The sequence below is a fragment of the Eretmochelys imbricata genome, chromosome 11, assembly GCF_965152235.1.
Source record: "Eretmochelys imbricata isolate rEreImb1 chromosome 11, rEreImb1.hap1, whole genome shotgun sequence".
Lineage (NCBI taxonomy): Eukaryota > Metazoa > Chordata > Testudines > Cheloniidae > Eretmochelys > Eretmochelys imbricata.
In genome coordinates, this window is record NC_135582.1 from 75,684,297 (window position 1) to 75,806,495 (window position 122,199).

At 47.7% G+C, this 122,199-nt stretch overlaps 1 protein-coding gene and 1 long non-coding RNA gene across 2 annotated transcripts; both read left to right on the forward strand.

The window, feature by feature from the left end:
* The first annotated feature begins 24,973 nt into the window (after positions 1–24,973).
* On the forward strand, positions 24,974–96,397 carry LOC144272475 (uncharacterized). The gene is made up of 6 exons (XM_077830554.1): positions 24,974–25,113; positions 34,460–34,542; positions 36,077–36,203; positions 65,686–65,799; positions 66,229–67,520; positions 94,349–96,397. Exons 2-6 carry the CDS (start codon positions 34,519–34,521, stop codon positions 95,702–95,704), a joined length of 2,913 nt encoding a protein of 970 aa, XP_077686680.1. The 5' UTR covers positions 24,974–25,113; positions 34,460–34,518; the 3' UTR covers positions 95,705–96,397.
* LOC144272476 (uncharacterized) lies at positions 76,869–94,214 on the forward strand. The gene is made up of 3 exons (XR_013347566.1): positions 76,869–77,052; positions 93,611–93,724; positions 94,148–94,214. It is a non-coding gene; the product is annotated as an uncharacterized LOC144272476 (long non-coding RNA).
* Positions 96,398–122,199: the final 25,802 nt, after the last annotated feature.

A 122,199-nucleotide genomic window follows, 5' to 3' on the forward strand; every position in this document is an offset into this window, starting at 1 on the left:
CGGGGCTCTGCAGGCGTGGGGGGCACCTCTGGGGCACTGCAGATGCTGGCAGGGGGCTTCAGCCTGGGGCCCCATTGCTGCTGCTGCTGCTTGGGGCAGAGAGTGACCTGGGCCCCACTGTGGCTGCTCCGGCAGCCCCCGGAGCCAGCTGCCTGGGGCTGACCAAGCAGCAGTCAGTGCAGCTTGGGCGGCCCCAGGGTCAGCCACACCAGCCACTGCAGAAGTCATGGGAGCTCCCGGAAAGTGACGTAATCCGTGACTTCCGTGAGCTTTGTGAAAGACTCTCAGCCTTGTCTTTATCCTTTATCAACTCCTTTGTCTTACAAGTCCTGGGAGCGTGTCCTTGTCCTGCCAGAAATATCCATCAGCCCCAGGTGGGGGAGATGGCGCTGACCTTGACTAACCACACTGAGGTAGAAACTACCTTGTCTCCACTGGGATTTTGCATGGACGTAGTGGCTCATTTTAGTGATCTTGTTGTAACAACACAACTACATTTGCAGTGCAGACATAATCTGGGTACAGTGGCTGGGGTTAGGTTTCTCCTTGACCTGAGCTCACCTCGATCATTCTTCCTACTCTAAACAAACCACGAGAGTCACGACGATACCATCCCCCTATTACAAAGTGATTATTAGTCATCGAGTTCCCCTTTGGGGACAAGTATTGGGGGTAGCCGTGTTAGCCTGTATCCACAAAAACAACGAGTCTCATGGCACCTTAAAGACTAACAGATTTATTTGGGCATAAGCTTTCGGGGTGAAAAACCACTTCTTCAGATGCAACTGAAGAAGTGGATTTTTACCCACAAAAGCTTATGCCCAAATAAATCTGTTAGTCTTTAAGGTGCCACCGGACTCCTTGTTGTTCCTTTGGGGACAGATTGTGTCAATCCCAGTTGTTCTCACCTTGCTTAGGGTTGTGCTGGACAGAAGTATTTTTTCTACCATTTTCGTCAATTAAAATAGATTGAAATAGAACAAAGAGCAGAGCAGGAAAAATGTGTCATTTCAGCCGAAGGAGACGGGGTGAGTCAAAGGGATTCCCTCCTTCCCCATCATTGTCACAATCCCCTCTCGCCCCAGCAGCATTAGCTTCTGTGTGAGCCACAATAGCGTTTATCCTCCCCACGTTCTACCCCTGCACCTCCCAAAGTGTCACGTGATGCCGTGTTCTGCATGCTCCCTGTGCTTAAGTGTCACACTTTGATCGTAAATCAGACTCACTGGGGCTAGAGATGAAAGTTTCAATCCTGGAGGGAGAATTTGAATAGATCCCAAACACAGAGTAATCATTCTGTGCTTTCATCTCTGCTTCCATCTCTTGGCAAAGCTGCTTCTGGGCTTTTTCCTGCTGAGCTGGGATTGTTTGCAGATGGGAAGGTTGGCTGCTTTTCCCCCTTGTGATGAAACTAAAACTTTTATAAGTAACATGACTCAATAATAATGAGACTAACCAATTTATTTGAGCATAAGCTTTCGTGAGCTACAGCTCACTTCATCATATGCATCCGATGAAGTGAGCTGTAGCTTACGAAAGCTTATGCTCAAATAAATTGGTTAGTCTCTAAGGTGCCACAAGTACTCCTTTTCTTTTTGCGAATACAGACTAACACGGCTGTTACTCTGAAATAATAATGAGGTGGCACAGAGTGAAGCAAGTTTGAATGGATCAGAGGAGAACACAATGGGAGAATCTCTTTTGATTTTGTGTTATCAGCTATATCCTGCTCTGGAATTTCATTTTATATGAAGTTGAAAGTGTCTTCTACCCCTATGTGTTTTGGGTTTTTCCTCTCTTTTCTTAAGGCGGATTGGTCTCATAATTGGATATTACTTTTGTTTGACAGAATGTACCTCAGATTTACAGCAGAAGACAGCGGGTATATCTACACTGCAATGTAATCCCAGGCTTAGTGGGACTTGAGTCTGACCTTTGTGAAGAAATCCTGAGCTTGAGTGTGTTAGACTTTTCTAACGTGTGCTGGAACCTAGGGTTGTGGCGGCCACACGGCAGTGCGCAGACCCAAGTCAAAGTAGCCACATCCCATACTCCCTTGCGTCTCCCCCACCCCCCAAAAGTAGCTGCTCTAGTTCTAGGACTGTGGTGCACTTTGGGAAAATTTACCACCCACCCTGCGTGTTACCAGGAAGGCTCTTGCTTTGTCAAAGACTTGATGGGTTCTCTCTCCTTTGCACACCCAGGAGACTCTGATAGCGTGCTTCCAGATGAGTAGTCAGAAGAGAATGGGTTAATGCTGACCTGAGCTGCTGCCATTTTCAAAGCAGGAAAGGCTTCTGTTTTCAGTAGAGTGGATTGGAGGTTGTTGGGGTAGAGAGGACTAAGGAATTTGTCCCATGGAATTGTGGGATACTTCCAGCTGACTCCTGGGACCCAGTCAAGCGGGACTGCATCTACACTGCAAAGCAATGGGGCTCAGCCTTGGGTCTCAGCTTAACTTGAGCTTGGGCCCTCCAGCCCTGCAGGGTCCTGGGACCCTGGGTCCAAGCCCTGGGTTAGTGCAATTGCAGGGTAGATGCAAAGGGCTTAGGCTCGAGCCTGGGCTCAATCACAGGCTTATGCTGCAGTGTAGACATACCCCAGAGACAAATGAACTCTCAGAAATGGAAGGCACCTATGTTAGTGGAGAACAGAGCATTACACAGGGCTCATTGGTGGAAATGAGGATTGAGAGAAAACTAACCCATATGTTAAGTTTTTGTAATGTTTGAATATGTTGTTGTTACCAGTGATAATGGAATTAAACATGAAGTTCATCATTACAGAATAAGAGACTGATTATGTGATAACAGGAATTATATTGTAAGACTGCAAATATTGTTTTTTATTTCTTTTCTTTCTTTTTTGTGTTGTTTTTGTTGCATCAGTATTTTAGAAGATGGTGGCTAATTCTGAAAAGTTATTTGACGTAATTCAGCCTCTTTGGATTAAGTAGTGCTGTAGTAAAACCTCACTCCAAATGGGTTGAGGGAAGTAGCGTATAGGAGAATAGACACCCAAGATAGACTCTAATTATTTCCATTTCAAATGGAATTTATGTTGATCACCTTTAAAATAAACTTTCTGTGAAGAGGAAAGTTCCTGAGGGAGACAAGTTGTGTAACCATAGAATCATAGAATCATAGAATCATAGAATATCAGGGTTGGAAGGGACCCCTGAAGGTCATCTAGTCCAACCCCCTGCTCGAAGCAGGACCAATTCCCAGTTAAATCATCCCAGCCAGGGCTTTGTCAAGCCTGACCTTAAAAACTTCCAAGGAAGGAGATTCCACCACCTCCCTAGGCAACGCATTCCAGTGTTTCACCACCCTCTTAGTGAAAAAGTTTTTCCTAATATCCAATCTAAACCTCCCCCACTGCAACTTGAAGCCATTACTCCTCGTTCTGTCATCTGCTACCATTGAGAACAGTCTAGAGCCATCCTCTTTGGAACCCCCTTTCAGGTAGTTGAAAGCAGCTATCAAATCCCCCCTCATTCTTCTCTTCTGCAGGCTAAACAATCCCAGCTCCCTCAGCCTCTCCTCATAAGTCATGTGTTCTAGACCCCTAATCATTTTTGTTGCCCTTCGCTGGACTCTCTCCAATTTATCCACATCCTTCTTGTAGTGTGGGGCCCAAAACTGGACACAGTACTCCAGATGAGGCCTCACCAATGTCGAATAGAGGGGGACGATCACGTCCCTCGATCTGCTCGCTATGCCCCTACGTATACATCCCAAAATGCCATTGGCCTTCTTGGCAACAAGGGCACACTGCTGACTCATATCCAGCTTCTCGTCCACTGTCACCCCTAGGTCCTTTTCCGCAGAACTGCTGCCTAGCCATTCGGTCCCTAGTCTGTAGCGGTGCATTGGATTCTTCCGTCCTAAGTGCAGGACCCTGCACTTATCCTTATTGAACCTCATCAGATTTCTTTTGGCCCAATCCTCCAATTTGTCTAGGTCCTTCTGTATCCTATCCCTCCCCTCCAGCGTATCTACCACTCCTCCCAGTTTAGTATCGTCCGCAAATTTGCTGAGAGTGCAATCCACACCATCCTCCAGATCATTTATGAAGATATTGAACAAAACCGGCCCCAGGACCGACCCCTGGGGCACTCCACTTGACACCGGCTGCCAACTAGACATGGAGCCATTGATCACTACCCGTTGAGCCCGACAATCTAGCCAGCTTTCTACCCACCCTATAGTGCATTCATCCATCTCCCAGTCAGACTGTAACAGTCACTGCAATGTGAGCCGGGGTGTGCGGGACTCGAGTTGCAGGCTCAGTGTGTCTAAGCCTGTGCTGGAGAGTCCACACTGAACGGTGACCCTGGGTTGAGAATGTCAAGACCCAAGTCTCACACCAGCGCTCACGTGCCCACCGTGCATGGCGCAGACCCGGTCACATCAGCCTCTCCCAGGCTTCCTAGCGCTCTCCCAGCTGTAGCCTCTTCAGCCCTTTCTTCCTTGTGCCCCACGGAAACACTTGAGTGTCCCTCCCACAGCGCTTTATCAGAAGTTGTCTCCCCCACCAATACAGCCAGCCAAGCTGTGTTTTGGGTCTGCAAGCTGCCAGCCACTGGAGCCAGCAACCTGGGTGAGGCCCCATTTAAAGAATTTCCCCTGCTTGTATTTTCACTCCTGTTTCATACGTTGGGCAGAACATCTGTGAGATGCTGTGGACATTTTGGTGGCATTTTCTGACTGTGATAGAGCCTTCGGTGGCTGGGCGGCCTAGTGGCTGGGTCATTGGTCAGGGGAGGGTTGTAAGGGGACCTGGGCCCTCCCTGTCCACCAGATCCCAGCCCAGGGCCCTGTGTAGTTCAACCCGAAACAGGGGAGATGTTTCTCCCGCCTAGCCGGGGGAGGGGGCGGGTTCAAGACCCATTTCCCGGGGCTACTTCCTACGAAAGCCTGCTTAGTTTGGGGCGTGTCCCCGCTGGCCCAGTCACCCTGCAGTTGGCGCGTACCCGCAGGCTGCACTGGGCAGCGAAAGGCGTACTTGTCTCCAGTGGCTGCGTTGGGTGGCAGGTCACTGGTCCATCCCTTTGGGTAGGACAGAGAGCTCCTGCCTCCTTGCCAGTCAGCCCCCAACTGAGCCAGGCTCCCTTCTTTTCTCCCCTTCCAGGCCTGGCATTGGCTGCAGGGATAGCTCGGCAGGGCTAGCTGAACCCATGGGTTTTATTTAACCCCTGTTCTGCCAGGAAGCAGTTTGTCTGCTCCTTCACACTGACCTACTGAAGGCTCCTGTCGCAGGAGGAGGATACATGTCAATTGGCTGGTGCTGTTCATTTCTCTTGGTGTAGCCGCTGATGCCCCCTGTGTAGTGCAGCACCTGTGGAGAAGGGCCACAGGCACAGACAGGTGGGATCACGTCGTCGTGCAGACCTGGGAGGACCAGCAGTGGCTCCAGAACTTTCCTGTGAAGAACAACATTTCTGGAGTTTTGCGAGCAGCTTGCCCTGGTTCTGCAGCGTCAGGACACATGCAGGAGGGTGGCGAAGTTGGTCCAGAAGTAGGTTGCTATAGCCATCTGGAAGCTACAGGTCCACTGCTAACCAGTTTGGTCTTGGCAAGTTAACTGGGGACAAAGGTTTCTGAGGCAATCAGGCATGAGATTTACCCAAAGGTGGTGAGCATAAACAATGTCAAGAACATAACTTCAGAACATAAGAATGGCCACATTGGGTCAGACCAATGGTCCATCTAGCCCAGTATCTTGTCTTCCAACACTGGCCAATGCTACAGGCTTCAAAGGGAATGAAGAGAACAGGGCAACCATCAAGTGACCCATCCCCTGTCATCCATCCCCAGCTTCTGGCTGTCAGAGGCTTAGGGACACCCAGAGCATGGGGTTGCATCCCTGACTATCTTGGCTAATAGCCATTGATGGACCTATCCATCAATTTATCTAATTCTTTTTTGAACCCATTATAAGTTTTGGCCTTCACAACATTTTGGTTCCACAGGTTGGCTGTGTGTTGGGTGAGGAAGTACAGCAGAACCCTGTTCATCTGATCTAAGTGGGACCAGGGCCCCATCGGGTAATCAAACATTTGGATAATCCAGAGAATGAAAAAGTGTGAGGCTGCATCGCCATCTAGTGGGCACAGGAGAGATCACCGGCTTCTGGACCTGCATGCACTGGTTGGTTGGTTATAGGGATGGTTGGATAAACAGGGTTTTCCTGTACTTCCTTTTCTTTGTGTTAGACCTGCTGCCTGTTGATTTCATTGGGTGACCCTGGGTTCTTGTGTTATGTCAAGGGGTAAATAACACTTCTTTATTCACTTTCTCCACACCATTCATGATTTTACAGACCTCTATATTTCCCCTCAGTAGGGTGACCAGATGTCCTGTTTTTAAAGGCACAGTCCCATTTTTGGGACCTTTTCTTATATAGGTGCCTATTCCCCCCCCCTCCCCGCCCGGCCGTCCCATTTTTTCACAGTTGCTATCTGGTCACCCTGCTGCTCAGTCGTCTCCGCTCAGTCGTCTCTTCTCCAAGATGGACAGTCTCCGTCTTTTTAACCTTCTCCTACGGAAGCTGGTCCATCCCCCTCATCATTTTTGTTGCCCTTCTCTGTATCTTTTCCATTTCTAATAGATCTTTTTTGAGATGGGGTGACCAGAACTCCACACAATATTCAATGAGTGAGTGTACACTGGGTTTATATAGTGGCATTGTGATATTTACTGTCTTATTATCTATCTCTTTCCTAATGACTCCTGACATTCTGGTAGCATTTTTGATGGCTGCTGCCTGTTGAGCACAAGTTTTCAGAGAACTCTCCACAGTGGCTCGAAGATCTCTTTCTTGAGTGGTAACATCCAATTTAGACCCAGTCATTTTGTATGTACAGGTGGGATTTACATTTTCCAATGCGCATTACTTTGCATTTATCAACATTGAATTTCATCTGCCATGTTGTTGCCCAGTCACCCACTTTTGTGAGATTCCTTTGTAACTCTTTGCCATCTACTTTGGACTTAACTATTTTGCGTAGTTTTGTATCATCTGCAAACTTTGCCACCTCACTAGCTTACCCCTTTTTCCAGATCATTTAGGAATATGTTGAACAGCACTGGTCCCAGTACAGATCTTTGTGAGACCCTGTTGTTTACCGCTCTCCATTGTGAAATCTGACCATTTATTCCTACCCTTTGCTTCCTGCCTTTTAACCAGTTACTGATCCACAAGGGAACCTACCCTCTTCTCCCATGACAGCCTAATTTGCTTAAGAGCCTCAGGTGAGGGATCTTTTCAAAGGCTTTCTGAAAGTCCAAGGACACAATATCCACTGGCTCACCCTTGTCCACGTTTCTTGACTCCCTCAAAGAATTCTAATAAATTGGTGAGGCATGATTTCCCTTTACAAAAGCTGGGTTGACTCTTCCCCAACAAATTGTGCTCATCTGTGTCTGTGATCGTTCTGTTCTTTAGTATAATTTCAACCAATTTGCGGGGTACTGAAGTTAGACTTACCAGTCTGTAATTGCTAGGATTGCCTTTTTTAAAAATTGGTGTCACCGTTATTTTGCACACAGGCTGATTTAAGCAACAGGTTACATACAACAGGGGGTTGGACTAGATGACCTCCTGAGGTCCCTTCCAACCCTGATATTCTATGATTCTATGAGATTAAAGACAATCTAGGCATAGCCCAACACCTAAACAAATACTTTGCCTCAGTTTTTAACCAGCGTAATGAAGAGCTTAGGGGTAGTGGCAGGGTGGCTAATGGAAATGAGGATATGGAAGTAGACATTTCCACATCCAAGGTGGAAGTCAAACTCAGACAACTTAATGGGACCAAATCAGGGGGGCTGGATAATCTCCATCCAAGAATACTGAAGTAACTGGCACATTAAATTGCAAGCCCAAGAGCAAGAATTTTTAATGAATCCATAAACTCAGGGGTCGTACGCTGTGACTGGAGAATTGTTACTATAGTACCTATTTTTAAGAAAGGGGGGAAAAGTGATCCAGAGAACTACAGGCCCGTTAGTTTGATTTCAACTGTATGCAAGGACTTGAAACAAATTTTGAAAGAGGACGTAGTTAAGGACGTAGAGGTCAATGGTAATTGGGATAAAATGGAACATGGTTTTACAAAATGGAGATTGTATCAGACTAATCACTATCTTTGAGAAGGTGACTGATTTTTGGACACAGGAAATGCAGTAGATCTAATCTACCTGGATGTCAGCATTTGATACAGTTCCACAAGGGAAATTATTGGTTAAACTGGAGAAGATGGGGATTAATATGAGAATTGAAAAGTGGATACGGAATTGGGCAAAGGAGAGACTCCAGCGAGTCCTACTGAAAGGTGAACTGTCAGACTGGAGGGAGGTTACTAGTGGAGTTCCTCAGGGATGGGTCTTGAGACCAGTCATATTTATCATTTTCATTCATGACTTTGGCACAAAAAGTGGGAGTGTGCTAATAAAATTTGCAGAGGACACAAAGTTGGGAAGCATTGCCAATATGGAGGAGGACCAGAATCCCACACAAAAAGCTCTGGAGGACCTTGAAAACTGGAGTAATAGAAATGAGATTAAATGTAATAGTGCAAAGTGCAAGGTCATGTACTTAAGGACTAACAACAAGAATTTTTGCTATAAACTGGGGATTTATCAGCTGGAAGTGACAGAAAAGGAGAAAGACTTGGGTGTGTTGATTGATCGCAGGATGATTATGAGTCGCCAATGTGATGAGGTTGTGAAAAAGCCTAATGCAATTCTAGAATGCAGCAGGCAAGGTATTTCCCGTAGAGATAGGGAAGTGTTATTGCCATTATACAAGGCACTGGTGAGACCTCATGTGGCATGCTATGTGCAATTCTGGTTTCCTGTGTTTAAGCAAAATGAATTCAAACTGGAACAGGTGCAGAGAAGGGCTACAGGGATGATCAGAGGCATGGTAAACCTAGCTTAGGAGAGGAGACTCAAAGAGCATGGCTTGCTTAGCCTAACCAAACGAAGGCTCAGGGGAGATATGATTGCTTTCTATAAATACTTCAGAGGGGTAACCCAGAGAAGGAAAAGAGGTATTTAACTTAAAAGCCTATGTTGACACAAGAACAAATACATATAAATTGGCCATCAACAATATAGGCTTGAAATTAGATGAAGGTTTCTAACCATCAGAGGAGTGAAGTTATGGAACAGCTCCTGGGGGCAAATACCATAACTGGTTTCATGACTGAGCTTGATAAGTTTATGGAGAGGATGGTTTGATAAGGTTGCCTAAAAGGCATATGGCCCATCTGCGACTGCTATTAGCAAATATCCCCAACGACCAGTGATGGGATACTAAATGGGGAGGGCTCTGAGTTACTACAGAGAATTGTTTCCTGGTTTCTGGGTCTTGTCCACATATTCAGGGTCCAACTGATCTCCATATTTGGGGTCAGGAAGGAATTTCCCCCCAGGTCAGGTTGGGAGAGACCCTGGGTTTTTTGCCTTCCTCTGCAAACATGGGGCATAGGTCACTTGCTGGTTTAAGCTAGTATAAATGGTGGATTCTCTGTAACTGGAAGTCTTTAAATCATGATTTGAGGACTTCCGTAACTCAGCCAGAGTTTCTGGGTTTGTTACAGGAGTAGGTGGGTGAAGTGCTGTGGCCTGCAATGTGCAGGACATCAGACCAGATGATCATGATGGTCCCTATTGCCTTAAAGTCTATGAGGAAGAGAAGGAGGAAGATCTGGACAGAGTGGAAGAGGAGGAGGAACACAAAGAGGAGGAATTTGGACCTGATAATGAAGGAGGAGGAGGAGGATGCCATTGAGGAAGCTGCCCAGAGGTCATCATGGAACAACTCCAGGGTGCAGACAAGGTATTAACATGGCCTATCTTAGTGGGAACCGAATCTTTCCTGCCCCTCGTCCCAGCCCTGCTCGCTCCCTGTGGAGGGCTCTAGTCCCTGACAATCCACAGCCCCTACTGGTGATGCTTCTCCCCTAAGATTTGAGATCCCCTAAGAAGGGGACATTTGTCCCACACAATCCAGGGTCCCCTCCCTCCACAGGCCATGTCCCAGCTCCTGTCCCTGCCTCTGATGGAGGAGGTGCTGGTTTTGGGAAAGGGGGGCCCTTTCCTGGCCTCCCCCATGGTGGGCATGAGACCCAGAGCCGGTTTGAATGGTGTCACGGAGTCCCCGGGCGATGCTCTGGAACTGCTCCCTACGAAGCCAGTCAGGACTCTGGGGCAGTCTCCTTTCTGTGAGCAAACTGTCTTCAGGACACACAGCTCACACAAATTCCACCTTCCTGGGTCTGACCTCGGAGCATTCAGCATCCTCTGCCCCTCCGCGTGCTTCCCACAGCAAGTCCGCCCAGGCGGGGTCCTGGGGAAGCCAGAGGGTCCTGCACCCCAACTTCACAGTCAGATGCAACTCTCAGCCAGCCAGTAAAACAGAAGGTTTATTAGACAACAGGTACATGGTCTAACACAGAGCTTGTAGGTAGAGAGAACAGGACCGCTCGCTGGGTCCATTTTGGGGGGCAGTGAGCCAGACAACCACATCTGCACTTCACTTCATGTCCCCAGCCAGCCCCAAACCGAAAACTCTCTCCAGCCCCTCCTCTTCTGGGCTTTGTCCCTTTCCCGGGCCAGGAGGGCACCTGATTCCTTTGTTCTCCAGCCCTCTAGCTCTCACCTTGCAGGGGGGAAGGGCCCAGGCCATCAGTTGCCAGGAAACAGGGTGTTGGCCATTCTCTGTGTCCAGACCCGTGCACACACCTGCCCTCTAGGGCTCTGCAACGATCATACACCCTTATCCCAGCACCTAGATACTTAAGAACTGCACAGGGGAAACTGAGGCACCCCCACAATATTCAGAGGAAACATTAAGAACAGTCCCGCTTCGTCACAAATGGCATGAGGTATCTCTGGCTAACAGACTCTCTATGTCCGGCTCCCATCATGCAGGGTTCAGGACATGGCTGAGCAGATCCACTTCCTGCATTGCCGGTGTACTTCGCAGCATAGAAGAGCTGGCAGGACACCCTGGAGATGTCCAACTCTAAAGTAGCCTGGAGGAAAGGGTCATGGTGAGTGGGACATGGGACCAGGTACCTGCAGGGAGGGCAGGAGACCCGGGATGAGAAGAGAACTCCCCAGGGCTGGGGGGAGAGATCAGTGGAGTGAAGGGGGCAGCAGGGAGTAGGGATTCCTGGGGCTGAGGACTGGGCAGCAGAGAAGGGGTAATTCTGGGTGTGAGTGATAGAGGACAAGTGGGAAATTGTGGGGCTGGAGGGCAGCTGAGGCTGGTGGTGGAGAGATAGGGGGCAACTGGAAGACATTGAAGGGCAAAAGAGGGGTCAAGTTGGAGGGGAAGGAAAGAATCGGGAGGGCAGGGCCCAGCTGTGTTGCCAGAGGATTCTGCTGGCTGTGTCTGGGCAGCCTCTTCTTTGGCAAGTGCCCAGGGATCAGTGAGGCCTGAATCTCACATTCTCCTTTGGGTCTTCCAGGAACTAACTGAGGAGCTTCCCCGGGACTCTGGGCCCAGCTCTGTCCTCTCCAGCTCCATGGACCCCATGTGAAACCTCACGTATCAGAACCTCCCACCCAGCTTCCCCAACCCCGGTGCTGCTGAGGCCCCAAAACACTGCCTCCTCCATGGCCAGGTTCTCCTCCACCTCCTCAACAGCCTACACCAAAGGGTAAGGAAAACCATGGCCACACACAAAACGTAAGAAGAACATAAGAATGGCCATACTTGGTCAGACCAAAAGTCCATCTAGCTCAGCATCCTGTCTTCTGACAGTGGCCAGGGCCAGATGCTTCAGAGGGAATGGATAGAACATGGAATCATCAAGTGATCCATCCCCTCTTGCCCACTCCAAGCTTCTGCCAAAGAGATGCTAGGGATACCATCCCTGCCTAACCTGGCTAATAGCCATTAATGGATCGATCCTTCATAAATTTATCTAGTTCTTTTTTGAACCCTGTAATAATCTTGGCCTTCACAACATCCCCTGGCAAGGAGTTCCACAGGTTGACTGTGTGTTGTGTGAAGAAATACTTCCTTTTGTTTGTTTTAAACCTGCTGCCTATTCATTTCGTTTGATGAGCCCTAGTTCTTCTGATATGAGAAACTTCCTTATTTACTTTTTACTAATCATGATTTTACAGACCTTCATCACATTCCCCCTTAGTTTTCTCTTTTCCAAGCTAAAAAGTCCCAGTCTTTTTAATCTCTTCTTATATGGAAGCAGTTTTATACCCCTCATCATTTTTGTTTCCCTTTTCTATGCTTTTACCAATTCCAATATATCTTTTTTTGAGATGTGACGACTGGATCTGCCCATTGTATTCAAGATGTGGGCGTACCATGGATTTAAATAGAGGCAATATAATATTTTCTGTTTTGTTATTTATCCCTTTCCTAATGATTCCTCAACATTCTGTTCACCTTTTTGACTGCCACTGCACATTGAGTGGATGATTTGGGAGAACTACCCACGATGACTCCAAGATCGCTTTCTTGAGTCGTAACAACTAATTTAGACCCCATCATTGATATGTATTGTTGGGATTATGTTTTGCAATGCGCATTACTTTGCATTTATCAGCATTGACGTTCATCTGCCATGTTGTTGCTCAGTCACCCAGTTTTGTGAGATCGCTTTGTAGCTCTTCGCAGTTTGCTTTGGACTTAACTATCTTGAATAGTTTTGTATCATCTGCATACTTTGCCACCTCACTGTTTACCCCTTTTTCCAGATCATTTAGGAATATGTTGAACAGTACAAACCCCTGGGGGACACCACTATTTACCTCTCTCCATTCTAAAATCTGACCATTTATTCCTACCCTGTGTTTTGTATCTTTTAACAAGTTACTCATGAGAGGACCTTCCCTCTTACCCTATGACACCATGGGGACGGGTGAGGATTGAATCTGGGCCCTTCACCACCAAGGACACAAGCCCTGTCAGGCTCCCATTCAGGAAGCCATGGAAAGCTCTGCCTGCAGACGCCACCTCTCCATTCTCACTGCCAGGATTCACGATGGGCTGCAGGAATCACCATGTAGGTGTGCAGCAGCCATCGCACGTGCATTGACCATGGGCCAAAACCTGCAGCCCTCACAGTCCAGGATACCCCCACGGATGGCAATGGGAGTGTAGCCTGGGTAACTAGCTGCTGGAGCCAAATGATATAGAGAGAGGATTCAAAGATGCAGCAAACCAATGGCCAGAGAAGTGAAGGATGTCAGGGAAAGAGGAGAGCTAGGGCATCTGGGAGCTCCTGCAGTCAAGGGATTCCAGCTGGAGTGGTTTAGACACACAAAGTCCTGCATCTTGGTAGGGGTTAGATTAGATGAACTTTGCAGTCCCTTCTGACCTGATGGTTCTATAATTCTATGATTCTAACGTGTGTCATCTAAAAAAGAAGGGCTGGTGTGTATGGATTTCCTCCACATCCTCTGCAATGAAGACTGATGCAAAGAATTCATTTAGCTTCTCCACATCAGCCTTGTCTTCCTGGAATGCTCCTTTAGCACCTCAATCCTCTAGTGGCTTTGCTGTTTGACAGACTTCCTGCTTCTCGTGTACTTAAAAAATAAATTTGCTGGTAGTTGCTGGTAGCCCTTTGTTAGTTGCTCTTCAAATTCTTTTTTGGCCAGCCTTTTTATACTTTTCATTGGACTTGCCAGAGTTTATGCTCCTTTGTATTTTCCTCACTAGGATTTGACTTCCAATTTTTAAAGGAGGCCTTTTTGCCTCTAAGTGTCTCTTTTACTCTGCTGTTTAGCCATGGTGGCATTTTTTGGATCCTCATACAAGTTTTTTTAATTAGTGGTATAGGTTTAGTGTGAGCCTCTAGTATGGTGTTTTTAAATAGTCTCCATGCCGTTTGCTGGCATTTCACCCTGGCATGTTGCTTTCAATTTCCATTTCACTAGCCTCCCATTTCTGTGCAGTTCCCCTTTTTGAGGTTCGATGCTCCTGCGGTGGGTTTCTTTGGCATTTCCCCCTCCAGGGCTGTGACGTGTAATTCCATTCGGGCTGCGAGGACGGAGAGTAACGACTCCAGCGTGGAGGCTGCACAGTGCGCACACAGTGCACTGTCCTAGGCAGAGAACGTCTCCAGGAGCCGGCGCTGCGGTACCCCTCCTCGCCAAGGCCGCCCGGCTCGGCTGCATGTGCCCCGTCAGCCAGCAGGGGTTGGGGTCTCCATTGCCACGAAGGGTGAGAGAAGGACTCTCCTTATCTGTGTGTGGGGACCGTTCCCAGCATTCAGCCAGGATTCACGGAGGCGCTGGGCTTCATCTGGCCCCTTGGCAGCTGGGGGACAGTGCAGAAAGTGAACTCTCAGCCTGCGCTGATTCAAGGTCCTGCCCACCCGTTGCTGCCCTCCCCCACACTGCCCATTCCCCTTCCCCTCCCTCGCCTGCCCCCAGCCCACCGGGCCTCTTTGCAACAGCCGCAGGGGCAGGGACAGAGGGGCAGGACCAACGCTGACCCACTTATGTCACGGAGTTTGCATAACCTCCGATGAAAGGCCCCTGGAAGCACATGACCCCATTACTCTCTGGGAGGGGCCGGCAGGGGTAGGTCAGTGGCAGCAGGGGGTGGGCACAGGGTCTCCTTCGCGCTAGCTCAGGGGCTGTGCGGGTAACATGACACTTGTTTTGCCTGGCATTGTCTAGCCGTTCGCCCGTGACACTCCTCGGTGCAGCAGGGATCTCTCCCTGCACCAGTGAACTAAGCCAGGCCGTGCTGCAGGGACGGCGCGAGGAGGGGTGGCCGGGCAGCTCCCTCTCAGCAATCAGAAGAGATCGACCCCTGGCCATCGAGATGCTCTTTCAAAGTCACTTTCCCAGTCAGGAAGCTGCAGAGGGGCCTGAGTGGGAGACAGAGCAGCCCACCTGCCCCCACAGGCCAGCCCCTGCCATGCTGGCAGCTCAGTGCAGGGCACATTCCTGGTCACCGAGCTCAAGGCCCATCACCTCACCTGGATGGCCGTGTCCCCCCTGCCTAGCACGGGAGATCAGCCCCTTAGCATGGGGCTCTGGAGACCCCGCCTGCGAGAGGGGTCCCACAGGACAGAGAGCGGAACACGCTAGCTCAGGGGCATCAGCTGGCAACCGGAGGGGAGCACTGAGATGAAATGTCCAGCCACCTCTGTGGTGGAAAGGGTCTCTGAGACTCGGGGCAGGAGGCTACCAACCCTCACGGACCCGCTCTGACTCCTGCTCTCACAGCCCCCACAGGGCCTAGCGCACAGGGGTGCCATCTGTGGGGGGCTCACTGGTGACAACAGTCGCACTGCACAAGGCACCTGTGAGGTCAGAGGAGCAGAGCACCCAGCAATCCCGAGACCCAAACTACCCTCCGCACCAACCACATCACCCCTCCAAAATCCCAACCCGGCCTGGCCTCTCCCTGCTCCTCTCTGGGACACTCAGTGCTGGGCTAGAGCGCTGGCAGCCACCGAGCGAGGAGATCATCTGCACACAGGGGTGTCACTCACCATCCTCCCTCACCCTCCGGAGAGGACACAGCACAGACCCGCCGAACCCCATCGCTCCTCGGAAGGGGGCTCAGGCCCAGCCAGGAGATGTTCCCACGGAAGACCAGCCAGGTAGCATAGAGTCAGGCTTTGCTCTTGGGAGCTGAAGCCAATAAGAATCTAGACTACCCCTGATAGATGTTTGTCCAACCTGTTCTTAAAAACCTCTAATGAGAAGGATTCCACAACCCCCTTGGAAGCCTCTTCCAGAGCTTACCTACCTTTATAGTTTGAAAGTTTTTCCTAATATCTAACCTAAACCTCCCTTGCTGCAGATTATCCCCAATATTTCTTGTCCTACCTTCAGGGGACATGGAGGCCAATTGATCACCATCCTCCGGATAACAACCCTTAGTATATTTGCATAATGTTCTCAGGTCCCCTCTCAGACTTCTTTTCTCAAGACTCAAGATGTCCTGTTTTTTTTAACCTTTCCTCATAGGTCAGATTTTCTAAACCTTTTCTCATTTTTGTTTCTCTCCTCCTCTGGACTCTCTCCAGTTTATCCACACCTTTCCTAAAGTGTGACAGCCAGAATTTAATATGACCAATTTCACAAAGCTGAAAAGAGATGTGCAGGAGCTCAGTCTAGATAAACACAGTGGTCCCTTCTGGCCTGAAAGTCTTGAGTCTACAAGTTTTTAAACACATATTAGGAACAAAAAGAATCCTAACAATGGTATTGGTCCATTACTAGATGCAAATGGTAGAACTGTCAATAATAATGCAGAAAAGGCAGAGGTGTTCAATAAATATTTCTGTTCTGTATTTGGGGAAAAAATAGATGATGGAGTCTCATGATATAGTGATAATACTCTTTTCATTCCACTAGTATTTTTGGAGGATGTTAAACAGAAGCTACTAAAGTTAGACACTTTTAAATCACAAGTGCAGATAGCTTGCATCCAAGAGTTTTAAAAGAGCTGGCTGAGAAGCTCACTGAAACTTTCATGTTGATTTTCAATAAATCTTGAAGCACAAAGGAAGTTCCAGACGACTGGAAGAAAGCTAATGTTATGCCAATTTTTGTAAGGCTAAACAGGATGACCTGAATAATTTCAGGCCTGTCAGCCTGACATAGCTACTGCGCAAGATAATGAAGTGGCTAACACAGGACTCAATTAATAAAGGAAAAAAGTAGGATAATGTATGCAAATCTACGTGGGTTTATGGAAACTAGATCCTGTCAAACTAACTTTATATCTTTTTTTAATGAGATTACAAGTATGGTTGATAAAGATAATAGCTTTGATGTAATTTATTTATACTTCTGTAAGGCATTTGACCTTGTATCTCACCTCACTACACTGATTAAAAAACTAGAGTGATATTCAATTAACATGGCACACATTAAATGGATTAAAAGTTTGATAATTGATAGGTCTCAAAATGTCACTGTACCAGGGAATCATAATCAAGCTGGTGTGTTTCCAGTGGGGTCCCACAGGGATCGTTTCTTGGCCCTATGTTATTTAACATCTTCATCAATGACTCAGAAGAAAACATAAAATCATCACTGATGAAGTTTGCAGGTGACAAAAATTTTGTGAGTGGTGAAAAATAAAGAGGACAGGTCACTGATTCACAGCAAGCTAGATTGCTTGGTGAAATCGGTGCAAGCAATATGCTTTTCATGCAGCTAAATGTAAAGATATACAGCTACAGTTCCGAGGAGGAGGAGGGAGTGACCAAGGGGAGCCCTTTGGCCCAGCCGTTGATGGATATGCCAGAACCTGAACTTGAAACCCACCTGCTTGTGAGACACCCCGATGAGTGTGACGGCCTCTTCTCATCCACCCCCTGGAGGAAGAAGGTGAACTCAGCTCGGGGGAGTCACCGGCGGACAAGGTGAACCGAAAAGACGTCGCTCAGGTGAATGAATGATGAAGAAGTGATGGATGGTTATAAACTGTGCAGAAAGAGGTTGTTAGGGACCAGCCCTCTGTGCAGAAAGAGGTGGTTAGGGACTGTTTAGAAAAGCTGGACGTGCACAAGTCCATGGGGCCGGATGAGTTGCATCTGAGAGTGCTAAAGGAACTGGCGGCTGTGATTGCAGAGCCATTGGCCATTATCTTTGAAAACTCGTGGCGAACGGAGGAAGTCCCGGATGACTGGAAAAAGGCTAATGTAGTGCCAATCTTTAAAAAAGGGAAGAAGGAGGATCCTGGGAACTACAGGCCAGTCAGCCTCACCTCAGTCCCCGGAAAATTCACGGAGCAGGTCCTCAAAGAATCAATCCTGAAGCACTTACATGAGAGGAAAGTGATCAGGAAGTGTCAGCATGGATTCACCAAGGGAAGGTCATGCCTGACTAATCTAATTGCCTTCTATGATGAGATTACTGGTTCTGTGGATGAAGGGAAAGCAGTGGATGTATTGTTTCTTGACTTTAGCAAAGCTTTTGACACGGTCTCCCACAGTATTCTCGTCAGCAAGTTAAAGAAGTATGGGCTGGATGAATGGACTATAAGGTGGATAGAAAGTTGGCTAGATTGTCGGGCTCAACGGGTAGTGATCAATGGCTCCATGTCTAGTTGGCAGCCGGTGTCAAGTGGAGTGCCCCAGGGGTCGGTCCTGGGGCTGGTTTTGTTCAATATCTTCAAAAATGATCTGGAGGATGGTGTGGATTGCACTCTCAGCAAATTTGCGGATGATACTAAACTAGGAGGAGTGGTAGATACCCTGGAGGGCAGGGAGAGGATACAGAGGGATCTAGACAAATTGGAGGATTGGGCCAAAAGAAATCTGATGAGGTTCAATAAGGATAAGTGCAGGGTCCTGCACTTAGGATGGAAGAACCCAATGCACAGCTACAGACTAGGGACCGAATGGCTAGGCAGCAGTTCTGCGGAAAAGGACCTAGGGATGACAGTGGACGAGAAGCTGGATATGAGTCGGCAGTGTGCCCTTGTTGCCAAGAAGGCCAATGGCATTTTGGGATGTATAAGTAGGGGCACAGCGAGCAGATTGAGGGACGTGATCGTTCCCCTCTATTCGACGTTGGTGAGGCCTCATCTGGAGTACTGTGTCCAGTTTTGGGCCCCACACTACAAGAAGGATGTGGATAAATTGGAGAGAGTCCAGCGAAGGGCAAGAAAAATGATTAGGGGTCTGGAACACATGACTTATGAGGAGAGGCTGAGGGAACTGGGATTGTTTAGTCTGCAGAAGAAAAGAAGGAGGGGGGATTTGATAGCTGCTTTCAACTACCTGAGAGGTGGTTCCAGAGAGGATGGTTCTAGACTATTCTCAGTGGTAGAAGAGGACAGGACAAGGAGTAATGGTCTCAAGTTGCAGTGGGGGAGGTTTAGGTTGCATATTAGGAAAAACTTTTTCACTAAGAGGGTGGTGAAACACTGGAATGCGTTACCTAGGGAGGTGGCAGAATCTCCTTCCTTAGAAGTTTTTAAGGTCAGGCTTGACAAAGCCCTGGCTGGGATGATTTAATTGGGGATTGGTCCTGCTTTGAGCAGGGGTGTCATAAATATAAAGGGAAGGGTAAACCCCTTTAAAATCCCTCCTGGCCAGAGAAAAAAATCCTCTCACCTGTAAAGGGTTAAGAAGCTAAAGGTAACCTCACTGGCACCTGACCAAAATGACCAATGAGGAGACAAGATACTTTCAAAAGCTGGGAGGAGGGAGAGAAACAAAGGGTCTGTGGGTCTGTCTATATTCTGTCTTTGCCGGGGATAGACCAGGAATGGAGTCTTAGAACTTTTAGTAAGTAATCTAGCTAGGTACGTGTTAGATTATGATTTCTTTAAATGGCTGAGAAAAGAACTGTGCTGAATAGAATAACTATTTCTGTCTGTGTATCTTTTTTGTAACTTAAGGTTTTGCCTAGAGGGGTTCTCTATGTTTTGAATCTAATTACCCTGTAAGGTATCTACCATCCTGATTTTACAGGGGGGATTTCTTTATTTCTATTTACTTCTATTTTTATTAAAAGTCTTCTTGTAAGAAAACTGAGTGCTTTTTCATTGTTCTCAGATCCAAGGGTTTGGGTCTGTGGTCACCTATGCAAATTGGTGAGGCTTTTTATCCAACATTTCCCAGGAAAGGGGGGGTGCAAGTGTTGGGAGGATTGTTCATTGTTCTTAAGATCCAAGGGTCTGGGTCTGTAGTCACCTAGGCAAATTGGTGAGGCTTTTTACCAAACCTTGTCCAGGAAGTGGGGTGCAAGGTTTTGGGAAGTATTTTGGGGGGAAAGACGTGTCCAAACAGCTCTTCCCCAGTAACCAGTATTAGTTTGGTGGTGGTAGCGGCCAATCCAAGGACCAAGGGTGGAATATTTTGTACCTTGGGGAAGTTTTGACCTAAGCTGGTAAAGATAAGCTTAGGAGGTTTTTCATGCAGGTCCCCACATCTCTACCCTAGAGTTCAGAGTGGGGGAGGAACCTTGACAAGGGGGTTGGACTAGATGACCTCCTGAGGTCCCTTCCAACCCTGATATTCTATGATTCTATGATGATGATGGGGTGTAATGGGTTAGGAACCGGGGGTTGTGTAAATCTAAAAACAAGCAGTGGGAACTTACACTTGTTTCTTGTCTGAAAATCTCTCGACAGCTCAACGATGCCTTTCTAGAGGACCTGGAGGCCCTGGACAGCGTTTCATCAAGCAGCGAAGATGAACCGGGCCCACCTTGTTTTTGCTCAACGCCGATATAAGTTGTTGAAGAGGACTCCGAGGATGACGGCTATGAGGAGTTTAGGAGGAGGCTTGGCATGGAACTAACTGAGCCAGTGCCACGTCGTGAGCGTAAAAAAGTCATGCGGACTATTGTACGCGTTGCTGTTTATACTGTCCTTAACCACTGTCTTAGGGAAAAGCTTTTTGAAGATTGTGAGGGCTGTGTCCTAGATGCGCCAGGCCAGTGGCACCGTGACTGTGTGACTTGGACTTCAGTGGATATAAACTGCAAGCTCCGGGGCCTGTGTGCTGAGCTGGGTTTGGAAAGCTTACTAAACACTGTGATTGCCATAGGTTATGCTACGCAATGTCTGTGCCTAACCCAAGAACATTTAGCGCAATGGGTGACCTTGATAAATGCTGTGCAATTCAGTGGAGACCCTGACCGTGTTTTAAAGAAAATGACCAAACCAGAAGATGCCTGCTTGCAGCACTATATTGACCGTCTAGTCTGCACAAAAAGTTACAGAACCCTGCTTAGGAAAAAGGCTATTTGTAAGAAATCTAAAACGATTAAGTTAGAGAATGGTGAGGGGCCAAACATGCGATATAAAACTTGGTAGCTGTAAATTTAAAAAAAAAAACATTGAAAAGGGCTTTGTGACTATCTGTGTTTGTGTTAGAAGGACTTTGGCCCTTACGTGAGCTAAAAGTTTTAATGAAGCATCTTGGTTTGTTTTCAAGGAACTGTATGTCTTTTAAATAAAAAATAAATAGTTTGTGAGAACCTAGCTCTTGTGTTTTTGTGTAAAAGAGACCCATTTACAGCAAAAAGCTGAAATTTATGTTGTGGGAGGGGAAAAAAAAATCCTAAAAATGTGTTTACAATAAAAAAAAACACCAGGGATGGTTCAGACATGTGTTTGAGTACAATAGAGCTGACTTACCATGTTGAACTGAATGATTTTAACCACACCCCCACTGAAAAGCCAGGGTGACTGTGATTACTCACCCTTGTTGCCATAGGGTTAAATTTGATGGGGGTGCACCCATAGTAAGGGAGGTGGGTGAGTTCTGATTAATATGAAATGAAATAAAACCTCAGGAATTCTCAGATGCTATTGGACAGTTTAAATATAACCCCTGGACTTGGCAGAACTCTATTGGAGGTTTAAATATGACCTCAGGAGTTGGTAGAATGCTGTTGGACAGTTTAATACAACCCAGGAGTTGGTTGAATGCCACGAGCCACAACTTGCTTCCGGCCATGTGTCCGCCTTGACCCCGGAAGTAATACCCCCATGGGGCAGGACTTCTGGTGACAAGTGGGCGGGTTTTAAGGGGTCAAAGGGTGAGGTTAGGGTTTGATTGATGGTAGGGCCCTTACAGTACTTACATTGTTGCTATGGGAATAGAGTTTCTGAGATTTCTGTGCGTATCCCTTGATGAGAGGCTGGATACCACAGCTGGCATTCTGAAGGGACCTGGGTGCTGGGGTGCATTTGTTTTCAACCTGCAAGGAAAAGACCGGGTTTCCCCGGACAAATCATCAGATTGGCCTAGCAATCATGAGGGTTTTTTCCAAAATAAATGTTGGGTTCTTGTAATTTGTCTTCTGGCTTTTGAGCCTTTAGGGTTTAGTTGCTTCACATCCCCAAGCTTTGCTCTTGTAATAGGATTCCAGCAACAACTCCACAAATCTAAAGACACAATAAAATCATGAGAGTTGGCAACACTGGAGTATCAGAGACACAGTCTGGTAACTGACTGCCTTAAATATATACTGGCAACGATCTCTTTTTGCACTAGATTAACCTTAATGCAGCTCTGTGTGAAATCCATTTCAGACTCCACATGGTGCGTCCCACAGTGGAGAGTATCCTGTGCTCTGAGGCTCTAGTTAAATAAGGTGATGATTACACAGCACTGCCCCAGGGGGAACAGCTACTCAGGTAAAAGGGCCCGTCAGTGCCCTGGGGCAGCTGGGGCTAACAGGGAATAAAGCACTTCCACCAACTGAGTGCTTTGGCTGGGTTGGGCATTCCAAGCGCAGCCACCTGCCCAGGACAGGAGTAAAGCTCCTCCTGAGATCACAGAGAGGGAGACCCCAAGCTGGAGCTCGTTGGAGTTTGGAAGCATGCGGTCCTCCTGCGGGGTCACTGGCAGAGGGGGTCCAGCAGTCCTGGGGAGATTGCCATAATCTGACCCTCCACTGCAGCCTCCCCAACCCCTACCCCTACAGCAACTCCAGGACAGGGCTTGCATTCTCTCCCTCCAGGGAGCCAGTACACAGGGCCCTGCATCCTAGCCCCCCAGCCACAGCCTGCCCTGAACTCCAGGCTCCGCAGTTTGCAGCTCTCACAGTCACTGGGTGTCAATGAACTGTGGGGGCACCCACAGGTCTGAGCACTAAGAGTTCCCCTTTCCACCGCCCACCCCAGGACATGGGGTTAGCACAGAGATTCCAGTGACCCAGCCCCACCTCTGTGAGCGAGTTGCATTGGTTGCTGCTCCCCTCAGGGGCTGGGGCTGAACCCACATGAACGCACCTCTGCACTCTGGGTCTTGGCTGTCCTTGGTTGGCAAACTGTGAATGGGTTGCAGTGCAGGAGAAGGGAGTGGTGTGTTAAAGGAGCATTTGTTTTAGGGTTGCCAGGCATTCAGTTTTCAACTGGAATACCTGGTCGAAAAGGGACCCTGGTGTCTGCAGTCAGCACAGCTGACTGGGCCGCTAAAAGTCCGGTTGGCCACAGCAGCCGGCTCCGCGTGGTTCCCGGAAGTGGCCAGCGCGTCCCTCTGGCTCCTAGGCACCCCCTCTCCAAGTGCCAGCTCTGGAGCTCCCATTTGCTGGAAATTGCTTCCTGGGAGCCACCTGAAGTAAGCGCTGCCTGGAGCCCACCCCCCAACCCCCGGACCCCAGCCTCCTGCCCGAGCCCCTACACAAACTCCCTCCCAGAGCCTGCACTCTGCACCCAAACACCATGCCCCATCCCCTCCCATTACTTAATCCCCAGTCCTGAGCCCCCTCCTGCACCCCAACCCTTTGCTCCAGCCCTGAGCCCCTTCCTTAATCCCAAATCCCTCATCCCCAGCCTCACCCCAGAGCCCGCACCCCCAGCCAGAGCCCTCCTCCCTCCCCAGCCTGAAGCCCTCTCCTGCACCCTGAACCCCTCATTTCTGGCCCCATCCCAGAGCTCACACCCCCAGCCCACTGCCCATACCCCCTCTCACACCCCAACCCCCTGCTCCAACCTGGAGCCCCCTCCCACACTCTGAACTCCTCAGCCCCACCCCCCAGCCTGGATCTCCCTCCTGCACCCCAACCCTCTCATCCCCAGCCTGGAGTCTTCACCCCCAGCTGGATCCCTCACCCCCTCCTGCATCCCAACCCCCTGCCCCAGCCCAGTAAAAATGAGTGAGTGACCTAGGAGGAGGGATGGAGTGAACAGGGGCAGAGCAAGGGTGTTTGGTTTTCTGCAATCAGAAAGTTGGCAACCCTATTGTCAGAATTTCACATTGCAAGGTGAGAAACAGGCAAAGGACATTTCCTCATGTACTGGGTGGGGAGGCTTGTGGTCACATGTTTTTGAACCGTGCTTGTGGTGTTTTCCCAAATAAATGCTAGGTTGCCTTTTCCCTCTTCCTAAAAGTGTCTTTTGTTACACAGACTCAGTGCTTGCAAGAGAGGGAGTATTGCCTCTTCGGTATCACATGGTGGTGGTAAATTTTCCCAGATTACTAGTTGACAGCTCAAGACGGTTCCGGTTTCTGTTGTTAAGAGGAACTCCTAGATATTGAACCCAGCCCCTGTTGTCGCTGACTCCACCTGGGAGAAGGGTTATTCTAGCGTTGGATAGGGCTTTAATAATTGCAATCTGGCAGTTCTTAATGACTCTTCTGGTGCAGCCTCCCTGCCCTTCGCTGGATAAACCCCTGGTTGGTCTCTGTAGGGTAGGCGGGTGTGGAATTCCCTCCCATGCTCTGGGCCTAGGACTCCAGCACAACCCCCACCCCAGCCTCTGCCATGGGGCACAGAGGGGGCAGAGCCCCTGCCTCAGAGCAGCAGTCCCCCACCCCGCTAGAATTGGGAGCGTGCGGGGGGCTGCTCCGGCTCCCCACGGGCAGGTCTCACCCAAGGGCGCCAGGCAGGCTCTGCAGGGGACAGGTGAGTCCCAGGCCCACCAGAGGGAGCCCGGCGGGGGCTGCAGTGTCAGGAGGCGGTGAGGGGAGTCCACAGTTCCGGGGTGGGGGGCACTGGCCCAGAGGCCAGGCGTGACCTTCTGCCCCCCTTTCTCCATGTTGTCAGCCAGTGCAGATGGGTCACCCCATTTGGGGCACTTTTACCCTCTCTGCCCCCCGGCCCCCAGATTTCCCCCTCCCCCTCTCTGGCGGTGCCTGTGCCCCATGCTCACCCCGGCTCCTGCCCCCGGCCCCTCTCCTGCCCCGCCCCAGCTGTTTGCCCCTCCTGGGACCCAGTCTGCCCCCGCCCCGCCGGGCTTCCCCGGGGCCCCAGGCCAGCAGGGCACGTGCCCAGCCCCGGGCCGGCGCCTCAGCCGACGGGACCGAGCAGCCGGAGGAGCCGGCCCGGCCCCGCGTGTCGGGCGCCGGCAGCAGCTCTCGGACCGGCGGCCCCGGCCGGGGAGCGGGGCTGGGGCGGGGACGGGCCGGGCGAGCAGAGGCACTTTCCTGCCCGGCCCCGGCCCGAGGTCTCCCCAGCCAACGTGCCCGGCGCGGGAGCTACTGCGGGCGGGGCCCGGGGGGCTGGAGCCGCGGAGCGGGCGGGGCCGGGAGGCGGGAGCGGGCGGGCGGCGCTGGGGAGAACAAAGGGCCGAGCGGGTCCCCAGCCCCGGCCGGGCCACGGGGAGACCTTCGGGGCCGCGGCTGCTGCGCCCAGCCGGAGCGGGCTTCCCCCGCGGGGCTGGGCCTCGCCCCGGGCCGGAGACCAGGTAACCGAGGGGCCGGGCCGGGGTCTGCTCCCGCGCTGGGCCTGCGCCGGCCGGGGCTGCCCCGGGACAGGGCGGAGAGAGCGTGTGAGCTGCGGTGGCTTTGCCCAGCTCGGTGCAGCCAGGACCTTCCGGGGGGGGCCCGCACGGGGGGGGGGGCGGTGAAATCCCCTCTGGTGTCACCTCTTCCCCCGCCCGGCCCGACACAACCCTCCCGGCTCGGCCCCGCTGCTCCGGCGTGAGCCATGGGGAGTAAAACCCCCGTCGCCTCCCCTTCGCCTCCCGCGACGGAGTCCTCCGCTCTCGGCCACGGCTTGTGCCGCTTTCTCTGCCCGGCCCCGCTGCTCCCCCGGCCCCTTCAGCCAGGAGCTGCCAGACCCCACTGCCCACCCCCGGGGCCTCCCGGCTCCTCCACGCTCCCTGCTCCCGGGAAGGCAGCACGGCCCAGGGCTCCCCGCCGCCCCGTGGCTGTCAGGCAAGGGGGACCCATCGCCTTGCGCTGTTCGTTGTACGTGGCCGGATAAGGGCCCGGTGGGGCACTGGCCTCGGGAGCATCTCGGAGCAGCGGGGTGCAGCATCCCAGACCTCGTCTCCCCCGGCGTCCCCTGCAGGCCGCCGGCCGGCTTGGGGGGAATTCCGTGGTCGGCCGCCTGGCCGAGGCCCAAAGTCCCAGTGAGCCCTGCCGGGGTATTAGAGTCCCCCCAAGAAGCAGTCTGCTTCCCCGGCTAGGGCCTTCGGCCCCAGCTCCCGGCCCGTTACATTCAGCCCTTTGGTCAGGCTCCCAAACGAGGCCTGTCCCCTTTTGGGGGTTACACCATTTTCCCTGTTGCCAGGGGAACCCAGGCCCAGCCATTGCCCCAGGTTCCAACCTGGGGACCCTCGACACAGCGGCCACGTACTGCTCGCTCCAGTCCATCCCTGCTGTTTCCCTGGGCCTCTTCCTACGGGGCCCTTCCGTCTGCAGCCCTGTCGCAGGGGCGCCGTCCTCCGCTTCTTCTCTCGCACCAGGCCAGGGAAGCGCCCCCCTGCTTTACTCCTTCCGTCCAGCCAGGGACTGAGCTGCTGTGCCCGCCGCTCCTTTTCTCTGAGCCTCCTGGGCTCTGAGTGGCTGCTTCTGGGAGGCCTGGGTCGGCCCTAGAGAGGCCCAGAGGACCCACCTTTGCTGTTTCCTGGGACAGGATGTAGTAGGATCGTGGGGTCTGCTGTAGGGAGCTGCAAAGGCCAGCTGCATCCCATCACAAATCCCCTTAAACGTTCCCACTTTTCCCTCCAATTCTTCAGTGTTGACAAGTCCCCTCAGGTGTTGGTGTTTTCCTCTTATATTAGGAAATGCTTTGTTTTTACCCCATTTTCTCTTCAGTTCTGAAGTATTGACAGAAAATTCCTGAACATTTTGCCCTATTTTCTCTCTTGATATCTGATTTATTTTCCCCTGAGATTTTCGCCATCTAATCATCTGATGTTAACATGAAACCTCCTCAGATGTTGTCCTTTTCTTAAATCCTTGAATATTGATTGATATAAAATCCTTCCACATCTTGCCCCTTTTCTCCGTTATCAAATATTGATATGAAATCCACTCCGCTTTTACCTCTTTACCTTGTATTGTTATACCAATAAAATAAAAACCAGCAGGATCTTATGAAAGGGGAAAAGGCAAAATACCACATTTATTGTGGATACAGAAAGAATCATAGTAAGCCGTTAGTTATAGCTATAACACTCCATTCAATCTCATATTTATTCACACATTCATTCATAGAAACACACACACACAGGTTCTGCAAGGTTGTTATCATAGTTACCAGCCTTAGAGTTGCTCATGCCAAGCCACTGGCCAGGTGGCCTGGACATGAGGAGGGAGCAGGGCCTTGTCAGATGCTCATCTGATGCTCCTGGAAGTTGGTTTGCAGAATCAGACCCCAAAGTTCTCACTTTCTAGAGTCCATTTTTATAGGGATTTCTTCCTATGCCAGTCTATGGGAATTGCTTCATCATGCTGTTGCTGAATCAATCAGCAGATAGCACATTCCTGATGGCTCCGTGCTGCCAGATGTTATCTTGTTCTTTGGTTCTCCCATTCTTGAGGCTGTTGGGTGGATTCCAGTCTGCCCTCCAGGGGTCCTCTAGTTATTTCCACTTGACGCCTTCTTCAGCCGATAGACACTGGATTCTTAGGCTGGCACCTCCCTGATCATTCAGTTATTATCCACACCAAGCATCTATCCACATACATCCTCTATCTCTATTTTAATCACAATTGTTAATACAACAAAAGGGCAGGGAGTCTCTGGGTGCTGTTTCTGTTGTTACAGAGTTTTGCTTTGAGTTTCTCTCTCTGTGAATTGCTTTGAGAACAGACTCTGTCTTAGAATGTACTAACACAATTAGCAGCTTGCAAGTTTCACACATAGAGGGAGAGAAACCGTATCAAAAACCAAGAGAGCTCTTAATTAGTAATACCCTGGAATTTAAACTATGGGGAATCAAACTCATTTGTGACTTTAATACAGAACTTCTTTAATATGATCCAACGGTATCAACTATTGATATAAAATCCCTCAAATTTTTCCACTTTCCTCTAATCTATGACAGATTCCTCATATTTTCCCCTTTTTCTTTTTGATTGCTGAACACTAGTGTCACATTTCAGATTTTTAATTTCCAGGTGAATTATCAGTTATTGATTTTAAAAAATCCCTTTCATCTTGTAGGAGTTCCCCTTGTTTTTCATGTGAAATCCCTTCTCCTTTTTTGGAGGGACCCTGTTGCCCTGAGTCATTCTCCACAGTGGAGGTTGCGGTGGGGTTAAATTCCCCAGTGATCAATTTTCCCCCTCACATCTGAGAATCATTTGTTTCCCCCTTTATCTTCATTAAAATCCACAGGGTTGCTGATCAGAGAGACTTGCCCTATTTCAGAAACACATCCCAGGCAGGGGCCTCACAGTATCTGGGGGAACTGTGTTAATGAACGGTATTTTAATGCCAAGATAAGACATTAAGTGCTTAAAGTTATTTAGGCAATGCATTTTAGAAACAAATGAGTAAAGAAAAGAGTTGAATATTTAAAGAAGAAAGTTATTATCTTATTAAAAGTTTTAATTAATAAAAATTTGTAAAAATTCAAGTTATTTGACCACTTTGTTGTATTAATTTAATGAACTTAATGCAGTTGCTATGACTTTGTGTGCTTTTAAGGATGCTATCCTATGGAACTAAGGAAAACCTACATTTTATATGTTAGTTAGGGGCTACGATTAGAAGCAGAGTTCTCATTTCTGTTGCTTAGCAACCATATCTGCAAAAAAGTTAAGAGTCTCTTCAGCTGTTGCATTCCTGAAGCGTTAGAATAGTTATTTTACTGGAGTTAAGTTACCACCTTACAGCCTTGCTCCGTTTCTTCCTGCGAGGGGTTGATCACTTTTATAACTTTTGAAAACCAAGAGGGCAGAAGTGAGGTGAAAGCAGGTGGAGAGCAATATAGGAAGGGAGGGAGACATGAGTCAGGAGAGATTAATTAACTCTGAGGAAATTTTAAAGTACAGGTAGCAGCAGTGAGTTTAGCGAACTGAGAGAGGATATAAAAGTACCCTTAATGGTATGTAAAATAGTTGAGCAAAAAGGTTCTATAATTAGCTCTGAGTGGGGCTTTGTGGGTTAAAGCAGAGGGCTGGATACAGTGGTGAGCTGGAGCTGGTTCGCACTGGTTTACTGGAACCGGTTGTTAAATTTAGAAGCCCTTTTAGAACCGGAAGGGACAACCTGTTCTAAAAGGGCTTCTAAATTTAATAACCGGCCAAAAGTGGCGCCTTAGGCACCGACTCCGTGGGTGCTCCGGGGCTGGAGCACCCATGGGGAAAATTTGGTGGATGCAGATCACTCACCGGCAGCTCCCCGCCCTGCCCCAGCTCGCCTCCGCTCTGCCTCCTCCCCTGAACACACTGCCCAGCTCTGCTTCTCTCCCCCCGCACCCAGTTTCCCGCAAATCAGCTGTTCGCGCGGGAAGCGGGGTGGGGCTGAGAAGCAAGCAGCGGCTTTGCGCTCAGGGCCACGGAGTCAGAGGGGAGCTGGGGCGTGGTGGCACGAGGAGGGCCGCCTGCGCCGCAGCAGGTAACCCGGGGGGGCCGGGCGGGTGCAGGGGAACCTCTCCCCGCCCCAGCTCACCTCCGCCTCCCTGGGCCTGAGCGTGAAACCGCCCCCTGCTTCTCTGCCTCCCACGGCTTCCCACACGAACAGCTGATTTGCGGGAAGCCGGGGGCGGGGAGGGGGGGCAGAGAAGCAGAACAGGGCGGTGCATTCAGAGGAGGAGGCGGAGGCAGAGCGGAGATGAGCTGGGGCCAGGTGCAGGGCGAGGAGCTGCCGAGCACCCACCAAATTTTCCCCGTGGGTGCTCCAGCCCCACGGCCGCTCCCCCTGCTCCCCCCCCAGCTACATTACCCCATCCCTAGAAACCAGAGGGACCTGCCGGATGCTTCCTGGGAGCTGCCCCAGGTAAGCACCGCCGGGACTCCACACCTCACCCCCAGCAGGACCCTCTGGCTCTTAGGGGTCGGGTGGGCACACTCTACGGTGGCTCATGAGACCCTCCTGCCCGGTTCTGGGGGCAGTGGGGGGACAGGGGAGGTGGGTGGATGGGGCAGGGATCCCGGGGGGCAGGGGCAGGCCACGACCCCCTCATGGGGTGAGGAGGGAACCAGTTGTTAAGATTTTGGCAGCTCATCACTGGCTGGATATCTGTACCCATGGTTTTGATCCCGGCTCTGGGAGGAGAGTCGGGGTTGCTACCTGCTTCCACAAAACCTGAATTTGTTCTCCCAATGCCTGTTGCTTTTGCTTGCATGGCAAATGGATTGCTGGGGTTCCCTGCTGCAGTTAGCCATTTCTGGGGAACTCCATGCATACTTTAAAGATTTTTAGACTGTGTTTGCCAGCCTAAATTTTTACCTCTTGCTGGCTGCATTTTTTCTGACAATGCATTAATTCCCGGTGTTGGCCTAGTACTCTAGGTGTTTTACTTTGAAATCCTTTTTTATCCACTCTCCTGTGATCAAGAGCAGCCCCTGTTGCCTAATGTGCTCTGTGACCTATTCCGTTTCCTCCTCCATCTGATTTACCAATCTAGGGAAAGTATTGTTGGCAACTTCTTCCTCCTGTGCGCTTACTTCTCCCATTCTGACAAGGCACCCGTCTGGGTTTCGGTTTCACTGGAGCATGGCTCTCGTCATACGGTGATGGTTGCAGAGTGGTAACCGCTACCCATGGACTGCTTAGTGGCTCTTGGTCTGGGTCATTCCATATGCTCCCATTCCAAAGCCCATTCCAATAATTCCAGGTTCCATCCCTTAGTTTTGCTAGGGCCGCCTTTCTTCATTTCTGTCCCCACCCATCAGGCACTATCTAAGTACCCGGAGCCTGTTGTTGCCCACCAAGATGGATAGTAGCACTTCTCTTTTTTGCAGATTTTCTACAGCTGTTTCCAGTTTTCTGTTCTGTTTCTCAGCTTGCTGTGACAAATCTATTGCTTCTGTTATCTCTTTTTGTTAGTTTGTTTTTCTGTTACTTGCCCTGCCAATTTTGTTGTTTGTTGTCTTAGCCGTCTAACAGCCATGCCCAGAGTTTGCAGTATTCTACATTTCTTACTGTTGTTCTTCTTCTTCAAGGCTACAGTCTCTGCCATAATCTTATAAAATCCAGTTCATGTTTCCCCACTTTCTTTTTTTACCTCATATGGACCGCCTCTACTCGTTACCCAGCCTGTCCAAACCTTATCAGACTCCGGGGGGATCTGTAGCTGGGGGATGGGGAGATTCCTTAGCTTGGAGCTTTGTGCCATCTTAGGCTGTGAACCCCAGAGCCGGCAGCTCACCACTTACCAAAGCAGCGGTCGGGTCACCAGCGTTGTTAGCGCTGCGGAGTGGTGCTCGCACTGCAGAGTTGTCAGTGCTGTGGTTCTTGGCGCTCCTGTGTTCTCTGCACTAGCAGGGAGTGCAGGTTGCATCTCAGTGCTCTTCGTTAAGAGAGGCCACAGTGTTAGCTCAGTGACGTGGCACACAGCCAGGTTTACTGTCAACAAAGCCCAGCACTGGTGCCCCATAGGAGCTACAGGGACACTAACACAGGTGTGCCCGCCACAAGGTACCAGTTCAATCAACGTAACATGACACTATCCCCTGGACCAGAAAAAAGATGGTATGACTTCTCCTTTTATACAGAGATACAAACAAGTTACCTATTATGCTCTAGATTTTGTTATTGCTACAACTCTGCAGTGCTAGTAATCCTTGTACCTGCTCGTTTGAACAAAACATCTTTATCCATTATTATGTCATCTCCTCCTGTACCATGTCTTGGGAATATGTTTACGTAGTTAGATGAGAACTTTGGGTGTTCTTGTACCATCCTCTGAGATCAGGCTTGTGCTTACGAGGTGTTAGCTAATACCTACTGTGTTGCTATTCTGCCAAGGCCAGATGTTCTCTGATTCACAGCCTTTGGTTCATACTATTATGTCTACACTGCACAGCTTCCAGTGGCACAGCCGTGCTGCTAAAGCATTGCCGCTGTAAGGTGTGCAGTGTAGCCACCCTTTGTTGGCACGAGAGAGCTCTCCTGACAACAAAATAAAACCACCCCAGAGAGGGGCCGTAGCTTCATCAGCAGGAGAGTGTCTCCCACCGACATAGCGCTGTCCACATCGGTGCTTTTCATGTTTAGAACTTTTGTTGTTGAGGGCGTGTTTTGTTTTTTTTTTCCACACCCTTGAGCGACAAAAGTTTTAATGACATAAGTGCAGTGTAGACGTAGCCTCAATTATGCCTAGTGTCCCCGTGTCTCAGTACGTCACAGCTGAGGATGCCAGATTCAGGACAAACTGCTGAGAAATAGGGCAGACTCACCCTAAACTGGTGGTTATTCTTCCATGAGATATACCAAACCAGCAACAAAAGTAAATTTCTGTCTCACCACACTGGCCAACAAGAAGTCAGAAATGCAGTCTCCTTAGGTATCCTAGCCCTGGTTTCACCACCCAGATACTAGACTAAATGATGAGTGGTTATTTAAAACCGGTTTCATCAACCAAAGGGTTCTTCTGATCTCAAAGGACCAGCCACATACCCAGGTCAGTGTATAACTCGGATCTTACCCAATAGTCACACTGTTGCCAATCCCTTAGTATCTAATATCTAAAGGTTTATTTATTAGAGAAAAGAAAGAGGAGAGAGTTAAAATGGTCAAAGGAATCAAATACACACAATCATTGCAAAATTCTTGGATTAGTTTTATAGCAGTGATTGAATAAACTGCTGGCTTATAATGTCTCTGGTAACATCCAAAAGATTGAAAGGTCCTCAGTCCATTGGTTGCAATGCTCCTTTTACTGTAAGACCATAGTCCCGAGACCAGAGCAGGAAAGAGGCAAAATGAAGATGTTTCCAGAGCCTTTTGTACTTTCTGCCATGTGGAGATGCTCTCGGTACAGTAGTTAGTGGAAATATACAGGCACAAGACAAAGTCCATTGTCAAATGCCCTTGCATGCTTCGATGAGTCATAGTAGGAGCCATTGTCCTTATTTGGGCTACAAGGTCCCAGGAACGCCCACCGAGTGGAGACATGCTTCTTCTATGACCCATTGTTTTACTTAATGGGCTATCAACTTGAATGGTTCACTCAGAATGTGCTGGCTAGACTGGATGTCAACTTGTGTTACCCAGGAGTAAGCACATTTGAAATACAAGTATACAGTCAATATTCATAACTTCAGGTACAACAATGATACATGCATACAGATAGGATAATCTCATTCAGCAAACCACAACTTTTCCATTGACACCTTACATGACATACTTTGTACCAGATTTGTTGCAATTGCATAACAGTGGTAGCAAAAATGATATACATGGTCATATTTTAATCACATAACGTCACACCTAGGGCTCCAGAAAGGTCTTCACCTTCATGGGTGCGAGAGGCCATTAAGTAGTCTTTGCATTGTGGTGTTCCACAATGGCCATTTAGTTTTGATAGGCCTTCTTGATGTTCAGCAACTCATAAGCATTGTATAGAGACTAAACATGTTCTTACAAGTCGAACACCTATCTTGAGCAGTACTAACATACAGGTGAGCTGGTCTGGTTTCCTGCTCTGAATTTGTCAGTGCTCAGCTGATGCCTACAGCCTTGGCAAAAGCTGGCGCTTGGTCTACCAGTGTCACGGGGGGACAGAAGATGCTGGCTGGGTTTGTACCTGGGCCTGGAGGACTGCATTCTGGTCATGGAGCATGATGCCCTTAGCATGCAGTTTGTGCACGACCCCAACAACGTTCAAGGAGGTGGATTGGACTCCTGCTGAGGTGGTTCCACGGGGGAGTGTTAACCACACACAATTTTCTGTTGCTTGCACTTTAGAGCACCCACCTCTACCTGGTTCCTAGGGCTCAAGATGTAACCCTCTTAATTTAGGCACCTACCCGTACCCTGTTCCTAGGGGTCAGGAGTAACCTTGTCAATTTATGCACCCATTCCCGCCAGCCTTAATATAAACTGGGGTCCAAAAGGGAGTTCTTTGGGAACCAACTCCAGGGCACAGCCCAATCAGAGCTACCAGACCTCAACACTGTGCCACTGTGCAGAAACTGGAGTCCCCCAGATGGACTTGATCCTGACTGGCCATCACGAAAAGTTCATCTGTCTTATTGGGAGTGGTGAGCATTGTATGTGTAAGCGTGTGCATTCTGTTTTGGTAATTGTTAATAAATAGAGGTTAAGTAGGTTATTACTGTGTAAAGCTCTTTCACTGGTAAAAGACCCCGTAAACCTGCAAAAGATTAAGCCCGGAGGGAATGAGTGTTTGCCCGGAGCCTGGAGGGAGTGGGTGTTTGCCCAGAGCCCCGGGACAGTGATGGGGGAATCCTCCTAATCATCTTCTTTGATTCCGCTCTTCTCTAGCATTTGGTTCAGAGACTGTATTATAGAGAGCATTTAACCATGTCCCGAAGGGTTAATCCAGGTGGGAGAGGCTGAGTCTGTGCTGTAATAAAGTCACAAAGGGTATGTCTGCACTGCAATAAAACATCTGTGGCATGCCCCTGTCAGCTGACTTGGACTCATGGGAATCGGGTTGTGGGGCTGGATCCTGATCCTGGACGTATATACACTGCAATTTGTTAACTCTGTAGCCTGTAGGCTAACCATGGGTTTTGTTGCAGTGTAGATGTACCCTAAGTGTTTCTCAGTGAAGCAGAACGTAGAATGTCTGTTTTCAGGGAGAACGCCTACAACGAATAGAGAATGTAAAATAGACAAAACCCCCTCTGAAATCACTCCAATTGCCCTTCTCACCCTGACAGGCTGCAAGATAACATCTGTATTTTGCTCCAGATCATCCCACACTCCCAGGGGAAAGGAAATGGCATCAGTGCAGCTGGCTCAGGTAAGGGATAGTCTGGGAGTTGCTGGTGGGTTCTGGCGGGAGGGAGAGGGGCAGTAAATATACAGGAGGATGGGAGCTGCTGGAGGTGGGAGGAGGGGGGAAGGAAATAGACAATATGGGGAAAGGGAGGGGACAGGGTGTGACCATCCTGCTGGAGCTAGTTGACTCTGGGCCTTGCTTTCAAGGAACAGACTCATGGGGGTTGGGAGTGGGACTTCTCCTGTTTGTGGAACAGGAAATAACCCCCCTGGCCAGAACTGGGAAAACTTTCCAGATTCCCAGTGCTGGAGCAGGTCATCGATAAAAATGTTAAATAGAACAGGGCCAAGAACTAATCCCTGTGAGACCCCACTAGAAACACACCTACTCAACCATGGTTCTCCACTTACAATTATGTTTTGAGACCTATCAGCCACTTCTTAATTTATTTCATGTGTGCAATGTTAATTTTGAATTTTTCTGGTTGTTTAATCAAAAGATCTTTCTGTACCAAGTCAAATGCCTTACAGATGTCTACATATCTTACATCAACGTTACTGTCTTTATGAACCAAACTTCTAATCTCATCCAAAAAGACATGCACTTAGTTTGATAGGTTCTAAATCTGTGTTGATTGATATTAATTGTATTACCCTTCTTTAATTCTTTATTAGTACATTTATCAGGTGCTCCGTTATCTTTCCTGGTATCAATGTCAGATGGACAGTCCTATAATTACTTGTGTCATCCCTTTTAAACCTTCTGAACATTGACACAGGACTATCTTTCTTCCATTCTTCTGGAGTTTTCCCAGTGTTCCAAGACCCATTGGGAATCAACTGTAATGGTCCAGCAGCTCCTCAGCCAATTCTTTTAAAACTCCTGAATGCAAGTTATCTGGACCTGCTGATTTTAAATATGTCTGACTTTAATAGCTGCTGTTTAACATCGTCATGAGTTATTGGAATGGAAAGAGTTTTCCCCAGGTACAAGAACAGAAGTATTAATTGAACATTTTTGCCTTCGCTATATGATTACTGATAATTCTATCATAGTAATGGACCAGTACCATTGTTAGGATTCTTTATGTTCTTAATATACTTTTAAAAAAATCTGTCCTATTGGCCTTAGATTTCCCCTTCTGACCCTTTGTTTCCCTTATGAATTTTCTACAATTCGAAGCTGCTGATTTGCATTCTTTCCTGTTGACTTCCCCTTTATTCCGTTTGGTGTCTATTGTGTTTTTATGGTTAGAGTTTTGGAATTCCTACCAGGGGACTCTCCCTGGACCCTACTGGGGTTCCATCTCCTGTACCAGCCCCTGGCTAGTAGGTGTGTGATAAAAGTGAAGATCCTTGTTCCCTCTGTGTGCTGGCCGGGACAAGGGGCTCTCTCTCTCTCTTATTTCCCTCACCCCAATGCCTCTTGGCTGCCCTGAGTGGTACAGGGCTGGGATTCTGCTACCGTGTCCCTCGCAGAGCATTCATTCTACTGGCCCTGCTCTCCTGTGAATACTGGGTAGCAGGTACTGAGTGGGCGACTCTTGTTCTTTCAGGGGCCAGTGACCTTTGAGGAGCTGGCTGTGTACTTCACGGAGGGGGAATGGGCTCTGCTAGACCCTGCTCAGAGAGCCCTCTACAGGGAGGTCATGCAGGAGAACTATGCTACTGTGGCCTCACTGGGTAAGGATTCCTGTTTTATTGTTATTAGAAGCAGTGGGATCTCTACAGAACCCCGAGTAGTAATAACTCTAGATCTTTACTCAGTCTGTAATTTTTGACACGTTTTCATGCCCTACTTTTTGCCTTGTGTCCTTCCCCAGACATGTGTATTTTTGATATTGGCCATTTTTACTTAACTTTTTTTTTTTTTTTAACAAATACTAAACTCTTGTCCTCCGTCCACCACTCACTGCCCCCCATGTAACCCCTCCCCCCGTATCTACCCACTGCGACCCTGGCCACCATTCCTGAGTCCTTGCTTTGTTCCTCCCTCCCAGAGGACAACCGCTGCCCCGTCACAAATGTACACTTTGTCAATGATGTCACAGGGTGGCAGTGAGAGTTCTTGTGACTTGCTAGGTCTTTTTTTCCCCCACTTCCAGTAGCCATGGTCTGTCTTCCCTCCAGGCTTTTTGGATCTTTTAGCCAGTCCCTTCCGAGGGCACGTGGCCCAGTTCTTGTTTCTTACATTTTCCTTTTCCAGCGGAATTAGAGTCTGTTGCTCCTGAATTATAGTGTCTAATTCCCCAGCCTTCCGCAGACACGAGGAGTTTTTAATACTCCCACCTACTGCATCTGACTCACTAGACTCCATAATTCCCCAAAATATGCTTATCTGATGTCACACGTCTGGGGGAGCTACACCTTTGACCCCCTCTGAGGTCTGCTCAAGAAATGCCCTCTCAGGTACCAGGCCTCCAACCATCACCTGTCTGTGGGCAGGGACATAGGTGCCTCTGCATTTCGACCAAGGTTTGAGGCTTGCAGTCCCCTTGCCCTTCATTGCGTTCACTGGCTTAAAGTCCAACCCCTGTGCTTTGCTTTCTCTCACAGAATCATAGAAGATTAGGGTTGGAAGAGACCTCAGGAGGTCATCTAGTCCAACCCCCTGCTCAAAGCAGGACCAACACCAACTAAATCATCCCAGGACTTTGTCAAGCGGGCCTTTAAAAATTCTAAGGATGGAGAGTCCAGCACCTCGCTAGGTAACCCATTCCAGTGCTTCATCACGCTCCTAGTGAAATAGTGTTTCCTAATATCCAACGTAGACCTCTCCCACTGCAACTTGAGACCATTGCTTCTTGTTCTGTCATCTGCCACCACTGAGAACAGCTGAGCTCCATCCCCTTTGGAACCCCCCTTCAGGTAGTTGAAGGCTGCTATCAAATCCCCCCTCACTCTTCTCTTCTGCAGACTAAATAAGCCCAGTTCCCTCAGCCTCTCTTCGTAAGTCATGTGTCCCAGCCCCTTAATAATTTTTGTTGCCCTCTGCTGGACTCTCTCCAATTTGTCACATCCCTTCTGTAGTGGGGGGATGAAAACTGGACGCAGCATTCCAGGTGTGGCCTCATCAGTGCCGAACAGAGGGGAATAATCGCTTCCCTTGATCTGCTGGCAGTGCTCCTCCTAATGCAGCCCAATATGCCGTTGGCCTTCTTGTCAACAAGGGCACACTGCTGACTCATATCCAGCTTCTCGTCCACTGTAATCCCCAGGTCCTTTTCTGCAGAACTGCTGCTTAGCCAGTTGGTCCCCAGCCTGTAGTGTTGCATGGGATTCTTCCTTCCGGAGTGCAGGACTCTGTACTTGTCCTTGTTGAACGTCGTCAGATTTCTTTTGGCCCAATCCTCCAATTTGTCTAGGTCACTCTGGACCCTATCCCTACCCTCCAACATATCTGCCTCTCCGCCCAGCTTAGTGTCATCTACAAACTTGCTGAGGGTGCAATTCATCCCATCATCTGGATCATTAATAAAGATGTTGAACTGTTAAGGAAAAGTTAGCACATGTGACTCCATTTTGGTTTGGGGCCCACCATTGTTTAAATGCCAGCACATCATACACCAGGAGGAGTAATCCTTAGATATTGAATCCCTGTGAAAATCCTCCTCCTTGTCTCCAGCCTGCCTTGTCTCCCAGTATCTGGTTTCTGTCAGTCTTTAACTCCCGGTTTCTTGGCCTTGATGTGAGGCCTCCCATCCTGATAATAAAAGTTACTGATGCATGGCTTTAGGACCATGCTGTGTAATTAACATACTGGTATAGCACGAGGAATGCACCAAGCAGGGATAGGTGGTAGATAAAACAAGGGTTTGTTTATTGGCTAAGGTTTCCGATGCACGAGGGCAACATGCTTTGCTAAAAGGTATATAATCTTTGTATAATCTGCATTCAGGGTCCCCTCCTGGCTAGCAGGGGGGCACCACGCTCGAGCGTAATAAACTTAGTGTCTTTTGGGAACTCTGCAGTTGTGGACTTTGTTTCTGTGCCTCAGCCTAGATTCGAACTGTGCGTGACCTATCAGGTATAATTCGCAGCACTGGTGTGCGTGTCCTATCAGGTATAATTCGTAGCACTTGTGTGCGTGTCCTACCAGGTGTAATTCGTAACAGAACAAAACTGGCCCCAGGACTGACCCTTGGGACACTTTGCTTGATACTGGCTGCCAACTAGACATTGAGCTGTTGATCACTACCCGTTGAGCCCAACAATCTAGCCAGCTTTTTATCCACCTTATAGGCCGTTCATCCAATCCATATTTTTTAACTTGCTGGCAAGAATACTGTGGGAGACTGTATCAAAAGCTTTGCTAAAGTCAAGATATATCACATCCACCGCTTTCCCCATATCCACAGTGCCAGTTATCTCATCATAGAAGGCAATCAGGTTGGTCAGGCATAACTTGCCCTTGGTGAATCCATGTTGACTGTTCCTGATCACCTTCCTCCCAAGTGCTTCAAAATGGCTTCCTTGAGGACCTGCTCCATGATTTTGCGGGGACTGAAGTGAGGCTGACTCGTCTATAGTTCCCCAGGTTCTCTTTCTTCCCTTTTTTGAATATGGCCACTATATTTGCCTTTTTTCCAAACGTCTGGGACCTCCCCCGATCACCACGAATTTTCAAAGATAAGGGCCAATGGCTCTGCAATCACATCAGCTAACTCCCTCAGCATCCTTGGATGCATTTGATCCAGATCCATGGACTTGTGCATGTCCAGCTCTCCAAGGTCTGTGTGTGTGTGTGTGTGTGTGACAGATGTGGGAATTTTGGCAATATTTCTGTTACTCCAGTACACGCCTCAGCTGCCCTCTGTATTTGGTGTTGCTCTGCTCTGAGTGTGAAGAGCTGTCATAAGGTGATACAAATGGCTCATGAAGGCACTGACCATGACTAACCCATATCAGTGGAAGACCTTACAGAGTCCATGGTAACCCCCAGGACTGAACACTTGACACCTATCAATGAGAGGCTCCCAGCTTGTCTGGGTGGAGCGCACGTGAACTCAGTGTGTTTTGAGGAGCAGGAAGAACTGGGCTCTCAGAAACAGGGAGCTTTCCTGAAACTAAGACAAAGGGACAGATACAGGAAAAGGACACCAAGATGGTTCCTACAGCAGCATGGCTCAAGGGCTTTGGCCAGTATGGATTATGTCTTAACCTTTACTTCTGCGTGCTAACCTAAGGATTTGCCTCTGCTGCGTTCCAGTTGGCTAATAAACCCTACCATTTTTGAAAAGGTTGCCGGGTGTTGTTATACCAATAAAATAAAAACCAGCAGGATCTTATTAAAGGGGAAAAGGCAAAATACAACATTTATTGAGGATACAGAAAGAATCATAGTAAGCAGTTAGTTTTAGCTATAACATTCCATTCAATCTCATATTTAGTCACACGTATACGTACACGTACACGTTCTGCAAGAGTGTTATCATAGTTACCAGCCTTAGAGTTGCTCATGCCAAGCCGCTGACCTGGACATGAGGAGGGAGCAGGGCCTTGTCAGATGCTCATCTGATGCTCCTGGAAGTTGGTTTGCAGAATCAGACCCCAAAGTTCTCACTTTCCAGAGTCCATTTTTATAGGAATTTCTTTCTATGTCAGTCTATGCGAATTGCTTCATCATGCTGTTGCTGAATCAATCAGCAGATGTCACATTCCTGGTGGCTCCGTGCTGCCAGATGTTATCTTGTTCTTTGGTGCTCCCATTCTTGAGGCTGTTGGGTGGATTCCAGTCTGCCCTCCGGGGGTCCTCTGGTTATTGCCACTTGACGCCTTCTTCAGCCGATGGACACTGGATTCTTAGGCTGGCACCTCCCTGATCATTCAGTTATTATCCACACCAAGCATCCATCCACATACATCCTCTATCTCTATTTTAATCACAATTGTTAACAAAGCGAGATGAATACAACAAAAGGGCGGGGAGTCTCTGGGTGCTGTTTCTGTTGTTAGAGTATTGCTTTGAGTCTATCTCTCTGTGAATTGCTTTGAGAATAGACTCTGTCTTAGAATGTACTAACACAATTAGCAGCTTGCAAGTTTCACACATAGAGGGAGAGAAACAGTACCAAAAACCAAGAGACCTCTTAATTAGTAATACCCTGGAATTTAAACTATGGGGAATCAAACTCATTTGTGATTTTAATACAGAACTTCTTTAATATGATCCAACATAGTCCCCCTTTTGACACTAAGATTTATAATCATCAGTGTCACTTTCTATGTAGCCTATTCAAGAGAAGGTACTGTGAGGCAATTTGAGTTTGTGATTCCAGTTCATGCCACATACATGATCCTAGTGATGTATCTTTACTACAAGGTTCTGGGGCAACAGGCAAGGTGAGGCATACCCACTTTTGAGGAGTCCATTCGGAACAACCTCTAGTGTCCAATAGCTCCCTTCCCTCTCCAGCCCACTGGCTCGAGGTCCAGGGTAGCCAGACGGATCGATGTGTAATATGGGGAGTGGATTAACCTTCAACACCTTTGCCTCCAGGGACTGTTGGTGTGCAATTTTGACAATAATTTCTCCCATTAACAAGGCTGGTTTACAATACTGGAAACGTATTGCATCCATTCATATTGATAAGTGTCAAACAATGATCTCTTCCTTTGTTTTAACAAATGCATCAAACTCTTAATATTTCCCAATATGACCCAGAACATTTTGTGTTCCAAAGTAGCTAGGGCAAGTATCTGCATTTCAGTGCATCCCAGAGCTATGGCTGTGTAGTTTCCTATTCTTAATTTTTTTTTTCTTATGCATAAGCCATGTGGTAGTATTAAGCCATTGCCAAAGATTCCATCGGGCTTTTAGGTTACCCAGACCAATTTGGACCAAGTCTACGTTGGCATGTACTTGTTTTTGTATCAGGCTGTCCTGTAGCTGGGACAGAAAGCTTAATTTATTTTTAAGTAACTGCCGGTTTGCAGTATTTTTTTTTTTTTTTTAACGCACAACAGTGCTAGCAATAAGACAAAACATAGAACCACAAAACAGTTTCTATTGTGACAGTAGATTCATGGTATTGGGTTGCTCTTCAACTGGCATCAGCTTTTCCTGATTTTCTGAAAGACAAAAAGAACATGTTTCTACCCCTTTTGGGGTGGCAGACTATTGCTTAAAATATTTCTTTTACAAATATCCTTGCTGATTGCAGGCAAAACACAGGAAAATATGGGGGTAATTCCTCTGTTTGTTCTATAGGCAGGCCAGGTTTCAATGGCTTTTATCTTTTAAGGGTTATGGGGAAATTATCCCACTGTTTAGTCATTAAATCCCTGAGGTGGGGTACCTCAGTTTCCCTTCTTATACAGCAGAACAAGTTTATAATGTTTTTCCTGCTGTGTTAAGCTTTAAGTTTATTTACAGGTAATAGCTGAGAAGCATCATTACCATATGACCTTAAAGGATTTTTCCAAAAATCACACACACTATACATTGTTACAGGGGTACTTATTATCATTAAATTTATTTAAATTCTCTTGTTATCCCATGCCTTTTATTTAGACAATTTGTTTGCTGACCAGGTGTGTCCTTTATCTGCAGCTCCTTTGTGCTGCTCCTTCTTTCCTTCCTTTATCAGTTAGGAATGTCATTTGCATTTTCACAGACGCTTCCTGCTTTTGGATTTAAAGCCATCAGCAGCTCAGAGACTCTATCTTAAAAGGGACACAATCAACTTTCACCAGAGTTTTGATCACTTTTAACTTCTGCTTCCAAAACACACAGCAATCTGAAAAAGAAAACCGAACCTATTGTGGCTCCCTTTGGAGCCCCAATAGCATTTTAATTAAGTAGCATGGTATGTTTGCATTTCTTTTGCCCCTTCTACAATATACCCTGCACATGTTCTGGGGCAAATGCACATTCCTTCCCAGTTTAACTTCTATAACATTATCCATATCTATTTTTTTACATGAGGTGTCATTATTTCTTTTTTTTTTTGCTTAGAGTTTTCATGTACCTTTATCAAAGTGACAGTCTAATTACTCAGAGCCATTTTAAGACTCAGTGTTTCTAACATTGCTTCTTTTTGTTTTGTGCACCTCACCCCTGCTGTTGCTTCAGAAGGGCACTGTCTTTTTTAATTTTTTTTTACTACAACTCTCATTTGCTATTTTGTTATAAAAACAAACAAAAATCAAGCAAACAAACAAAAAGAATCCAGAATTTTTTTCTATTCTCCTGATTTTGACTGCCCTGCTGCAGCCACAACTTAAAAACATTTTAAATTTTGTAAAGCATTGAGTTGCCTATTAAGGGTTAAATGCCAAATCCCAAAGCCAAACAACGCTAATTACCTGTGTCTAGCAAAAAGGACTGTCAGTTTTGCAACTTTGGATTAGAGAGTCAAATGGATTTTTAGTGGCATTATTTAAAACAAAAACAAAACTAATTGGTCCTTAGAACTTTACATATTTGCACACACAGAGATGTAAAATAAATAAATAAAATAAAAACCAGCAGGATCTTATTAAAGGGAAAAAAGGCAAAATACCACATTTATTGTGAATACAGAAAGAATCATAGTAAGCAGTTAGTTATAGCTATAACATTCCATTCAATCTCATATTTAGTCACACATTCATTCATACAAACACACACACACACAGGTTCTGCAAGGTTGTTATCATAGTTACCAGCCTTAGAGTTGCTCATGCCAAGCCACTGGCCAGGTGGCCTGGACATGAGGAGGGAGCAGGGCCTTGTCAGATGCACATCTGATGCTCCTGGAAGTTGGTTTGCAGAATCAGACCCCAAAGTTCTCACTTTCCAGAGTCCATTTTTATAGGAATTTCTTCCTATGCCAGTCTATGGGAATTGCTTCATCATGCTGTTGCTGAATCAATCAGCAGATAGCACATTCCTGATGGCTCCGTGCTGCTAGATGTTATCTTGTTCTTTGGTTCTCCCATTCTTGAGGCTGTTGGGTGGATTCCAGTCTGCCCTCTGGGGGTCCTCTGGTTATTTCCACTTGACGCCTTCTTCAGCCGATGGACACTGGATTCTTAGGCTGGCACCTCCCTGATCATTCAGTTATTATCCACGCCAAGCATCCATCCACATATATCCTCTATCTCTATTTTAATCACAATTGTTAATACAACAAAAGGGCGGGGAGTCTCTGGGTGCTGTTTCTGTTGTTAGAGTATTGCTTTGAGTCTCTCTCTCTGTGAATTGCTTTGAGAACAGACTCTGTCTTAGAATGGAAGCTTAGAGACTAACCAATTTATTTGAGCATGAGCTTTCGTGAGCTACAGCTCACTTCATCGGATGCATACCGTGGAACCTGCAGCAGACATTATATACACACAGAGATCATGAAACAATACCTCCTCCCACCCCACTGTCCTGCTGGTAATAGCTTATCTAAAGTGATCATCAAGTTGGGCCATCTGATTTGTGTCCATATCTGATTTGTGTCCAAATCAGATGTCAAGAATTATAACATTCATAAACCAGTCGGAGAACACTTCAATCTCTCTGGTCACGCAATCACAGACATGAAGGTCGCTATCCTAAAACAAAAAAACTTCAAATCCAGACTCCAGCGAGAAACTGCTGAATTGGAATTCATTTGCAAATTGGATACTATTAATTTAGGCTTAAATAGAGACTGGGAGTGGCTAAGTCATTATGCAAGGTAGCCTATTTCCCCTTGTTTTTTCCTCCCCCCCCTCCTCCCCAGACGTTCTGGTTAAACTTGGATTTAAACTTGGAGAGTGGTCAGTTTGGATGAGCTATTGCCAGCAGGAGAGTGAGTTTGTGTGTGTATGGGGGTGGGGGGGTGAGAAAACCTGGATTTGTGCTGGAAATGGCCCACCTTGATTATCATGCACATTGTGAAGAGAGTTGTCACTTTGCATGGGCTATTACCAGCAGGAGAGTGAGTTTGTGTGTGGGGGAGTGAAGGGTGAGAAAACCTGGATTTGTGCTGGAAATGGCCCAACTTGATGATCACTTTAGATAAGCTATTACTAGCAGGACAGTGGGGTGGGAGGAGGTATTGTTTCATGATATCTGTGTGTATATAATGTCTGCTGCAGTTTCCACGGTATGCATCCAATGAAGTGAGCTGTAGCTCACGAAAGCTCATGCTCAAATAAATTGGTTAGTCTCTAAGGTGCCACAAGTACTCCTTTTCTTTTTGCGAATACAGACTAACATGGCTGTTACTCTGAAACCTGTCTTAGAATGTACTAACACAATTAGCAGCTTGCAAGTTTCACACATAGAGGGAGAGAAACAGTACCAAAAACCAAGAGAGCTCTTAATTAGTAATACCCTGGAATTTAAACTATGGGGAATCAAACTCATTTGTGATTTTAATACAGAACTTCTTTAATATGATCCAACATAATCCCCCTTTTGACACTAAGATTTATAATCGTCAGCGTCACTTTCTATGTAGCCTATTCAAGAGAAGGTACTGTGAGGCAATTTGAGTTTGTGATTCCAGTTCATGCCACATACATGATCCTAGTGATGTACCTTTACTGCAAGGTTCTGGGGCAACAGGCAAGATGAGGCACACCCACTTTTGAGGAGTCCATTCGGTACAACCTCTAGTGTCCAATAGCTTCCCTCCCTCCCCAGCCCACTGGCTTGAGGTGCAGGGTAGCCAGAAGGATCCCATGTGTAATATGGGGAGTGGGTTAACCTTCAATATCTTTGCCTCCAGGGACTGTTGGTGTGCAATTTTGACAACAATTTCTCCCATTAACAAGTCTGGTTTACAATACTGGAAACATATTGCATCCATTCATATTGATAAGTGTCAAACATTGATCTCTTTCTTTTTTAACAAATGCATCAAACCCTTAATATTTCCCAATATGACCCAGAACATTTTGTGTTCCAAAGTAGCTAGGGCAAGTATCTGCATTTCAGTGCATCCCATAGCTATGGCTGTGTAGTTTCCTATTTCTAATATTTTTTTTTTCTTATGCATAAGCCATGTGGTAGTATTAAGCCATTACCAAAGATTCCATCAGCCTTTTAGGTTACCCAGACCAATTTGGACCAAGTCTACATTGGCATGTACTTGTTTTTGTATCAGGCTGTCCTGTAGCTGGGACAGAAAGCTTAATTTATTTTTAAGTTCCTGCAGGTCTTCAGTATTTTTTTTTTTTAAACACACAACAGTGCTAGCAACAAGACAAAACACAAGACCAAACATAGAACACAAAACACAATTTCTATTGTGACAGTAGATTCATGGTATTGGGTTGCTTTTCAGCTGGCATCAGCTTTTCCTGATTTTCTGAAAGACAAAAAACATGTTTCTACCCCTTTTGGGGTGGCAGATTATTGCTTAAAATATGTCTTTTACAAATACCCTTGCTGATTGTAGGCAAAACAGAGGAATTGCCCCCACATTTTCCTGTTTTTGTTCTATAGGCAGACCAGGTTTCAATGGCTTTTATCTTTTAAGGGTTATGGGGAAATTATCCCACTGTTTAGTCTTTAAATCCCTGAGTTTTCCTTCTTATACAGCAGACCAAGTTTATAATATTTTTCCTGCTGTGTTAAGCTTTAAGTTTTACTTACAGGTAATAACTGAGAAGCATCATTACCATACAACCTTAAAGGGTTTTTCCAAAAATCATACACACTATACATTGTTACAGGGATACTTATTATCATTAAATTTATTAAAATTATCTTGTTATACAGTGCCTTGTATTTAGACAATTTGTTTGCTGACCAGGTGTGTCCTTTATCTGCAGCTCCTTTTTGCTGCTCCTTCTTTCTTTCCTTTATCATTTAGGAATGTCATTTGCATTTTCACAGACGCTTCCTGCTTTTGGATTTAAAGCCATCAGCAGCTCAGAGACTCTATCTTAAAAGGGACACAATCAACTTTCACCAGAGTTTTGATTACTTTTAACTTCTGCTTCCAAAACACACAGCAATCTGAAAAAAGAAATCCCAACCTATTGTGGCTCCCTTTGGAGCCCTAATAGCATTTTAATTAAGTAGCATGGTATGTTTACATTTCTTTTGCCCCTTCTACAATATACCCAGCACGTGTTCTGGGGCAAATGCACATTCCTTGCATAGTTTAACTTCTGTAACATTATCCATATCAATTTTTACATAAGGTGTAACTATTTCTTTTTTTTTGCTTACAGAGTTTTCATGTACCTTTATCAAAGTGACAGTCTGATTACTCAGAGCCATTTTAAGACTCAGTGTTTCTAACACTGCTTCTTTTTTGTTTTGTGCACCTCACCCCTGCTGTTGCTTCAGAAGGGCACTGTCTTTTTTTTTTATTTTTTTTTTTTTACCACAACTCTCATCTGCTATTTTGTTACAAAAACAAACAAACAAAAAGAATCCAGAATTTTTTTTTCTATTCTCCTGATTTTGACTGCCCTGTTGCAGCCACAACTTAAAAACATTTTAAATTCTGTAAAGCATTGAGTTACCTTTTAAGGGTTAAATGCCAAATCCCAAAGCCAAACAACACTAATTACCTGTGTCTAGCAAAAAGGTCTTTCAGTTTTGCAACTTTGAATTAAAAAGTCAAATGGATTTTTAGTGGCATTATTTAAAACAAAAACAAAACCAATTGGTCCTTAGAGCTTTACATATTTACACACACACAGATAGATACATACACATTTTCTTTTCCTTAACATCCCTTCCACACTGCTCTGTTTTGTTTTGTTTTTTACATCTTACATTCCCTTTATACATTTGAGGCAGCTAAGTTCCAATAGAACCCCCTTATGTTCCTTTAGCAAATTTGACTAAATTGTCCAGTCAAATGGTTTTAATTAGATAGTTTATTTTTGCCCGGCTAATTTACAGACATTCCTTTGGAAAAGGGTCCATTTTTCCTTCAGAATGGTTGCAAAGAAACCAAGAATGCTCTTTCTGTAACACTTTTCCTTTTTAACATTTTCACAAAGTTTAGCTGCTTAATTCCCTCCAGCCTCTGCTGAGTTAACTTTTTTTTAATCTCTTTTCTCTTTGTAATTATGCCTGGGGGTGCCGTACATAGGACCTTCTCCCCCTTTACCTGCGTCCCTCCAGCCTCTGCAGAGTGAACTTTTTCACTCTTTTTGTATTCTTTCACTATTTTCAGCTGGCTTTGGGTACTTGTAGCCAGCACCTTCCAATTGTCTGCTCCCTTTTCCATTTGTGCCTTTTCCTCTTTACATGAGGACAAGCGGATGTAAGAATCCTTACATGCCTCCCAGAACAACGAAATTGCTGCTGCATCTGTGTTGGCAGCACTAGAAGGTTTGTATATGAGGATACACTGAGCCAATCTACCCTCCAGGTCTGAAATAGTGCAGACATCAGCTAGGGCTTGTTTAGTCCAAGGACTGTGCCCAAATTTTTGAAGAATTTGTTTAAAAGGTGTAATTTCTTTAACAAAAGGTGAGGTTGGAGTTCCTTCTGACTCCATTCCTCCCTCAGGTACTGGCTTACCCTGTTTTCTTTTAAACATCTTAACAAGGATATTTCAATCTCTTTGTCACTCCTGGTATTACTTAGCAAGTGACACAGCCTAGATTCTGAAATCATAGCTTAATCTATGCGTTTTTCCCCTGCTACCTTCTCAGAGGCCAGCAGGTCCAGTTAACCTATTTCTCCCTTTTCAGAGGCCAGCAGGTCCCATGCTACCTTCTCGGAGGCCAGCAAGTCCCGTGCTACCTTCTCGGAGGCCAGCAGGTCTGGTTAACCTGTTCTTCCCTGCTACCTTCTCAGAGGCCAGCAGGTCCCCTGCTACCTTCCCGGCGGCCAGCAGGTCTGGTTAACCTAATAGAAATGCCTAGCTCAATAGTATCCGATGAATGAGCTGTAGCTCACGAAAGCTTATGCTCAAATAAATTGGTTAGTCTCTAAGGTGCCACAAGTCCTCCTGTTCTTTTTGCGAATACAGACTAACACGGCTGTTACTCTGAAACCTAGCTCAATAGAGCTGGCGGTGTGCACACCAATATTTACAATAACTGAGGTTTTTTACCAATATTCCCCCTTTCGCAATTCTCCACCAAAATGTTGTACCAATAAAATAAAAACCAGCAGGATCTTATTAAAGGGAAAAAAGGCAAAATACTACATTTATTGTGAATACAGAAAGAATCATAGTAAGCAGTTAGTTATAGCTATAACATTCCGTTCAATCTCATATTTAGTCACACATTCATTCATACAAACACACACACATACAGGTTCTGCAAGGTTGTTATCATAGTTACCAGCCTTAGAGTTGCTCATGCCAAGCCACTGGCCAGGTGGCCTAGACATGAGGAGGGAGCAGGGCCTTGTCAGATGCACATCTGATGCTCCTGGAAGTTGGTTTGCAGAATCAGACCCCAAAGTTCTCGCTTTCCAGAGTCCATTTTTATAAGAATTTCTTCCTATGCCAGTCTATGGGAATTGCTTCATCATGCTGTTGCTGAATCAATCAGCAGATAGCACATTCCTGATGGCTCCGTGCTGCTAGATGTTATCTTGTTCTTTGGTTCTCCCATTTTTGAGGCTGTTGGGTGGATTCCAGTCTGCCCTCCGGGGGTCCTCTGGTTATTTCCACTTGACGCCTTCTTCAGCCGATGGACACTGGATTCTTATGCTGGCACGTCCCTGATCATTCAGTTATTATCCATGCCAAGCATCCATCCACATACATCCTCTATCTCTATTTTAATCACAATTGTTAATACAACAAAAGGGCAGGGAGTCTCTGGGTGCTGTTTCTGTTGTTACAGAGTTTTGCTTTGAGTTTCTCTCTCTGTGAATTGCTTTGAGAACAGACTCTGTCTTAGAATGTACTAACACAATTAGCAGCTTGCAAGTTTCACACATAGAGGGAGAGAAACAGTACCAAAAACCAAGAGAGCTCTTAATTAGTAATACCCTGGAATTTAAACTATGGGGAATCAAACCCATTTGTGATTTTAATACAGAACTTCTTTAATATGATCCAACACAGATAGATACAAACACATTTTCTTTTCCTTAACATCCCTTCCACACTGCTCTGTTTTTTACATCTTACATTCCCTTTATACATTTGAGGCAGTTAAGTTCCAATAGAACCCCCTTATGTTCTTTTAGCAAATTTGACTAAATTGTCCAGTCAAATGATTTTAATTAGATAGTTTATTTTTGCCTGGCTAATTTACAGACATTCCTTTGGAAAAGGGCCCATTTTCCCTTCAGAATGGCTGCAAAGAAACCAAGAATGCTCTTTCTGTAACACTTTTCCTTTTTAACATTTTTGCAAAGTTTAGCTGCTTAATTCCCTCCAGCCTCTGCAGAGTTAACTTTTTTTTACTCTCTTTTTTCTTTGTAATTATGACTGGGGGTGCCGTACATTGGACCTTCTCCCCCTTTACCTGTGTCCCTCCAGCCTCTGCAGAGTTAACTTTTTCACTCTCTTTTTGCATTCCTGGAGTGCCTCTTTCACTATTTTCCGCTGGCTTTGGGTATTTGTAGTCAGCACCTTCCAATTGCCTGCTCCCTTTTCCGTTTGTGCCTTTTCCTCTTTACATGAGGACAAGTGAAGGTAAGAATCCTTACATGCCTCCCACAACAACCAAATTGCCGCTGCATCTGTGTTGGCAGCACTAGAAGGTTTGTATATGAGGATACACTGAGCCAATCTATCCTCTAGGTCTGAAATAGTGCAGACATCAGCTAGGGCTTGTTTAGTCCAAGGACTGTGCCCACATTTTTGAAGGATTTGTTTAAAAGGTGTAATTTTTTTTTTTTTAATTTTTTTTACAAAAGGTGAGGTTGGAGTTCCTCCTGACTCCATTCCTCCCTCTGGTACTGGCTTACCCTGTTTTCTTTGAAACATCTTAACACGGATATTTTAATCTCTTTGTCACTCCTGCAAGTGACAACAGCCTATATTCTGAAATCATAGCTTGTCAAATTTCCTCGTCACACCTGACACAGGTCAGCGAGTGACACAGCCTAGATTCTCTAAACCTGCTACTCCTTATTCCAGCGAGTAGCTTAGCCTGGCCCTTAGGCCTTCTTGCTGCCCCTGTTACCTCAGTGAGCAATAGGACTTAGGTTTAGTAATTGTAGCTTAATTTATGTGTTTTTCCCCTGCTACCTTCCCGGAGGCCAGCAGGTCCCCTGCTACCTTTCTGGAGGCCAGCAGGTCTGGTTAACCTAATAGAAATGCCTAGCTCAACAGAGCTGGCGGTGTGCACACCAATATTTACGATAACTGAGGTTTTTTACCAAAATTCCCCCTTTCGCAATTCTCCACCAAAATATTATACCAGTAAAATAAAAACCAGCAGGATCTTATTAAAGGGGAAAAGGCAAAATACCACATTTATTGTGGATACAGAAAGAATCATAGTAAGCAGTTAGTTATAGCTATAAAATTCCATTCAATCTCATATTTATTCACACATTCATTCATACAAACACACACACACAGGTTCTGCAAGGTTGTTATCATAATTATCAGCCTTAGAGTTGCTCATGCCAAGCCACTGGCCAGGTGGCCTGGACATGAGGAGGGAGCAGCGCCTTGTCAGATGCACATCTGATGCTCCTGGAAGTTGGTTTGCAGAATCAGACCCCAAAGTTCTCACTTTCCAGAGTCCATTTTTATAGGAATTTTTTTCTATGCCAGTCTATGGGAATTGCTTCATCATGCTGTTGCTGAATCAGTCAGCAGATGTCACATTCCTGGTGGCTCCGTGCTGCCAGATGTTATCTTGTTCTTTGGTTCTCCCATTCTTGAGGCTGTTGGGTAGATTCCAGTCTGCCCTCCGGGGGTCCTCTGGTTATTTCCACTTGATGCCTTCTTCAGCCAATGGACACTGGATTCTTAGGCTGGCACCTCCCTGATCATTCAGTTATTATCCACACCAAGCATCCATCCACATACATCCTCTATCTCTATTTTAATTACAATTGTTAACAAAGCGAGATGAATACAACAAAAGGGCGGGGAGTCTCTGGGTGCTGTTTCTATTGTTACAGAGTATTGCTTTGAGTCTCTCTCTGTGTGAGTGGTTGTTGTTACAAAGAATTGCTTTGAGAACAGACTCTGTCTTAGAATGTACTAACACAATTAGCAGCTTGCAAGTTTCACACATAGAGGGAGAGAAACAGTACCAAAAACCAAGAGAGCTCTTAATTAGTAATACCCTGGAATTTAAACTATGGGGAATCAAACTCATTTGTGATTTTAATACAGAACTTCTTTAATGTGATCCAGCAGTGTCACTGCAGATACTTGCTGGGTGTATTAATCCCTGAAGAGTCTAACAGTCTCTGACCAGGAGTCTATCTCAGCTGGACTTGCTGGGCACAGCTCACTGTGTGAAGCAGGAGAGCTGGAGCTCAGAGGCTCAGTCTCGGAGGCATTGAGGCTGCAAGGCCTACCCTGAGAGAAGAGTGGGACCCCTTGGGGATTTGGCACAGTGAAGGGGTTCCTCTAGGGACTGTTTAAAAGCTGGGGCATAGGACAGACCGTGAGGATCCATGACAAGTTGGGGGCAGCTGGTGGGATTCTGAATGCAACAGGAGGATTTTGCAAGAAGTGACTTGCAGCAATAAAAACAAGATTAGTCAAAGGAAACAGCAAGAAAATGGTGTATATCCATCTCCCTAAGAAGAGCACCACAGAGCAGAACGGTGGGAGAACATTCAGTGTTGGAAATTTACACAAGGCTCAGCTGACTGCATGGCTGGAGAAGGATGATCGGATCAACAATTAGGGTCCAAAGCCAGGTTGGATTTTGAGAGAGTCCCAGGGCCACAGAGGGACCTGCGGGGGGGGGCTTCCTGACGATCCGGGTCTCTGTTTGCTAGAGTTGAAGCAGGGGGAGTTGGAGCTGAAAGCAAAGGGACTTCAGATGGAGGAACAGAGACTAGCAGACCGCAAAAGGGAGCGAGCCGATCGAGAGAAAAAGGGGAAACCTGAGGAGCAGCAGAGGAAAAAGAGCAGTGATAGCATGGAGTTGGTATGGAGAAGCAAGTCCCATAAGGGGAAAGTGGGGAGGGATCACGGGAAGCCAGGTCCCTAGCAGCCTAGATGCCAAATGGTTGGCCTAGTTTAATGAGAGGCGGCTATAGGTGCTTACCTCACTGCCTTTGAGAAAGCTTGTGATTGGAACCAGGTTGATCCTGTGGGCCGACTCTGCTGTCTTACTTCTGATTCAGTGCCAAACTGATAGAGATATATAGCTAGGTGAGTGGAGTTGATACTTGGGACTATGAACAGTTCAGTGGGGCTCTACTGCTTAAGATTGATTTGATACCTGTGGTTTATACGAACAGGTTTTGGGATGTGCAAAGACCCAGGGTATGATGTACAGTAAATCCTTATAGAACGCAGTAGTTATGTTCCTGGAAAACTGCGTGTTCTATAAAAACACGTTCTATAAACGGAAGAATAAATGGGAAAAACAGGGTTAGGTTCCCAGACATGACATAGTTGTACATGTTGGAGGGTGCTCAGGGAAGGGGGTTGGGGTGCAGGAGGGGGCTTGGGGTGCCAGATCCGGGGGTGCTCACTTCAGGTGGCTCCCTGTGCCCGCTGTTCCTGGCGGAGATGTGGCTAGGTGGCTTTGTGCGCTGCCCCCATCCTTCCCTGATTGTTGGCTGCAGGCAGAGGCAGTGTGCAGGGCCCCCTGGCCATGCCTCCGCCAGGAACAGCAGGCACGGGGAGCCGCCCCAGGCAAGCGCCCCCCAGATCTGGCACCCCGAGCACCCTCCCATGCCCAAACTCCCTCCCATGGGCGTGCGCTATATAAAAATAATGCGTGCAACATAAAAAACCCCCACGTTATGTCAAAAACGTGTTGTATAAATGTGCATTATATAAGGGTTAATTGTATATCAGGGGTAGGCAACTTATGGCACTCATGCTAAAGGCAGCACACGAGCTGATTTTCAGTGGCCCGGGTCCTGGCCACCTGTCCGGGGGGCTTTGCATTTTAATTTAATTTTAGATGAAGCTTCTTAAACATTTTAAAACCCTTATTTACTTTACATACAACAATAATTTAGTTATATACTATAGACTTATAGAAAGAGACCTAAAAAAGTTAAAATGTATTACTGGCACACGAAACCTTAAATTAGAGGGAATAAATGAAGACTGGGGACACCACTTCTGAAAGGTTGCCAACCCCTGCTGTATATAGAAACTACCGCCCTGGTGGTGAAATATCTGCAAAGGGGGTAAAGGTGCAGGTGCCACTATGCTGGAAAGTTTATATGACCTGGTGAGGTTAGAGCAACTCTGTGAGATGTGTCTCCATGAGCTTCTAATGTGGTTAGTGGACAAGAAGCCTGAGGATCGGTGTAGCACATTCCAGTTGGCAGATGAGTTTGTGGACAGTAGGACTTATAGTGAGAAAAACCAAAGGGTAACTGGACCAAGTTGGGGACCCAAAAGGGCACCCTAAAAGTGGGATTCAAGTAAATTGAAACAAGCGGTGACAGGCAATGCAGGTAGACCAGCTCCAAGGGATCCCAAAGACCTGACATGTGGCATCTGCAGGAAAACCGAGCATAAACAGGTGCGCTGCTCAAGGCTGTAGAAGATGGGGTGTGTCTGGGGCTGAGAGGCTCACCCATCCTGTGTCCAGCCAAGACGACTTCCTGTAGCTGAGCCTCATCTACTGAGCTATGTGACCGAACTTCCAGAGGAAAGCAGTCACACAGCCATCTCCTCTGGGCCAGAGGGTGAGCTGGAGGATGAGCTCCCGCCCCAGGCACTGGGCACATGTCTGGTGTGCTCAGACTCGTCCTCCCCAGCAGGAGTGGAAGGTGGTTACTGGGGGGACATTGCTTGGGTAGAGAGATGCTGGGAATGAGAGACCCCTTGTCAAACCCTGTGTGGTAAAAACCCCACTGATGTCCCTGTGCAGACACAGGAAGGAGCCGGGGGCTAGCTTGGAGGGGGTTCTCCAGGATCTCACTGTGACACTATCGGGCTTACCTGAGGTATCTCGGGTGAATCACTACCAGCTGCGCACAGGGTGAGAGAGTCTTGACTGTGCCCACTGGGGGAAGTCCTCCCAAACCTGCAGGGAGCACACGCACACCACTCTGCTCCATGAGCCCTACATGTTCCCTCTGCAAGCTAGCAGTTAGCGCACCCCACCTTGTTACACTGAAGTGCCCAGTCTCTTGTCTGGGCATCCGCTCTGTACAGCAATCTGCTGCCTCGGTGGGAAGCAGTGCACGCTGGGGTCACCAGCCCCCCCCTCCCCCCCCCCCCCCCGCCCCAGCTTAACACACTCTTTAGTGTCAGGCACTTGGTTGTGGCTATAATAAACCAACTAGAATTGTATTTAACTCAGCTTAAGGCAAAGATCCAAAATAAGGGCAAGTAAGGGGATTGGAAACACAAGGTTCTGGATAAAAGAAAAATATAAACCTCAATCTAGAGCAGGGGTAGGCAACCTATGGCACGTATGCCAAAGGCGGCACACAAGCTGATTTTCGGTAGCACTCACTGCCCGGGTCCTGGCCACCGGTCCGGGGGGCTCTGCATTTTAATTTAATTTTAAATGAAACTTCTTGAACATTTTAAAAATTTTATTTACTTTACATATGACAATAGTTTAGTTATATATTATAGACTTATAGAAAGAGACCTAAAAATGTTAAACTGTATTACTGACACACAAAACCTTAAATTAGAGGGAATAAATAGACTCGGGACACCACTTCTGAAAGGTTGTCGACCCCTGATCTAGAGCCTACACTTATTACCCAGATCCGCTCCAGTCGAACAAAAATGTATTCCTCCCACACTGGTCAGGCCTTACCGCACTTGTCCAGAGCAGAGGACTGGGATCCGCTTTTCATGAGCCACTCACACTGGCAATGTCACCTCTGTAATGGATAACGCCTTGTGGCCGTTCTTCTCTTACAGAGTCCCAGGCTTTTGTCTCTTCGTGATCCGGGTGTTTCACTGATTTCAGCTCAGGCCTGAGGGATTCCCTGTTCAGAGTCTTTTCTTGGAGTTTGTGACGGAGAGCTGGGAATCAGCAGTTGAACCAGCGCTCTAGTCATTGTTTAACCCATTAGGCCCTGGGCAGGGCCTGATTAAGAGAGGAGCTCCTGATTGCCAGATCAGACTGGGGCAGTGAAGCTAATGAGCTAATTAACCCAGTAACGAGGAGATTGGATAGAAGAGCACAGGGAGGAAGTGCAAGGGGGGAGAAGCAGGAAAGAGGGAGAAAACCTAGGCTAGTAGGGCCTGACAAAAGAGAGTTGTATAGAAGGGGACACTTACTTCTGCAGCTCGTTGCACACCCTGCTGCCTTTCTGTCCCACTCTCTGGGAGTCCGGGTGCGCGCTCTCTCTCTCTCTCTCTGTGGATTGGCTCTCTAGCCAGATCACTATATGTTTTGCCAGCTATCAAAGTCTCTCCATGCACAATGTCTTTGGCTGTCTTCCCATCCACTGCCTGGTCAGCGCCACTTCCCCAGTGGCTCGTAGGGGAACCCGGGCTCACCCCCTACTCCGTGTTCCAGCTCAGGGACCCTGTAATCAGCAGGCAAGGTCTGCACCATCTTAAACTGTGCTGCCATCTCCTTGAGCCTTTGCTACACCCTCTCCCACTAGGATTTCCTTGCCTCCCTCTCCAATGTCCAGAAAATGGCTGCATGCTTCCTCACAGTAGTCCTTTTTTGCTGCCACCTTCCTGGCTTTATCCTAGCCTCTCCTGTTCCTTCTGAGCTGGCTCCATCATTCAAGTGTTTACTTAGGCCAGGGGTGGCCAACCTGAGCCTGAGAAGGAGCCAGAATTTACCAATGTACATTGCCAAGGAGCCACAGTATTATGTAATGATTATGTGTGTGTGTGTGTGTGTGTATATTTCACACAAAATCATTATATAATTTGATAATGTATATTTATTACGCATTTATAATGTATAGTTAACGACAATAACAATTTGTCTTAACGCTTTACTTAGTGGGACTTCTGGCAATCTTTGCTTTCAACAATTCCCTTGAAGTTTGGTTTGTGTTCAGTTGTGCTCATGCAGCAGTTCTCTTAAGTGACTGTCTGTCAAAATGTATCGGTGCTTGGATTTCACATGTTTGAGTGTTGAGAAAACAGACTCCCAAAGATAGGTTGAGGCAAACTTCAAGATCAGTTTTAGGGCTGCACCTCTGATGTTGGGGTATTTATCCGTTTGGTACAGATTTCCAGAAAGTACGGGTCTCCTCAGTCTTCTGAACAGATTTCAATCTGTCATCTTCCAAAAGTTCTATTATTTCCATCTGGGATGTTGCTTTGTCAGGAACTAAAGGGGGCTTCATACAATTGGCTTCAGCACTAAAAGGGTCAATCCGAAATCTGATTTTCTGCTACAAATCTTGGAATCTTTCCTCAAAACTGTTCTTAAGATCTTTAATCATGCTCACATATCTAGTTGTGCGCCATTTTAGGGGTTCTGCTGCATCTTCTTTTGATCTGTCTGGAAGTTGTGACATTGAGGGAAAGTGTGTCAGCTCTCCCTCAAGCATTTGTCTGTGAAACAACTGCAGTTTGTTCATGAACGCAAATACACTTTGCAATAGATCAGACAGCAACCGGAATTTTCCTTGTCAGTCCACGTTTAGTTTATCCAAATGCAGCAGCATGTCTGCAAGAAATTCCAAGTCTAGGACCCACCCAGGATCTGTAAGTTCAGGGTGTATTCTTTGCTTCTCCTCTATAAACAATTTTACTGGTTCCAGGAGCTCAAAAAAACAGGAAATAACTTTACCTCTCAGGAGCCATCAAACTGCACAGTGAAATGGCAAATCGTCAGGGAAGTCGTCTTCATCCAGTTCTTCTATTAGATTTTGAAATTGTCTGTGATTGAGTGCATTTGAGTGAATGAAATTCACAATGTGCAAGACGGGTTTCATGACGTGATCAAATTTGAGACTTTTAGATACCAGTTGCTCCCAATGAATAATACAGTGAAACGTCCACAATTCAGGAAGGCTCTCATCAGACTTACAAAGCCCTACTAATCCATTCACAGATCCCCACACGGACGGAGCCCCGTCTGTTGCAATGGCAGTGAGCTTCTGTAAAGGGAAGTAGTGTTTTGCAACTAACAACATCAGTGCCTCCTTCATATCTCGTCCACAAGTTCTGTCCTTTAGTGGCACGATATCGAGGAGTTCTTCCCTTACAACACAGTCGTGAGACACAGTGTGAACAAATACCGATAATTGAGGTTTATCCTGTACATCGCACGACTCATCCAAAGCGATGCTCAAATACTCACACTGCTGAAGTTTCAAGTGCAGTTGCGATTCAATGTCACTGTTCAGGTCGGAGATTCTGCGTTCTACTGTGTGGTGTGAAAGCTGCAGGCCAGAAATTTTCTTCTGTAGATTCTCATTCTCTGGTGATGTGATTTCAGTCCTAGCAGTGAGGCACATTTTTATAAACTTGCCTTCAGAGTAGGGCTTCTTTGCATGGGCTGTGTGTCAGGCCACATAATAGGAGGCTAACGTTACAGTCTGCGATTGGTTGGCAAATCGGGTGAGGAACTCGTCTTCTACATCTGTGTGGTTTTTTTCAAAGCTTTCAGTTTTAAAGTGTGGAGTTCAGAACCTTCTGGGAATTCTTGATCCTTATGTGAATGGCTAGAAGCGAAATGACGTGGCAAGTCTGAAGATTTGAAGTGAGAGACACACGTCTGGCAAAGAAGATGCTTGGCCTTACCGTTACGTTCAACAAAAAAAGTATTTATGCTCCTACTCCTGTTCGAAGCCTCGATTTTCCTCTGTGTATTTTCTTTTCTGTTTGCACTTGTCTTCCATTGATAGATGGTGTCAGAAAAATTTTGATTAAAAATTTCCACACCAACTAGTAGTCACTTGTGTACTTTACTGAAGGAGACACAGGCTCCAGCCAGGGGTTGCTGGACACCTGGCTCTGCCCCAGGCCCCACCTCCCACTCCACCCCTTTCACCAAGTCCCCACCCTGCCCCTACCTGCCCCTGCCCCGCCTCCACCCCGCCTCTTCCTGCCCCCTCTCTCAGTGAGCTGTGTCCTTGCTCCTCCCACTCTCTCTCCCAGAGCCTCCTGGTGCAAAACATGGGCAGCAGGCAAGGGGATGGAGGAGGCGGCGAGGGAGGGGGGAGGCTGTGCACTGGGTTCTCACTCCACCCTCCCCCAGGGGCTCCCGTCTGCCGCTATCAGCTGTTTCGCGGTCTTGTGGCGGCTCTGGGGAGGAGCGAGGACACGGCACACAGCCCCCCTCCCTCCCTCTCTCCCCAGAGCCGCCTCAATGCCGCAAAACAGCTGATCGCGGCGGTGGGGCAGGAGCTGATGGGGGCGTGGCGCCGGCAGGCAGGAGGCGCTGGGGGAGGGGCAGAGGACTGCTGGAGGGTGCTGAGCACCCCCCATTTTTTCCCCAGAGTTGGCTCCTGGCAGGAGCCACCGGTTGGCCACCCCTGACTTGGGCCATTCAGTTCCCCTCAGCTGTGGCCCATCTGGTGAATTGGCCCTGTCTCAGCCTCACTAACCCCTTCTAGGCTAGTGTGGGGTGAATACCACACCCCAGTCACTTAAATCCGCCTCTGTACCAAATGACTTTCATGTAGGTCATGTCATGCTGATTCTTTTTAAAAGCCTCCGGAGGCGACCCTGCCAATTGCAGGCTGGTAAGCCTGACTTCAGTATCCGGCAAATTGGTTGAAACTGTAGGAAAGAACACAATTATCAAATACATAAATTAACGTGACTTGTTGCTACTTTTGTAAAGGGAAATCGTGCCTCAGTAATCTATTAGAATTATTTGAGGATTCCACAAACATTTGGACAAGGGTGAGCCAGTGGATTTGGTGCACTTGGGCTTTCTGAAAGATCGCTCACCAAAGGCTCTTAAGCAAGGCAGTCATGGGATAAGAGGGAAAGTCCTCTCATGGATAAGTAACTGGTTAAAAGGTAGGAAAGAAAGGGTAGGAATAAATGGTCAGTGTTCATAGTGGAGAGAGGCAAATAGCGGGATCCTTCAGGAATCTGTACTGGGATCAGTGCTGTTCAGAAAAGCATTAGATAAGCTTATGTAGGATAAGTCCATCAATGGCTGTTAACGAAGATGGTCAGGGACACAACTCCATGCACTGGGTGTGCCTAGCCTCTGACTCCCAGAAGATGGGACTGGACCACCGGGGATGGATCATTCAATAGATTGCCCTTCTCTGTTCACTCCCTGTGAAGCATCAGGCACTGACCACTGTGGGAAGACCGGATGCTGGGCTAGATGGGCCACTGGTCTGACTCAGTATGGCCGTTTTTATGTTCTTTTGAAAACCGTACTGTAAAAATCATGGACCTTCGCGGTCCCTTCTAACCTTGTGTTTCTCTGATCATATGATTCTATGACATGCCTGTTAGGACAGCTACCAAGGGGATGGGAGATTGGTTTTGGCATCCATGGATAACAATTCTGGGATTCTTGAGGTCATCAGTTAAAGTGACCCTGCTTAGTTCTGTCTGAAAGGAGGAAGAGACGTGATGAAGTGAGAATTTTCTGTATAATTTTTATGAATGATATGCACAGCAGTGACCTACTTGCCTAGGGATTACTAGCCAGGGGGTGCAAAAGGGTTAAAAAAACTGCTCAAGCAGCATAGGAGGAAACATGAAGCGGCTGGGTTGGTATGAAGGGGTTGTTAAAGAGGATCCAGAAAGACAGTGGGTATGTCTACGCGGCAAAATAATACACATAGCAGGAAGCCTCTGAGCTTGGATCTACAGACTCGGGCTCATGGGGTTCATGATGCGGTGCTAAAAATAGCCATACTGATGGTCCAGCTCTGGCTGAAGCTCAGGCTCTGAGACCTACGTGCCACCCCAGGATTCAGATCCTGAGCTCCAGCCTGAGCAGGAAAGTACACGGCTGTTTTTAGTGCTGTAATGTGAGCCCTGCGAGCCCGAGTCTGCAGACCCAGCCTCCCTGTCAGATTTTATTTCTGCAGTGTAGATGTACTCAAGGACACCCCCTCAGTCAGCTCAAACAGCCTTTTATGCCCCTAAATCTGTCTTTGTTCCCCAGTCTCCTTAAACAGGTAACACCAGTCACTGCTCTTACTGAAGGGGGACAAAGCCTCAAACGCTGGATATCTGCATAATCAGCCTTGGAATTTGGCATTAATGACTCCCTGCTGATAGCAAATTCCACAGGAAACCTATTCCCCACCCACCAGCCAGGAACACACAAATACATGACACACTGATACAAAGGTGTGTGAATATTCTATGGGCCGATATAATCTGGCGTATCTCAGTGACATTTTCATGCTTTCAAGGGCTAGTTCAAATATGCAGGTAAAATTCATAATATTAAAGTTTGTTCAGGGAGGTTAGGTGTCCTAATGGCTAGCATATCTGGTTTCTCATCTCTTGCCCCAAAGTGGGGTGGATGTAGAGATGCCTACCCCTGCCTTTAGGCCACAGGCATCACAGCTTTGGCCCATCTTTGGGTTAGCTCTCAAGCGGGGCATGGTAGGGGGGCCTAAGACCTCCCTCTGTACTGGGTTCCAGCCCAGGACCGTGGGGGAATAAACAGCAGCTGACTCCTCCATGCAGAGTATGAGAATCGGCCACTCTGAGCTGCTTCCTACCTCTCTCTTTCAGCTCGGGACATGGTCCCCTAGAGTCCAAACAATCTGGACCTGAACAGAGTTCAGATGAGCAGAGCCTCGCAGGGCCTGCCAGTTCACAGGAAAGGGCAGGGTTTGGTGACGGCACTGCAGATGGGACTCACCAGTATCGTGGTTCCCTCCTAGGTTCAACTTTCCGTGTGGCATTTCAGGAGAAGGACCTGGCTTCCCTCCAGCCTGTTCACTCTACTCCATTTCCTCACTGCTCTTGGCTGGGCCGCAGGTTCTTCCCTACCAGCACTGGGGTATGATCTCGGGTGTGGGGGCCTGAGGGCCAAGTTTCGGGTCTGGAGGGAGTGGGATGACAAGGAGGCCCTATTGTCCCTTCCAAGCTTTGGGAAGGTTGACATGATATACCTGGGTCGACTTCTTCCTTCTGGGTTACTGGACCTCAGAATCAGTCTCCCACACCTGTTTTACCACCTTGGCAGGGCCTTGCCATCAGGCCAGAAGCTTGGATTTAACTGTCAGCAGTAGAAGTATTGCTCGGTCTCCAGGTTGGAGCTCTCAGAGACAGGCCTTGCTGTTCACCTGCTCCTCATTGTGTTGTGCCATTTGCAGGTTTTCCCTCACAAGTGCCCCTAGGGTCTGCAGTTTCTTTCTTGACGGTATAACTTAGTTGTTCTGGAGTTCTGCCCTTCCCACATCCCATGGAGGAGATCCAGGATTCCCTATGACTGCCTCCTATGCAGTAATTCAAATGGGGAGAAACCTGTGTATCCCTGGGGAACCTCGCAGGCAGTGAGCAGGATAGGTGGGGTGGTCACAAGTCAGTGGATTGAACTATCACAACTCTTTAATGGTTTGTTAAACTGTTCCACCACGCTGTCGGTTTGGTGGTGCTATACTGACGTCTTCCAGGACTTGACCCATATCAAGTTGCGAAATTCATTCACTACTGTGAGGTGACGTTTGTCACTTGCTCTGTCAATAATTCCTTGCAGGTACCTACTCAGGCAAATACTTTTATGAGCTTACTGGCAACGACAACTGCCATTTCTGACCAGAGGGGAATGGCCCCAGGCTCTCTGGTGGTACAATCCAGGATCACCAATGTATATTTGTACCTGGCTGCAGACATTTTCATCGGGCCCACCAGTTGGACACCTATCCATAAGAACTTAAGAATGGCCATACTGGATCAGACCAATGGTCCATCTAGCCCAGTATCCTGTCTTCTGACAGGGCCCAATGCCAGATGCTTCCTAGGAAATGGACACAACAGGGCAATCATCCAGTGATCATTCCCCTGTCCCCCAATCCCAGCACCTGCCAATCAGAGGACCCCTGCAGTGGGAAGTAGTACCGGGGGGGCCTTTGAGATCTTTTTCTGGCTCACCCACTGGCACCTGGGGCAGGAGGCACAATAGTCCCGTACCTCTGGGGTGGATGCCTGGCCAGTAGAACTCCATGGTCACTCTGTTGAGTGTCTGTTGAGTCAGCAGTGTGCCCTTGTTGCCAGGAAGGCCAATGGCATTTTGGGATGTATAAGTTGGGGCATAGCCAGCAGATCGAGGGACGTGATCATCCCCCTCTATTCGACATTGGTGAGGCCTCATCTGGAGTACTGTGTCCAGTTTTGGGCCCCACACTACAAGAAGGATGTGGATAAATTGGAGAGAGTCCAGCGAAGGGCAACAAAAATGATTAGGGGTCTAGAACACATGAGTTATGAGGAGAGGCTGAGGGAACTGGGATTGTTTAGTCTGCAGAAGAGAAGAATGAGGGGGGATTTGATAGCTGCTTTCAACTACCTGAGAGGTGGTTCCAGAGAGGATGGTTCTAGACTATTCTCAGTGGTAGAAGAGGACAGGACAAGGAGTAATGGTCTCAAGTTGCAGTGGGGGAGGTTTAGGTTGGATATTAGGAAAAACTTTTTCACTAGGAGGGTGATGAAACACTGGAATGCGTTACCTAGGGAGGTGGTAGAATCTCCTTCCTTAGAATTTTTAAGGTCAGGCTTGACGAAGCCCTGGCTGGGATGATTTAATTGGGGATTGGTCCTGCTTTGAGCAGGGGGTTGGACTAGATGACCTCCTGAGGTCCCTTCCAACCCTGAGATTCTATGATTCTTCTCTGTCCCCAAGAGCCCCGCCACAGCACTGCATGGGCCCATTGAAGCACCTCCCCTTTGGAAATTCATTGGTACCGAAGCTGCATTTGACCAGCCCTGTCTCAGCGTGGTTCATCACCCGATATGATCTCTCCTCTAGCAGTTCAAAATAGGGCCACTATTTCAGCTGCTGTGGGTCTAACATTTTGTCATCCACATGGGTGAGACATTCATAAACCTGACTTAGGGTTGGGTCCCTCCTTTGCTCTCCCACAATGTTTATTTGCTAGACAGCAGGTCCAGGTTCAGAGGTGGTAGCAGGCCCCTACTCCTCCAGTTAAGTTCAGGTGAAAAGTCATTTTCCAATGAGGGTGGTCCTTCTCCTGGATCTTTGGCCTCCAGTGGAGCTGTCTCCTCATGGCACCTCCTCTTGGCTTCCATGGCCATCTACTGTCCTCCTGGTTCTTCCATTCCGCGCGTTAGTCCCTCTACAGATGCTCCAGGCCATCCGTGGACGTCCTCCCTGAAAAACTTCCAGTCATGCCGAAGTATGACCAGATAGGCCAGGTCTTTGGCTACTCTGGCCTGTACTGGCTTGGTGTGGTCTTGCACAGTGAGTTGCACCAGTCTAATCGGACAGGGTTGTATGTCCCCGTGGATACACTGGAGGTAGATCATGCATCTAGATTCTCCTCCCAACCCCACCAACCTCTCCCTGACTAAAGTCTGGCTGCAGCCAGAGTCTATCAGTCCTTGTACTTTTACTCCATTCACTAGCAAGGGGACTAATGTTTTCCCTGGGCCCCTTTTCTGAGCCCAGTTATCTGCTCTCCAGGCCTGCCCATAATTATAGTCCATGAATGGGCAGTCCCATCTGAAATGGCCTGGCTGCTCACATGCAGCTAGCATGGGAAAAAGAGGTTTCACCATTAATTCTCCTGAGTGGGATGGCCCCATCTAATGAGGCTGCTCTGTTTGACCTAAATGGCTCTTGGCTAGCTGAGGGTGGGCTTCCAGGCTCCTCTATAGGCCTTTTTATCCCCCTCTACCAGGCTTCAGTACCCAAATCCCCCTGGATAGCTTCAGTGAGGTGTGGGTCAGTGGTACTTGGGGCCCCAGGGCTGTACAAGACTAGCTTTTGGTATTTCAGCTATGGACCCAAGGGACATCAGGTAGCTCTCCACCATAGCAAAAGCCTCTTCCAAGGTCTCTAGTTGGTGTCTCATAGAATCATAGAAGATCAGGGTTGGAAGAGACCTCAAAAGGTCATCTAGTCCAACCCCCTGCTCAAAGCAGGACCAATCTCCCACTCAAGCTCCCGCTCAGAGTTCAAAAGAGCAGAGCCCCGTAGGGTCTGCTGGTTGTGAGAAAAGTGGGTGCGGGGTTTGGAGACAGCACTGCCTGTGGGCCTCACCAACATCATGCTTCCATCCCAGCTCCAATCTTCCAAGTGGCTTTTCAGGAGAAAGATCTGTTTTCCTTTCAGCCCCCCCATTTCCTTTTTAACCAGCTCCTCCAGCTGAGGCATGCTTCACAAGCTGTGGGGGGCAGGGCTACCTGTGCCCAGTAATGTCCTTTAACCCCATCAGGCCCAGTGTGGGAATTGTGTACCCCATCACAGTTAAATACAATAGTATCAGGTTATGCCTGTGTTCATCATATCTGTCTGCCATTACATTGTTCACTCTACTCATGTATTCTAACCCTTCCCCCACCTGGTGTGTGTCTTGTCTGTATAGATCAGGGGTCTCAAACTCAAATGACCACGAGGGCCACATGAGGACTAGTATGTTGGCCCAAGGGCCGCACAGCTGACCATCCCCCCCGCTGCCCTGCCCCCACTCCACCCCTTCTGTTAGGCCCCACCCCTTCCCTGCCTCTTCCCACCCCTTCCCTGCCTCTTCCCACCCCTTCCCTGCCCCCATTCCAACCCCTTCCCACATTTCCCGGCCAATGGGAGCTTTGGGGGAGGTACCTGGAGGAGCGGCCAGGGCAACATAGAGACCCCTGTGGCCCCCCCGCCCCAGGTCCTGGCCGCTTTCCAGAGCGGCGCGGGGGCAGGGCAGGCAGGCAGGGAGCCTGCCCTGCCCCTGGTGTGCGCCAGGCCGGAGCTGCTCTAGGTAAATGCTGGGAGGGGGCGGGGGGACGTGGGGAGCTGGCAGGCCGCAGAAAATAATCCATGCAGCCCATGGGCCGCATGTTTGAGACCCCTGATATACATTGTAAGTTCCTCAGGGCATGGACAATCTCATACTCTGTTTATACAGTGCCTAGGGGACCAATTTTTTATTCGCCCTTAGGCATTACTGTAATAAACCTGATTGATTATATAAACTGTCCTGCTGCTTGGATCCCAGGAAGCTGGCCTCGGGATGCTTAAAAATGAGTGGCGAGTAAAACCATGGACTGTTCTTTGTGACAAGTATCCCACAGATTCAGCTGATCTCTCTTGTTTTTGTTCTCTTACGCAGGGTTTCCAGTTTCCAAACCTGATGTGATCTCCCGGCTGGAACGAGGGGAAGAGCCATGGGTCCCAGATCTCCAGGGCTCTGAGGAGAAAGAGCTCCAGAAAGGTGCCAAGACAGGTGAGGCATCTGTTAAACCGACTCAGAAACTGTCCATGAATGAAGGAAACATTTGGGATTCCGTACAAAGATCTTGCGACTTCTCCAAATTCAGATTTGTTCCCAGCAGGTGTGGCATCCTCATGGCAGATGTCACTCATGATTTCCCGCCTCTCCTGACTGACATAAGGCTGTAGCTCCCTCCTTAATATTCCTTCTTCCTGAATGGGCTGTGGACTGAGAATTGACCCTCTTCTCTCTGTCCTCCAGGGAAGGGCTTGGGGGGAGTGTGGAGGAGGGAAGAACGGTGGAAATTAAATTCTGTTTTGTTTGGTCTCTCCAGCACTTATTTGAGCTTGTTCCCACCTTTTCCCATTCCTCTCTCTGATGTTTCCTTTCTCCCCAGCACAGGGAGTGACCTATGTCTGGATTCTCTCTCTGTCTTTCCAGGAGATGGGATGGTGAGTGAGAACAAGGAGTATTCCCAGCAGGAAGATGCTGAGCAAGTTGAACCGCATGGGACATTAGCGGGAAGATCCAAAGGGAAAGTTTCTTGGAGTTGTGCAGAGGCAAAAGCCTGTGAGAGTCAGCATAGGCCAGAGAAAAGCTTCCGTAGTGGCTCAGACCTTATTCGACATGAAAGAATTAATACAGGAAAGAGACCTTACACATGCTCTGAGTGTGGGAAAAGCTTTAGTCAGAGCTCAACCCTTATCACACATCACAGAGTTCACACTGGAGAGAGGCCGTACACATGCCCTGAATGTGGGAAAAGCTTCAGTCACGGCTCAGCCCTGATCACACATCAGAGAATCCACACTGGAGAGACACCCTTCACATGCCCTGAATGTGGGAAAAGCTTCAATCACAGTTCAAACCTCATCAAACATCGGAGAATCCACACAGGAGAGACACCGTACACGTGCTCTGAGTGTGGGAGAAGTTTCTGTCGGAGTTCAGCCCTTATCACACATCAGCGAATCCACACAGGTGAGACACCCTACTCGTGCTCTGAGTGCAGGAAAAGCTTCAGTGAGAGTTCAGATCTTATTAGGCATTGGATAATCCACACAGGAGAGAAACCCTACACATGCCCTGAGTGTGGGAAAAGCTTCAACCACAGCTCAAACCTGATCACACATCGGCGAATCCACACTGGAGAGACGCCCTACACCTGCCTTGAGTGCGGGAAAAGCTTCAGCCAGAGCTCACACCTTATCACACATCGGCGAATCCACACGGGAGAGCGACCCTACACGTGTTCTGAGTGCGGGAAAAGCTTCTGTCGAAGCTCAAACCTCATCACACATCAGAGAATCCATGTAGGGAAGACACTCTCCTCATGCTCTGAGTGTGGGAAAAGCTTCCGTCGGAGCTCAGCCCTTATTAGTCATCAGCGAATCCATAGAGGAGTGACAAACTACACATGCCCTGAGTGCGGGAAAAGCTTCAACCGGAGCTCACACCTCATCACACACTGGAGAATCCACACGGGAGAGAAACCCTACACATGCTCTCAGTGCGGGAAAAGCTTCAATCGGAACTCAAACCTGATCACACATCAGAGAGTCCACACAGGAGAAACACCCTACACATGCTCTGAGTGCGGGAAAAGCTTTAGTCAGAGCTCAACCCTCATCACACATCAGAGGATCCACACAGGAGAGAGACCCTTCACCTGCCCTGAGTGCGGGAAGAGTTTTAGTCAGAGCTCAACTTTCATCAAACATAAGAGAATCCACATAGGCGAGTAACGCCATAAATGTCTTGATTAGGGCTGGTCAAAGAATTTTTGTAAAATACATTAGCGAATTACCACAAAGTTTGCACAAGTTTTCTTCAGTGTGGTGTCTCAGCTCCACGTGAGTTGCCTGCCTCTATTTTGCACCTCCCCCTTCTTTGGGGTGATTTTCCTGATCCTTTATATCAACTCCGTTGTCTTTGGCAGTGTCCTCCTCCTGTCAGAAATATCCATCAGCTCCAGGTGGGGGAGATGGGGTTGACTTTGATTAGCTACACTGAGGTAAAAGTTACCTGTGCCTTGTCTCCACTGGGATTGTACATGGAGGTAGCTGCTCAGCTTAGCAATCTTCTTGTAACAACAAAAGTACATTTTCAGTGCAGTCATAACCCAAGTAGAGTGGCTGGGGTTAGCTTTCCCCTTGACCTGAGCTCACCTGCATCGTTTTTCCTAGTTTAGATAAACCCTGAGGATCACGTTGATACCATTCCCCCATTACAAAGTGATTGATAGTCACCGTGTTCCCCCTTGGGGACAGATTGTCTCAATCCCAGTTGTTCTCACCTTGCTCAGGGTTGTGCTGGACAGAAGTATTTTTTCTACAATTTTCCTCAATTAAAATAGATTGAAATAGAACAAAGAGCAGGAGTAGGAGGGGCGTGAAATGTGTAATTTGCAAATTGGATACAATTAACTTAGGTTTGAATAGAGACTGGGAATGGTTGATTCATTATAAAAAGTAACCTATTTCCCCTTGTTTATTCCTTCCCCCCCCCCACTATTCCTCAGACATTCTTGTTAAACCCTGGATTTGTGCTGGAAATGGCCCACCTTGATTATCATACACATTGTAAGGAGAGTGATCACTTTAGATAAGCTGTTACCAGCAGGAGAGTGGGGTGGGGAGAAAGAAAACCTTTTGTAGTGATAAACACCCATTTTTTCATGGTCTGTGTGTATAAAAACATCTTTTGTATTTTCCATAGTATGCATCCGATGAAGTGAGCTGTAGCTCACGAAAGCTTATGCTCAAATAAATTGGTTAGTCTCTAAGGTGCCACAAGTCCTCCTTTTCATTTCAGCCTCTGTGACACCCGAAGGAGATGGGGTGAGTCAAAGGGATTCCCTCCTTCCCCATCACTTTCACAATCCCCTCTCACCCCAGCAGCATTAGCTTCTGTGTGAGCCACAATAGCGTTTATCCTCCCCACGTTTTACCGCTGCACCTCCCAGTGTGTTACATGATGCCGTATTCTGAGCGCTCTCTGTGCTTAGGTATCACACTTTGAACCTAAATCAGACTCGCTGGGGCTAGAGATGAAAGTGTCACAGACCTAGAAGGGGGATTTGAATAGATCCCAAACACAGAGTAATCATTCTGTGCTTTCATCTGTGCTTCCATCTATTGGCAAAGCTGCTTCTGGGCTTTTTCCTGCTGAGTTGGGATTGTTTGCAGATGGGAAGATTGGCTGCTTTTCCCCCTTGTGGTGAAGCTTAAATCTTTTGTACAGAACATGACATTAATAATGAGGTGGCACAGAGTGAAGAAAGTTTGAATGGACCAGAGGAGAACGCAATGGGAGAATCTGTTTTGATTTGTCAGATATAACCAGCTCTTGAAATTCATTTTATATGAAACTAAAGGTGTTTTAAAGCCCTCTGTGTTGTGAGTTTTTCTCTTTCCTGAAGATGGTTTGGTCTCACAATTAGATATTACCTTTGTTTGACAGAATGTACCTCTGACTTACTGAGGATTTTGGGACAAATGACCATTTAGTACAACAGTAATTTCTTTTATTTGTGGCAGTGTATATATTATTAATATTGGCTAACACTACAGAAGTTACAGACTTTCTCTTTCCTAATCCCATCTGTATTGTAGTAACCAGGGATAGCACAACACTAAGAAGCTATTGTATTTAAGTGTATCTTACAAGCTTCTTGTATCTTAGTTTTCGCTAAGCTTATATTGCGATGCTGGCTACAATAGTGCTATGCGAATGCCTGTTCTCACTTTCAGGTGACATTGTAAATAAGAAGCAGGCAGTATTATCTCCTGCAAACATAAACTTGTTCATTTGAGCAATTAGCTGAACAAGAAGAAGGACTGAGTGGACTTGCAGCCTCTAAAATTTTACATTGTTTTATTTTTGAATGCAGGTTTTTTTGTACATAATTCTACATTTGTAAGTTCAACTTTCACGATAAACTGATTTCACTACAGTATTTGTATTAGGTGAATTGAAAAATACTTTTTCTTTTGTTTTTTTACAGTGCAAATATTTGTAATCAAAAATAAATATAAAGTGACCACTGTACACTTTGTATTCTGTGTTGTAACTGAAATCAATATATTTGAAAATGTAGAAAACATCCAAAATATTTAAATAAATGGTATTCTATTAATGTTTAACAGTGCGATTAATCGTGATTAATTTTGTTAATCGTGTGATTAATTTTTTTAATCGTTTGACAGCCCTAATGTTTACACTTCATTTGCCAGAGTTTATGCTCCTTTCTATTTTCCTCACTAGGATTTAACTTCCATTTTTTAAAGGATGCCTTTTTGCCTCTCACTGCTTCTTTTACTTTGTTGTTTAGCCACGGTGGCACTTTTCTGGTTCTCTTACTATGTTTTTTAATTTGGGGTATACATTTCAGTTGAGCCTCTATTATGGTATCTTTAAAATGTTTCCATGCAGCTTGCAGGGATCTCACTTTTTGCGTTGTACCTTTTAATTTCTGTTTAACTTTCTCATTTTTGTGTAGTTCCCCTTTCTGAAATTAAATGCTACAGTGCTGGGCTGCTGTGGTGTTTTAATTATATTATGGTCACTGTTACCAAGCGGTCTAGCTATATTCCCCTCTTGGACCAGATCCTGTGCTCCACTTAGGACTAAATCAAGAATTGCATCTCCTCTTGTAGGTTCCAGGACTAGCTGTTCCAAGAAGCAGTCATTTAAGGTACCAAGAAACATTATCCCATCCTGCATCCTGTCCTGAGGTGACATATACCCAGTCAATATGGCGGTAGTTAAAATCCCCCATTTTTATTGAGTTTTTTATTTTTATAGCCTCTCTCATCTCCCTGAGCATTTCACAGTCACTATCACTATCCTGATCAGGTGATCAGTAATATATCCCTACCGCTATATTCTTATTATTAGAGCATGGAATTACTATCCAGAGAGATTGTATGATACAGTTTGGTTCATTTAAGATTTTTATTTCATTTGATTCTACGCCTTCTTTCACATATAGAGCCACTCCCCCATCAGCACGACCTAGTCTGTCCTTCCGATATACTTTGTACCCTGGTATTACTGTGTCCGATTGATTTTCCTCATTCCACCAAGTTTCTGTGATGCCTATTATATCAATATCCTCATTTAATACGAGGCACTCTAGTTCACCCATCTTATTATTTAGACTCCGAGCATTGGTATGTAAGCACTTTAAAAACTTGTCACTTTTCAGCTGTCTGCCATTACATGATGTAATTGAATGGGACTTTTTTAATTTGACTTTCTCATCAGATCCTACCTGTATTTTGTCTTCCATTCTCTCCTCCTTTACTAGGACATAATCTCCATTAATAGATCCTCCCCTAAGTGATGTCTCTGTCCGAACCATGTGCTCCTCCGCACTTGTCAGCTTTCCCCCTGCCCTTGGTTTAAAAACTGCTCTATGACCTTTTTAATGTTAAGTGCCAGCAGTCTGGTTCCATTTTGGGTTAGGTGAAGCCCATCCTTCCTGTATAGGCTCCCCCTTCCCCAAAAGTTTCCCTAGTTCCTAATAAATCTAAACCCCTCCTGCCTACACCATTATCTCCATCCACACATTGAGAGCCTGCAGTTCTGCCTGTCTAACTGGCCTTGCGCATGGAACTGGAAGCATTTCAGAGAATGCTACCATAGAGGTCCTGGACTTCAATCTCTTACCTAGCAGCCTAAATTTGGCCTCCAGGACCTCTCTCCTCTCCTTCCCCATGTCACTGGTACCTACATGTACCACAACCACCGACTCCTCCCCAGCACTAAAGTCTATCTAGATGTCTCGAGAGATCCGCAATCTTTGCACCAGGCAGGCAAGTCACCATGCAGTTCTCCCAGTCATCGCAAACCTAGCTATCTATGTTTCTGATGATCAAACTGCCCATTACTAGTACCTGTCCCTTCCTAATATCTGTAGTTCCCTCCACCAGAAAGATATTCTCAGTGCGAGAGGTGGGATACTTCCAGTGGACTCCTGGGACCCCTGTCAAGCGGGGCCATATCTACACTGCAATGCAATGGGACCCAGAACCTGGATCTCGGATAAATCCAGCTTGGGCCCTGCAGGGTCCTCGGTCTGAGCCCTGGGTTAGTGCAATTGCAGTGTAGATACAAGGGGGATTAAGCTTGAGCCTGGGCTCAAGACCAGGTTTATGTTGCAGTGTAGACATACCCCAGAGACAAATGAACTCATGGAAATGGAAGGCACCTGTGTTAGTGGAGAACGGAGCACTACATGGGGCTCATTTGGAGGAAATGAGGATTGAGAGAAAAATAATGCATATGATAAGATTTTGTAATCTTTGAATACATTTGTTGTTACCAGTAATAATAGAATTAAACATGATGTTAATTATTACAGATTAAGAGACTGATTATGTGATAACCAGAATTATATTGTAAAACTGCAAATTATACTGGTTTTCTTCCCTTTTTTTTTTTTTTTTGCATCAGTATTATAGGAAACGGTGACTAATACTCAAAAATTTATTTGATGTAATTCAGCCGCTTTGGATTAAGCAGTGCTGAAGTAAAATCTCACTCCAAAGGGGTTGAGAGAAGTAGCATATAGGACAATAGACACCCAATATAGACTTTAATTATTTCTATTTCAAATGGAATTTATGTTGATCAGCTTTAAAATAAACTTTCTGTGAAGAGGAAAGTTCCTGAGGGAGACAAGTTGTGTAACCGTCTCCCCGTCAGACTGTAACAGTCACTGCAATGTGAGCCGGGGTGTGTGGGACTCGAGTTGCAGGCTCAGTCCACACTGGAGAGTCCACACTGAACGGTGACCCTGGGTTGAGAATGTCAAGACCCGAGTCTCATTCCAGCGCTCACGTGCCCACCGTGCACGGCGCAGACCAGGTCACATCAGCCTCTCCCAGGCTTCCTCGTGCTCTCCCAGCTGTAGCCTCTTCAGCCCTTTGTTCCTTGTGTCCCACAGCGCTTTATCAGAAGTTGTCTCCCCCACCAATACAGCCAGCCAAGCTGTGTTTTGGGTCTGCAAGCTGCCAGCCACTGGAGCCAGCAACATGGGTGAGGCCCCATTTGAAGTATTTGCCCTGCTTGTATTTTCACTCGTTTCATGCAGTGGGCAGAACATCCGTGAGATGCTGGTGGCAGTTTCTGAGCTGGTGAAGGCTCCTGTCGCAGGAGGAGGATACATGTCAACTGGCTGATGCTGCTCATGACTCTTGGAAAAGCTGCTGATGCCCCCTATGTAGTCCAGCACCTGTGGAGAAGGGCCACAGGCACAGACGGGTGGGATCACGTTGTCGTGCAGAGCTGGGAGGACCAGCAGTGGCTCCAGAACTTTCATATGCAGAAAGTGATGTTTCTGGAGCTTTATGAGCAGCTTGCCCTGACTCTGCAGTGTCAGAAGACATGCAAGAAGGGGGTGAAGTTGGTCCAGAAGCGGGATGCTATAACTGTCTAGAAGTAATCTACTCCTGACTGCTGCAGGTCCACTGCTAACTAGTTTTGTTTTGGCAAATTAACTGTGGGGGCAGAGATTTCTGAGGCAATCAGGCATGTGATTTCCCCAAAGATGGGGAGCATAAACAGTGTCAAGAACAAAGTTAAGAACATAAGAATGATCATACTGACTCAGACCAGTATCCTGTCTTCCTACAGTGGTTGGTGCCAAATGCTTCAGAGTGGTGAACAGAACAGGGAAATTTATTGAGTGATCCATCCCCTGTCATCTCATCCCATGTTTCGGCAGTCACAGGTTTAGGGATACCTAGAGCATGGGGTTGCATCCCTGACTATCTTGGCTCATAGCCATTGATGGTCCTATGGTCCATCAACTTATCTAATTACTTTTTGAACCCAGTTATAGTTTTGGCTGTGTGTTGGGTGAGGAAGTACAGCAGAACCCTGTTTATCCGATCGAATAGGGACCAGGGCCAGATCGGATAATTAAAAAAACTGGATAATTCAGAGACTAGATAAGTGTGATGCTGCATCGCCACCAGTGCCCACAGAACAGAGCACCCGAGGACCTATGTACACTGGTTGTGCAGTTAATACACAGAGCCGGATAATGGAGGGTCGGATAAACGGGCTTCTACTGTATTTGGTTTGTTTTAGACCTGCTGCCTATTAATTTAATTGGGTGACTCCTGGCTCTTGTGTTTATGTCTAGGGGTAAATAACACTTCCTTACTCACTTTCTCCACACCATTCATGATTTTACAGACCGCTATCATGTACCTCCTTAGTCATCTCTTTTCCAACCTGAACAGTCCCTGTCATTTTTCTCTCTCCTAATACGGAAACTGTTCCATATACTTAATAATTGTTATTTCCCTTCTCTGTACCCTTTCCATTTCTAATATTTCTTTTTTGAGATGGGGAACCAGAACTGCACACAATATTCAAGGTGTTGGTGTTCCATGGATTTATACAGTGGCATTGTGATATTTACTATCTTTTTATCTATACCTTTCCTAATAGTTCCTAACATTCTGTTAGTGTTTTTGACTGCTGCTGAATGTTGAGTGAATGTTCTCAGAGAACTATCCACAATCACGCAAAGATCTCTTTCTTGAGTGGTAACAGCTAATTTAAACCTAGTCATTTTGTATGTATAGTTTGGATTATGTTTTCCAGTGTGCATTACTTCGCATTTATCAACTTTGAATTTCATCTGCCATTCCGTTGCCCAGACACCCAGTTTTGTGAGATGCCTTTGTAACTCTTCACAGTCTGCTTTGGACTTAACTATCTTGAGTAAATTTGGTATCTTCTGCAAACTTTGCCATCTCACTCTTAACCCCTTTTTCCAAATCATTTATGAATATGTTGAAGAACACTGGTCCCAGTTCAGATCGCTGTGGGATCCGGCTATTTACCTCTGTCCATTGTGAAAACTGACCATTTATTCCTACCCTTTCTCCCTATCTTTTAATCTGATCCACAAGAGGACCTTCCCTCGTATCCCATGACTGCCTAATTTGCTTAAGAGCCTTTGGAGAGGGACCTTATCAAAGGTTTCAGAGTAACAGCCATGTTAGTCTGTATTTGCAAAAAGAAAAGGAGTACTTGTGGCACCTTAGAGACTAACCAATTTATTTGAGCATAAGCTTTCGTGAGCTACAGCTCACTTCATCGGATGCATACTGTGGAAAGTGTAGAAGATCTTTTTATACACACAAAGCATGAAAAAATACCTCCCCCCACCCCACTCTCCTGCTGGTAATAGCTTATCTAAATAAGCTATTACCAGCAGGAGAGTGGGGTGGGGGGAGGTATTTTTTCATGCCTTGTGTGTATAAAAAGATCTTCTACACTTTGCACAGTATGCATCCGATGAAGTGAGCTGTAGCTCACGAAAGCTTATGCTCAAATAAATTGGTTAGTCTCTAAGGTGCCACAAGTACTCCTTTTCTTTTTGCGACCTTATCAAAGACTTTCTGAAAGTTCAAGTAAACTATATCTACTGGCTCACCCTTGTCCACATGTTTCTTGACTCCCTCAAAGAATTCTAATAAATGAGACCTGGTTTCCATTTAGAAAAACCGTGTTGACTCTTCCTCAACAAATTGTGTTCATCTACCAGTCTGATCATTCTGTTCTTCACTGTAGTTGCAATGAATTTGCTTAGTACCCAGAGGCCTCCCTGCCCTTGAGGGCTCCCCTTCCACTCTCCTGTCTGGCAGAGTCCTCATAACCCCGACAAGGCTGGGCCCATGATTCCTGGGGGGCTCAACCCCCAACCCTGCTGTGATCACCTAGGACAGGGGCTAGGGTGTCCCCCCTCTGGGGTACTCTCTCTGCACTGGGCACTTCCCTGACCCACTGATCATTTCATACAATTTAAAGCAAATACAAGTTGTTTAACAATTAATTTAAAAAAAGAACAAGGAAAAATGGGAAAGGTTAAAGGAAACACATCACCTCGCCCTGTAACAGGGAACATCACATACAGTGTCTCTAGACGTCAGGGCAGTTCACAGTCTGTTCCTTGTAGGTCCCAGGCCTCCTTCTCCGGCCCTGGCTGTGCTGCAGGGATGCTGCGAGTTGGACATGTGCAATGGTGGCGGCCACACCCCTCCAGGCTTTGGGTGGTGGGACCCTTCTTCCCATCGTCAGCCTTGGGTTAAGATCCCCCTCCCAGTCTGGCCTGCAAGGACGCTTGGCTGGGGGTGTCTTTCTGCGCTGGGCCCATTGCCCAAGGTCCCCCCTTGGCTGGCCCCAGTTGCTCACCACACCTGGCTCTGCGCCCGCAGCTCTGCGCCCAGCACAGGATCTGCTCCCCCTGGGCTGCGTCTGTGACTCTGCTGGCTGGCACGGCTCCACTCCCCAGCTCAGCTCGGGCCCCTGCTTTCTCCTTAGCTCGGCCCCACTCTGTCTGACCCAGGCAATTCCAGCTCACAGGAAGGAGGGGACCCTCCTGACTCCCTGGTTAGCCTGCCCGCCCTGTCATTCGGGCTGACCTGGAGCACTGGCCTCTCCCCTTTTGGTAGTGGGAGCTCGCCCGCCAAACACCCCCACTGAATGCTAGTAAGGGGACAAGCCTTTACATTGGTAGAGTGAAACTACATTGACAGCGGCTAACAAGAAAAGGAGACCGATTCGGGGAATCAGAAGGGTAGCTAAGACAGATTTGTAAACTGTTATGCGGCTTTATGTGGACACGTGGCTGAGGAAGGATTCTTTTAAACACTAAAAATGCGTATGGCCATTGTACCTTGAGGGGTGTATGTAAAATATTTCCCCGAGTCCACGCTCCTCTGGTAGCTGAATACATGAAGTCAGACAGGGCAGAGCAGCCAGGCCAGGCGCTGGGACGCACTGGGCCTTTGAGAAGGCAGCCCTGGGAAGCCGCTGCTGAAACGTACCATCCTGGGAGAGGGGAAAATGCCCCCCCGCCCCTGCCCCATGCTCACCCCGGCTCCTGCCCCCGCCCGGCCCCAGCTCTTTGCCCCTCCTGGGACCTGGTCTGCCCCCGCCCAGACTCTGCCCGCCCGGGGGGGGCCGGGGAGGGGCTGGAGCCGCGGAGCGGGCGGGGCCGGGAGGCGGGAGCGGGCGGGCGGCGCTGGGGAGAACAAAGGGCCGAGCAGGTCCCAGCCGCCCCAGGCTGGGGGTGGGACGTTGCAGGGCGCTGCTGCCTCCCTCCGCCGGGAGCCCGGGCTGAGCAGCGGCCGCTCCACGCGGCTGGGCCACGGGGAGACCTTCGGGGCCGCGGCTGCTGCGCCCGGCCGGAGCGGGCTTCCCCCGCGGGGCTGGGCCTCGCCCCGGGCCGGAGACCAGGTAACCGAGGGGCCGGGCCGGGCCGGGGTCTGCTCCCGCGCTGGGTCTGCGCCGGCCGGGGCTGCCCCGGGACAGGGCGGAGAGAGCGTGTGAGCTGCGGTGGCTTTGCCCAGCTCGGTGCAGCCAGGACCTTCCGTGGGGGGGGGGAAGAGCCGGGGCCCGCACGGGGGGGGCGGTGAAATCCCCTCTGGTGTCACCTCTTCCCCCGCCCGGCCCGACACAACCCTCCCGGCTCGGCCCCGCTGCTCCGGCGTGAGCCATGGGGAGTAAAACCCCCGTCGCTTCCCCTTCGCCTCCCGCGACGGAGTCCTCCGCTCTCGGCCACGGCTTGTGCCGCTTTCTCTGCCCGGCCCCGCTGCTCCCCCGGCCCCTTCAGCCAGGAGCTGCCAGACCCCACTGCCCACCCCCGGGGCCTCCCGGCTCCTCCACGCTCCCTGCTCCCGGGAAGGCAGCACGGCCCAGGGCTCCCCGCCGCCCCGTGGCTGTCAGGCAAGGGGGACCCATCGCCTTGCGCTGTTCGTTGTACGTGGCCGGATAAGGGCCCGGTGGGGCACTGGCCTCGGGAGCATCTCGGAGCAGCGGGGTGCAGCATCCCAGACCTCGTCTCCCCCGGCGTCCCCTGCAGGCCGCCGGCCGGCTTGGGGGGAATTCCGTGGTCGGCCGCCTGGCCGAGGCCCAAAGTCCCAGTGAGCCCTGCCGGGGTATTAGAGTCCCCCCAAGAAGCAGTCTGCTTCCCCGGCTAGGGCCTTCAGCCCCAGCTCCCGGCCCGTTACATTCAGCCCTTCGGTCAGGCTCCCAAACGAGGCCTGTCCCCTTTTGGGGGTTACACCATTTTCCCTGTTGCCAGGGGAACCCAGGCCCAGCCATTGCCCCAGGTTCCAACCTGGGGACCCTCGACACAGCGGCCACGTACTGCTCGCTCCAGTCCATCCCTGCTGTTTCCCTGGGCCTCTTCCTACGGGGCCCTTCCGTCTGCAGCCCTGTCGCAGGGGCGCCGTCCTCCGCTTCTTCTCTCGCACCAGGCCAGGGAAGAGCCCCCCTGCTTTACTCCTTCCGTCCAGCCAGGGACTGAGCTGCTGTGCCCGCCGCTCCTTTTCTCTGAGCCTCCCGGGCTCTGAGTGGCTGCTTCTGGGAGGCCTGGGTCGGCCCTAGAGAGGCCCAGAGGACCCACCTTTGCTGTTTCCTGGGGCAGGATGTAGTAGGATCGTGGGGTCTCCTGTAGGGAGCTGCAAAGGCCAGCTGCATCCCATCACAAATCCCCTTAAACGTTCCCACTTTTCCCTCCAATTCTTCAGTGTTGACAAGTCCCCTCAGGTGTTGGTGTTTTCCTCTTATATTAGGAAATGTTTCGTTTTTGCCCCATTTTCTCCTCAGTTCTAAAATATTGACGCAAAATTCCTGAATGTTTTGCCCCATTTTCTCTCTCGTTATCGATGATTTATTATCCCCTGAGTTTTTCCCCATCTAATCATTTGATATTAACATCAAATCTCCTCAGATGTCATTTTCTTAAATTCTTAAATATTGATTAATATAAAATCCTTGTACGTTTTTCTCTTTCTCTCCCTAATGATCAAATATTGATATGAAATCCACTCAGATTTTACCTCTTTATCTTGTATCAACTATTGATATAAAATCCCTCAGACTTTTCCACTTTCGTCTAATTTGTGACAAATTCCTCATATTTGCTCCTTTTTCTTTTTAATTACTGAACACTGATGTCACATTTCGGATTTTAGCATTTCCCATAAATTATTGAATTAAAAAAATCCTCTTAGGCTTTGAGGTGTTCTCCATATTGTTCAGACCCTTCTCCTGTTTGGAGGGAACTTGTTGCCTTGAGTCATTCTCTATAGTGGAGGTTGCAGAGGGGTTAAATTCCCCAGTGATCAACTTTCCCACTCACATTTGAGAACCATTTGTTTTCCCCTTTGTCTCCATTAAAATTCACAGGGTTGCTGATCAGGGTGACTTGCCCCACTTCAGATTCACATCCCAGGCAGGGCTTCACACCATCTGGGCCTCACACTGTCCAGTTTCAGAGTAGCCGCCGTGTTAGTCTGTATCTGCAAAAAGAAAAGGAGTACTTGTGGCACCTTAGAGACTAACAAAGGTTCCACAAGTACTCCTTTTCTTTTTACACTATCCAGTGTCTCCCAGACCCTGACTGACTTTTCCTTTCCCCAGTCAGTGTGAGACATTAACTCCCCTCAGGGGGCTGCTCTGTGTGTGGGTGGGTCCCTGTTCCCCTGGGCAGCGCCCAGAGTGGCTGAGACGCTCCATCCTCCTGTACTAACTCCTCACGTTCCGATAGCTGCTTTCACCAGAAGGGTCCCCAGAGCCCGTGGTGAACGGTCCCCATGAGGGGTCTCTTCCTGCAGTGCTGAGACCCAGCCACCTCTTGGCTGGGTCCATGGTGGCCATTATTAGCCAGTGATAGAGCATGGAAGTTTATTGAATTGTCTGGCTCCTCCACCGCCTCCCGTCTCCTGTTAAAGCAGCATTGCCCAGGGCTATGTGAATGGCCGGTCGGGGCAGTGATAATTTTCTCTCCATTGATCAAATACTAATATAAAATCGCCACAAATTTTGTTTCTCTCCCCTTCAGAACTGTAGGATGTTCAGGGTTTGGAGGGACAATAGTTACTCTGAGCCCTTGCTCCAGAAGTAGGGGAGGAGGGGAAGGCCTGAAACCTCCCCTCCCCGGGATGTGGTTAAACAGATTTTGGCATCCTCCCTCCAGTGTCACATTTCTGCTCTCATTGACTCCAGAGTTGCTGCAAGGAAGGAAAAGGAGTGGCTCTGGATTAACATAGGAGCCGATAAGATCGGGGAAGTGGTGTCCTTAGCTGCTGTCACCAGAGGGCTCTGGCTGTTGCTAAGGGAGGGGAGGCTGCTCTCTCTGTCTCTTTACTCAAGATATCAGGGTTGAGTTTCTCAGGTGGGATGGTGCTGCCTCCCCTGTGCTCTGGGAGCCCAGGCTGAGCCGCTGCTGCTCCTCAGCAGGGTCTGTGCTGTGGAGAGACCTTCATGAAAGGCTCCTCCCTGCCCAGCCCAGGCGGGGACTTCCTCTAGTGGCTGGAACTAGCCCCCTGAGGCAGCCCCAGGCTCTGCCAACTCCAACTGCTGAGCCAGAGGCTCCAGGTGACTGAGAGAGACCGGGGGATGGTCAGAAAAGTGACTCTGCACAAATGTCTCCAGGCGCCTGGGATCTCCCAGCCCCTGGGAATCTGCTACTTGTTGTTAATGCACCTGTGGGCGGGATCCGAGCTGCCTTAACAGCACTGAGCCATTGATCTCCTGCCAGGATCTGCCCAGTGGCAAAACTGGGGATTGAGGAGGGGAAGAGACCAGCTCCGTGAGGTTCCCCTTTGTGTGTTTGGGGTGTGGAGATGCCAGGCAGGGAAGGGTCAGGGAAGGACAGAGATGGAGGGAGAGACAGTGTGAGTTAGGAGCAGTCAGGAAATTGGCCGGGGGAGGGGGAAGAAGAGCTTGAAATCCCCTGTGATTTTGCCACTTCCTTCTGAAAGATTTATAAAATCCTCTCCTGATTCCGTCACATTTCTCTGTAATTATCAAATATGGATATAAAATCTATGTCAATATTTCAGTCTTTTCTCTCAAATTATTTATAATTTCTCCATTCAGCTTTTGTCCCATTTTCTCTCTAATTCTCCGGTATCAATTTAAAATCTCCTCAGATTTGGGGTGTTTCAGAGATTCATAGATACTAAGGTCAGAAGGGACCGTTATGATCATCTAGTCCGACCTCCTGCACAACGCAGGCCACAGAATCTCACCCACCCACTCCGCAAAAAACCTCTCACCTATGTCTGAGCTATTGAAGTCCTCAAATTGTGGTTTAAAGACTTCAAGGAGCAGAGAATCCTCCAGCAAGTGACCCGTGCCCTGTGCTACAGAGGAAGGCGAAAAACCTCCAGGGCCTCTTCCAATCTGCCCTGGAGGAAAATTCCTTCCCGACCCCAAATATGGCAATCAGCTAAACCCTGAGCATATGGGCAAGATTCACCAGCCAGATCCTACAGAAAGTTCTTTCCTGGGTAACTCAGATCCCACCCCATCTAACATCCCATCACAGGCCATTAGGCCTATTTACCATGAATATTTAAAGATCAATTAATTGCCAAAATCATGTTATGCCATCATACCATCTCCTCCATGAATTTATCGAGTTTAATCTTAAAGCCAGATAGATCTTTTGTCCCCACTGCTTCCCTTGGAAGGCTATTCCAAAACTTCACTCCTCTGATGGTTAGAAACCTTTGTCTAATTTCAAGTCTAAACTTCCCAATGACCAGTTTATATCCATTTGTTCTTGTGTCCACATTGGTACTGAGCTTAAATAATTCTTCTCCCTCTCCAGTATTTATCCCTCTGATATATTTATAGAGAGCAATCATATCTCCCCTCAACATTCTTTTAGTTAGGCTAAACAAGCCAAGCTCCTTGAGTCTCTTTTCATAAGACAAGTTTTCCATTCCTCGGATCATCCTAGTAGCCCTTCTCTGTAACTGTTCCAGTTTGAATTCATCCTTCTTAAACATGGGAGACCAGAACTGCATACAGTATTCCAGGTGAGGTCTCACCAGTGCCTTGTATAACGGTACTAAAACCTCCTGATCTTTACTGGAAATACCTCTCCTGATGCATCCCAAGACTGCATTAGCTTTTTTCACGGCCATATCACATTGGCAGCTCATAGTCATCCTATGATCAACCAATACTCCAAGGTCCTTCTCCTCCTCCATTACTTCTAATTGATGCGTCCCCAGCTTATAACTAAAATTCTTGTTATTAATCCCTAAATGCATAACCTTACACTTCTCACTATTAAATTTCATCCTATTACTATTACTCCAGTTTACAAGGTCATCCAGATCCTCCTGTATGATATCCCAGTCCTTCTCTAAATTGGCAATACCTCCCAGCTTTGTATCCTCTGCAAACTTTTAGGTTTCAGAGTAACAGCCTTGTTAGTCTGTATTTGCAAAAAGAAAAGGAGTACTTGTGGCACCTTAGAGACTAACCAATTTATTTGAGCATAAGCTTTCATGAGCTACAGCTCACTTCATCGAATGCATACTGTGGAAAATACAGAAGACGTTTTTATACACACAAACCATGAAAAAATGGGTGATTATCACTACAAAAGGTTTTCTCTCCCCCCACCCCACTCTCACTATTACCAACAAGAGAGTGGGGTGGGGGGAGAGAAAACCTTTTGTAGTGATAATCACCCATTTTTTCATGGTTTGTGTGTATAAAAACGTCTTCAGTATTTTCCACAGTATGCATCCGATGAAGTGAGCTGTAGCTCACGAAAGCTTATGCTCAAATAAATTGGTTAGTCTCTAAGGTGCCACAAGTACTCCTTTTCTTTTTGCAAACTTTATTAGCACACTCCCACTTTTTGTGCCGAGGTCAGTAATAAAAAGATTGGTCCCAAAACTGATCCTTGAGGAACTCCACTGGTAACCTCCCTCCAGCCTGACAGTTCACCTTTCAGTAGGACCCATTGTAGTCTCCCCTTTAACCAATTCCTTATCCACCTTTCAATTTTCATGATGATCCCTGTCTTTTCCAATTTAATAATACCCCATGTGGCATAGTATCAAACGCCTTACTGGAATCTAGGTAAAATTAGATCCACTGCGTTTCCTTTGTCTAAAAAATCTGTTACTTTCTTAAAGAAGGAGATCAGGTTGGTTTAGCACGCTCTACCTTTTGTAAAACCACGTTGTATTTTGTCCCATTTACCATTGGCCTCAATGTCCTTAACTACTTCAGAATTTTTTCCAAGACCTTGCGTACTACAGATGTCAAACTAACAGGCCTGTAGTTACCCGGATCACGTTTTTTCCCCTTTCTTAAAAATAGGAACTATGTTAGCAATTCTCCAATCATACGGTACAACCCCTGAGTTTACAGATTCATTACAAATTCTTGCTAATGGGCTTGCAATTTCGGGTGCCAATTCCTTTAATATTCTCAGATTAAGATTATCTAGGCCCCCTGATTTAGTCCCATTAAGCTGTTCGAGTTTCGCTTCTACCTTAGATATGGTAATATCTACCTCCATATCCTCACTCCCATTTGTCATGCTACCATTATCCCTAAGATCCTCATTAGCCTTATTAAAGACTGAGACAAAGTATTTGTTTAGATATTGGGCCATGTCTAGATTATCCTTGACCTCCACTCCATCCTCAGTGTTTAGCGGTCCCACTTCCTACCTGTTAGGGGGCTTATTCCTTCACCCCCTTCCTTCCCTGGTCCTTCTCACATGAACAGAGAGCAACAATACCCGAAGTCCAAAGGTACAAACAATTCAGTGTTTATTGGGGTGAACTTCCAGCAAGCATGATTCCAGTTTCCTTCCTTAGTATCCTCCTTCCCAGCTCTGATACCACAGAGCCTTACACCTGTGTCCCTTTTCCCATTCCTGCCCTTAGCCAAACATGATTCCAATTTCCTTACCCCCATTCCCTGTTCCCATCTCCCCTCTCTCACACACACACATCCACTTCCTGATTGACTACAGACTATATAGTAAAACTTGAGTTAGGCTTAGCTATACCTTAACCAATCATTTTCCTGAAATTTAATTAATCAATCCTAACACATCGTAACATGATTATGTAACCAATCATATCCCACCACCTTAATTAGTTTACACCCAGCAAAATTAATTATACAGCAGACAGAAACAATCACAGAACCGGACAGAGATTATACAGACAAACAATAGCAAAGTGGGAACTATAATGACAAAACAATACAGAAGTGAGGATTTCACATCCCAGCTATTGATAAGTGAGTTCTTGCCAGACAGGATGCTATCAAACTAAGTTTCCTTTTACATTTTCTAGGCGCTTCCCTTTCTCTGGAGGTGACAGGCACTATCAGGACAGGATTGTATTCCTAACAGCCCAATAGCACCTTCTTTCAATGTGACTAGTTTGGAATGTGAGGATGTGACCAGTCGCTTCCCAGCTTATGGCTGCCTCTGTTGCTGAGCCAAAGGCGTCTGGCTAAGCACAGGGCCTCAGATTCTTTCTTTTATACCTCTATAACTAGCCAAGGGATAAGAACACACCTAAATTCTTCGAGTACAGGCCTTTACCGACAGGCCTGAATATCTATATCCTAACACTACCCCTTGGATCTGCAGTGCTTTGTCCTTGCTTGGTAGGGAATTTGTTGCCCTGAGCCGTTCCCCAGGATGCCCATTCTCTACTGGAAACAGGGCATGGAAGGGAGAAACAAATCTCCCACATGGAGACCTCCCAGTCCCAGCTGCTGCCCCTCACCATGACCCAACCCTGCTCCCCCCATCCTCGCTGCCAGTCATCCCTGCTGCTACCCCCTCCCACTGCCAGGGAACCTCCTAGCTCCATCCCCCTTCCTTTCCCCTTTCAAGTTGCCTTGTCTGGGCCTGTGAATGGCAGGTGGGGTGGGGAACCATCCTTTTCTGTTTGTTTATTGAACATCCATATTCCCTGACAACTTCATTAATGCAGCGCTAAGGGTGCCCAGTGCTGTTCTGAGCCCTTCCAGCAGGTCGAGTTCAGCAACACTCAAACCTCTCAAAAGTAGGAAATCCAGAGTGAAGGTCCCTGCCTGTGCAACCTTAACTCTGCCCCCTTGGAGTTGGCAGTAACCACTGGGCGTTAGCCACATGTACTCCAGCTGCATTCACTGGGCTATGTGAAGCTGTAGTGAATGGCAGAGGCATGAGTTGGAGCAGCTGGGTAGAGGTGTGATTGTGAGATGAGGAAATCTGGGGATTAATTTGAGGATTGTCGCAGAGCTGTGGTTGTGAATGAGGAGCTGTGGGTCTGAGTCCCCCTGGCCTGATCAAGGGGAAGAGGTGCATATGTACCTTGAGCATCCAGTCCATATCATTTGCACGCTGAGTTGTGTAGTTTGTGTCAGCACAGGGTTTTCCCTGCCATGGGGATTGTCAGCTGTGGGGTGGGATAGGAGAGCTGTCTGTGTGTTTAATGATGGATAAGTGAAAGATTTTGGAGGGAAATCCAGTGACTGTGTTCCTGTAAGCTGCGCCATTGGGCGGCTGCCCAGGAGAGATTCAAGTGCTGTGCAGTTGATTAGCAGAGCCACACACATGGAGCCGGCAGCATGTGTTCAGATGCCCCTTGCCCCCGCTGCTTTGCAGCCACATTGCTCCTGCAGCTGTCCCCGGGACCCTCCTGCTGGCTGTGCAGGGTTGGTGGTGGAGAGAGAATTGATGTCAGGGGGTCCCCCTCCCCCAGCCCCAGTACCCCATCTCTGCAGAGCAGTGTAGAGGGGACAGGGCTCAGAACTTGCAGCAGCTTTGAGGTCTGAACGCACCTTCGGGTGTGTGAGTGTCTTAAGAGACAGTGCACGGTCTCCCAGAGACTTCCCTAGTAGCCAGCACACTGTGTGTGTGTTTGTGTGTGGAGACAGACACAGACACACACACACAGTTTTCCCCCTGTGAGGGGACATGGTTCAGGAGGAGAGCTTTCAGTGTGTGCCTTAAAGAGACAGCGGATGGGCGTCTCTCAGAATCTTCCCCAGCAGCCAGCACACCTACAGTCTCTTTGTGTGTCACACATCTCCCGATACTGATGTTGTTGGTACTTCCTGCAATGCACATACATTTTCTGTAATTTTATTCTTTCAAAGTGTGTTGTTTTAGTTTTTTGAATGCTCTGTGCATTGCATAATTTTTATTTCTCTCTTATACTTAGATTTAATTTTTTGAGTAGTGAGTTCTAAAATGCCCAACTTGTCCTGGCTGGAGTAATTATCCCTATTGGTAACTTTTAAAAAATATATATAAAGGTTTTTGTTTCTACTAGTGGCACACATTATCTTGTGCACATAACAAAATTTATTCCGCACATGGGTGGAAAAAATTAAAGGGAACATTGCCTGTGACTAATGGAGATGGGGCTGGTGAGTGTAGCAAGGGTGGGATTGTTTCTGGGGAGCAGGCTCCGTGTCTGAGTGTAGAAGAGCTGTAGGTAGGTCCTGCTCCGTGCCGCTCGCCTAAAACCAGATTCTGTCCCCGCAAAGGGGAGGTGTTTGAGTCTGAGCTGCAGCTGTCGGGAGCCCTGTTACCCGAGCAGTATGTGGGGTTCCTGCTGCGGGGGGGGCTAGTGGTGCGAGTGTCGCTGCTCTTGGAGCTCAGCGTTGGGTGCAGTAGCAGAAAGGGCAGCGTGTGGGTTCAGCAGACCTCGATGTTGTTCAGAAGGACCACAGGCTCGGTTCGGTGGCCAAGGCGCTCGGCCAGGTTTACTGTTGACAAGGAACAGCACTGCAGGATTCTGCTACATGAAACTAAGGAAAACCTACATTTCATATGTTAGTTAGGGGCTAGGATTAGAAGCAGAGTTCTCATTTCTGATGCTTAGCAACCATATCTGCAAAAAAGTTAAGAGTCTGTTCTAACGCTTCAAGAATGCAACAGCTGAAGAGTTACTTTACTGGACTTATTTAAGTAAAGTTACCACCTTACGTATTTTAGTGATGCTTTTAGTTGCTCCGTTTCTTCCTGCGACAGGGGTTTCTGCAATAACTATAACTTTGAAAACCAAGAGGGCAGAAGCGAGGAGAGAACAGGTGGAAAGCAATATAGGAAGGGAGGGAGACATGAGTCAGAGATTAATTAACTCTGTGTGGTCATTTTAAACTACAGACAGCAGCAGTGAGCTTGGCAAACTGAGAGAGGTTATAAAGGAAAACTTAATCAGTATGTGAAAATATTTGAGCAAAAAGGTTCTATAATTAGCTCTGAGTGGGGCTCTGTGGGTTAAAGCAGAGGGCTGGAAACCTGTATCCCTGGTTTTGTTCCTGGCTCTGGGAGGAGAGTGGGGGTTGCTACATGCTTCCACAAACCCTGAATTTGTTCTCCCAATGCCTGTTTTTGTCTGCATGCCCAATGGATTGCGGGGATTCCCAGCAGCAGTTAACCATTTCTGGGGAACTCCATGCATATTTTTAAGATGTTTAGCCTGTGTTTGCCAGCCTAAATTTTTTCCTCTTGCTGGCTGCATTTTTTCTGACAATGTATTAATTCCCGGTGTTGGCCCAGTACTCTAGGTTTTTTACTTTGAAATCCGTTTTTATCCACTCTCTCCTGTGATCAAGAGCAGTCCTGTTGCGTAATGTGCTCTGTGACCTATTCCGTTTCCTCCTCCATCTGATTTACCAATCTAGGGAAAGTATTGCTGGCAATTTCTCCTTCCTGTGCGCTTACTTCTCCCATTCTGACAAGCCGCCAGTCTGGGTTTCGGTTTCACTGGAACATGGCTCTCATCATACAGTGGTGGTTGCAGTCTGATGGCCCCTGCCCATGGGCTGCTTAGTTATTCTTGGTTTGGGTCATTCTACATATCCCCGTTCCATCCCTTAATTTTGCTAGGGCCACCTTTCTCCATTTCTGTCCCCACCCATCAGGCACTATCTAAGTACCCGGATCCTGTTGTTGCCCACCAAGATGGATAGTAGGGGGCGGCACTTCTCTTTTTTGCAGATTCACTACAGCTGTTTCTGTTTCTCTGCTTGCTGTGACATATCGTGTGTCTGGATTGCTTGCTGCCCTGCCAGCAGAGCTGGTGGTTTCCCGGGCTGTGTTGTGTCTGTTGCTTCTTTTATCTTTGTTTGTTTCTGTTACTTGCCCTGCCAATTTTGTTTGTTGTCTTAGCCATCTAACAGCCATGGCTAGGGTTTGCAATATTTTACGTTTCTTGCTGTTGTTCTTTTTCAAGGCTACAGTCTCTGCCATTGTCTTACAAATTCCAGTCCATTTCCCTCTTTTTTTTTTTTTGACCTCTACTCGTTACCCAGTGTGTCCAAACCTTATCAGACTCTGGGGGGATCTGTAGCTGGGGGATGCGGAGATTCCTTAGCTTGGAGCTTTCTGCCATCTTAGGTTGTGAACCCCAGAGTGGGCAGCTCTCCACTTACCAAATCAGCGGTCGGGTCAGTAGTGTTGTTAGAGCTGTGGAGTGGTGCTCGCACTGCAGAGTTGTCAGTGTTGCCGTTCTCGGTGCTCCTGTGTTCTCTGCACTAGCAGGGAGTGCAGGTTGCTGATTCAGCAGACCTCAGCGCTCTTCGTAAAGAGAGGCCACAGGGTTAGCTCAGTGGCAAAGGGCCTCGGCCAGGTTTATTGTCGACAAAGTCTGAGGAAAATAGTGCCACTCTTGAGTTCAATTGCCTTACCCACATATCCTCATGCCTGGGAGTTATCTTCCCTTCAATCTATTAATTATCTTCTGCTACACAGGACTGTGACCTTTGGCAATGTACAGAACATAGCAGATGGCTTTGCAGCTGTGGGGTTCCCAAACCGCAGTGGAGCAGTAGACACACACAAACCTATTATGGCCATAGAGCACCTGGCCAAGGAGTACACCAACAGAAAGGGTTACTTTTCCATGGTTATGCAAGTGCTGGTTTATCCCTTTCTCCCCCAGAGTGTTAAACAAGAGCTGCTTATGGACACTTCTGCTCTGGAGTGCTGGATCACAGTGCAACTAACCGTACTGGCCATGGTCTGGCCTGCCAGGGGTGAGGGAAATGGGGAGGGAATTGCTGGGGTGCATGAAACTGAGTGTGGGGCTCTGAGACTGAATACTGGCACCGTTCTGTACAGCTAGTGGTGGTTTTATTTGATATCTCGCTCCTGAGGGTAACAAAGGCAGAGAGAACAGTTGCTGCTGGCATCCTGAAGTTGCTTTGGGCCGTATGCCGCTAGCCTGTTTAAGGCAGTGATGCCTGCTGAAGTTATTGCCAAATGGTGTGGGGAAGCGTCCTATCATGGAGGAAAAAATAAGGCTGCCATCCCTAGAAACCTTCAGGAGAGGATTGCAGGGCTCCTCCATGGAAGTTTCATCGAGATCACTCAGCAGAATTCGAAGAACATCCCTGTGGACATAAACTGCTCTGCATGGTCCCCTCAGCTAACTTGAGTGAGGAACGAAAAGCAGAGAACAGCTCTACCTCTCTCGTACCACCACCACTTCTAGTACGAGTGAATCAATGAAGAATAGGTAGCTGTGTCCTGATAAGTTGGGGGTGTCATCACGAAAATGGGAAATAAATGTAACGCTTACCCGAGAGTCCTTCCCCTGCACCACTGCTCGATAGCAGGGATTGGCTGGGCTGCGGTGGCATCAAAACAGGTCGTGGCTCGCAGCACAGCTGGATCCCTTGGTAGACTGTCCCCCGTATTCCTCCTCCTCTTCCTCATCCACTTCCTCCTTGCTGTTCATGGCAGGACCTCGGCGGTATCCACAGTCATGTGCAGGGTCATGGTGGGGTCTCAGCCAAACATGCCCTGCAGCTCCTTGTGAGAGCAGCAGATCTGCAGCTCGACACCCAATCGATCACTGGCCTCCCTGGCCTTGGGGTGCGCCTGCCGCAGTTCCTTGGCTGTCACGTGGCACGGCTGCTGGTCCCGGTGGTAGCCCGTCTCCGGCATCCCCCCAGCAGTCTGCCCGTAGATGTTCCTTGCACAGCCGCTTCTCCCCACAGCCCAGGAGATCCCACGTCTCCTGCCCGCTCCAGGTGGGAGTGTGTCTGGCGTATGCGGCTGGCACGGGCAGCTGGGCAGCTGCCCACAGCAGTGGAGAGCTGCTAGTTGTGCTCATCAAGCTGGACAACCGGGAAAAGGCATTTCAAACCTGTGCATGGGTTTAAAGGGTGCAGGGGCTTCCTGTCCACATGACCCCTGGGCAGTGGAGTTCACAATCGTGACCAGCGCGGTCAGTGTTGGGCATTGTGGGACAGTGGCTGAAGGACTGTTATAGTCAACCTAAGTAACTCAGCACCTACACTCTTGCTGCATTGACCTATGCATATCGACCATGGCCCAAAGCTGCTCGGGAAGGTGATGTTACTGTGTTGGCACTTATATCACTGGGAGACAACTTTAAGTGTAGACCTGCGCACAAGGCGGCTTATGTTGGCCTAACTTTATAGTGTAGACCAGACCTCCGAACAGTGTGACTGCACTGGTATGTAAAAGGTGGTGGAGCGAGACACTGTAAATAAACTGTAGGGTGTATCTGCACAAGAAAAGGTCTCTGAGTGGTCTGTGCAAAGCAAAGAGGACCAGCATAGTGCGTGCTCCATCAGACGTGGGGGCATGTCTGGGATCCTGCCTTTATCCAGGGGGTGGAGAACGTGACAGGCAGGGGTAGACAGTTATTTTCTGTGAAGGTGCAGATTTCTTGCCCAAGGTTTAGTCAAGGTCCAGACTCCAGAGAAATTTTATTTACTTGTTATAATTTTTTTTTAAAAGATTTTTGTGGTCCATTCAAAAGTGTCTGGCAGTCTGGATGTAGTCCACGGTAGATTACCCCATGGATAGGGGAGCGAGTGTAAAAAGTTTGGCAGGCCAGGAGGTGGAGGAAACTTTACAATGGCAGGTAGACCAGCAGAAGGAAATGCAGCCCATCTTGCAGAGCTTCCAGCAGTCCCAGCACTCGGAGAGACTGTCCTTGCTCACCTGGCAGATTGAGGAACTAAAAAGCCCTCAGGGATTTTAAGGAAGCAAGTGCAGAGGTAGCAGCAGCAGCTATTACAAAGTGTGGTGAGCCCTGTGGTAGGATCAGCAGCCAGGCACAGGGTCTAGGCCTCCGCAAGATGGACCCCACGGTTGACCCCAATAGATTTTTGGTCACGTTTGGGAGAATGGCTATGGGGGCAGGACGGAATAAAGGAATCTGGGCCCTACGGTTACCTCCCTATTGAACAGGGGAAGCTCAGGCAGCCTACCTGGCGCTCAGTGACGAGCGGGGAAAGGCACTACGAAGTGGTTCAGGTGCCCGTCTTAGACTGGGTGGGCCTTTCGGCAGAAAAGTACTGACAAAAAATTTTGAGCTGCAGGATGGACAGGAGGACTATGGCCAAAACTGACAGACTGGGCCACTTGTTGGCTAAGGCTAGACACCCAACATTTGGCCAACATTATGGATGCTGTCATTTTTGAACCATTCCTTCAATGTCTCCCAGAGAGCACCCCGCTGTGGGTCAGGCGGCATCAAATCGTCACCCTAGATGTGGCAGTTGAATAACAGAGGAGTTTGTAGAGACAGACGTTCCCAGAAGGGGTCGGCAGTTTAAGGGTCAGGGAGGAAGATCAAGGAAGCTACATAGGGAAAGGGCATGGAAAAGAAGAGGGCGGAGGCCAGGGAAAGACCAGTGGGGTCTCAGGTGATGGTGTGTTACAAGTGGGGGGGGTCGGGACATTTTAAAAAGACTGCCTGTATATGGAGTGCAGGTTTACGGAATTCTGTGGGCAGGGAGAAGAAGGAAGTTACTGACCCTCCTAGAGTAGTGTGGGGTGAACATCACATCACAATCGCTTAGATCAGGTTCTGTACCAGATGGCTTGCAGACAGCTAATGCGACACTGGTTTTTTTTTTTGTTTTTTTTTTTTTTAAAAAAAGGCTCCAGAGGCGATCCAGGTACTTATAGGCTTGTAAGTATAACTTCAGTATCCGGTAAATTGGTTGAAACTGTAATAAAGAACAGAATGATCAGACCCACAAGTGAATGTGAGTGGTTGTGGAAGAATCAGCATGATTTTGTAAAGGGAAATTATGCCTCATTAATCCTTTATAGAATAATTTGTCAGGTCAAAAAACATTGATAAGGGTGATCCAGTGCATATTGTGTATTTGGACTTTCACAAAACCTTCAACAAGGTCCCTCACCAAAGGCTCTTAAGCAAAGTAAGCAGTCATGGCATAAGAGGGAAGGTCCTCTCATGGATTGGTAACTGGCTAAAAGATAGAAAACAATAGGTAGGAATAAATGGTCAGTTTTCATAGTGGAGAGAGGTAAATAGCAGGGTCCTGCAGAGATATGTACTGGTCCCAGTACAATTCAGTATATTCCTAAATGATCTAGAAAAAGGGGTGAACAGTGAGGTGGCAAAGTTTGCAGATGATACAAAATTACTAGGGCATCAAGTGATTAAAAAAATTAATTGTGATTAATCAAATAGAATACTATTTATTTAAATATTTTGGAAGTTTTCTAAAATTTTCAAATATATTGATTTTGATTACAACACAGACTATAACGTATACAGTGTGCAGCATGTGGCAGGGGAAGAGAGGCTGGTGCAGGGAGGCTGAGCTTGCCAGGCCCTTGTTCTCTATGGGCTGCCCCTTGGAGCATGGGGCCGGCCGGGGACAATGGGGGAGGGGGCGGGGGGGAGTCCCTGGATTGAGGGGCCAACCAGGGGCAATGGGGGAGGGGGCGGGGGGGACAGCCCCTGGAACAAGTGGCCAGGGGCATTGGGGCATGATGCGGGAGGGTGTCAGCCCCCAGTGTGAGGGGCCAGCTGGTGGCATTGGAGGATGGCGCAGTGGGGGGGTGTCAGTCCCTGCAATGAGAGGCCTTCTGGGGGCAATGGGGCATGATGTGGGCTCTTTTTTCCTTCAGTTAACTGCAATTAATTGACAACCCTAAAAATGACTCAAGATAGTTAAGTCCAGTTACTACACAGCCCCAGAAGGGAGGACCAAAGTCTGAGCCTGCCCTAACGCTGCCGTCCTGGATGGTGCGGGCAAAGCCGAAGGCAAGGGCTTCAGCCACAGGCAAGGGCCTGTAACCTGAGCTCCGCTGCCCAGGGCTCGAGCCCTCAGGCTTCGGCCCCAGACCCCAGCAAGTCTAAGTCAGCCCTGGTGAGCCCATTAAAACAGGGTCATGACCCACTTTGGGATTACGACCCACAGTTTGAGAACCATTGCGCACTAAAAATAGCCAAGGGACATCAGGTAGTTCTCCACCTTGGCAACTGCCTCTTCCGAGATCTCTGGTCAGTGTTTCATCTCCCATTCAAGCTCCCCCCGAGTTCAAAAGAGCAGAGCCCTGTGGGGTCTGCTGGTTGTGAGAAAAGGGGGGGCAGGGTTTGGAGAAGGCATGGCCTGGGGGCCACACCACTGTCGCTGTTCCATCCAAGGTCCAACCTTCCAATTGGCTTTTCAGGCGAAGGACCTGTTTTCCCTTAGCCTGTTCCCTCTCCCCCATTTCCCTGGGCTTCTAAGCATCTTTTAACCTGCTCCTCCAGCTGAAGCATGCTCCGCAGGCCTGGGGCTGGGTAGTGTCCTTTAACCCCATCAGGCCCAGTGTGGGGTTTGTGTACCGCATCACAGTTAAATACAATAGTATCAAGATATGCCTGTGTTATCATGTCTGTCTGCCATTACATTGTTCACTCTGCTCATGTATTCTAATTCCTTCCACCACTCGGTATGTGTTTCTTGGCTATATAGATTGTAAGGTCCTCAGGGCATGGAGCGTCTACTACTCTGTGTTTATACAATGCCTGGAACAATGGGGCCCTGATTTTTATTGGCTCTTTCGCACTAGTGTAATGAATACGATTAATAATAATGGTCCTGATGCTTAGAACTATGGAAGCTGGCCCCGGGGTGCTTAAAAATGAGCTGAGGGTAAAACCATGGAATGCTATTTGTGACAAGTATCCCACAAATTCAGCTGATCTCCCTTGTTTTTCTTACTCAGGGTTTCCAGTTTCCAAACCTGATGTGATCTCCTGCCTGGAACGAGGGGAAGAGCGGTGGGTCCCAGATCTCCAGGGCTCTGAGGAAGGAGAGTTCCAGAAAGGTGCCCAGACAGGTGAGGACTCAGCTAACCAACTCAGAAACTGTCCATGAATGAAGCAAACATTTGGGATTCCCTACAAAGGTCTTGTGAGCTCTCCGACTTCAGAATGGTTTCCAGCAGGTGTGGCATCCTCATGGCAAATGTCACTCATGACTTCACTCCTCTCCTGACTGACATCTGGCTGTAGCTCCCTCCCCAATCTTCCTTCCCCATGACTGGGAAGTGGACCCAGAAATGACCCTCTCTTCTCTATCCTCTGGGGAAGGACTTTAGGCAGGGCAGGTTGTGGAAGGGGTTCGGATCAAATCCTGTTTTGTTTGATGTCTCCGGCACTTATTTTGGTTTGGGCCCACCTTTTCCCATTCCTCTCTGGGGTTTCCTTTCTCCCCAGCACAGGGAGTGACTTATGTCTGAATTCTCTCTCTATACTTCCAGGTGATCGGATGGTGAGTGAAACTGGAGCAGAATCTACAGCAGGAAGATGCTGAGCAAGTAGAACCACATCGGACGTTAGCAGGAAGATCCAAAGGGAAAGTTCCTTGAAGTTGTGCAGAGGCAAAAGCCTGTGAGAGTCAACATAGGCCAGAGAAAAGCTTCGGTACGTTATTAGACATTATTTGACATGAAAGAATGAACATGGGAGAGAGACCCTACACATGCCTTGAGTGTGGAAAAAGTTTTAGTCAGAGCTCAACCCTCATCGCACATCGGAGAATCCACACTGGAGAGAGACCGTACACATGCCCTGAGTGTGGGAAAAGCTTCAACCGGAGCTCACACCTCATCACACATCGGAGAATCCACACCGGAGAGAGACCCTACACATGCTCTGAATGTGGGAAAAGCTTCAATCGGAACTCAAACCTTATCACACATCGGAGAATCCACACAAAAGAGACTCCCTACAGATGCTCTGAGTGTGGGAAAAGCTTCAGTCACGGCTCAGCCCTGATCACCCATCGGAGAATCCACACTGGAGAGACGCCCTTCACATGCCCTGAGTGCGGGAAACGCTTCAATCACAGCTCACACCTCATCACACATCAGAGAATTCACACAGGAGAGACACCTTACATGTGCTCTGAGTGTGGGAAAAGCTTCTGTCGGAGAGCTACTCTTATCACGCATCGGAGAATCCACACGGGTGAGACACCCTACTCGTGCTCTGAGTGCAGGAAAAGCTTCAGTGAGAGTTCAGACCTTATTAGGCATTGGATAATCCACACAGGAGAGAAACCCTACACGTGCCCTGAGTGTGGGAAAAGCTTCAACCACAGCTCAAACCTGATCACACATCGGAGAATCCACACTGGAGAGACGCCCTACACCTGCCTTGAGTGCGGGAAAAGCTTCACCCAGAGTTCACACCTTATCACACATCGGCGAATCCACACGGGAGAGCGACCCTACACGTGCTCTGAGTGTGGGAAAAGCTTCAACCACAGCTCAAACCTTATCACACATCAGCGAATCCACACGGGTGAGACACCCTACTCGTGCTCTGAGTGCAGGAAAAGCTTCAGTGAGAGTTCAGACCTTATTAGGCATTGGAGAATCCACACAGGAGAGAAACCCTACACATGCCCTGAGTGTGGGAAAACCTTCAACCACAGCTCAAATCTGAACAAACATCGGCGAATTCACACTGGGGAGACACCCTACACCTGCCTTGAGTGCGGGAAAAGCTTCAGCCAGAGCTCACACCTTCTCACACATCAGCGAATCCACACGGGAGAGCGACCCTACGCATGCTCTGAGTGTGGGAAAAGCTTCAATCGGAGCTCAAACCTCATCACACATCAGAGAGTCCATGTAGGGAAGACACTCTCCTCATGCTCTGAGTGTGGGAAAAGCTTCCGTCGGAGCTCAGCCCTTATTAGTCATCAGCGAATCCATAGAGGAGTGACAAACTACACATGCCCTGAGTGTGGGAAAAGTTTTAATAAGAGCTCAATTTTCATCAAACATAAGAGAATCCACACAGGCGAGTAACGCCGTAAATCAGGGCTTCTCAACCTTTTCTTTCTGAGGCCCCCTCAACCTGCTATAAAAACTCCAGGGCCCCCAACGGGTGGGTAGCGACTCAGGGATCTGGGCCCGGGGGTGGGACCCTTGGGCGTAGGTATACTTTGACTTCTATTCTGCGGGGGGTAAGGGCTGGCAAGGCTTGGGCTAGCTCCACACAGCCGGGTCCACCTCCACCCCCTGCCTCACCTCAGCAGCCACCCACCTGTCTGGGGCTTTGTGCTGGTGGCTGCTCCCCAACGGCTCTGCTGGCCTCGGAGCCAGGTCCCTGCCTGGGCAGCTGTAACTGGCTGCATGAGCAGTCAAAGCAGGCTGGGAGCTGAGGAGCAGCTGCAACCCTGGGTACCAGCAGCAGATGGAGTGGGCAGCCCTGGCATTCCCCCATGACACCAGCAGCCAGAAGAGCAGCTGCCCCGCACTGCCTGGCTCCAGATTGGCCAGGTCAGAGATGGGAGAGGTGGGGCTTGAGGGGGGCTGAGGGAGTGGAGGGGGTAGAGCTGCCCCCAGGACTGCCACGTTCTGGGTAAGGCACTGCAGTTGGGGGGCGGGGTGCCTCCTCAACTTTGCTCATGGGCTCAGGGCTTCAGCCCTGTGCCGCTCCCGGATTCTGTTGCGGGAGCTCAGGGTTTCAGCTCCCTGCCGCTCTGACTTCAGGGGCGGGAGGGGAGCTCAGGGTTTCAGCCCTGCACTGCTCCCAGCTTCGGTGGGGGAGGGAAAGAGGGGAGCTCAGGGTTTCAGCCCCGTGCTGCTCCTGGATTCAGTGGTTGGGGGGAGGGGAGCTTGGGGTTTCAGCCCTGTGGTGGGGAGCTGAGACTTGGGGTCTCAACTGTGGGTCCCCACGGACTCCCTGAAAGGGCTTGCAGAACCCCAGGGGCCCCCGGACCTCCAGTTGAGAACCGCCGCCATAAATGTCTTAGGGCTGGCCAAAGATTTTTTGTAAAATACAGTAGCAAATTCCCACGTAGTTTGTACCATTTTCTTCAGTGTAGTCTCTCAGCTTTACGTGAGTTGCCTGCCTCTGTCTTTTGCCCCTTCCCATTTGGGATGAATCACATCATCCTTTATCAACTCCTTTACTTTATAAGTCCTGGGAGTGTGTCCTTCTCCTGCCAGAAATATCCATCAGCACCATGTGCGGGAGATAGTGTTCACCTTGACTAGCTACACTGAAGTAAAAATGGCCCGTGCCTTGTCTCCACTGGGATTGTACATGGAGGTAGCCGCTCAGTTTAGAGATCTTGTAACAACACAACTACATTTGTAGTGCAGACATAACCTGGGTAGAGTGGCTGGGGTTAGCTTTCCCCTTGACCTGAGCTCACCTCCATCGTTTTTCCTAGTTTAGATAAACCCCGAGGATCACGTTGATACCATTCCCCCATTACAAAGTGATTGATAGTCACCGTGTTCCCCCTTGGGGACAGATTGTCTCAATCCCAGTTGTTCTCACCTTGCTCGGGGTTTTGCAGGACAGAAATATTTTTTTCTACCATTTTCTTCATGTGTAATAGATTGAAATAGAACAAAGTGGGGTAGGAAAAATGTCATTTCATACTCTGTGACTCCTGAAGGAGACGGGGTGAGTCAAAGGGATTCCCTCCTTCCCCATCACTGTCACAATCCCCTCTCGCCCCAGCAGCATTAGCTTCTGTGTGAGCCACAATAGTGTTTATCCTCCCCACGTTCTACCCCGGCACCTCCCAAAGTGTCACATGATGCCGTGGTCTGAGCGCTCCCTGTGCTTAGGTGTCACACTTTGATCATAAATCAGACTCAGTGGGGCTAGAGATGAAAGTGTCACAGGCCTGGAAGGGGAATTTGAATAGATCCCAAACACAGAGTAATCATTCTGTGCTTTCATCTCCGCTTCCATCTCTTGGCAAAGCTGCTTCTGGGCTTTTTCTTGCAAAGCATGGATTGTCTGCAGATGGGAAGGTTGGCTGCTTTCCCCCCTTGTGATGAAGCTAAATCTTTTGTAAGTAACATGACTCAATAATAATGAGGTGGCACAGACTGAAGGAAAATTGAACTGATCAGAGGAGAATACAGTGGGAGAATCTGTTTTGATTTTGGGTTATCAGACAACCTGCTCTGGAATATCATTTTATATGAAACTGAAAGTGTTTTCCACCCCTTTGTGTTGTGGGTTTTTCTCTCTGTCCTGAAGTCAGTTTGGTCTCATAATTGGATATTACCTTTGTTTGACAGAATGTACCTCAGATTTATTGGGGACTTGGAGACAAATGACCGTTTGCTAAAACGATAGTTTATGTGTGTCTTTTACCCATCCTTGTATGGTGACATGGAAGAAGTTCAAGTGTAGTTCAGCCAGCAGGAAAGAATATTCCAACTATTGGGCATACTCCCAAGGAAACAGTAGCAATTTAAAATTTCTACTTTGAAACAGTGAAGAACATCATATTGCAAATTGTGCAACAAACTGACATGATCACACTTGTTGTGGGTGCAATATAAATTAATAGCGAGATATCCAATATCTAGTCTTAATCAATTTATTAATCAAGGAGTAATACAGCATAATACAGAAAGGAAGAGTGCTTATGTTACCAATCCCTCTGAGAGACAGGAGTTGCAGTGCTCACACAGTCTCAGAGATCCTGTGCTTATCCCTTCTGTATTTATACCTAAGTGGGGGGGAGTTTCACAATTTTCCCTACATCACTTTATCTAATATATCTTTCTTCTCTATTTTCTGTGACCTGTTTTTCATAGACAGTAATTGCTACACCTTCTATGTGGGGGATATGTTGAAAGTTTCAACATGGCTTATATTTTACATTTTGACTGTTATACAGACCCCATGCATTAAACAAAAACAGAGAAGCACGTACATAAGACTAGAATTGTGTTTTGAACATTCCAGGCCTAGCATTACCTATTTTTCTCCTATGTTTGTGCTTAGCCCTGTTATTACAATACTTCAGCTATCTCTTTCTGTAACATAAATAGAAAAGCATTTTGGAAGATCTTAAGATGAGGACAATTCAAGAAATATGTGATATTATATATAATGTTAATACTGTATGTACTATTTAATATTGGCTAACATTATAGAAATTACAAACTTTCTCTAACATAACTTCATCTCTATTGTGGTAGCCAGGTATATCATAACACTTAGAAACTAGGTTTTTTAAAGTGCATTTTACAAGCTTCGTGTACCTTAGTTTTTGCTGAACTTGCATTCTCCAGCACAGATACAAAGGAGAAGTTCGTACAAAGGTCACAGCATCTACCTATCATACAGTTTCAGAGCATTTAATGTGAATATAAAGGACTTCAAGTTCGATACACTTTACATAATCACTATTGACTACTTTCTTATTTTGATTATAAATACCATTATTTCACTTACAGTTGCTATAATATATTTTTATCAGTTATCACACTTTTAACCTTTTACTTATAAGAACTGATTTCCCAGTAAATCTTATCCAGACAAACCCGTGGTTTGAAATAAAACAATTTACATCCCTGAATAATAGTTTTGATTGTGAGAGCTTAGGTAAGCAAGTTACATTCCAGAATAATGGTCATGGTAGAACTCAGGTTTCAGTAAAATTCCGTTCTTACATGGTAGCTGTCATTGCAACAGTACTGCCGTGATTTCACAACCTGCCTTTTTACACTTTAGTTTAGCTGAAGAGAATACTGATTCAGTTCACTCAATAGCCCAGTTGCAAATCCCTCTGGTCCAGTTTGGTCAGCAAATGTTATGAAGCATTTTGGGTTTTAATTTAGTTTGGTAAACACAGTGTTATTCAGGGTTATGGCAATATAGTTTCAGATGATCTGGGAAGTGTATTCCCCAGTCAGTGACTTGGAACTCGGCAAAAGGCCCATGGATTTGGATCCCAAAGGAATTGTGGCTTTGCAGGACATTACTGTTGAAAATATTTCCTTCCGAATCAGGTGCACGCTGCCTGTTATTTGGGAAGCCCAGTCTGCAGAGATGGAGAAAATGGAAGTCTGGCCCCGGGGGTGAGGTTGCAGGCGGAAGGGGTGGAGCCAAGGGTTAGCCTCCCCAAGGGGGGGCTCAACCAGCTGCCCATCGGTATATAACTCAATACATAGCCACTTCCTTGGGATCCTGTTTTAGTGTTTATAAGGGCTGATGTTCTGCTGTGTTACTCTGATGATTTCACCCAGTTGATGACACGTTATTCCAATATAGTATCCTTGTTAACGCATTAATTCACTGATTTGACCATAACTGTATCATTTAACTCTTAGCTGCATAGTGATAGTGTTTACAGTAATTTAGCCTTAGTGATGTGTGGTCTCAATTTTTTCATTTTAATAAACTGTATAAAAGGGACAACGGCTCATAGTTCTTTCAATTAGCAACGTGGGCCGGGACCATGGAGAACCTAGGTGGAGATCATCCGGTCTAGCCTGGAGCCTAATCAGCTCTCTCAAAATTAACCCTTCGGTTTCCCCAGGGGAACAGCTGAGGGGGCACCATTCTTAGATCCAGATGCTCAGAGCATCACAAGAGAAAATAAGCTTCCCCACCCAGGCTTTCAGAATTGAGGGGGGCAATGTGGGTAGTGAGCAGGGGTCATTGAGGTGGGAGTATTCCTCTGAGTGGGGGGTGGCTGGCTCTGCAGTCACTCTCATGGCCAGGCCCAGCCTGCTCCCCCATCTGGCTTGCCCAGGGGTTGTGCTGTGTCAGGCCCAACTGAGAGTGTGGGTCTGTTTAGAGTTGCTGTAACTGGAGGTGAAAAGCTCAGACACTTCAGCCACCATGGTGTTAGCAGACCAAAACATGTGTGTGTTACCAGGGCATATTGGGACATTGCTGAGAGAGAGCAGAGTTAAGGGTGTGGGAGCATTTCCTGATGTTCAGAGGTTTGAGTTTGGTGAAGTCGAGGTTCTGCAAAGGGACATCTCACCAGGCAACTGGAAGTGCATTGAAGAAGTTTTTTCCCCTGACTGCCCACTAGAAATTAACCATCCAGCAAGGCCAATTCCAGGGCTAAACAGTTAGAAAGAAAAGAATGAAAATAGCCGTTGGTCATGATCATCTCCCTGCTAGCTGCCCTGGTAAAGGTGGGAAGAGGCAAAGGAAGGTGCCTCACAGGCATTCCCTCAGGGGAGAAGTCTCACCATTTCCACACTAAGTGTCTTCAGAGAAGAACAAGTAAAGCAAACTGAAGTAACAGGAAGAAATTAGCAGTGTCAGGAGAGCCTGTACGTAGGTAGAGCCCCCAGTGCTGACAAGCCCTGTAGCACCATGCACCAGACAGCGACAAGGAGACAGTGCTTAGGATGGAATGACCCTACTGAGGTGCAAACATCTGGGACAATGGGTGAGCTGCATCCTTCGCAAACTCGTGCAGATGGCTCCTGAAGGGAGCAGGGAAAGCAGGAGCCATGGAACCTTATGAGGAGAAGAACAAAAGAGACCAGATGAGAACAAGGGGTTTAAAATAAAGAAGCACACAGGAACAGGGGCCGGATAGGAAGAGGAAGCGAGGGGCGGGGGTGGGAGAGAGAGCAAGGTCACAGAAGCTGGATGAAGGGTCCAGGAGAGAGGCCACCTAACAGGTAGAAGCCTCATGAGGAGTGTGGGGGGAGGAGCTGGCTACTTTCCTGAGCCCAGATGGTTCCCCAGGACTCTGGCTAACCCGGGGTCTTGGACCCAGCACAGAGAATTCCCTGGAGTGATGAGGAAACTGAAGCAGGGAAACGTGTTTAGTATGAATTGTTTTGTATGATTGTACTCTCATCTGCTTTACATGATTAAGTATAAAGGTCTTAGCACAAGAGCTAGCAAGCAGCTGAACCCGGGGTGTGGGGGGGGATTGTGTGGGAGTTGGTAAAGGGAGCTGGGGGGAGGGACTGGCTGGTGGTTGGTTGTTTTTTTCCTTGGCAGGAGCGTAGGCAGGAGGGCTATGACAGATACAGAGGCCGCAGTGGGAGTGAGCCAAGGAATGTCAGAGACAATGAAGATGACTGAGTGTGGAAGCTGCCGCACGTACCTTATGCTGGAGTGGGTACCCAAAACCAGCTTCCTTTGTATGAAGTGCTGCCTGACAGAGCTGATGGAAGAGATGGTCGAGTTTTGGAGATGCAGGTGAAAATTATGGTTGAGTTTCGAAGGGCATTCAAGCGGATGATGGAGGGAAGGCTGAAGGGAAAAGTCAAGATTCCCAGATGCAGGCTGGACTGGAGAACTGTGAGTGGAGGCTGCTGGGTGAGGAAAGTGGCCAGTAGAAGCGTGTAAATAGGAGAACTAGGCAGAGGAAAAGACAGGCACATAACAAAATTCATGTGGCGGGGTGGGGCCGAGGAATTCAGAGTGTGGGAGGGGTCTCAGGTCTGGGGCAAAAGGTTAGGGTGTGTGTGGGGGGTGAGGGCTCTGGGTGGGGCAGAGGGTTGGGGTGCGGGGTGGGGGAGGGCTCCAGCTATGGGTGTGGGCTCTGGGATGGGGATGGGAGGTTTATGGTGCAGTGGAGCTCCCCGGGGCTACACTGGGGAGAGATAACTCCTCCCCCTCCCCAGCTCTCTCTCCCTGCATCAGCACCTGGGCTGGGGGGAGAGAGGCACCTTTCCCCCAGCTGTGGCAGGTCCTGGGCTGGGCTGGATTGCAGGAGGGGCCCCTGTCCCCGGCCACAGTAGGTTCGGGGCCAGGCTAGGTCAGGGCCAGGGGAGGGGGGAAGGGGCGCTGCGGGTAGGTCCAGGGCTTGGGGAGTGGCATCTCTCCCTGCCGCAGCCCTGAGAGCCTGCACAACGCTTAATAGGCAGCTGGACAGCCAAGCAGCTTAGAGGGAATTTAGTTGGTGACTCCCTACTGAGAAGAACAGACAGGCCTGTCACCAGAGCGGATCTGGAGAACAGAAGGGTGAGCTGTCTGTCAGCAGCTAAGATATGGGATGTGGACCTGAGGCTGAAGAGGATCCTAATGGAAGCAGGAAAGAATCCACTGATTCTCCTTCATGTGGCAGCAAACAATACTGCTAGATTCTCACTGGAATGCATCAAGGGAGACTATGCTAAGGTGGGGAAGATGCTTAAAAAAATGGAAGCTCAGATGACCTTCAGTGGGATTCTACCTGTCCCTGGAGGAAGAGAACAAAGGTGAGACAAGATTATGATGATCAACAGATGGTTCAGGCTATAAGGAGGGTTTGGGGATGTTTGATCACTTGGAGGCATTCACAGACAGAGGACAGTTCTAATGGGATGGACTCCATTTGAGTAGGGAGAGTAATAGATTTTTGGCATGGAGGTTGGCACAACTGATTAAAAGAGCTTTAAACTAGGAAGTCGGGGGAGATGGTTGGGAGATTTTCATGTAATCTCCATGCCTGATTCTATCATTGACTGGGAGGAAAAACAAGAAAGACAATGTATAGCAATGGAGAAAGGAACTGCAGAGGGTAGGAGAATGGACACTAAGAGGAAAGATAGTGCCAATGACTGCCTAGGAAGGAGTACAGTGGAAAGGGATCTGGGGGTCATAGTGAATCACAAGCTAAATATGAGTCAATAGTCTAACACTGTTGCAAAAAAAGCAAACTTCAGTCTGGGATTTATAGCAGGAGTGTTGTAAGCGAGACACAAGAAGTAATTCTTTTGCTCTACTTCGTGCTGATTAGGCCTCAGCTGGAGTATTGTGCCCAGTTCTGGGTGCCACGTTGCAGGAAAGATGTGGACCATTTGGAGAAAGTCCAGAGAAGAGCAATAAAAATGATTAAAGGTCTATAAAATATGACCTATAAGGGAAGATTGAAAAACTGGGTTTCTTTAGTCTGGAGACAAGAAGACTGAGAGGGGACATAAGTTTTCAAGTACATGATCAGTTATTATAAGGAGGAGGGAGGTAAATTGTTCTCATTAACCTCTGAGGATAGGACAAGAAACAATGGGCTTAAGCAAGGGAGGTTTAGGCTGGACATTAGGAAAAACTTCCTAACTTTCAGGGTGGTTAAGCACTGGAATAAAATTGCCTAGGGAGGTTGTGGAATCTCTGTCATTGCAGAATTTTAAGAATAGGTTAGATAAACACGTGTCAGGGATGGTCTAGCTAATACTTAGTCCTGTCATGAGTGCAGGGGACTGGACTAGATGACCTCTCGAGGTCCCTTCCAGTCCTACGATTCTATGATTCTATGGTCAATGGGATACTAACAGTCAGGTAGGTGATACTGGCGGTAGACTGACTGTACCTAATCTGGCGAGGAATCTGGGCAAAGCCAAGCAGAAACAAATAAGATGTTTGTACACCAGTGAAAGGAGCCTTGGCAACAAAATGGAAGAACTAGATCTACTGGTGCAGGAAGTGAAACCAGATATTATCGGGATAACAGAAACATGGTGGAATAGTCGTTACGGCTGGAGTAGTGGTATTGAAGGGTATGTGCTGTTTAGGAAAGACAGAAATAAAGGTAAAGGTGGTGGAGTAGCATTGCATATCAAGGATGAGGTAGACTGTAAAGAAATTAGAAGTCACAAAATGGATAAGACATCCAAGAATATTAAAGAAACTGGCACATGAAATTGCAAGTCCAATAGCAAGGATTTTTAATGAATCTGTAAACCTGGGGGTTGTACCCTGTGACTGTAGGATTGTTAAAATAGTACCTATTTTTAAGAAAGGGGGGGAAAAAGTGATCCAGGAAACTACAGGTTAGTTTGACCTCAATTGTATGCAAGGTCTTAGAAAAAAATTTGAAGGAGAAAGTAGTTGAGGACATAGTGGTGAATGGTAATTGGGATAAAATACAACATGGTTTTACAAAAGGTAGATTGTGCCAGACCAACCTGATCTCCTTCTTTGAGAAGAGAACTGATTCTCTAGGCAAAGGAAATGCAGCAGATCTAATCTACCAGGATTTCAGGAAGGCATTTGATACAGTTCTACACAGGAAATTATTACTTACATTGGAGAAGATGGGGATTAATATGAGGATTGAAAGGTGGATACGGAATTAGTTAAAGGTGAACTGTCAGGCTGCAGGGAGGTTACTAGTGGAGTTCCTTAGGGATTGGTCTTGACATTTTTATTAATGACCTTGGTACAAAAAGTGGGAGTGAGCTAATAAAATTTGTGGATGACACAAAGTTAGGAGCTATTGCCGATATGAAGGAGGACCGGAATATCATGCAAAAAGGTCTGGAGGGCCTGGAAAACTGGAGTAATAGAAATGGGATGAAATTTAATAGTGCAAAGTGGCAGGTCATGCACTTAGGGACTCATAACAATAATTTTTCCTATAAGCTGTGGACTTACTAGTTTGAGTGAGAGGGCACTCGTTAGGGCCTGGGACAGGTCCATGTTTACTTTTGCTGGGGAGGCACTGTGCCATGCTCCAGGGGCAAAGGTGGTATCTGCCCTGAGGAAGAACTGAGAGATCCTGGCAGGAACTGACTCTCCTCCTCTCCTCCCACAGACCCCTACAGGAGACACTGCCCAGCTCTTCACACTGGCGTCACTCTCTTCCCTCCTGAGCATGCGCAGAAAGGAGCATCAGTGTCTGCCCTGGATGCAGCTTCCCGCCAATGGGTGACCGAGGTTTTATTTCTCACTGACACTTGCAAAGTTCCTGTGGGATCAGGGGAACACAGTGACATCTTGGGCTCTTTGTGTTAAATGCCTCTCCCCTACCTTGCCCATTGGAAACATTCTGGCCCTGGCTTGCAACTGGGGAAAGTTACAGCTGCAGTTCAGTTTATTCTAATGATCGGGACTGTGACAGGATCCCCAGGGTACAACCTGGAACTGGGGTACTGCTGTGCCTCCTTATCTCTCCAGCTTGGGCTGTATCTCACAATGCTTTGCTAGTGACAAGCAGCAAACCTCTCCAGACGCTGTGATTACTCAGTACAACAGGATATGGAGCCCCAAGCCCAGCTAGATTGCATGAATGCTCCTAGAGCCACTCATGAGTCATACAGCAACAGGCACCTGCAAATCTCCCAAGCCGCCAGCCTTGCACCTCAGAACTGTACTGTCTTACCCTGATCAGAAGCCTCACCAATGTAAGTTCATTCCCCAGTGCGCTCCTCCTCCGATGTGGAGAGGACACACACCAGCCTTTGTAACCTGAGCTGAGATTTCCCAAGCACTTCAACCAAAATATGCTGTTAAGGATAAAACATTAAAATAGGTTTATTGACTATAGAAAGATAGGTTTTAAGTGATAGATATAGAAGGTCAGAGAGAGTTACCACAGAAAATAAAAAGTAAGCATGGAGTCTAAAACCTAGGCATTATTAGACTGAGCAATAGTTAGTTAAAGCAGCTTTTCTCACCCCACTGGATGTTACAGGTAGCTTACAGTCCTAATAATTTTATTGAGGTAATGTTGAAATAAGGAATGGTACAGAGTTCAAGCATAGAAGTTTCTGGTTGTCAGGGGATAAGGTACAGATTATCAAGGGGTGCAAAATTCGATTTAGGAGCCGGTGGAGCAAGGATCACATAATAATCTGCAATCTCCCCGACTGGGGGAAAAGTTTAACCGGTCAGAGTACAGACATCGAGATATGGGGTAAGTTATCCACACAACAACTATGTTCAGTATGCTGGGTATAGTAAGTGAATACGGGGGTGGGGATGGGTCTACCCTCATTTGGTGGGGTTTAATGTTCAGCGGGTTTACGGTTCCAGTTCATACGGTCCGATGGGGAAGGCCTCTCAGTCTCTTTCCCACAGTGTGTGCACAATGTCGTACTGGCTCACTCCTCCTGGTACTGTCGGTGGCCGGTGATGTGCTCGATATAGATGTCCCTGGACCATCGGATGGTGTCCGAGACCATGAGGCGCCGCATGAGCCGTGCGTAGCGTCTACCGATCCCGCAGGTCCGCAGCACACGCTCGTTGCAGGGGTCCCAAGCGCCCAGGGCTCCGACAATCAGGGCGTCCAGCTGCACCTCGTAGCCCTTCGCTCTCAGGGTGTCGGCCAGAGGGGCGTATTTTTCCAGTTTCCGAGCTCGAGCTTCTCGGAAGGCCGGGGTCCTGTTCTCGAAAGGGACCGTGATGTCGACGAGGATGATCTTTTTCTGGGTTTCGTTGGTGACAACCATGTCGGGTCGCAGCGGGCTGTCGGTACCGGGGATGTCTTTTCCCATTAAGCCTGGGACCAATCTCCTCTTCATCAGTTGAAGTCTTTGTCTTCCCAGCGTTCTTGTTACTTCCAGTGTAGGTTGGGGAAGAGAAAGGTAATTGCATGATGCCACTGTCCCTTGTTTTATACCCTCAGTCCATGTACCTGGAAAATACTAGCCCAAACATGTCTCGTGGGCTTTGCTGACTCACAGAGTTGAGCAATCCCCCATTGTGTAAATTGTAAATCCCTTGTTTACAACTCCCTTGTTGATTAATGGTCATCCTGATGATCTTTCAATGCTGTTGGTCACCTCCTTTGTTGTCACTGGAGAACTAGCTGTGGACAACTCCCAAACTTACAATATATTTCAATAACAACCGTACAGCAAAATCTCGTAACTTCAGATATACTAAAGATAGACATATTTTGACAGAACAATGGGGTTCAGCAGATCATGTCCTTTCCTGTGGTATCTTACATGGCATGCTTTGTATGAAATATATCCACATATGAATGATGACTATGGGGGTTACAGAGTGCTGCTTGGAGGTACAGAGTGCCACAGGGACACCATGTATTTTTATATGAACTGAATGGGAAATGGAGTCAGAATCCCAAGCTATTAAATAATCAGAAATCTAATTGTTCTTGTTCTCCTCATAAGGTGCTGTTGCAAATCAGCTGTAAAGCGTATACCCTAGAGATGGGCATTGGATTTAATACATAAACACATTACTGGAATGTCCCACTCTCTGGGCAGGAATTCTGACCTTGGGCTGATTTGATTTTGTATTTCCAAGAATTTTATTGGTGCATAGAAAAGGGAACTTTCCTGAGGGCTCTCCTACCCTAGGAAATCAGCAGAAGGAGCATAAATGATAACTTGGGGCTGAAGCTTTTCTCCCCTTAGGGGATGGTGCTCCCCCGACCACCACACACACTTTATCTGGGTCCGATTCTGTGACTCAGACAGAGTGAGGTGGTCTCTGCATCCTCCTCCTGGAAAAGCAGAGAGGCTGAGAGGGAAGGAAAAAAGGGCATTGGGAGACAAACAGGGCCCGACTGGAAATGGGGAGATTGGGTAACAACACTTACCACTGTCTTTCTGAGCTCAGAGGATTTAACACTGATTGTGTGATCAGGACTCACTACTGCTAGGAGCTGGAGAAGTGTCTATACCATCCCTGGACAGATGGGGAAACTGAGGGAAGCTGACTTGTTTACAGCGTATAAGCACAAAGGATAAAAGTACTATCAAAATCCCCACAGTAACAATACAACAAGAGGGGGAGCTTATTAGGTACAGGGAACAAAGGACAGGGCTAAGGAAAGAACAGGAGTAACCAGAATGAGAAGCCATCAACAGTACTTTAAACTGAGTGCAACACCAACATTTATGAGGGACCCAACCCCTCCGCCCCTGTCTTCCTCCCGGGCCCTGCGTAGCAGAATGGAAGTTGAGTACCAGTTCTCTAGGGGGTGCTGCCACCCTGTACTCATTGGCCGGCTTGAAATTCACAAGGAAAACATGGGGATTCTTATCAGGTCTTCAGTCTCCCTGCTCTGCAGTCCAGGGGACAATTCAGGCGGCTCGCGGTAGCCTGACCACGACTCGCTCCTCAGCCCCCGGGTTGCTGGTCTCTGTGGCTGACAGACGTGACCCAGTGGCCACGAATAGGGTTCAAAGTCTCCCTTTGTATAAGCATGGGAAGGTCAGCAGGCACCTCCCAGGGTGTGATGTGTCTCCCTGCACTCCACCAACAGCCGACCACCGAGTGTAAACCAACCCCTTTGTCTCAGAGCGCCGGCTTCTGATTGGCTCTGGTGGTAGCTCCCCGCGTGTTCCGTCTCCTCCAGGCCTTCTGGGACGCGGGATCCTGAGCTCTGCAGCCATCGCTGCTGTAGGCCAGGGGCGAGTCCCCTCCGGGCTTAGTGCAATGTGTCAGGAACCACCAGCTGTTCCAGGCCAGACGCCTGTTCTAGCCAATAGAGGCTAAATACCCTCAAAGATAGGGCTAGCACCTAGGGGTGCCCGCACCCTGGTGTAATCACTGCAAACCCTGCTTCCCAAGCTGCCCAGAATCCTGTGTCTTCCCACCAGATCATCCTCCCTAGGCTGGAAAGGCGTCGTTTACTGCCCTTCTTTGCACTTCCTAGGAGCAGGGGGGGATCCAAAGGCTGCACAGACGCTTGAATGGATCCTTACAGCTGCTCCCGCCCAGTGAGAGAGGTAGGGGAAGATTATTGTCCCCCATTTCTTGATGAAGAAACTACGGCAGAGGAAGGTGAAGTGACTTCTCTAATATCAAATGGGCAGGCAGTGGAAGAGTTCGGATTAGAACCCAAGAGTCCTGCCTTCCCTTAAGAGACTTTCCCCAGCCTGCAGGAGGAATGGGACCCAGGAATCCTGACTCTCAAACGTACTGACTGCTCAAATTTCAGACACTAAATGCTCACAATAAAGTGCTCTCAAATGAACTACATGAATTGTACATTGAAAAGAGTCAGCAAGTAATTTGGAAGAACTAACAATCAAACGCCTCCCAGACATCATTGGAAAGAAGGTGGAAAAGCTTATCAACTAAATATTTTTGTTATGAACAGTTTTCAAAGTGACTAATCTGAGGAACTGTCCCAGATTGAGGTGTCATTGGAGGAGGTTTTGGAACAAATTGATAAACTAAACAGTAATAAGTCACCAGGACCAGATGGGATTCACCCAAGAGTTCTGAAGGACTCAAATGTGAAATTGAAGAACTACTCACTGTAGTCTGTAATCTATCATTTCAATCAGTGTCTGTACGAAATGACAGGAGGATAGCTAATGTGACGCCAATTTTTTTAAAAGCTCTAGAGGTGATCCCGGCAATTACAGTCCGGTAAGCCTGACTTCAGTACCGGGCAAACTGGCTGAAACGATAGTATAGAACAGAATTGTCAGCCACATAGATGAACATGATTTGTTGAGGAGGAGTCAACATGTTTTTTGTAAAGGGAAATCATGCCTCACCAATCTACTAGAATTCTTTGAAGGGGTGTAACAATGCTGGTTCTGGTGGGACCCAACTGAGAGTATCAGTTCAGGACAAATTACTTCAAGCAGGACAGTTACAGCCCAAGGCTGGGGTTTTTCAACCTCTAAGGCAAACCAAACCAGCCAAACAGAGAGGACTTTGGTTTATCCCACTGGCTAACCACAAGTCACACAAGCAATTCCCTTCGACACTCCACTTTCCCAGTATCCCCACCAGTGCCACTCGTTATGGGGACAAATGGTTATGAAAACCAATACCCCAGTAAATGAGAAAAGGTTCTCTCGATCCCAAAGGACCAAGCCCCAGACCCAGCTCAATATACAAATCAGATCTTACCCACAAATCACGTTCTTGCCCATCCTTTAGAATCTAAAAGCTAAAGGTTTATTCATAAAAGGAAAAAGATATAGATGAGAGCTGGAATTGGTTACATGGAATCAGTGACATACAGTAAGGGCAAAGGTCTTGGTTCAGGCTTGTAGCAGTGATGGAATAAACTGCAGGTTCAAATCCAGTCTCTGGAGTCCATCCACAGCTGGGATGGGTCATCAGTCCTTTGTGTAGAGCTTCCGTTTGTAGCAAAGTCCCTCCAGAGGTAAGAAGCAGGATTGAAGACAAGATGGAGGAGCTACAGCAGCAGCTTTTTATAGTCTCTTGCTATGTAGTCTCTGCTTTCTTTGTCCCAAGGACAAGCTGTCCATCCCGTGGCCTGGAATATCTTCAGTTCTGTCGATAGGCATGTTCCTGCACACCTTGCTGCGTCACAAGGTGTGTCTGCCATCTCTCAATGGGTCAATTGTATAGAGGATGGTCCTTAATGGGCCATCAAGCAGGCTAGGCAGAGCTGACATCAACTTGTCTGGAGTGATCCTCAGAAGCATAGCATAAGTTTGAAATACAGACAGTATAGAGCCAATATTCATAACTTTAAGTATAAAAATGATACACAGATATAGACAGCATAATCATAGCCAGCAAACCATAACCTTGTCTTAGACGCATCATTTGACCCCCTTTATATAAGATTTGGTGCCACTACAGAACTTTGGTTGCAACAATGATCTATACGGTCCCAGCTTATGTCAATAACGTCAAGAGGGGTCAACAAGCATGTGCACAGGGGGTATCTAGTGGATATAGTGTATTCAGATTTCCAGAAAGCCTTTCACAAGGTCCCTTACCAAAGGCTCTTAAGCAAAGTAAGCTGTCATGGGATAAGAGGGAAGATCCTCTCATGGATCAGTAACTGGTTAAAAGATAGGAAACAAAGGGTAGGAATAAATGGTCAGTTTTCAAAATGGAGAGCAGTATAGAGTGGTGTCCCCCAGGGGTCTGTACTGAGACCAGACCTATTCAACATAGTCATAAATGATCTGGAAAATGGGTAAACAGTGAGGTGGAAAAATTTACAGATGACACAAAACTGCTCAAGATAGTTAAGTCCCAGACAGACTGCGAAGAGCTACAAAAGGATCTCACAAAATTGGGTGACTGGGTAACAAAATGGCAGATGAAATTCACTGTTAATAAGTGCAAAATAATGCACATTGCAAAACATAATCCCAACTATACATATACAATGATGGGGTCTAAATAAGCTGTTACCAGTCAAGCAAGAGATCTTGGAGTCATTGTGGACAGTTCTCTGAAAACATCCACTCAATGTGCAGCAGCAGTCAAAAAGCAAACAGAATGTTGGCAATCATTAAGAAAGGGATAGATAATAAGACAGAAAATATCATATTGCCTTTATATAAATCCATAGCACGCCCACATCTTGAATACTGCCTGCAGATGTGGTCGCCACATCTCAAAAAAGATGTATTGGAATTGGAAAAGGTTCAGAAAAGGGCAATAAAAATGATGAGGGGTATGGAACAGCTTCCGATGAGGAACGATTAATAAGATTGGGACTTTTCAGCTTGGAAAAGAGACGACTAAGCAGGGACATGATACAGGTCAATATAATCATGACTGGTGTGGAGAAAGTAAATAAGGAAGTGTTATTTACTCCTTCTCATAATACAAGAACTAGGGGTCACAAAATGAAAGTAATAGGCAGCAGGTTTAAAACAATCAAAAGGAAGTATTTTTTCACACAACATGCATCCAGCCTGTGGAACTCCTTGCCAGAGGATGTTGTGAATGCCAAGACTATGACAGGGTTCAAAAAAGAAGTCCTGGACAACTGGAAAAAGGCTAATGTAGTGCCCATCTTTAAAAAAGGGAAGAAGGAGGATCCTGGGAACTACAGGCCAGTCAGCCTCACCTCGGTCCCTGGAAAAATCATGGAGCAGGTCCTCAAGGAATCAATTCTGAAGCACTTAGAGGAGAGGAAAGTGATCAGGAACAGTCAGCATGGATTCACCAAGGGCAAGTCATGCCTGACTAATCTATTTGCCTTCTATGACGAGATAACTGCTTCTGTGGATGAAGGGAAAGCAGTGGACGTGTTGTTCCTTGACTTTAGCAAAGCTTTTGACACTGTCTCCCACAGTATTCTTGCCAGCAAGTTAAAAAGTATGGGCTGGATGAATGGACTATAAGGTGGATAGAAAGCTGGCTAGATTGTCGGGCTCAACGGGTAGTGATCAATGGCTCCATGTCTAGCTGGCAGCCGGTATCAAGTGGAGTGTCCCAAGGGTCGGTCCTGGGGCCGGTTTTCTTCAATAACTTCATAAATGATCTGGAGGATGGTGTGGATTGCACTCTCAGCAAGTTTGCAGATGACACTAAACTGGGAGGAGAGGTAGATACGCTGGAGGGTAGGGGTAGGATACAGAGGGACCTAGACAAATTGGAGGATTGGGCCAAAAGAAATCTGATGAGATTCAACAAGGACAAGTGCAGAGTCCTGCACTTAGGATGGAAGAATCCAATGCACCGCTACAGACTAGGGACCGAATGGCTAGGTAGCAGTTCTGCAGAGAAGGACCTAGAGGTGACAGTAGACGAGAAGCTGGATATGAGTCAACAGTGTTCCCTTGTTGCCAAGAAGGCCAATGGCATTTTGGGATGTATAAGTAGGGACATTGCCAGCAGATCGAGGGACATAATCGTTCCCCTCTATTCAACACTGGTGAGGCCTCATCTGGAGTACTGTGTCCAGTTTTGGGCCCCACACTACAAGAAGGATGTGGAAAAATTGGAGAGAGTCCAGTGGAGGGCAACAATAATGATTAGGGGACTGGAACACATGAGTTATGAGGATAGGCTGAGGGAACTGGGGATGTTTAGTCTACGGAAGAGAAGAATGAAGGGGAATTTGATAGCTGCTTTCAACTACCTGAAAGGGGGTTCCAAAGAGGATGGCTCTAGACTGTTCTCAGTGGTAGCAGATGACAGAACAAGGCGTAATGGTCTCAAGTTGCAGTGCGGGAGATTTAGGTTGGATATTAGGAAAAACTTTTTCACTAGGAAGGTGGTGAAACACTGGAATGCGTTACCTAGGGAGGTGGTGGAATCTCCTTCCTTAGAAGTTTTTAAGGTCAGGCTTGACAAAGCCCTGGCTGGGGTGATTTAATTGGGGATCGGTCCTGCTTTGAGCAGGGTGTTGGACTAGATGACCTCCTGAGGTCCCTTCCAACCCTGATATTCTATGATTCTATGATTCTAAGAACTAGATAAGTTCATGGAGGATACGTCCATCGATGATTATTAGCCAGGATGTTCAGGGATGGTTTCCCTAGCCTCTGTTTGTCAGAAGCTTGGAATGGGTGACAGGGGATGGATCACTTGATGATTACCTGTTCTGTTCATTCCCTCTGGGGCACCTGGCACTGGCCACTGTAGGAAGACAGGATACTGGGCTAGATGGACCTTTGGTCTGACCCAGTATGGTTGGTCTTATGTTCTTATGTTAACTACAGAAGCCCCTCCACCCACCCACCCACCCCCCAGGAGGGTGTGAAGGCCTGGTCACTGGCCAGAGCCCTTGCTGGAGTGGGGTGATCTCTGAGAAGCTTAGCAGTGTGTGTGTCAGTTCTTCATACAAAGGAAACTGTTTTTGGGTACCTGCTTCAGGATAATGTACATGTCGCAGCTCCCATATCCAGTCATTTTCATTGTCATGGGTGGCACATAGAAGACGCCAGGGGAGGCTAAGCCTTCCCCAAAAGGGCCTGCCATGCAGGGGAAAAAAAGATGCGTTTGGGGTCACCCCTCCGGAGCCATGCCTGTCCACTGCCACCTTTGGAATGCTGAACACGAAGCTCTATAGAAGTGGGGCAGGGGGGCACCAGCGCCCGGACCATGGCCTTGTCCTTACTGTACCCCACCCCTGCTCTGCCTTTTCCCCTTAGGCTCTCCTCTTGGTCCACCTCTTCCTGCTTCAATGCCTTCTCTTCCCCAAGGCCTCCTCCCCGCTCACCGCTTGCTCCTCTCTGCCCCCTTCCCTGAGGTCTCCCCAACCCGCCACTCACTACTCTCCATTCTGTCTTCCCCCAATTGCTCACCTAAGGCAGGAAAAAGTGAGGGGCCATGTCCCCATGCCTCCCTCCCCAGTCCCATTTTCAGGCCCTTCCACCTCTGCAGCAGCCTGGACATAGTCCAGAAGGAGTCTGGGGTTTGCCACTGTCAAAGTGCAGTCAAAAAGGAAACGTGCATGATGACCTTATGGCGGACGTGCTGAACAGGGACAACCAGACTCTAATACCAGGATAAGGATTAACGGCAAGCGGAAAGGCACTGAGAGGCTACAGAGAATGAGAACAGACTTGCAGTGCAGTTTCAGAAACAGGAACATTGGTTGAGGAAGATAGAGCACAGCCAAAAACCTGTTTGAGAGGCTGCTTGTGCTAATGACCATGAGAGTGCAGGTTCTGCATCACCCATACCATGTCCTAAGTCCCCTCCATGGTACCATGTCCCGAAGGCCAGGAATACATTGGGCAATACCATTATTGGGTGGCCCATGCAACCAGGACTGCATGCTACTTGGACATGGCAAATGTACCCAGTGCAGGCCTCCACCTCGAGGAGTCCTCCATCCCTGTGCAGCAGCACCAAGTACATGCAGAACAAGGGAAAGGAGAACTGAGGGCCAGGGGACACGCTGTAGCCCATAGGCTTGCCTTTGGTGTATTCACTGCCCTTCCTTCATAATATTTAGCCGCTTTCATTATATTCAGCTGTAACACAAGAAACCTACAGTGTCCGGTAAGACATTGGCTGACGCATAAATGTGGTTAAATAGGCTGTGACCTTGGAGTAGATCTACAGTTACCTTTCAATTTTAGGAACTAAGAATCACATGCTCTATGGTGGGAGGTAGAATGTTCCAATCAGTGCTACAACAAGGAACATGGAAGTAATAACTGCCAATCCGCTTAAGCAAGGGGTGCCGGATATGAGCATGAGTTGGAATGGTAGTTACACGTATCAATATACTAATCTATAGAAGAAGGACACCTCGACATTAGTAGGATGAGAAAATACAAATAAGGCAAAAGCCCTACTGAATATGCATTAGACACAGTGGCATGAGTGTAACATATTATAAAAGTTACATCCCAGCCTGTGGGGGTAGGGGAGAGAGATATGGCTCTTGGAAGGGGCCATAATGATGGCAACTTGTGATGAGGAGGAAGGTGATGGTGATGAGGAAGAGGATGGCTAACATTTTAGGTAGTCCTGCAACGGATGATGTGAGTATATGGATGTATAGACGTACATTCTGTAGTCTCTCTATCTACCTTACTGAGTTAGAATGTTTGTGACTTTGCTAGATGTATTAATAATTATTATTAATGTATTAATGACTGTATGAATAATGAATGTAAATATAGAATGTAGGGATATGTAAGGGTTACGCAGAAAAGTGGGATACCGCTGGTGAGCAGAGATGGTATTAAGGAGTAAAGGCACAGGCAAGCACCGCTTCTGCGCTGGAGAGATTTAGGGCTACCCCTCTCCCTTCCCTTCTCCTTGTGAAGAGTTTGATAAGGTTGCAGCTGCCTGAGGAATATGGGGATCTAAAGAATACCTTTTGGGTAAAGTAGTGTTATCTCCCCCTCCCTTCCTTTCCCAGCTACACAGGCGAGTTCAGGGTCATGGCCCCTTCCTCCCTTCCCTGCAAACTGCTGATCCAGGGACTTCATGACTGCAATTATAGCAAAGAAGTGTATCTTCAAAGTAAAAATTATCTATAGAATATGCTAATGCTGTAAACAGTAATCAGGGGCGGGGATAATTATATTCAGTATAGAGTTATCAATATTCGTTTTATGGGCGTTCATATTACTCCATAAGGGTTTTGGGGGTGTTGTGGTAAATGTAGGAATTTGAATACTAACTTAGATAAAAAGAGCGTGCTGTAACTAATCCAGTGCTTACTCGACAATTGGGACGAGGGGAACAAGTATCGTCATAAAGAAGCCCATACTCAAATCTGCCTCTGGTCAACCTGCTCTTTTCTTCTAACATAGAAGAGTTCCTACAGTGTGAGTGTTGCAACTGTGCACATCGGGGTTCCCAACTATTTAGTAATTTTAATAATACTGGGCCTGATCTTGCGACAAGAACCTGTCAACCCTCAAAGTGATAACTGGCAATTCTTAGGCAATCAATATTATTAATACATAATCTATAGATCAGGCTACAGTACAGAAACAGGGGATTTGAAATTTTTTAAATTGTTTGACAGGTTTCACTGTTTTCCACTCTCCAGTGCTTGTGTTCTGCATTTAACTTTATTCCTACTTTTCGTGTTTTCTTGGCAGCCTGTCAATTTTTTAATAGTGTAATTTTTTTTGGAAACACATCCATGTTAGCAAGTAAAGGTTTTTATTTAATTTAAAAAGTGTGTTACCATCACTGCATGATGCATACAATCATATCATGTGTAGTTCAAAGAATAAAGATAAAGACATGAGAAACCATAACTGAAAACCTGTATCCAAAGACAATTTCTTTTCGGATCTACCCACAATGAAAAGCCAGAGTTCATCTCACACAAATTACCCTTTCCCCCTGCTGAAGAAGCTCTCACCTCATCCATAATTAAAACATCATGACAATCAGTGCCGTCACAATCGTAGCTTACAGCGATAAGTGCTGCATGTACTGTTGATGTTCCTGTACAAATACATTCATAAATGTAATATTCTCCCTTTCCACTTGGTCCATGAAAGTCCAGATTTGGGCGCACGAAGCATCCTTGATTTCTGCTGCACACATCCTTCCTCTTTCAGTTGTGGCAGGTGCACTTTCGGGCTGAGTGTAGCAGTTCAGTAACCCACTTCTGTCATGGGTCTGCTCCAGTGCGAACGGCTCCCCTCTGGAGTCACAAAGATTGTGAGGAGCAAGGCAAGACATAATAATGGGGACAGCACCGACTGTAGAGCCATCCAAACGGTTCTGGGAAGGGTGCCAGCAGAATTGCCATCTGCCGAATGCCTATTGAACCACCACTCTTCACCTACTGAGAGTGTAATGAAACCGTCTTCTGCCAGGGCCTCTGAGACCAGGGTACGGTTTCATAAGTGAGGCTAAAGGGAGTACGTGGGGTCCCCTAGAATAACGGTTACTCTGTTTATGACAAAGTCATTAGGTGGGAATCGTGCACCAGCCTGTCCATGAAGGTAAACTCCCAATCCCGGCATCATCAACTTTTCCAGCACAGCCCATGAATCAGTCTCTGTGGTCCACAAACACTTGCATAACAATGGAGTAGCTAGTACCCCTTATGGTGGATGCACTCTTGTGCTTTTTGAGGACGGCAAACTAGGGGCATGTCAGTCCCATCAATGGCCCTGGTGCAGTTTGGAAACCCCATTCTCTCCAAACTAGCAATTATTGAAGGGACGTCAGAAGCAGGAAGCCTATCAAATCATCAGTGGGACAATGGTACATCCACACCCTGAATACTGTGTGCAGTTCTGGTTGCCCCATCTAAAAAAAAGATATATTAGAAATGGAAAAGGTAAAGAGAAGGGCAATAAAAATTAAGTGTATGGAACAGTTACCATATGAGAGATTAAAAAGATGATTAAGGGGATGATAGAGGGCTATAAAATCACGAATGGTGTGGACAAAGTGAATAAAGAAGTGCGATTTAGCCCTTGACATAAGAACCAGGGAGGTCACCAAATGACATTAATAGGCAGCAGGTCTAACACAAACAAAAGGAAGTACAGTAAAACCCTGTTTATCGGATCCTCCATTATCTGGCTCTCTGTATTAACCAAACAATCAGTGCACACAGCACAAGAAGCAGGTGATCTCTCCTGTGGCCACTAGATGGGTCTGCAGCCTCACACTTTCCCATTCTCCAGATTATTCAAATGTTTGATTATCCAATATGGCCCCAGTCCCAATTAGATCAGATGAACAGGGTTCTGCTGTACTTACTCAACTAACACACAGCCAACCTGTGGAACTTGTTGCCAGGGGATGTTGTGAAAGCCAAAACTATAATGGGATTCAAAAAAGAATGAGATAAGTTGATAGGTCCATCTGTGACTATTAGCCAAGATAGTCAGGTATGCAAGCCCATGCTCTGGGTGTCCCTAACCCTCTGACAGCCAGATGCTGGGACTGGATGACAGGGGTTGGGTCACTTGATCATTGCCCTTTTCTGTTCATTCCCTCTGGGGCACTTGGCATTGGCCACTGTTGGAAGACAAAAAGAAAAGGAGGACTTGTGCCACCTTAGAGACTAAGGCAGGATACTGGGCTAGATGGACCCTTGCTCTGACCCAGTATGGCCAGTCTTATGTTCCAAAGTTATGTTCTTGACATGTTTATGCTCACTACCTTTGGGTAAATCCCATGCCTGATTGCCTCAGAAACCTCTGTCCCCCCAGAGAACTTGCCAAGCCCAAACTGGTTAGCAGTGGACCTACAGCAGTCAGGAGTACACAGCTTCCAGATGGTTACAGCAACCCGCTTCTGGACCAACTTCCCCACCCACTTGTATGTGTCCTGACACTGCAGAGTCAGGGCAAGCTGCTCACAAAGCTCCAGAAACATCACTTTCTGCATATGAAAGTTCTGGAGCCACTGCTGGTCCTCCCAGGTCTGCACGACAACGTGATCCCACCCGTCTGTGCCTGTGGCCCTTCTCCACAGGTGCTGGACTACACAGGGGGCATCAGCGGCTACACCAAGAGTCATGAGCAGCATCAGCCAGTTGACCTGTATCCTCCTCCTGCGACAGGAGCCTTCACCAGCTCAGAATCTGCCACCAGCATCTCCCGGATGTTCTGCCCAACGTATGAAACAGGAGTGAAAATACAAGCAGGGGAAATTCTTCAAATGGGGCCTCACCCAGGTTGCTGGCTCCAGTGGCCGGCAGCTTGCAGACCCAAAACACAGCTTGGCTGGCTGTACTGACGGGAGAGACAACTTCTGATAAAGCGCTGTGGGAGGGACACTCAAGTGTTTCCGTGGGGCACAAAGAACAAAGGGCTGAAGAGGCTACAGCTGGGAGAGCGCTAGGAAGCCTGGGAGAGGCTGATGTGACCGGGTCTGCGCCGTGCATGGTGGGCACGTGAGCGCTGGGGTGAGACTCGGGTCTTGACCTGCTCAACCCAGGGTCACCGTTCAGTGTGGACTCTCCAGCACAGGCTTAGACACACTGAGCCTGCAACTCGAGTCCCGCACACCCCGGCTCACATTGCAGTGACTGTTACAGTCTGACATGGAGACGGTTACACAACTTGTCTCCCTCAGGAACTTTCCTCTTCACAGAAAGTTTATTTTAAAGCGGAGCAACATGAATTCCATTTGAAATAGAAATAATTAGAGTCTATCTTGGGTGTCTATTCTCATATACACTACTACTACCCTTTGGAGTGAGGTTTTACTTCAGCACTGCTCAATCCAAAGGGGCTGAATTACATCAAATAACTTTTCAGAATTAGCCACCATTTTCTAAAATACTGATAAAACAAAACAAAAAAACAATATAATTTGCAGTATTACAATATAATTCCTGTTATCACATAATCAGTCTCTTATTCTGTAATGATTAAATTCATGTTTAATTCCATTATCACTGGTAACAACAACATATTCAAAGATTACAAAATTTTATCATATGGGTTCGTTTTCTCTCAATCCCCATTTCCACCAATGAGCCCTGTGTAATGCCCTGTTCTCTACTAACACTGGTGCCTTCCATTTCTCTTAGTTCATTTGTCTCCAGGGGTATGTCTACACTGCAACATAAGACTGTGATTGAGCCCAGGCTCAAGCCTGAGCTCTTTTGATTGTACCCTGCAATTGCGCTAACCCAGGGCTTGGACCCAGGGTCCCAGGACCCTGCAGCGCTGGAGGGCCCAAGCTCAAGTTAAGCTGAGCCCCAAGGCTAAGCCCCATTGCTTTGTAATGTAGATGCAGCCCCACTTGACTGGGGTCCCAGGAGTCAGCTGGAAGTATCCCACAATTCCATGGGACAAATTCCTTAGTCCTCTCTACTCCAACAACCTCCAATCCACTCTACTGAAAACAGAAGCGTTCCCCGGTTTGCAAATGGGAGCAGCTCAGGTCAGCATTAACCCATTCTCTTCTGACTACTGATCTGTAAGCACGCTATCAGAGAGTCTCCTGGGTGTGCAAAGGAGAGCGAACCCATCAAGACTTTGGCAAAGCAAGATCCTGCCCGGTAACATGCAGGGTGGGCGGTAAATTTTCCCAAAGTGCACCACAGTCCTGGAACCAGAGCAGCCACAATTTTTTGGTGGGGGGAGGGGAGACAAAGGGATGTGGGTACTTTGACTGGAGTCTGTGCATGTCCAAAAGCATGCTGAACCAGTGCTGGCGAGTCCACACCAGAGCCACCAGGATGCCCCTCACTTTGACCCTCTGGACCTTCAGTAGGACCTAGTGAACCAGGGGTATCGGTGGGAAGGCGTACAGCAGTGTTCTCATCCAAAGGAGCAGGCAAGTGTCGGACAGGGAGCCTCTACTACTTTCAGAACCCCAGCATGCACTGGGAATGCCACCTTAGATGGTGCCGCAACGGCCAAAATATCCAAGAGGCTGTCCAAGGGCTCAGTGAGTTCCTCCGCCTCTAATTCCACCCTCTTCAAAATATGCTGATGGGCCCTAAAGTCATCTGGAGGGAGCGAGTGAGCAGGCCTGACAACTGCCTCGTCCAGGGACAATGAGGATGATGATAACTCTTGGCGGGGTACAGGTGCCCCTTCCTCCACTGGGGAGGCTTTTCCCTGAGTCGAAGCCTGTACCTTGGTACCCGCATCAGAACCTGAATCCGGTTCCTGTACTGAGGTGGGGGTTGGGGGTGGTTCACTTTCCCAACGCGGCTATGGACGATTGCTAGGAGTATGGACCCAGCATCATAGGGAGCCCCCACGGGTTCCAGTATGGCCAATGTAATGGCCACTGAACTTGCGGCAAGACATCCACTGCAGGGCTGGTACCGCAGTCTGGTGCGTGGGCCAACCCGGTGCCTCTGGGAATGGGAACCAAGGCCCCCTTCCAACTCCAAGGAGGACTCCTCTCTCGGGGACCATCACTGCCGGCTTAGATGCAGAGCCAAAGAGTGCTGGGGGGAAGGTGACCGGTGGCGGGAGTCCGAAGAACAGTGCTGCATCGGATACTGGAGTTGAGTTGGCGGTGAAACACATGGAGACAAAGACCGAGGCATCGGAGATGGGGAATGGGGCATTGGAGAGTGACGGTGCAGTGATGTTGAGTGGTGCTTGGAGGAGGGCTGTCGGTACTGGGGAGATCAGGACCAACACTGGGAGGCCAATGATCCACGTCTTATGGCTGGAGACTGAGAGCATTGAGCTGAGGACAGAGACTGCGGATGCAGTGCTGGAGACTGGGGCCGTGAGGTTGTGGAGTGGTGCCGAGACTCTAGTGAACGGCGACACCCAAGCAACTACTGGGGCAGCACATGGGAGGCTTCCCCTTGTGAGGTGGAGCCTTCACTGATTCTGCCCGCGGAGGGAGATCCCGTGCAGTGGGCAGCACCGGTAGGGCCATCACATCTTTGGCCTTTTGGAAGGCACCATAAGGTGCATGGGACAACTGTCGCGCCCTGGAGTTGGAGGCGGTTCCCATACTCGGCTAAGAGCCCTGGGTGGGGAGGCTGCACCTGGCAAGGGCAGGTGGCCTGACACAGGTCCTTTGCCTGTCACCCCTTTCCCTTCATTTTTCGAAACCAGAGATCACCTGTGTTCAGCGTGCTGTTTCTTACATGGAGGGCATGTTTCCTACATGGAGCAGCACTGGAGGGAACCTGGTGCCAGTGGGATGCTCTATACGAAGGCTGAGGTACTCGGCGCAGAGTCCTATAGGTCTAAGAGCCGCTTCCATCAGGAGGGCTTTGAGACAGATGTTTCTGTCCTTTAGAGTGTGTGCTATAAAGCTCTTACAG

Coding starts and splice junctions, on each gene's coding strand:
- LOC144272475 (XM_077830554.1), top strand. CDS start 34,519: ATGGCATCAGTGCAGCTGGCTCAG. Junction 34,543..36,076: donor CATCAGTGCAGCTGGCTCAG/GTAAGGGATAGT, acceptor TTGTTCTTTCAG/GGGCCAGTGACCTTTGAGGA. Junction 36,204..65,685: donor TGCTACTGTGGCCTCACTGG/GTAAGGATTCCT, acceptor TCTCTTACGCAG/GGTTTCCAGTTTCCAAACCT.